This window comes from Perognathus longimembris, chromosome 24 (assembly GCF_023159225.1).
Source record: "Perognathus longimembris pacificus isolate PPM17 chromosome 24, ASM2315922v1, whole genome shotgun sequence".
In the NCBI taxonomy this organism is placed as follows: domain Eukaryota; kingdom Metazoa; phylum Chordata; class Mammalia; order Rodentia; family Heteromyidae; genus Perognathus; species Perognathus longimembris.
In genome coordinates this window covers 15,822,566-15,966,744 of record NC_063184.1, presented here as the reverse complement: position 1 = coordinate 15,966,744, position 144,179 = coordinate 15,822,566, and the positions used below count along the sequence as shown (strand labels likewise).

Sequence of the window (144,179 nt, the reverse complement as noted above, 5' to 3'; positions counted from 1 at the left end):
GAATCAGCATTTTCTGAGTGAAAACAACCCAATCACTGCTCTAGAAGGAAATAGCCTATTCCCAGAATATGTATGGCTGCTTATATGCTCTGGCAGAACTTGGTAGCATATGTGTGGGTGTGGAGTTGGGCAGTTAAGAGTAGGGAGACGGTGTGAAGAGGGGAGAGTTTGTTGATATTGGAGCTCTCTCCCATGACTTAGGACTTAATGTCTTGGCAAGAGTACATGAACCTAGTTCTATTACAGATGTGGGAAGCCTTCATTGAGCTCAGTCACATCGTGGCTTACAGCAAGAAAGGTAGAGATGCCAGAACTTCCTGGGAACTGAAGAGTACTCGAGTAGGATTTGGAAGGCTTGTGGAATTGGGAGAGAAAATTCATCTTAACTGTGTTCTGCAGTAGAGCCCAGAAAGTTCTGTTTTTATTAAAACATAAAGAATAAACATTTACAGAGAGGGTAGTCAAGTTTCAGTAGATCCTCTTCTCTGCAGGCCAGCAGAATGGGAAATGTTACCCAGGAGAAACCCAGAAAATGTTACCGTGGAGAAACTTGCTTCCATCATACCAGTGAGATAAGAGAATTCCAGAAAAATGAAGACCAGCCTGTGATATGCAATAGTCAAGGGGCAAGATGGACATGTTTTCTAGAGAATCAGCAAATCTCAAATAGCAGTCAGGGCACCTTGACTGTGGCATTCGTAGCATAAGACACATTGGCAAAAATCAATGCCTGGTAAATAAAAGGCAGATATTAGCCTCCACAATGAAAAACAAATCACAATTCTTCTACCAGATACTTGCAAGGTCTAATCTAGTTCTGAGAGTTAATTATTGCAGAGGAAAATGACCTCATCTCAAGGAAAGTATATTATACTTTCTGTTGCAGCAAGTATATATAATAAACACCTCCAAAATTCATTACCCAAAAGACCCGTGGCCACTTAACAGAATGAACTGTCTGCTGGGAAGAGGAGAGGACTCTAATCTCTCCTGATCTGCTTCGACACACTCCTACTCTAACACAAATACAAAGAGATATGAAATTCCCTTCAGCCCTACATCCTCATTAAGAGTGGGTCCTCTAAACATCAGATGAATCCTAGCCAAAGAATCCATAGACTTAATCTGTTATTTCCCCTGTGCCTGAGTTGATAATGGGGATAAAATATGCTTAGCAGCTAACAAACTCTCACATGACTCCCTGAACTATACAATAGGAGCCATTATATATGGAAGGCCAAGATAAGGCTCTGCCTACTAAATCAGAAGCACTACCTCACTCTGTGAAAATGCAAGCTCAATCAAGGCAACCATAATAACTATGTTTGAAAAGCAGAAAGATCTCAAATCAATAACCTCCACTTTAACCTTAAAAATTAAAAACTAGATGGTGGTGGCTCACTCCTGTAATCCTAACCACTCAGGAGGCTGAGATCTGAGGATCGCAGTGCAAAGCTAGCCCAGGCAGGAAAGTCCCCATGAGACACTCATCTTTAATAAACTACTCAAAAAAAAAAAAAAAAGCCAGGAGTGGTACTGTGGCGGGAACTAACCTGGACACTGGTTGCTCAAGCCTATAATCCTAGCTACTCAGGAGCCTGGACCTGAGGATCATAGTTCAAAGCTAGCCTAGGCAGGAAAGTCCCCATGAGACTCTTATCTCCCACTAACCACTCAAAAAACAGACATGGAGCTGTGGCTCAAAGTGATAGAGCATTAGCCTCAAACAAAAGAACTCAAGGACAGCTCCTAGGCCCTAACAACCCCATGACTGACCCCCCCCAAAAAAAAACACTAGAAAAAGAAAAACAAACTAAGTCCATGGGAAAAGCCCACCAAGGAAAGAAAAGTTAATGTGAGTGGAAGTTAATAAAACCAAGAATAGGAAAATAATACTTGGAATGATCAATGAAAATGGTAACATGGTTCACTTGTGTGAAATTTGCAGCTCAGGGAACAAAATACTTAAACTGCCTCAACAGCAACAATTGACCTATGTCAAAAAAACAATTCAGACTAATAATTGTAGACTTTCTCATAAAGAAAAGCCCACTTCCACACAGCTTCACTGATAAATTTTACCAAATACATAAAGAAGAACTCATATGAATCTTCCAGAAGAAGAACACGTTTCCAAGAGGTCAGTATTTCCTTGGTAGCAAAACTAGACAAAGATAAAAGAAGAAAATTATTAATATAGACACAATACTCCTAAATTAAATATTAGCAAAGTAAGGCAGAAACACTAAAAACAGATTATTCACTACAAACAAATTAGATTTTTCTCCCAAGGAATACAAGCTTGTTTTGACAACTAAGAAATCAATTATTGTTCAAGATCAATAGGATAAAAACAGAACTACATAATAATTTCAATAAAGGGAGTTAGGGATACATAAAATCTATCAGAAACTTAATATCCTCCTGCCTCAGTTTCCTAACTAGCTGGAATTATAGGTACTAGCCACTGTGATTGGCCCAACTCATTGAACTTTTAAATATTATTTTTCATTAACGGAGGAATACTATAGTGTCCTACATTATTCCTCAACCACTTTATACTGTAATTCTTCCTTCTAGCAGTGTCTGAAACATTTAGGACTTAGATAATTAGCTGAAATTTTATCCCACTGTTAGGTCAACCATAATCAATAACTGCTAATATATCTTATTCTTGGCCCAAACTTTCATTGTCTACTTAGTTATAGACTATATTTAAGTTATTTCTAGTATAATACCTCTCAAAGTATTTTTTGAGGCTAGTGATAAAGAAAGCTTGTATGGTATGCACAAAACCCTAAGTTTGATTCCCAGACCTGAAAAAAATTAATATAATATAAATTATATAATTAGCTACATAAGCATTATTAGCATTCATGAAAATGAAAACTAAAGCAGGAGAGTGTCTGGAGTGAGTTTGAGACTAGCTTGGGCTGCATATCAAGACTTTTTACAAGAGAAACAACAAATCAACAGCCAGGTGCCCCTAGCTTATGCCTATAATCCTGACTACGCTGAAGGCTGATATCTGAGGGACTCAGTTCAAACCCATCTCAGGCAGACATATATAAGATAATCTTATCACCAATAAAAACACGGAAGACGTGGAGGTGTCACTTTAGTGGTCAGACACTAGCCTTGAGAAAAAAAAAATTAAGCAAGCGTATAAGGCCCTGAGTTCAAGTCCCAGTACCAGCACACACACACACACACACACACACACACACACACACACACACACACACACACACACACACGGTTTTCAGCCATGTTCAACCTTTATCTCTTCTTCCTCAGAACTCCATACAATAAAGACAGCATGAAGCTGAGTGGGGACTGATTATTTATTGGTTAGTTCTGCAGATAAGAAGCCCTAGTTCTTTGGAAGTTAATATACTTTTTTTTTTTTTTTTTTTTTGCCAGTCCTGGGGCTTGACTTCAGGGCCTGAGCACTGTCCCAGGCTTCTTTTTGCTCAAGGCTAGCACTCTGCCACTTGAGCCACAGCGCCACTTCTGGCCATTTTCTATATATGTGGTGCTGAGAAATCGAACCCAGGGCTTCATGTATATGAGGCAAGCACTCTTGCCACTAGGCCATATTTCCAGCCCATTAATGTACTTCTTACTACCAGAACCCCAAGAGTTCTCTCCTTGCCGTATGAACAGGAGCTGTTGCATTGTGGTATCTATTGGGTAACAATGAGAGAAAGAAAAATGGGAACCTTCAGGGGCAAACTAAGCTGCTGTGTTTTTTAAATTAAATTTAAAAAACTAATAAGCTAGTTTGAAGAATTTCTTTCCCTAACTGAGGTAGCAGTAATGCCTTGAGTTAACACGAAAAGAGGGGATATTTTGCCAGATATGATTGGTCTCATATCTCTTCGGCAAATATAGAGAATAGATGGATGTGGATAAATCTCTCTCAATGGAAACGTGCAGATAGTTGTGTGTGTGTTAACCATCAAATAATCTTTAGACTTGTCTAACAATCCAAAGGATGAAAACAAGGAGAGAAGTTTATTTCACTGTCAAAAAGGAAGCATGAAGCCAGATGCTAGTGTTTCACACATGTAATTCTAGCTACTCAGGAGGCTGAGATCTGGGGGTTGCAATTCAAAGCCCTCCCAGGCAAGAAAGTCCATGAGACATTTATCTCCAATTAACCACCAGAAAACTGGAGCGATGGCCCAGGCTCCAAGTTCAAGCCCCATGACTAAGGAAAAAGGAGGAAGCATGTTAGGGTGGCATAAAGTTTAAATTTTTATCAACAGTTCTGGTAAGAATGAAAACAAAAGATACATTCAGGTGGTGCTGATGTCAGTAGAAATTAGTATAGCACTTTGGGTCCACAATTGTGCAATACGTTTCATGAGTTACCAAAAAAAATTCTTATCCTTTGTGATCACATCTCAAGTTAATTCTATGGGGGGGGGGGGAGAAAAAGAGAGAAAAAGATAAATTGTATGTAACAAGGTGGACATTTTAGAATAAATGCGGTAGCAGAAAGGAAGAGTGGAAAAAGGAAAAGCTCACGTGTGATGAAATACATACTGTACATAAATCAATATGAGTATATGTATTCATATTGCATCAGTATTATAAGTGACTGTATAAAATGTGAACACGAAGAGGAGGTGATCTCCTGAATTTTGAGCCAAATAGCAGTGGGATTCATTGTCTTAAAGATCCCTTCCAATTGCTGCAAGAATAGATGTTAATTAATTGTCTCTAAGTAGGAGTGCAGTGAAGTCTATGAAGTATGATGTATCTTTTGGAGTGTCACTCTACACCTCTGTTACAAACATCCATATTATACTAAATCAAGATTACTCCTCAGTATATTCTGCTACAGCAACACCTTCTCAAGACAAGAAAATAGTATCTACAAGACCAGAGGAGCAATTTGTGACTGTTTGCTGAAGGTAATTATTTTATGTTAGCACTTTTACAATATTGTTTTGGAAATGGCATCTTTTCTATTCCTTTCTTCCTTCTTTGCTTTTCCTTTCTTCTTTGCTTCCTTCTTTCCTTCCTTCTTTCCTTCTTTCCTTCCTCTCTCTTTTTTCTTTCTTTCTCTCTCTTTTTTCTTTCTATCTTTCCTCCTTCCTTCCTTTTCTTTCTCTTTCGAGTGTGTGTGTGTGTGTGTGTGTGTGTGTGTGTGTGTGTGTGTGCACGCACCAGTACTGGGACCCCCTCACTTAGCTTTTTCCACTTAAATTTGATGTTCTATCACTTGAGCCAAACCTCTACTTCTGGCTTTTTGCTAGTTAATTGGAGATAACAGTCTCAGAGATTTGTCTGCTGGGTCTGGCTTTTAACCTCAATTCTCAGATCAGATCTCAGCCTCCTAAGTAGCAAGGTTACAGGCATGAACCACCAGTGCCTGGCTCCTTTATTTCTATCTGTCCTTTGGGAAAAGCTTAATTTAGAAGGTCACAGTGTTTTAGGAGTCGATCAGTGGCTCTAAAGTTAGGTCAAATTGGGTCTGAATCTCTTCTATGCCTTCTGGTTGAGTGTCCCAAGACAGATTACTTTATATTTTTCTGTATCTTCATCTGCAAAGTGGGACAAAAATTTAATCTACTTTATATGGATATTCTGAAGATTAAATTAATTGATGCATGTAGAATTTGTGTGTGCACACATGCGTGCGTGTACCAGCCCATGTGCATGTGTGCTACTGGGACTTGAAACACGTGTCCCTTAGCTCTCTTACTCAAGGCTGGTGTTCTACCACTTGAGCCACAGATCAACTTCTGTCTTTTTGCTGGTTAATGAGAGATAAGAATCTCACAAACTTTCCTGCCTGGATTGGCTTTGAGTGACAGATCCTCAAATCTCAACCTGCTGAATTATAAGCATGAGCTACTGATACCCCAGCTGGAATTCTTTTTTGCCAGTCCTGGGGCTTGAACTCAGGGCTTGGGCACTGTCCCTGAGTTTCTTTTGCTCAAGGCTAGCATTCTACCACTTGAGCCACAGCACCACTTCTGGCTTTTTCTGCTTGTGTGGTACTGAGGAATCGAACCCAGGGCTTCATGCATGCTAGGCAAGCACTCTACTACTAAGCCACATTCCCAGCCCAGGAATTCTTAATACAGTGCCAAGGTTTCGGTCACATAAAGTGAGCATCAGAAATTATAATTGACTTTCTTTTTTTTGTTTGTTTGTTTGCCAGTCCTGAGGCTTGGACTCAGGGCCTGAGCACTGTCCCTGGCTTCTTTTTGCTCAAGGCTAGCACTCTGCCACTTGAGTCACAGCGCCACTTCTGGCCATTTTCTGTATATGTGGTGCTGGGGAATCGAACCCAGGGCTTCAAGTATAAGAGGCAAGCGCTCTTGCCACTAGGCCATATCCCCAGCCCAATAATTGACTTTCTTTAATCTACACTTACACACACAAAGTCATTGCATCAAATGAAGACATGTCTTTGAATATTATGGGTTCTCTATTTAGATTTTTCCATCCTAGCCAGACTGGTCAGTGGATAATATTTCTAAAAGATATCATCAGTGCCCTAGTTCTATCATCATTTAAAATACTGTATTAAACAATGTAATGGTAGGATTGTGGAAAATTATTTTTTAGGAAAATTATGCAAACTTATGATCAGATATGTTACTTCGAGAGTCCTACAGAATGTATGTTTGTAGGGAAGCAAGAGATTGAACATTGATCCTCCTCAAACAAAAGTATAAGGAATTCACTTCTTTATTCCTCTACCCTATATCCCCATAATTTATGCTTGGATTACTCCTGAAGGCTCTGAAACCTTTCAAGTAATCTACACCACTTTGTTTATATAGAGAAGTCAATCTAACCATGATAATTAACCCAAACCTCTGAGAGGAGTGGGTCCAATTTTCTTATCTGGCCATGATCAGGAAGGTAAGAGTGAACCAAGAAAACGTCTTTAGAATAAGCAGAGATATTACAGTGTGAAGAAAGAAGATCAGGAGACAGATCAAATTCTAGATTTACTCACTGAGCAATCCTGAGCATTTGTAATGAATAAAGCTGTGTTTGGGTACAGTGTAGAAATTGTATTTGCACTCAAGTGATTGATTAAAGTGGAGATAAATAAATCTTAAAGGACTAGAAAATGCATACAAAATAAGGTCCTATTAAGGCATGGTTGTTGACACACTTTAAACTTTATAAGTACTTCATGAAGCAAGACCTGTTCCTTTTTGGTTCTCATTAGTTCTATCAGGAAGGAAGGTCTTGAACTTTCAACACTTCATTAACTGAAAGGAGAAACTGGCAATCGCCATTGCAAACAGTGTCACACTGTATTTCCATTCTTAGAGACACCAACCAATAGCATCCATGCAGCATTTCCTGAGAGCCAATCAGGGCTCATGAAAACTTGCAATCTTGTTGTCAAGAATGCCTTTAGACATTTGATGTAGCCCCTAGGTTAATTACCAAGTGAGTATCTCATCGGATTAATAAATGCTGGGGTTGTTGCCCTTGCATTGAGGGAAGGCAGTACTGAATGACTCAGCCCACGCATGCTGGTTGGCACTTAGTGATGCTACTAGTTATTTGGCAGGTCAGCCTGACCTGGATTATGTCATAAAAGGTCATGGGGGCAGCTGTGAAAGCAAATCTATGATCTTAGCCCAAGGCCCGTGCTAAGAATTCTGCACACGCTTAAGAAATTCCAGTATCATCTGATTGAAGATGGTTTCCCTCTCAATTTAAAAGAAAACATGTTTTTCCACTGGTTTAATTGATGAAATATTTTATTTTACAGTAATATTTTTTTCTGGAAATAAGCTCCAACACTATTTCCAAGTTTCAGGATCTTGAACAATATGATGATACAGTAAAAGATTATTACTAGCTGGGTGCCAGGGGGTTTATACCTCTAATCCTAGCTACACAGAAGCTGAGATACAAGGATCAAGGTTCAAAGCCATCTGAGGCAGGCTTTGAGTCTTAAGAGTCCATGCGACTCTTGTCTCCAAAAACTCAGAGGTGGAGCTGTTGCTCAAATGATAGAGACCCAACCTTGAGTGAAAAAAGCTAAGGGATAGCAATACAAATAAAATTAATCTCAGTAATATATCTAGGATAGTATTTACAGATATTACATATTGATAAATACCTTTTAGCATGTTCAGATTTAATGTGTATTGAATATACTTATGTTTAAAGTACTAGCTTTTCTATTTAATGTAAAATTATTGTTGTGATATTTTACTTCAGTGTGCTTGAATGCATTGTGTGTGCATGTGTGTGCGCTTATGTGTATGTGTGTGTGTGCATGTGCACACTGCTACTAATGTTTAAACTCTGGTGTCTGGGCTCTGTCCATTCGCCTTCTAGCTCAGGACTGGCCTCTATCACTTGAGCACACCTCCACTTCTGGCTTTTTGATAGTTAATTTGAAATCGGATCCTCATGGACTTTCCCCAGCTACTGTCAAGAATATCTAGAAGAATAAGGAGAGCATGTTCAACTCTGTATCGTAAGCAAATTGCTAAACCAGTTGAAAATGGCTCACGTGTGAATGTAAGAGGTGTTTACAAGTCATTTATCTACAAATTGTTTAGACCTACAAATTAACTAAAAATAAGACAAAAGTTTGGCATCTTTTTCCATTCTGTATGTGTATCTGTTCTAAGGCGTTCTCTGTGCTGTCACTTTGCAATCACCTTGGGTTCCTGGAAGACTATCTTCCTAAGGGATACTGAAACTATCCCCTCAGAGCAGAGAAGTCCCTCGGGGCCAGACCACCCACCAGGCTAGGATGACTTGTTTACCCTGACCAATGATGGTAGTGATAATAATTTCTCCAGAACTCTCTCCCCAAACAAAAACTAAATAATAAGCCAGGTGCTGGTGGCTCATACCGTAATCCTAGCTATTCATGGGGAGGCTAAGTTCTGAGGATTTTGGTTCAAAGCCAGCCTGGACAGAAAAACTCCTGAGACTCTTATCTCTAATTAACCACCAGTAAACCGGAAATGGAGCTGTGAGTCAAAGTGGTAGAGCAGTAGCCTTGAGCAGATAAGCTAAAGGACAGCACCCAGGCCCTCAGTTCCAGCCCTACAATGAACAAAAACAAACTAAAACCCTAAAATAACTATGAAGGTCGTGTATTGACCAGGACTCTATGATAATTATGCATATCCTTTTCCTCCTATGCACAGTTCTTTGTCTATCAAACCTATACCTCGTGTCTGTACTCTGGAAGATGGCTGAGGATGTACTGAAGCGCTGTCTTCCTTTGGCTGCTGTGGTATCAATCTCCTTTCTCTGCCCTTCACCATATCTCTTTGTTTGGCATGTAGTGGTGAGAGGCTAGACCTGATGTGTGAAACATCTGGAATGTGGGCCTGGTGTCTAAATGCTGGCTTCTTGCCTGCATAATTCTAACTCTTTATTTTTAAGTTGCATCAATGTGAAGTCCAGCTTCTGTCTTTCAGCTCAGGGCTCCTTGGTCATCTACTTCCGGTCCTGCAATGAGTGCTGTAACCCTGGAGGAAACTTTCCTTTAAGACACGATTTTCTTCTTTTAATCTTTTTCTTGCAGTCAGGAGAAGTAGAAACAAATTCTCAGTGGAAAAAAATAAACTAATTACAAACCAAAACAAAAAAGGAAGTACCCTCTTTCTTCATAAAGACATGTCAGAGGTAAAAAGATAAGGCCCAACAAAAACAAAGAGAAGTTTGTAAACAAGCATATGAGTTGGGTATTCTTTTTTAGGTTTTTTTTTTTTTCACATTGTCTCTTATTTTCCATGCTAGCATGATTAAACCAATTTTTTTTAAGTTAGGGTGTTTTGGTTGGTTTTTGCTTTTTGTTTTTTACATTTAAGGCTTTGGAGCTGGGGATATGGCCTAGTGGCAAGAGTGCTTGCCTCCCATACATGAAGCCCTGGGTTCAATTCCCCAGCACCACATATACAGAAAACAGCCAGAAGTGGTGCTGTGGCTCAAGTGGCAGAGTGCTAGCCTTGAGCAAAAAGAAGCCAGGGGCAGTGCTCAGGCCCTGAGTCCAAGCCTCAGGACTGGCAATAAAAAAAAGGCTTTGGAGTGTGGAAATCATACTTACTTAACATGGTCTTCTCAGGTTGTTGTTTGTTTGTTGTTTTTCTGTTTCCTTATCTCTTGCTCATCTGCCTGATTATGAGATCATTCCAAGGAGTAAATATTAAGCTTCTTATTCTCTTTGAAATTTAGTTTTGCTCGGTTTAAAGCTTAGAATGTTTTTAATGCGGAACAAAATGTTTCAGCAACATCTTTATCACTTGCTCAATGCTTCTTTCATATGTATTTTGGATTCTCATCTATTTCCTATCATCTAATCATTATTTATAATACTGGCTTATTTTAGAGCTTTTTCAGAATGTACAGAATTAAACATTCCAACTTCTATCTAATTCTCAAAACTAAATTCAAACTAACTTTAACATAGTAACTATTGTGAAAAGATCCTTATTTATAAACTGCCTGATCAAATTAAAATTAATTGTCAAAAGTTGTATTTAGAGGGCAGGGAATATGGCTTAGCGGTAGAGTGCTTGCCTTGCATGAGTGCCCTGGGTTCAATTCCTCAGCACCACATAAACAGAAAAGGCCAGAAGTTGTGCTGTGGCTCAAGTGGTAGAGTGCTAGCCTTGAGCACAAAGGAAGCCAGGAACAGTGCTCAGGCCTTGAGTTCAAGCCCCAGGACTGGCAAAAAAATAAAATTGTATTTAGAAACATAGATTGTTATTTGGTTACATACCCATCCCTGTTTTGCATAAAGCACATACTATTAGTCTTTCATGGATAGAGTTTATTTAAAAAATAATAAAACTGGGGGCTGGGGATATGGCCTAGTGGCAAGAGTGCTTGCCTCGTATACATGAGGCCCTGGGTTCGATTCCCCAGCACCACATATACAGAAAATGGCCAGAAGTGGCGCTGTGGCTCAAGTGGTAGAGTGCTAGCCTTGAGCAAAAGGAAGCCAGGGACAGTGCTCAGGCCCTGAGTCCAAGGCCCAGGACTGGCCAAAAAAAATAATAATAATAATAATAAAATAATAATAATAATAATAAAACTGTTAATATATATAGAGAGAGGAGTTTTTTGTTTGTTTGTTTGCCAGTACTGGGGCTTGGCCTCAGGGCCTGAGCACTGTCCCAGCTCTTCTTTTTACTCAAGGCTGGCACTCTACCACTTGAGCCACAGCACCACTTCTGGCCTTTTCTGTATATGTGGTGCTGAGGAATCAAACCCAAGGCTTCATGTATACAAGGCAAGCACTCTTGCCACTGGGCCATATTCCCAGCCCAATAGGAGCTTATTTTTTAAAAAGCAAACTCCTAAGCATTACTCCAACATGTACAGATTTACAGTTGAGAATCTTTGGAGAAAAAAAAATATTCTTTTTAAAAACAACTTCCTAGAAAAAAAAAACAACAAATTTTTGTGCTGGTGTCAGGACTTGAACTCAGGGCCTAGGCATATCCCTTAGCCCTTTCCACTGAAGGCTAGCACTCTACTACTCTATCCACAGCTCCACTTCTGGCACTTTCATAGTTAGAGATAACAGTCTCATGAAATTTCCTTCCTAGGCTTGCTTCAAACCCAATATTCTGATCTCAGCACCTAGAGTAGCTAGAATTAAAAGCAGGAGTCACCAGAGTGCCCAACTAATAAATCATCTTTTCTTCCCTCTAAACTCCCACTTCAATTTGCCCTCTCCCATTTTCATTAAAACAAACTCAAGTCTTTATCTTTAAATCCCTTCTTCTTCCTCCTCTCTTTAGCCTTCTGTAAATCTTATCTCCATTCACCATTTCCACATCTTCAGTTCCTGTTCAGCCATCAGCCTTGGGCAATCTGGCTTCTTTCACCAAAACTCTTAAAGCTCAGTTTTCTATGAGTTTCCTGCTACCAATTTCAGGCTGGTTCCCATTGCTGTGTGTGGTGGTGACAGCTAAGTAGTAAGGACCTCTGCTGACTCTCTTCTATGCTATGCCCCACCACCAAGCTTTTCCTGGACCTGGCTCCCACAATAGTGCTCAGGGCCTACTTCTTCCTTGGAGGGAGGAGAGACTCTTCCTTCCTCCTTAATCTCTGATTCTCTTCTGGAGTTCCATTTTTCCTTCTCACATGGTGTATGAGATCAGGTTATCTTCTTCTTAGCATTTTTCACTTAAGGCTAGTGTTCTACCACTTGAGCTATCAGCTCCACTTCTGGCTTTTTTGTGGGTCAATTGAGGATAGGAGACTCAAGGACTTTTCCTTCCAGGCTGGCTTCAAACTGCGGTCCTCACCTCTCAGCCTCCTGAGTAGGTAGGATTACAATAGTAAGCGATCTGCACCCAACATCACTCCGGGCTCTTTATAGAAAGGCCTTTGGAATTTTGTCTTCAAATATACCCTGCTCTCTTATGCTCCTGTAAGTCATAGTTTTCTCTCCCCATCAAGAGGTTCTAGCCAGGTTCTGGGAGTCACACTACTCAGGAGGCTGAAATCTGAGGATCTCCATTTGAAGCAAAGTCCTTGAGACCCATATCTCCAATTAATTCCCAGAAAATAGGAATTGGCACTGAGTCTTGAAGGGGTAGACAGCTAGCCTTGAGTAGAAAAGCTAGGGAAGGGGCTGGGAATATGGCCTAGTGGCAAGACTGCTTGCCTCATATACATGAAGCCCTGTGTTCGATTCCTCAGCACCACATACATAGAAAAAGCCAGAAATGGTGCTGTGGCTTAAGTGGTAGAGTGCTAGCCTTGAGCAAAAAGAAGCTAGGGACAGTGCTCAGGCCCTGAGTTCAAGCCCCAGGACTGGCAAAAAAACAAAACGAAACAAAAAGGACCAGAAGTGGTGCTGTGGCTCAACTGGCAGAGTGTTAGTCTTGAGCAGGGAGTTTAAGCTCCAGGACTGGCAAAAAAGAAAGAAAGAATGAATGAAAAGCTAGGGAAGCGTGTCTGATGGGTCTGAATCATTGTTATTAGGAAGATCTCTGACTAAGTGGTTCTCTTTTTTTTCCCTGAGGCTTCAAGTGTGAGTTCAACACCTTTCCCCATGGCAAACACTTCTCTTCCCAGCACGTATGTTTTGCAATTACTCATTCACGTGTCCAGTTTTCTCACTTCAACATACAAGCTTTGAGGGGAGAGGGAGCCAGTTTATTCTCCATTATCATCCTGAATGACAGCATACATGAATAAGGGGCATATCGAAGTGAGAATACTTCCATGAGCTATCACCACAGAAATTTAATTTTAAGATAGAATAAGACCAAGAAACAGAGTATGGAAATAACACCACTAACATGAAACAAAAAATGAAGAGCAGCCATGCCGTTCTTGTCCCACCTGCTGAGAGATGGATGTCACATCATGGTATTTCCAGATAATTCTGCACTGTGAGATTTCCTCATGATCAATGACGCATTTTATGATTATGGGCCAGCACTGATGAAACTGCTTCTGGTCAATATGGGAACTGAAACCCATGTGATACATCAGTTTCTCAACACACCACCATAAACCATGAGAAAATAAACATTCAGAACTGAGCCACAAGTCTCCATTGGAAAATGAGACTCACTGTCCTTCATTTCTAATGTGTTTTCTTTAATTTTTCATCAGTGCTCTCATGAGACTAGTTTCCATTTATTTCAAGTCCTTTGTTAAGCCACCTCCTTCTTCCAATTCATAAAATATATAACTTTTTTTAAAAAAGTTTTTATTACTCTTAAATAGTTGTGCAAAAGGGGTTTGCTTCAATATGTTAACTTAGGTGTCCAATGCATTGTGAGTGTGTCATTCCTTCCATCATTCTCCCCTTTCACCATAGTACATATAAAGAAATTCAAACCATCCCCACTAGGCTGAGGGCCAGTAGCTCAGATCTGAAATCCTAGCTACTCAGGGTGTTGCCATTTAATGATCAAAGTCATTCATGAGACTCTTATCCAATGAATGGTCATTCAGCCAGAAGTGGAGCTATAGCTCAAGTGGTAGATCATCAGCCTAGTGCAAAAAAGTTAAGGTAAAGCACCTAGGCCATGAGTTCAAGCTCCAGTGCATGCTCTCGCTCTCTCTCTTTCTCTCTCTCTCTCTCTCTCTCTCTCTCTCTCTCTCTCTCTCACACACACACACACACACACACACACACACACACAAAGGAAAAGGGGGAGAATGAAGGAAGGGGTAACATTGACCAAAGAAGCATTGTACTCATAGTCTGACTGATGGAATTATAATCCCTTTGTACAAATTAATAATAATAATAAATACACTAAGTATACATTTCCTGGCCTCCCACAGTAGTGCAACATTGTAACATTGTCTCCTGGGCTCATAGGCAAAGGGTCACACAATATCAACCTAAGATACAACCTAAGATACAATGTCACAACCAGAGCTTTTTTAGCACACAGAGAAGCTATTAAAGCTGGCTTCTTTGTTTCCATTTGGTTTGTGGAAAGAATACTGAAGAAGACTTGAGTGTGAAGATCTATTATCCACTCTGCAACTCTAAACAATTTTCTTAGTCTCTCTGACATATGCATGTATGTGTTACATGTATGTTCCCTAAGGCTTAAAAGTAAAATTCAGTAAGGTAGGGACCATAACAGTCTTCATTGTTTTAAAGATTACTGTTGGGATGGTGTTGAAGCTCAGGGTGGAGTACTTGACTAGCACATTAAAAAAGAAGAAAAGAGAAAAGAGGTTTCTTATACTAGGCTGAAAATGAACTATACAACTTGTGGGAGAGAATAATGGAGAGAATGAGGGAAGGGGAGCCAGTGTCCAAAAAGAAGTGTACTTTTTATCTGATTTATGTAACTGTAATCCCTCTGTACATCACCTTTATAATAATAATAAAAAATGGTTAAAGAGAGTCTTTTGTTATTAGCAGAGTGGACACTACAGTTCTGTGCAGTGACACTTGCTTATAGCAAGAATCATACTTTCAATAAGTAAAGTCAATATACTTTCATCAGTTTCAGGGGGGTGTTGTTTTGGGGCTTGGGGTTTTTTTTGTGGTTTTTTTTTTTGCCAGTCCTAGGGCTTGGACTCAGGGCCTGGGCACTGTCCCTGGCTTCTTTTTACTCAAGGCTAGCACTCTACTTCTTGAGCCACAATGCCACTTCCAGTTTTTTCCATTTATGTGGTGCTGAGGAATTGAACCCAGGGCTTCAAGCATGCTAGGCAAGCACTCTACCACTAAATGGCATTCCCAGCCCTCTTTCTGAGTTTTTAGTCTGTGGTGCTGAGGATAAAACCCAGGACCTCAGACATGCTAGGCAAGTGCTTTATATCCCTAAATCTTCATGTGTTTATATTTTGGCAGGTTGCTAGAGTTTGAACTCAGAGCCTCACCCTTGCTTATAGTTTGTGGCTTATGCTCTCTCACTTGAGCTACAGTTTCAGCCATGTAACTTACTAGTTCATTGGAAATAGTCTCACTCTCTTTTCTGCCTGGGCTGGCTTTGAACCTCAGTCCTCCAACTCTCAGCCTCCCAAGTAGCTAGAATGACAGGGGTGAGCTATCAGTATCTGGCTCAAAATCATATTTTGTTTTTCCTTTCTCACATTTTTTGTCTGAAGAGACTCTTCTAGTTCTTTATTCTCTAGTAAACAGTGTCTACTGACATTTTAGGATTTAAGGAGCTTCAGGAAAGAATCTTTCCTTAAAATAAGCCATCATAACCCACAGGATCCACCTGAAGCTGGTGACCCCAATCTAAGCTAACCACCCCCATTTCCAACAGTCCTCACTTCTCAACATTTCTCCACCCAGTGTAAGTAAAACTGATGATCTAAGACTTTGGGCAAGTGAATGTTTAGGAACTCTGTGAAATGCTCTGGAGAGAACGAGAGTGGTTTTAATGATTTAATTTATGCATATATATGTCTCTTTTCACCTTCTACCCTAGCAATGTTCTCGGGAATATATGGTTTGTGGCCACTGGTGGACTATAATCTATTCTGTTGGGGATAAAAATCATTGTGAAATGCAAAGCAGTCAGCTGGCCACCAAGTGGTATTCTTAGAGGCAGTCCTAATTACTGATAGATCAAGAGGGGCTTTGAACTGTATGATATAAAATGAGAAAAACAATTAAACAGAGGTTGATCATACACCCCCGGGTAGGGAGCTACTTGGCCACTCATGTGATGTGCTCAGGATTTCTACACATAGCTCTCTAGAAAATGTACAATACACTTTGGAAGATACAAAAGAAACTGGTATCAAACAATGGGTATTATTCTTCTTTTATATATTTTTTTCTATCCCATTCAGCATATCTGGAGAAAAGGGAATAATTTAGCTCATGGGGAAAGATTGACTAAAATTACTTTTGTCTGTATAGCTCTTCTTTCTAGATAAAAAAATCTAAAAAAAAAAAAAAACAAAAAAACCCTTTTGCGGTGCTGGGAAGCCTAGTGGTAGAGTGCTTGCCTTGCATGCATGAAGCCCTGGGTTTGATTCTTCAGTACCATGTACACAGAAAAAGCCAGAACTGGCACTGTGGCTCAAGTGGCAGAGTGCTAGCCTTGAGCAAAAAGAAGCCAGGGACAGTGCTCAGGCCCTGAGTCCAAGCCACAGGACTGATCCAAAAAAAAAAAAAAACCTTTTGCCTAATGCCACATAATACATTCATACACTATTGCCTGACCTTATTTTGGAGAAAGAAATTACATTCAACTTGTCTCACTGCTAGAATTACAGAAATGGTTTTTAAAGTTGAGAAGAAGAAAAAACTCAGTCAAATCCTAATTACTCAGGAGGCTGAGATCTGAACAACATGGTTCTAACTGAGCCCAGGCAGGAAAGACTGTGAGACTCTTATCTCCCATTAACTGACAAAATCCAGAAGAGGAGCTATGACTAACATGGCAGAGTACTAGCTTTGAGCTAAAAAGCTAAGGGACAATACCCAGGCCCTGAGATCAAGCCCCAGCACTGGCACAAACCAAACCAAACATGTCAATCCATTGAATTTTCCCACAAGAATACATGTGCCGCAACATTCCTCATAAACTAAACACAGGAAACTGCCAACATTCTTCATGCTGCGCTGCCTCAGGATATCAGACTTACCACTCACCTTTCCTCTTAACCTTTCCTCTTCATCAAGGTAAGTCATCCTTTACCTGCTAAGTATTCATCTCTTCCTTGAAGATTCTTCTCATGAGCTTGTTTTTTAACCAGTGCACAAGGATTCAAAAGAATTGAATAAAGCTGAACCCCGCCCCCAAAGAGCATCATGTGCATTTTGCTAGATCCTTGCCAGAGATACCAGGGCCCCATCATACTATAGACAGATACACAATCTTGCCTCTTCCCTGGGGATGATCTGTAAATGAAAGCATAGTGTGCCTGTTAGCTATGATGAATAAGTCTGAACCCTAAGCACTTTTATTGCATTTCACACCAATCTATCCCAATGACTCCTATGCACTGAGACATCAGTCCACAAATCTTTCTATCATGGTATTACTCTAGCCCCCTCCCAGACCCAGGAGAATTCTCCACAGGCTGCTGAGGCTAGAGGACAGGAACCCAGTTGTGCAGTTTACCTAGGTGATTCTGCTTTGCCTTCCCAGTTGGAAGGGAGGATCCGTGCCTACACCCTTTGAGTATATACTGTCCCCAAAGACCCATGCCCCTTCAGCAATTTCAGTAGATGGCGCTCTTTCCACCTATCAACTTCCTTGCTCAGTGGAAGGAGCCTCAAGTCATTCATGGAAGTCAGATGCTGTCTTTTTTCCACCCTCAAGGAAGGGACAGTGGCTAAAATTAAATTCACTCCCTTGGTGATTTCAGACCAAAGCCAGGACCATAAAAGGTATTTCAAGGCACCTGGCTACATTCTCAGGAAGATTGTAGGACCTTCCCCACACTCCTCCCCATAATTACTGACACAAGTATATTGTTTAATTTGCTCATCAGAAAGGATAAAGAAAGCATATGCCGTGGTGCATGCCTGTAATCCCAGCACTAGGGAGGCTGAGGCAGGAGGAGCAACAATGAGAAACCAGCCTGGAAGACATGTAAGAACTTGTCCTTAAAACAGATTTTTAGAAAGAGCAAGGCAGGGAATGTGGCCTAGTGGCAAGAGTGCTTGCCTCATATACATGAAGCCCTGGGTTCAATTCCCCAGCACCACATATACAGAAAATGGCCAGAAGTAGCACTATGGCTCAAGTGGCAGAGTGCTAGCCTTGAGCAAAAAGAAGCCAGGGACAGTGCTCAGGCCCTGAGTTTAAGACCCAGGACTGGCAGGAAATTAAAAAAAGCAAGGCAGATAGAAGAAAGAGAAGGAAGGGAGGGAAAGAGGGGAGGAAGAAGGAAAGGAAACAAAGAAAACATGATTAGTAAAACCAGATGTGATTTAGACATACACAGAGAGAGAAGGAAAGAAAGAAAGAAAGAAAGAAAGAAAGAAAGAAAGAAAGAAAGAAAGAAAGAAAGAAAGAGAGAGAGAGAAAGAAAGACTGATGTTATTGCTTAAAGTATACTAATTGACTAGGCACTGGTGGTTCATGCCTATAATACTAATTACTCAGCAGTCTGAGATCGGAGGATCAGGATTCAAAGACAAACAGGCAGGAAAGGTCATGAGACTCTTATCTCCAATAAATCACCTAAAACTAGAAGTGGAGCTGTGACTCAAAGTGGTTGAGTACGAGCATTGAGCAAAAAAGCTCAGGGATCAGTGTCCATGTATATAAACATACATACATACATACATACATACATATATAGATATAGATATATAGCTATATGGCTGTATATAGTGTGGAAAATGAATATTGGTCAAGCATGGATGTCTTTAATCTCAACCATATTGCCAAACCATTAATTCTCAGTAAGATATTACCTACCTTTCTTGATTGTATTAGAAGTATTCATAAAAAATGAATGTAAGTGCTGGGAATGTGGCTTAGCGATAGAGTGCTTGCCTAGCATGCACAAAGCCCTGGATTCAATTCCTCAACACCACATAAACAGAAAAAGCCAGAAGAATGAATGTAAGACAATTCTCGCAGTGCTGGGAATATGGCCTGGTAAAGTGCTCACCTTGTATACATGAAGCCCTGGGTTCAATTCCTCAGCACCAAATATGTAGAAAAAGCTGAACGTGGTGCTGTGGCTCAATTGGTAGAGTGGTAGCCTTGAGCAAAAAGAAGCCAAGGACAGTGGTCAGGCCCTGAGTTCAAGCCCCGGGACTGGCAAAAAAAAAAAACAAAAAAACAGACAATTGTCCCATTGCTTGGTGCATAGCCCATATTTCACAAATAAAAATTGTCTTCAGAATGCTAAGAACAGGTCAATGAAGATACTGAGATTTGGTGTGCATGCGTGTGTGTGTTTGTGTATGTGTGCACATGTGTGTGTGTGTGTTTCTGAGCTTGAACTCAGAGCTGGGCTCTGTTCCTGAGCATTTTTACTCTAGGCTACACTACAACTTTGAGATGACTTTTTAGTGGTTAACTGGGGATAAAAGTCTCACAGACTTTCCTGCCTGTGTTGGTTTGAACTAGGCTTCTCAAAATCTGAGTCTCCTGAGTAGCTAGGATGACAGGTGTAAGCCACCAGTGCCTGGCTTGAGATTTTTTTTTAATGGTTATTATAAAAGTGATATACAAAGGGGGGCTGGGAATATGCTAAAGTGGTAAAGCACTCTACCACTGGAATCACAGTACCACCTGTGGCTTTTTCTGTGTATGTGGTACTGAAGAATCAAACTCAGGGCATCATGCATTCCAGGCAAGCACTGTATCACTAAGCCACATTCCCAGGAAAAGAGAGGATTCTTGTAACATTGAATAGTAATAATAGTGAGAAAATTTGAGATGAACCTGAATGTTGGTGTATAGCTGGCTTTCTACTATTCATTTCCAATTAAAGTTGAAAATTTGGAAATCCAATGGCACAAGCCTGTAATTCTAACTACTCAGAAGGCTGAGATCTGAGGATCAAGGCTTAAAGCCAGCTTGGGAAGACAAATCCACAAAACTCTTATTTCCAGTGAATCAGCAAAAAGCCTAGGTAGAGGTGTGGCTCAAATGGTAAATGGCTAGCCTTGAGCATAAAAGGCAAAGCAAGAGCATAAGGACCTGAGTCCAAGTCACAGTACTCCCCACAAAAAAAAGTTTTTAAAAATTAGCTTCTCAAAATAAAGTGAGATTTTACCTGAGTTACTAAATTTGGACCCAAATGAAAAAAGGAATTAATAGAATCAGAATTTATATGGAGAAAAGATATTCCCCAAATTGTGGGAGGCTGGCATTTGCAACTTATCTTGTGGAAGAATTTCCATAGTGTGTGTCTCAATCAGGGTCCTAATATTCTCTTTATAATGCCAATTTATATATATTTTACATATGGCAATACCATAACAGGGTTAGACTTCTGAGTTACATCTCATACTTCACTTTAAATTAGTATACATTAAGTAGCTCATGATTTCTGTAATTTACTATTATATCTGTTCCTTAAAAATGTCCAAATTAGTGCTGGAGGGGTGGCTCAAGTAGTAAATCATTTGGCAGACAAACACAAAGCCCTGAGCTCAAATACCATATTGCCCTCACCCAATTTTGTTCTCCCCAAATTATATGGATAGTAAAATGAGCTGGATTCATTTTTTTTTATAACAGGCATTCAGCTGTAATCTACACAGGTGACTGAGATCTGAGGATCATGGTTTGAAGCCAGCACAGGCAGGAAAGTCCATGAGATTCTTATCTCCAAAAAACTATTAAAAAAAAAAGTGGAGCTATGACTCAAGTGGTGGAGTGCTAGCACTGAGCAATACAAACAGAGGACAGTGCCCAGGCTCTGAGCTAAAACCCCACAACTAGCACCACAATAAATAAACAACTCTTTCAAATAAGTTTATGAAAAAGTAAATACAAAGCATATTAAGAAAAGAGACTGGGGCTGGGAATATGGCCTTGTGGCAAGAGTGCTTGCCTTGTATACATGAAGCCTTGGGTTTGATTCCTCGGCATCACATATATAGAAAAATGCCCGAAGTGGTGCCATGGCTCAAGTGGTAGAGTGCTAGCTTTGAGCAAAAAGATGCCAGGGACAGTGCTCAGACCCTGAGTTCAAGCTCCAGGACTGGGAAAGAAAGAAAGAAAGAAAGAAAGAAAGAAAGAAAGAAAGAAAGAAAGAAAGAAAGAAAGAAAGAAAGAAAGAAAGAAAGAAAGAAAGAAAGAAAGAAAGAAAGAAAGAAAGAAAGAAAGAAAGAGAGAGAGAGAGAGAGAGAAGAAAGAAAGAAAGAAAGAAAGAAAGAGAGAAAGAAAGAGAGAAAGAAAGAAAGAAAGAAAGAAAGAAAGAAAGAAAGAAAGAAAGAGAAAGAGAGAAAGAAAGAGAGAGAGAGAGAGAGGGAGGGAGGGAGGGAGGGAGGGAGGGAGGAAGGAAGGAAGGAAGGAAGGAAGGAAGGAAGGAAGGAAGGAAGGAAGGAAGGAAGGAAACCAGGCATCCATGGCTCAGGCCTATAATCCTAGCTACTCAGGAAGCTGAAACCTGAGGATAGAGGTTCAAAAGCACCCTGGGCAGGAAAGTTCCTGAGACTCATCTCCAATTAACCACCAGGAAACCGGAAGTTGCTCTGTGGCTCAAAGTGGTAGAGCACTAGCCTTGAGGTGAAAAGCTCAGGGCCAGCCCTCAGGTCCCACCACTGATAAAAGAAAACAGGGAGAGAGAGAGAGAGAGAGAAGAAAAGAAGCTATTAAGGTCCTCATAATAGGATTGCAGGATTGCTGGCTTTAGACAGCAATAGTTATTAACAATAATTCATATCACAATTAATGGATTTTATCTAAGTATTTCATATGTCAAAGATTTCTTTAAATTACCATCTTACCTATGCTAATTTAAATAAGTACTTTCTCCTGGTATGCAGTAATGTCATCAAACAAAAGGAAGAAGACCCTTCCTCCTCCCAATTCGAGCTGTGCTGTTTGAAGGTCAATTGTCTTCTGAGCATGCAGGGAATTTTTATCAAGTTATATTTTAGATATATGTTTTCAGAGATGGAAAACAACAGACCATAATTTAATGCTTTTGTTAAGCCACTGTAATTCTTTTACAGCAGCATGTAACTGTTCTTTCTGTTCAAGAGAAAATCCATTTCTTAAAGAAAATGTCCTATTCTTCAGGTGGGGAGGAAATAGAACATACCTTATTTTTGTTATTGTTTCATGTATATGTATATGTAATTTTTTAAGGCACTGTAGAGCAAACTTCTGTTGGCTACTTAATGGACAGCAGCAGACAGGAGACAGGAAGCTGCTTCCGTCCTAAGAGGCTCAGACACTGGACAACTGAGATAGCCCAGCAGGTGCCCAAGCCAATCAAGTCAATTTTCTTCCATGGCCTAGCATGTCATGGAACTTGTTTTATTAGTCTTTTTCCTCTGATAGGGAAGCAAGGATTTCTTTGTGCAAGCAATGCTCTTTTTTGTCCTTTGATGGTAGGGGGAGTAAGAGATAAGGAATTTGCTAACGATTGACTGTTGTTAAAATGCAAAATAATTTTTAAGACATAGATTATCCTCATCTATAGCAAGAGGAATCTTAAGAATGCATACCATAAACTAAAAGCTGTTTCTGAACTACTCCTGCAAATGTGAAGTCATGTCCAATAAACAACTGATTATGTACACTAGATTCTACTATTTTTCACAGGAATGAATAGATGAATAAGAACAAAGAAATTTTTTAGATTTAAAAAAAAAAAAACAAAAATACCCTGACAAATATTTCACCCACACTTGGAGACCTTTAGACTTTTACTCCACTTTGTTGGTGAGAAGTCACAGTAGCCAACAAGAATAACTTACTTTCTTTTAAATTAACAAATGTCATGGTGGTTAAGGGTAGGGTAGGGTGCAGAGAAAGAACTTGGCACAGAGATGTTCAGAGTCTGTTGCAAAACCAACTGCAAGCCAAGTATGATTCCACATAGACAAGAACCACCTGTTACAACTGAAAGGGGGAGGGAAAAGGGGCAGCAGAGAGAGAGAGAGAGAGAGAGAGAGAGAGAGAGAGAGAGAGAGAGTTTTATGTGTGTAAGTATGTGCTAGTCCTGGGGCTTGTACTCAGGGTCTGGGAATTGTCATTGAGGGTTGTTTTTTGTTTGTTTGCTTGCTTGCTTGCTTGCTTGCTTAAAGCTAGTGTTTTATCACTTGAGTCACATTTCTACTTCCAGCTTTTTGCTGGTTAATTGGAGATAGGAGTCTCGTGGACTTTCCTACCTAGGCTGGCTTTGGACTATGACCTTCAGATCTCAGCCTCCTGAGTTAGCTACTACGATTATGAGCCATTGGCACCTGGCTAAGAGAGAGGTTTTTAAAGATAAACTCAGAAAGTGATTTTATACATAATGTACCCAATTCTAAAATAAATTAACTAAAAGAACATAGTTACTTGCATCAAATATATTTATATTTGATTTATGAAGCATTGAAAGCCACACAATTCCATATATATTCCTGTAGTCGGTCAAGAAAAATGATTAGAAGTAGGTTTACTACTGAGCCTGAGTAATAACTATCTAAAGCCATACCTGGAATCTGAGTCTTGACAAGACCTTTTGTGCCAGGGTCTCTACCAGATAAAGAACTGAGAGAGCCAGAGAGCATGGTAAGGAAGAGATGGGGTCAAGATTCACACAGTCCAGCTCCACAGATGAGCTGTCAATAACTCTGAATGTTGTGATCTTTGGAGAACTCTGTTTCTTAGAACTGGAAAAAAAATCACAAAGAATCTTCAAACAGCGTGTGTCTAAATGTGCCTCAACACAGAAACTTTTTCAAGGGCGGTGAAGTACCACCTTTGAGTGAGAACGCTAAAGGTTAGCACTCAGGCCCTGAGTTTAAGCCCCAGTACTGACACACACACACACACACATACCAAAATAAAAGTTTCTTAATAAAGAGAAAGGGAAGGGGACAAGGCCAGGTGAAGCCCAATTACTGCAAAAAAGAAAGGCTGTATAAACAATTACTAAGACCATAGCACACTGGTAAATATTTGGAAGAGGTGAAAATCTAAATTCAGATAAAATGCTTAGGGACGAACAGTTTGGCTTAGTGAAAAGCTGCCTACCCCAAATCAGACATCTGATTGTTGAATATACAATGTTGCATTACCAATTACTTGACATGTCTTCTTAATAACAATGTAACATACAAAGGGAGTCTTGGCAAAGGATAAGGTTTCAATTTCACCCCTCTGTATCACTTTGACAATAAATAAATAATTATTCAGAAAAAAGTTTTGATTTCATAAAATTAGGAGAAGGCCTCTTTTTCTTTTGTTGATGTGTGTTGTGTATGTTTTTTGTGTACCAGTAATAAGGCTTCCACCCTGGCCAGGGTACTGTTTCTTTTCCACTTAAGGCTGGCATTCTACCTCCTGAGCCACAGATCCATTTTGAGCATTTTGCTGTGTAATTGGAGGAAAGAGTCATAGGACCATTCCTGCCTAGCCTGGCTTCAAACTGTGGTCCTCAGTTTTGGCCTCCCAAGTAGCTAGAATTATAGATATGAGCCACTACTAGTACCTGGCCTTTTTCTTACTTTTATGAGTATATTTTCAGTAAGTAGTTGTACAAAGGTGTTTCATTTCCACAAGTCAGATTATGAGTACAATGTCACCTCTTAAAATGTTTTCCCCCATCTTTCCCCACTTATACCTGTTTTTTTTTTTTTTTTTTTTGGCCAGTCCTGGGCCTTGGACTCAGGGCCTGAGCACTGTCCCTGGCTTCTTCCCGCTCAAGGCTAGCACTCTGCCACTTGAGCCACAGCGCCGCTTCTGGCCGTTTTCTGTATATGTGGTGCTGGGGAATCGAACCTAGGGCCTCGTGTATCCGAGGCAGGCACTCTTGCCACTAGGCTATATCCCCAGCCCTACCTGGTTTTTTTTTTTTGTTTTTGTTTTGTTTTGTTTTGTTTTTAGGGATGAGCTCTTGCTAGGTTACCTCGGCTGCCCCAGAACTTCTGGATTCAAGTGATTCTCCTGTGTGGACCTCTATAGCAGCACAGGAAACAGATGTGCTCCACCTAGAGCTACTCTAGGCCTCATTTCTTATTCTTTCCTTCTCTTCCTTTCTTCTTCCTTTTCTTTTCTTTCTTCATTCCTCTTCTTTTTGTGCCAGTCTTGGAGCTTGAAATGAAGGCCTGAGCACAACCTTTGAGTAGTTTTGCTCAAGGCTAGCTGCTAACACTTGAGCCACAGCTCCTCTCTCCTTAATTTTTTTTTTTTTTGTTGTTTGTTTGCTGGATATAAGATCTCACAGACTTTACTGCTGAGGCTGACTTTGAACTGTGATTTTCAGATCTCAGCCTCCTGAGTAAAATTACAGGCAGGACACACCATCAGGACACAGTAGTGTCCTTTTCAAAGATGGCTATACACGGCCCAATTAGTGTTAGGGTTATTGGGATTTCACCAAAGATATACTCAAGTTATCTATTTAAAAATTCAAATATCCATGTGAGGACTTCTTAAAGGAAGAGGAAGTGTGTGCTAAACACTGCTATCAGCTAAGATTCATAGAAGCTTTGTTCTTGACCTCATCTTCCAAACGAAATGGCAATGATAGGGAAAAGGAGCCTCGGTAACAGAAGCAAAACTACTCTGCCACGGGGGAGAAGGTGGGAACTTCATGAAAGGGCGGACAGAACACACACACACACACACACACACACACACACACACACACAATGTCGGAAAACTGAGGTCAGTCATTCGGATTTCTGCTCCTCACGGAACACCTTCTTCAGTACTTGGAAATGGCTTCGAACTAGAGGAACTTACAGGAGACAATTGGGCCCCTGAAAGTGCAGGTTCCTCTCTCACCAGCGAGAAGTCCAGGGTCAATGGTGAGAAACTGCCCTGGATCTGCCAGCTGCCCTCCCCTTCGCAGCCCACGTGGCCCAAGTAAACACAAGGTGGGCTGGGGCGGTGAGGCATGGGGGTGAGTCCATCTCCTAATTTAATAACCCAGGCCCCTACATCACTACATCACGAAGGGGCAAAGCCCTGGGCGAAAAGGGGGAGCGCGGCTGCTGAGCGAGATGGAAGTGACAGGACGCTGGGGCGTCAGCCAGTGGACCTACGAGGCGACGGGGTGCGGGAGCTCTTGGAGGGAGCGCTTGCAGGATGGGTGCAGGTGGGTGGGGGTGAGGGAGGGCGGGTATCCGGAGGGGGCGTACCGGGGTGCCTGCCTGGGGTGAAGAGAGAGGGTGCTGTAGGAGCAGGAGCGAAGTGGGTTCCTGTATGAATCCCTCTTTAAAAAAAAGGGGGGGGGGGGATGGCGCACGGGACCTAGCAAAAGTTTCCGAGGGAAGTCAGCGCTCTCCACGTCCACGTCCTAGCACCCTGGCCACCTTCCATAGTCCCGGCGCCTGCTCTGCTCTCTGGAGTGCACCTGGCTCAGAGTGGTAGAAGGGAAGAAGGGGTCCCCCAGAGCTAGGATCTCCCCCTTGTCCATCTTCCTGGCTCTGGGTGATCACCACCCTACCACCCCCACCTCGCTCCGTACGCATCCGGGGCACCCCAATTTCCCTCCGCTCCTCCTCTCGATCGCGCGCCCCAGGGCTCAGTCCCCAAACGCACGGGGCCAGAGGCACCGATCCCCCGGAGAGCTGAGGCTGAGCGCCCCGGGGTGGAGCAAGGAGGAGACCCGGGGAGAGGAGGAGATCGGGGCGGGCGGGGAGGAGGAGAGGCGAAGGAGGAGAAGGAGGAGGAGGAAGAGGAGGAGGAGGAGGAGGAGGAGGAGGTGGAGGCCGGGGTGGAGAGGACCAGAGCCCGCAGCCGTGGCAGCCGCGCCAGGCGACAGCTCGGGCGGCCGCCGCCGTGCGCCCAGGCCCGGCTCGCATGCGAGTCACGTCCGCCCCCTCGGCGGCCGCCCCGAGACGCCGGCCCCGCCGAGTGATGAGAACAGACGTCAAACTGCCTTATGAATATTGATGCGGACGCTGGGCTGCTTTCGTAGAGAAGCAGAAGGAAGCAAGATGGCTGCCCTTTAGGATTTGCTAGAAAGGAGACCCGACTGCAAGGACTGGCTTGCTGCGAGGCTGGGGGCCGAGAACGAGGTCAGAGCGCTTCCCTCTCCTTCTCCCTCTCTCCTCCTGGCTAGGAAACCCTCCTTTGCCCTCTCTCTGGCCCTCTCTCCCCCTCTCCCCCTCCCCACCCTCTCCCGCCCCACCTCGCTTTCTCTTGGGCTTCCAGGGATTGGGGAGCAGACCTTGTAATGTCACCCACAAATACCAAGAGGGAAGCTGCACAAATTGCTGGAGCTTCTTCAACATGGCTGACAAATAGAGTTTTCATCTCCACTTCTACCACCACCACCACCAACACCAACCCCTTTAAACCCATACTTCGGGGTTCTCTTCTGTCTCCTGCCAAGGCTCGTCCCCTCTTGGCCCCCCAAAACTTACCTTTCGATCTCCAACGAGCTGCTTTCCTGACCTTTAAAGCTTCAGAAAGTGGTGCTTTTTTCCCCCCTCCCTTTGCATTTCTTGTTAAATTAGTTCGGCCGGGGCGTAGGGGGGGGGGGCATACCACTTTTCCCTTTAAACAACCCTCACCCCATTTCCTTCTGGTAAGTCAAACGGGGCTCTGGTTTCTCCTACACCACTCCAGATCGCACTGAAGGGGTGTCTTTCCCCCCTCTTTTTTTTTTTTTTTTTTTTTGCGGTCGGTTTTGGAGTCAGGGTCTGGGTTTGGCTCTGTCCCTTTCTCCCCCCTCGTCCCCCTCGTGGGTTCCGTCCTGAGCAAATGTCACGGAGAGTGACTGGGAATACGCCAAGTGGAGTTTTGGTGTGTGGGGTGTGTGGGGTTTTTTTTTTCCTCCACCTCCTAAGTCCGCGCTTTTTGTTGGTGGCGCTGAGCGAGAGAGGAAAGCATAGTTTCCCAGGTCCCCCCAACAAGATCGGATCCCACTTCCCCCCCCCCCTCCCCGCCCCACTCAGGTCCATTAGGCAGTGCGTGGGCTGTGTCTTCCAGCCTGGGAAATGAGTGTAAGAGCATTTGTAAGGCAAATCTGTGTCCTGGCTTTGTGCTTCTCCCGAAATCAGCTCCGTTTGGTTCCCTGGTAAGTGACAGGCAGACACAAAGGCAGGCGCAGGCCCGGGAGGGGTGGGCGCGGGGTGGGAGTGGGGGCCGCCCCGGGTTCCGAGACTGGAGGTCGGGGAGCCATTCCTGCAAGGAAGCGGAGAGCAGATTTGAAACCGTCCCGTTCCAAATTTCTCTTGGCCTCTTGCTTTCTCTTTTCTTTGGGCTTTTATCTCTCTCGTTCCGTGTGAGTGTGTGTGTGTGTGTGTGTGTGTGTCTCGTTCCGTGTGTGTGTGTGTGTGTGTGTGTGTGTGTGTGTGTGTCCCTCTCTCCTCACCTCTTGCTCAATCTTTTTACTGGATTGCCTGTCTAGTGTTGTTAAGCTACCAGAGTTTCTATGGAGAGAGTTTTCTACCTAGGAGAATATAAAGTGTGGCCTGAATGAGAAATACGTGTTATTTGCTGGAATCAGCCTCGTGATATGGTTTTCATTAAATCGAATGATTGCTTTTCCTCTTGTCTAATGTTTCAGAGTTGAAACAGGATTATTTTCAGGTGGCTTGCTTAGAGTTTAGTGAGCTATTATTATTTTTTTTAATTTGCCTTTCTGAGTAGAATCCACCCATGGATTTAAAAATCTCAACTCACACACATTATAGTTTTCTCCCATCTCCAGTCAGGGATTATAATGGCAACATTCAAATACAAAAAAGTATTTCTTGGCAAATGATCCAACACAGGAAAAAGAGTGTATGTTAAGGAAGTTGGGGTTTACAGGGAAAAGATATTGGTTGGGTCTGATGTATGGCTGTGGGTATTGTTGCCTGGCTAATGAAATCATTACATTTGCATTTTAATGGAAAGTTGAGATACTGAAGGATTGCTATATTCTTCTGCATGTTTTGCATGTATGTTTCATACTCAGTTGGGAACTGAAATATAAATTTCAATGCCATGAATCTTAATGTGTTCATGAAAAATTAGAGAGCTAAGCTTAAGTAAACATTTATTAGATTAAAAAGGTAGACAGAAAAGCACCAAAATGGACATTGCTACATAAATCAGGTTTCCAAAATGATTTGTCCTCAAGAGTTCAGTTTGTAACTCTATTTTGATTTTTGGCAAAGTGGTTTAAGATTGCTTTAATCACCCTTAGTGGAGGTACTTTCACATGATGTCATTTCAGAAGAATAGGAACAGTTCATTGGTTACTTCTTATTTACCGTAAGTTAAAGAAAGCACGGAGAACTTTAGCTTACAGACTTACTGTTCACTGAGCAAACTCAGAATAGGTATTATTGATCAGGTCAAATAAAAGTCATGCTTTCTCTTAGAGAAATTATTTGAGTAAGTCTAGGATAAAAGTTTACCATAAAAGATGTCACCTCAGTTCTTCATTTACCGTGTCTCATGTGCTACTCGGTAACCATTGAGTACTCCCCAAAATTCCATAAGCCTGCCTTGGTCAATTGACTTCTAGAAGAGATCATTTAAAAAAAAAAAAAAAGTAAGATCCGTGGCATGTTATTTTTAGACTGCAGCAGTGTTTTGATTGTTTTTCTATTGAATTTAATCATTAATGAGGAGTTAACTTGGAAGCAAAGAAGTCACTTGCTTTGTTTAAATGCATTTATCTGCCAAACTCTTTTGAACACTTTCACTTGCTTTGGCTTGTGTCAGGAACTGGAGGTGTAGTTTTGTTTTGTTGTGTTTTTTTTTTTCCCGGTGCAGTGACATGTGATCCTGAGTACTAACAGGTGAGCATTGCTTGCATGCTTCCTAGACAAGTGAAATGCACCTGCTGCTGACTTGGTAGAGATACACTCCCAAAGTCCTTATTGGGCGCTGGCTTTGCATTAGGTAGCAAAGTCTAGAGTTTGTGTTTTGGTTTCACTTGTTGGAGTTAGAAATTCTCTACCAGTTCCTCCAAGACTCCACCCACACAGTGTCGTAAAGTGTCACTATTTCCTTATTTGCCCTCCTTATGATTCAGAGACACACCTAGCAGAGACTCTTTTCCATCATGTCAATTACTAAGTTCTTATGAAATCACCTTGAAATAAAATGTCAAGATGTTGCAGAATGTCAACAGTTTAGAATAACTCTGTGTGTGTGTGTGTGTGTGTGTGTGTGTGTGTGTGTGCTGGTTCTAGGGCTTGAACTTGGTGCCAAGGCACTGTCACTAAGCTTTTTTATTCAAGGCTCCAGTTCTACCTCTTGAGCTACAGCTCCACTTCCAGCTTTCTTGGTTGGTAACTGGAGATAAGAGTCTTATTGAGTCTGGGCTGATTTTGAACCTCATTCCTTAGATCTCAACCTCTTAGAATTACAGGTGAGAACCACTAGTGCCCAGCAAGAATGCCTCATATTTTAGAAAATTTTCTAGATCTGCTTTTTAATGTCATCATTTGTTTTTAATGCAGTTTCCCTGTTGTTGTTTTAATACAATTGCATAATCTTAGGTATCCTTGTCATATTGCTAAGTGGAGTCTTAATTTTGCTATATAAATAACCAAATAAACCATATTGATTGTCATTGTTTTCTAACGTGGAAATTGGCAAAATTTTTAGAACAAGTTCCAGTATTGGTTCATCAAAATAATGTTTTCTCAACAAGATGCTATCTTTGCATAATAGTTCTTAAGGGTAGCAGTGACACCAACACCAACAGCAGGAAAATCTCTCCCAAGTCAACTTCACAGTTGGGGCCTTCACTGTGGGAAAGTCAGGTTGCCAAGTAGAACTGTTGGTTATCTTGGAAACTGTGCTGAAGCACACAACCTCCGGTGATTTTGCCAAACACACAGCACTGACTTGGTCTAGAGCTCCAATTTCAACTCACTGCCAAAACTTAGTGAATAGGGTGACATTATTGAGTGGATTATACATGACATCTGTTGGTGGGTGTACAGTAGGAAAGAAGGCTTCCAGGAGGGGTGAGGGTAAAGTGAGAATGTGTGAATCAGTGACCACAAGCAAAATAATAATAATAATAAAGAAAATGTATTTTTGATCATTTCCAGAATGAGTCTGACCCTAGATTGTTCATGGCAAAAAAGAATTCCTGACTTCAGATAGATTTACAATCTTTACTCAATTAAGATTTTACCACTAAATTAATATTTTTTATTCCATTCCCAAATAGTAAATGCTGTCAATTTTAACTTTTATTTTCCCCACTTGTTATAAAATATAATTAAATGTGCCATGCTTTAAGATGTAGAAACAGCCATGTGCCTGGTGGCTCATACTATAATTCTAACTACCCAGGAGGCTGAGATCTGAGAATTTTGGTTCAAAGCCAGCCTGGGCAGGAAAGACTATGAGACACTTATCTACAATTAACCACTGAAAAATGGGGCATGAGGCTATGGCTCAAAGTAGTAGAGCACTAGCCTTGAGCAAAAGAGCACAGTGACAGAGCCCAGGCCCTGAATTCAAGCCCCATGACTGACCAAAAAAAAAAAAAAAAAAGATACAGAAACAGATAATAGGTAGATTTTTAACTGGGGGCTGGGAATATGGCTTAGAGGTAGAGTGCTCGCCTTGCCTGCATGAAGCCCTGGGTTCGATTCCTCAGCACCACATAAACAGAAAAGGCTGGAAATGGCGCTGTGGCTCAAGTGGTGGAGTGCTAGCCTTGAGCAAAAAAGCCAAGGATACTGCTCAGGCCCTGAGTCCAAGCCCCAGGACTGGGGAAATAAAAACAAAACAATAAATTTTAACCTTTTATGTGGAAAACAAATTTAAGAATAACATCAACCTACCTGCAATTTTAAAGCAATTTTAAGTATTTTTAAATACTTAGCACTCAATATTTCATATTTGCTGAGATTGTTACTCAAAGATTACATTTTAAGCATAGTGTCAGTGGCTCACTCCTGTAATCCCACCTACTCAGGAGGCTGAGATCAGAGGATGGTGGTTCAAAGCCAGCCCCAGCAGCAAAGTCCGTGAGACCCTCTGTTTAACAAGCAAAAAGCTGGAATTGGAGGTATGGCTCAAGTGTTAGAGTGCTAGCCTTGAGCTAAAAAGCTTAGGGACAGCACCCAGGTCTTGAATTCAAGCCCCAGTAGTGACACACACACACACACACACACACACACACACACACACACACACACTATTCTAAATAATATGAGAATTGAAATAAAAGTTGATCAAGTGAGAGAGAGTGAAGTACTTTTGAAGGACAGTTTAGGACATAGAACAAATTAGTTGTTTCACTAAAAATATGTTTTTTATTTCATTGGAAAAGTTACTTATTTCATTGCTTTTGCATTCCCTAATAGAATTTAGTGGTAAACCAAGTCATTTAACTGGAAAATAAATTATCCATTTTCAAAGCCTAAAAATAACAATGGAAGAGGTCTTGGTGCTGATAACGAAGATAGATAGGGTTGGTGCATTTTCTTTAATGGAACTTGTATGGGGAATGGTGGTTGTCCCCATTAAATAATGCTCCCCTTGTAAGACTAGTACTTGGGCTGGGAATATGGCCTAGTGGTAAAGTGCTCGTCTCGTAAGACTAGTACTTAATGATTGTTAGCAAACTTATAGCTGAAATTATACACACACACACACACACAGACACACACACACGTCAGTTGTGGGGTTTGAACACTGGGCCTGGGCGCTGTCCCTGAGCTCTTCAGTTCAAGGCTAGTGCTCTACCACTTGAGCCACAGTGCCACTTCCAGTTTTCTGGTGTTTAATTGGAGATAAGAATCTCATGGACTTTCTACCCTGGGCTGGCTTTGAACCCCAATCCTCAGATCTCGGGCTCCTGAGTAGTTAGGATTACAGGCATGAGCCACCAGCACCCAGCTCAAATTATATATTTTTAATTGAAGTTTGTATTGAAATAATTGTGGATGCATATGTAGGGGAATAAAATAATGTAGTGCGATCCCTTATACACTAGTCCAGTTCCTCCCCCTCCCTTCCCCCACCCTTCTTCTAAACATTCCACAACAGTTTAGTTTAATATTACTACCAGGATACTGACATAGTTACAGTATAACAATCTTTTATTTACTGCTTATTTTTTGCTCTGCTGCTGAGGATGGAATTTGGGGACTCATGCATATTAGGCAAGTGCTCTACCACTGAGCTGCTTCCCACCTCCAGTCTACCAATCGCTTGTTTGTTTGAGATGGGAGTCTCGCTGTGTAGCCAAGGGGGACCTTGAATTCACCATGTTTCCACCTCAGACTACTGATAGCTGGCAGGTACAGTGGGGTACCGCTTCCACTCTACCAGTCCTCCCCAGCTTTGTGTCATGTGCATTCCTCCATCTGTGTACATAGCACTAAACTCTTTACTCACATGGTCATTCATTTATTTATTGCCAGTCCTGGAGCTTGAACTCGGCTCTGTCTCTGAGCCTCTCTGTGCTCAAGGCTAGCAAGCACTCTACCACTTCAGCCACAGAGCCACTTCTGGCTTTTTCTGTTTCTGTGGTAACTGAGGAACCCAGGGCTTCATGCATGCTAGGCATGCATTCTACCACTAAGCCACTTTCCCAGACCTTGATTATTTATTTTTAAGAGCTAATCATCTGATTTTCTTTCCTCAATCATGTGCTATAATGTCTTAACAAAATGTGTGTTAAAATTGTGTGTGTGTGTGTGTGTGTGTGTGTGTGTGTGTGTGTGTGTGTATTGGTCCTGAGGCTTGAACTCGCGGCCTGGGCACTGTCTCTTAGGTTTTCTGCTGTCCCTAGCTCTTTTGCTGTTTAATTGGGTATAAGAGGCTCATGGACTTTCCTGCCTAGGGTGACTTTGATCTTGAATCCTCAAATCTGAGCCTCCTGAGTTGCTAGGATTACAGGCATGAACCATTAGTACTCTGCTAATATGGCTTGTTGTAAATACTTTGAGTTATTCTGATCTTTTGTTTGTTCATTTGTTTGTTTGTTTTGCCAGTCCTGGGGCTTGGACTTAGGGCCTGAGCATTGTCCCTGGCTTGTTTTTGCTGAAGGCTAGCACTCTACCACTTGAGCCACAGTGCCACTTCCAGCTTTATCTATATATGTAGTGCTGAGGAATTGAACCCAGGGCTTCATGCATATGAGGCAAGCACTCTACTACTCGGCTATATTCCCAGCCCTATTCTGATCTTTTGCAACAGTTTAAGTTGACCTCCACTAATTTTCAGCACAACTCTATAGAGAAGTAGTCTAGGGAGACTAAGGATCTGTAAAGACAAGCAACAAAAGAAACTGGCTCAATTCTTACAGCCAGTAAGTGGCTGAGGCAATATCTGCTTGTGGGTGGAACCCACATATGCATCTCTAGAGCCTAGTTTTTTAACCACTATGCTACATGACCTTATTATATAGTATCGTTATCATCTAAACTATGTAGGAAACATCATGGAGACTTAAAATGCATATAAATACCCACATAAAAACTTTAAAAAGGGCTGGGAATATGGCTTAGTGGTAGAATACTTGCCTAGCATGCATGAAACCCTGGGTGCGATACCTCATTATCACATAAACAGAAAAGGCTGGAAGTGGTGCTGTGGCTCAAGTGGTAGAGTCCTAGCATTGAGCAAAAGAAGCTCAGGGACAGTGCCTAAGCCTAAGTTCAAGCCCCAGGACTGGCAAAACAGAAAAAAAAAAAAAAAGAAAGAAAGAAAGAAAAACTTAAAACTCAAATGTCCATAGTAGCTTTATTAAAAAATCTAAATGAACCAGATGTCCATAACTTCATGAATAAACTGACAAATTGTGGTATATTCCATACAATGGAATATTATTAAGCAATAATAATGGATTATTGGCTGGGTGCCAGCGGCTCACACCTGTAATCCTAGCTACTCAGGAACCTGAGATCTGAGGATTGTGGTTCAAAGCCAACCCAGACAAGAAAGTCTGTGAGACACTTATCTCCAATTAACCACCAGAAAACCTGAAGTGGTGCTGTGGCTCAAGTGGTACAGCACGAGCCTTGAGCGGAGGAGCTCAGTGACAGCACCCAGTCCTAGAGTTCAAGCTCCATGACAACAAAAAAAGGAATTACTCGTAAATATTATGATGATTGCAGATAATATTGTATTGAATTTTGAAAGTAGTACCAAAAAGCCACATATGATGGTATTTATATGCAATGTCTAAAGTAGGCAATTCTAAAGAAATAGAGAGTAGATTCGTTATTGTTAGGGTCTAGGAAAAGGGGAAGGAATAGTAACTGCTAATAGATACAGAGTTTCTTTGTAGAGTGATGAAAATATTCTAGAACTAGACACTAATGATTGTAGAACTCTAAGAATATGCTAAAGGAGACTGAAGTGTGGATTTTTTGAAGAGTTTATTGTATGTCAATTGTATCTCTATAAAGCAGTTATAAAAGTATGTATAATTGTCAGTTATCAGTGGCTCATTCATTTAATCCTAGAAACTCAAGAATCTGAGATCTGAGGATCAAGGTTCAAGCTAGCCCAGGCAGACAAATCTAATTCATAATTCCAATTAACTCCCCAGAGTCGAGAAGTGGAGCTGTGGCATAAGTAAATGGTAGGGTGGCAATGTCTAGGCCCTGAGTTCAAACCCAAGTGCTGGCATACACACAAAGTAAATGTGTATGGTTGATATAGTTATTTCAGAAAGTATCCCATTTTTAATACAGTATGTTGAAATCAAGTGGGATGTCTGTCTAGAAATAAGGCCCCGGAGACCATTAGCAGTTAAATGACTCCTTGTCATAAGTGAGGATACTTAATTGTATGGAAGTTCAGTATCACGTTTAATTTCAGAAAAAAGCCTGCAGAAATTAATGTGGGATGATTCAGTAGTCACACATTAGGCAGTGAATGAGGTGACTTGCTAAATATGGCTTTAATATACAATTTAAGAAAATATCTCAAATATCTTCACTTACCTGTTTTCTTCCCAATTAGAGATATAACCCAAATACTCAAAGGGATGTCTGTAAACACCGACATCCTTGTTTAAACTCCTACCAACTGTGAAGTTAAATCTAGATTCACTATGTTATATCTACACAATCTAGAGGAACTCTCTAGGCAGAATATTTCAGTGTTTCAAAAACTACCAAGCAAATCTTGTGTGTTAAGATTTCCTCCATGAAACACAAGGGCACTGGGGGATGAGAAAGAGGACTTCAAAACTTTTATTTTGTTCATTGTTTGTTATCTCCAATTAGTGTCCTGTTTCAGCTTTTAAAGTGAGAGTATATCTCATAGGGTTTTAGCAACTAATTCCATTTCTTTTCTTTTCTTTTTGCTGGTCCTGGGGCTTGAACACTGGGCATGGGTGCTATCCCTGGGCTTCTTTTGCTCACAGCTAGGGCTCTACCATGTGAGCCACAGCTCTACTTTCAGCTTTTTGCAAGTCAACTGGAGATAAGAGTCTCGCAACCTACCATGTGAAGTTAGGCCCATTTTCTTTTGACTTTCTTTCCCATGCTTTTACCCCTGATATCACTGTAACTGATTTTAATACCCTGGATATTGTATATACATGTATTGGAACTAGGGAAGGGAAAGGGAATACTAGAATGGAGAGACAATGGCTAAAGACAAACCAATGCAATAGCAATACTTACACAACTATATGTTGTAAACCAACTGTACAACTCATGAAGCAGGGGGAGAAGGCGGGAGAAAAATGAGGGAGGAGGTAACAAGTTAGATAAGAAATGTACTCACTGCCTTACACATGAAAATGTAACTCCTCTGTACATCACTTTTACAATAAAGAAATGGAAAATTAAGAAAAGAGTATCAGGGGGCTGGGAATATGGCCTAGTGGCAAGAGAGCTCCTGCCTTGTATACATGAAGCCCTGGGTTCGATTCTCCAGCACCACATATATAGAAAACGGCCAGAAGTGGCGCTGTGGCTCAAGTGGCAGAGTGCTAGCCTTGAGCAAAAAAAAAAAAAAAAAAAAAAGGAAGCCAGGGAGAATGCTCAGGCCCTGAGTCCAAGCCCCAGGACTGGCAAAAAAAAAAGAAAAGAAAAGAGTATCATAGACTTTCCTGCCTGGGTTGGCTTCAAACTATAGGACCTGCAGGTCTCAGTGTCCTGAGTTGCTAGTATTACAGGCATGAGCCACTGGCACCAAGTTCATTCTTATTTTTTAACTTGGCTTTTTTTTTATCAATAATTTCTGTGGAAGACACAATTTATTCACATTTATTACCTTTTGTTGATATACTACTACTATATTAGAGTGAATTGACTGTAGTCAGTCAGGCATACACCTATTCATTGAGGTTTTCCATATGTAGGGAAATTTTGAGTTTGAGGATGAGGGTAAACCATGTCTCAAACAAAAAATATATACCACATGTGGTAGAGATGTCTTTTTCTTTTATTACTTTGGCTATTTTGAGATTTGTCACCGTTTGTTCTGTGGATATTCCAAAGTAAAGATGACCTTAATTAGGGCCATCAGCCCGCATTATCTATTGCTGAAAACTGCTTTATCAAATCACCTATTTTCCTGGCAGAGAATTACATTCACTATCTGTGGCCAGACTGTACTCTAATGGAAACAATCATGAAATTTTAAAATGCATTTTTATTGTAGTACTTTCTCCCAATATTAGCATGTTTTTGTCTTAACAAATAAAAACAAAACAATGGTTTCAATAATGATAATGGAACCAGGTGATATGAAATGATTTCTGAGTTATTTTGTTTTTCTTCTCTGTCTTCATTAAAAAAAAACACCTTAATTTTTAGTGATGAGTGGTTCTGATATAAAGCACCTGAGTCTGACAATAATAGAGTAATGGCGCACCTAGATTCCATCTTTAGCATACTGTCTTGTTCCCATTAATTAATTTTTTAATCTGCTTCTTCTTTCAGCACTTTTTGCACTTTTGTTTGAAGTCTCCTCCTTTAAAGTTATAGAATTTTCATATTTGCCATTGGCCATAAAGTTCTCGTAGTTCTTTTATAACCTTTCATGATTTTTGTATTAAAAGGATCACTTTAACCATTCCTTAATTAGAGTGATTAGATGATTCTTAGCTTTTTGTTTGTTTGCCTGCATACATTATAGCTGAAAAAGAAGTCTCTTGCTATAAATAAAATGGCTGATAGTTTGTAAAATAAAGTCAACATCTTAAAAATTAAATTCTGTCATTAAAATATCAATTCAGAGCTATTCCTATTTTGTATATGTAATATAACTGTTCGGGAAAAAACTATAAATAAGTGTTGTTTAGGGCAGAACAGATTCCCCCCATAAAAATATTCACATATGGGGCTGGGAATATGGCCTAGTGGTAGAGTGCATGCCTTGTAAGCATGAAGCCCCGGGTTTGATTCCTCAGCACCACATAAACAGAAAAAGCCAGAAGTGGTGCTGTGGCTCAAGTGGCAGAGTGCTAGCCTTGAGCAAAAAAGAAGCCAGGGACAGTGCTCAGGCCCTGAGTTCAAGCCTCAGGACTGGCAAAAAAAAAAAATCACATAAATTGTTTCAGTGAAAACTGAAGCTGTTATGCCTTAGTAGGAAATAACATAGTATAAAATTAAGTTCATACTTCAGATTTTATCCATCATTACACCAATCCAGCCAAATAAGTGTTTATTTTTGTTCTAAGAAGTTAAATTACCTATAAGTTGACCTTAAAACAGGTTCACATTTAGTTTTTAGAAACTTCTACCACATTAGTTTTTAACAAAAGATGGGAAGAAAAGCAAAAGCATTCTGTTGATGGCTTCTCTTACTGATGGCTGTGATTTAATGATGGGTTACTACTAAAAATCAAAATTGGGATATATGTTTAGCTACTAACTTTGGGAATTAGATTTTCATTCTTTTGAAACAATGTTTGTTTTTTTCTTTGCTAATTCTGGGGCTTGAACTAAGGACCTGGGCACTGTCCTGAGCTTCTTCTTTGGCTCAAGACTAGCACTCTACCACTTGAGCCACAGCACCATTTCTGGCTCTTTCTGTGTGTGTGGTACTGAGGAATCAAAGCCAGGGCTTCATGCATGCTAGGCAAGCACTCTACCACTAAGCCACATTCCCAGTCCCCACAATTTTTATTTTAAATAGGAAACTTTGTAGACATGAAAAAATGTACATGTCATTTAAAAACATTTAGAGTATCTTTCAAGTGTAAAAGACATTGGATATGATGTTTTATTTATTTATTTTTTAAAATTAAGTAGCTCAGCCATTGTTTCACATCTATAATCCTAGGCACTTCCGAGGCTGAGATCTGAGTATTGTGGTTCAAAACCAGGCTGGGCAGGAAAGCCTGTGAGACTCTTATCTCCAATTAACACTACCAAAAGGCCAAAGGTGCAGCTGTCGCTCAAGTGGTAGAGGGCTGACCTTGAGGAAAAGAAGCTCAAGGATAGTGCTCAGACCTTGAGTTCAAGCCTCAGGACCAGGGCACCAACAACAACAAAACTGATCTACACAGTTACAAAGTGTTTTCAATTCAGTACATCATTCTATAAGTACAGTGTGGGTTGATCATGGTTATGCTGATGGAAAACTCTTGCTTAGCTTTTTCTACTTAAGGTTGGTACTCAACCATTTAGGCCACACCTCTACTTCCAACTCTGCTAGTTTGTTGGAGATAACAGTCTCTCAGATATTTCTTCCCAGGCTGGCTTTCAACCAGGACTCTCATATCTCAGCCTTTTGAGTAGCTAGAATTACAGACTGGAGCCTGTAATTACTTACTTAGCCCAGGTTAAGTAAAGATTTTAACAAGACAATGAGTTTAACTTACTACTGATAGATAGAATTGCCTCAACAATTCATTTTGTTATGATTTACCATACTTTAAATCATCCTGAACTTGTGGGAATCTTTCCATATCTTAGCGTTTAAAAACTTACTTGTTGGCATTGTCATTTTTCTCTAATATTTGTAAGAATTCAGCCCTCTTGAGGAATGGAGTTTGCCTGTTTCTTATTCACAAACAAATTGTAAAAGATAAGGGATTGGGAAGGTGGCTTAGTGGTAGCGTGATATATATATATATATATATATAATATATAATATATATATATATATGTAAAATTGAAGGAAAGAAGAAAATCCCCTGGAGAGATATTCCTGGATGTTCATATGCACATTTTTAGGGACCAAGAAGTGGGTTTCTCTTTGGAACTTGCTGCTTTCTTGTCTTCAGATTACAGGCTATCAGGTCAACATTTGACACGTGGGTTGTGTGTGCATGGTCTGGCTATTTACAAACACCGCCCAGGATTCCAGAGACTCTTAGGTAATAGTCAGGGAGGCAGTCAGCTTTGACCAGGGGCGGAGTGTCAGCAGTTTAATTCATGTCTGGGAGTCCTTGTCTGGCCTGGCTGGGTCATGAACGAAAGAGCAAGGTGTCTATAGGTCAGGACCTGCCTCAGATGGCATTTTCCTACCAAACCCCAAAGGCTGTGCCGACATAGAGAATTCACTGCTTTGCCTACTGCAAAAACAAAACCTCTTTGGGGAAGATGATGCCATGGTTCTGATTGTAATTTGTATTACTGTGAAAATAATGTCTAGTATGCCTGTGCCCAACCTTATACATGTCACCCCCCCCAAAAAAAAAAACATATGTATCTTATATCTTGGTATTTGTGTCTTCAGAAGCAAGAGAATTTATTATCCTATTTCATAATGTAGACAACAGTTAATTTTTCCACTGTCTGTTTTGCATCCTTTTCTCCTCCTGCTTCCTTATTGAATCCCCTCTCCTGTATTTGTAATTTATGCAAGCCCTCCTCCTAACCCTCCAATGTAATTCAGCATCTACATGTAGGCTTTAAACACAGAACAAAGCTTGAAGAAGTATCTGTACTTGGGGATTTGAGTTTTCTTTTCCCAGATTGAGTTTTAAACCTTTTCATTTACACTTACCAATTAAAGAAGGTTATGATTTACAAAAAATAAGGCAACAACAAAGTACATTGTATGGAATATCACAAAGTAACTCCTTTATAAGATTAATGTATGCTAATAATAAAAGTGAAAAGAAACCAAGCACTAAGTATGTAAATTTCTAATTTTGTGTATTACATTTATGTCGACTATTGTTATTCCTTAGTTGTAAAAAAAGACTGGTTAGGGCTGGGAATGTGACTTAGTGGTAGAGTGCTAGCCTAGCATGCATGAAGCCCTGGGTTCATTCCTTAGCACCACATAAACAGAAAAAGCTGGAAGTAGCATTGTGGTTCAAGTGGTAGAGTGCTAGCCGTTAGCAAAAAAGAAGCCAGGGACAGTGCTCAGGGCCTGACTTCAAGCCCCAGAACTGGCAAAAAAAAAAAAAAAAAAAAGAAGAAGAAAGAAAGACTGGTTAGAATGTTTAAAATGTAAGTAGATGTTGAGTGGTTTTTGTATTGCATCCAAGAGTCATTATAAGTAGATGCCATCATTGATCATCCAAGATTAGTCCTTTGGCCTAAGAGAGAATTAAAATTAGATCAAAAGATGAACTTGTAGCTAATTGCAAAGTTGGCTTGTTTGAAGTATTATTTTACATTTTCTTTTTTTGGTTTTGTTTTGGGTTGTTGTTGGTGGTGGTGGTGGTTTTTTTTTTGTTTTTGTTTTTTTGGTTTTGGTTTTGCCAATCCTGGAGCTTGAAATCTGGGCCTGGGCACTGTCCCAGGCACTGTCAGGCACTGTCCCTGAGCTTCTTTTGCTGAAGGCAAGCACTCTACCACTTGAGCCACAGCACCACTTCCAGCTTTTTTGAATAGTTTAATGGTGATAAGAGTCTCACAGGGACTTTCATACCCCTGTTGGCTTCAAGCTGTGATACTCAGTTCTCAGCTTCCTGAGTAGTATTACAGGTGTGAGCTACTGGTGTTTTATATAATTTTAAGGTAAATAATGATACTACTAGTTTAAAATAGGGAAAATAATTGGTCTTTGAAATGTAGCACTCTAAAGGAAAGGAATTTTTTTTTTTTTTTTTTTGTGCCAGTCCTGGGCCTTGGACTCAGGGCCTGAGCACTGTCCCTGGCTTCTCTTTGCTCAAGGCTAGCACTCTGCCACATGAGTCACAGCGCCACTTCTGGCCATTTTCTGTATATGTGGTGCTGGGGAATCGAACCCAGGTCTTCATGTATATGAGGCAAGTAAGTGCTCTTGCCACTAGGCTATATCCCCAGTCCCTTTACTTTTTTTTTTTAATTAAATATTATTGACAAGGTGTTGTGCAAAGGGGCTACAGTTGCACAATAAGGTAGTGAATACATTTCTTGTGATATCTTATACCCTCATTTTTCTTTCCCTTCCGTAGATCAGGTAGGAATATATACAATATCCAGTGTACCGAATTAATTTTTTAAACAAAGGATTTCTCCAAGAAATAAACCAACCAACAATTATATTTTGTCTCAGGAAATGTTTGGTATTAGAGAATAGTAGATCTGGAATAATTTGCAGATGATATGCACAGATCCATTACTAACATGAGATTTAAATTGAGTTTGTCCACTTAACAACCAAATCTGTTCTCATTTGGAAGATATTGCCAAGAATGACTCATTTAGCCAACACAATGAAATCTAAGGACAGATTTTTTTTTCATCAATATTGATGAGAAGGGAAAAAAAACCTTTCTGAATTTGAAAGGTAGGCCTTAATATTTGGCACTTATGAGTTAGTATCATTTTTAATTTCATTTCTAATGTATTGAATTAGGATGTGGCTAAACTATTTAAGGTGCTTTACAAAATCCTTTTTTAATTTGCTTTTCATTGTTTTGAGCTAAAGGTGGTATATTTATCTTAACTGCTCTAGACCCAGGTAGTGAAAGCTGTGTAAAATTACCTATAGTATTTTTTACACACAGTGTTATCTGAACACTCCGAGGCTTGCACAAGATTCAAGCTAGCTTATATTAGAACATTCATTTTTCTCCTCAGCCCTTTGTTAAACAGAAAGTCATCCAACTCTATGCTGACAATGCTCAGGAATTGATTAAGGCTGTAAGTTAATGCATTTTCACACACACAGGAAGAGGTGGGGGAGGGCGGATTTAAACCTAACATGTTTAATGATATTTTAGTTTCCTTTGATGGGGCCAGCATGATGCATTAAGCATCAATTTATTTGCTAGAGACTGGCAGTTATCTATATTATAAAATATCAAAATGGTAGGTTGAATACAAAAGATGTGTAACAGGCAAAATGGAAATTTGAGTCTGTTTATCCCTTTTCAGCACACGCGCACGCGTGTGTGTGTATGTGTGTGTGTGTGTGTGTGTTGAACTTTTCAAGTTTTTCAAGGCACAGAATGTGTAGGGTCTTCGTATGAACTATTTTGTATGGTCTGTGTAGAAAACAGTTTGGGGGATCAAATAAAGCCACATACACAGAAGCCAACAGGTGGCTTTGTGAGTTCATGGTGTTAGGATTGGGTCTTCAAGAAAGATCCGAGTTATTCTAAGGCTATCCCATGAGATTTAACACAGTGCTTTAACGTTCATGAGCTCTTCCAGAATTCAGACTCCTAGTATTTTAGCAGTAGAAGGAGAGTTGTGTATCCCCCAAACTTTTTAGACACCCAGTTCTTGGGTTATTGCTACAGAATAAGAAAAAAAAAAAAAAAGACTAGTAAATGTGATGGGAGATGGAAGGGGAAGTAGTAGACCCAGGCATAAGGCAGATTTTCTACCCCCCTTGTTTATTTTAAACTCTTCATTACTGCCTGAAAGGAGGTACTTTGAACTTAAAATAGTAGCATATAAATGGGAGTGTGAGTAAGCAGTTTAGTATTCATGCACTGGAGACTGGCTCCTCTAACCAGTTGACTCAAGTCCTTTTAGATGCTCATCTAGTAACTTAGCCATCTCTAATATTGTTGCTATGTATTTCATAGGAACAGGTAGTTGAAGTTACAACTGCATTTTCTCTTGTTTACAAAATATTCTTACCCATTTTATTTTATTTTATTTGGCCAGTCCTGGGTCTTGAACTTGGCCTGGGCACTGTTCCTGAGCTTCTTTGGCTCTCTTCCACTTGAGCCGCAGTGCCACTTCTGACTTTTTCTGTTTATGTGATGCTGAGGAATTGAACCCAGAGCTTCGTGCATGATAGGCAAGCACTCTATCACTAAGCCACATTCCCAGCCCTCTTATTCATTATTTTTTCTGGGATTTCTCTTTCTTTTTGCGTGGTACTGGGGCTTGGTCCTCATGCTTGCTAAGCAAATGTTCCATGACTGTAGTGCTCCCGCCCCCCGCGGCCCTTTTTGCTTTTAGTGATTTTTCACTCGGGGTCTAGTAATTTTTCCCGGCCCCAGATTCTCCTATCTTTACTGCTCCAGTAACTGGGACTATAATTGTACACCACCACACCTGGTTCTGTTGTATTTTTGGAAAGAAGCCATTTCTATTATATATGGAAATACTTTCTAAAACCACTGCATGTATTTGTTTAGAACTACCTTTACTGATGAATGATATTGTGTTCAAGAGTGTATCTCTAATGTAACTGATTACTGATGAGAAAGAGAAAAGCTGAGAAACAAATTTGGAAACTAATTTAAAAAAGAAAGTAGTGTCCTTGTAGCTCCCATAATGAATTTATTAGCATGCAAGAAAATGGAGAGCAGAATCTCAGTCACCCAACGCTTGTGCCACCTAGCAAAGTCTGAACTGTCATTTCTGGAAATAGGGAACTCAGTAAGAGAGATTTCATGATTGATTTCTATGCCAACTTTTACTGCACACCCAAATAACTCCTTTAAAACAATATAACTACAAGTCTGGCTATTATTTTTCTCACAACAGTACATTTGACTTTTTTTGTTAGTCCTGGTGCATGGACTCGGGCCTGAGCTATGTCCCTAGCTTTGTTTTTTTTTTTTTCTTTTTTGCTCAAGGCTAGCACTCTACTTCTTGAGCTATAGCGCTACTTCCAGCTTTTTTCTATATATGTGGTGCTGAGAAATCGAATCCAGGGCTTCATGTATATGAGGCAAGCACTCTACTACTAGGCCATATTCCCACCCCTATTCTGATCTTTTGCAACAATGAAAGTTGACCTCCCCTAATCTTCTATATATGTGGTGCTGAGGAATCGAACCCAGGGCTTCATATATATGCAGCAAGCACTTTACCACTAGGCTGTATTCCCAGCCCACAGCTTTTTCTATTTATGTCATGCTAAGGAATCAAACCCAGGGCTTCATGCCTGCTTGGCAAGCATTCTACCTCAAAGTCATATTCCCAGCCCATATTTAACTTAAAAAAAAATTAAATAATCTCAGGTTGGACCATCCTCTCTCTCTACCATGTGCAATGTGAAATTTAGAATTCTTCACACTCATTTGCCTTCTCTCTCAGCTTTTGGTAAACTCTGCATTCTGCACTCCTAGTACAGAACATTTACCTCCCAAGAGAAGGAAATGTAGGTCAGTAGAACACTTGCCCAGCAGAAATGATACATGATATTTTCTTTTTATGCCTGTACTGGAGCTTGAACTCAGGGCCTGGGTGCTGTCCCTGGGCTTTTTTTACTCAAGCCCTAGTGTTCTATCACTTGAGCCACAGCTCCACTTTCAGCTTTTTGTTGGTAAATGGAGAGAAGAGTCTCATGGACTTTCCTGCCCAGGCTGTCTTCAAAACCATGATCTTCAGATCTTAACCTCATGGGTAGCTGAAATGACATGTATAAGGGACTGACACCCAGAAAAAAATATACTGATGATTAATAATTACTTAGGAGGCTGAGATCTGAGGATCATGGTTTGAAGCAAGCCTGGGCAGACAAATCTGACTTTTTAACTCCAATTAACTGTGACTCAAGTGATAAAGAGTGCCAGCCTTGGGCACATAATATTTAAGGGACTGTGCTCAGGTACTAAGTTCAAGGCCCAGGACTGTTACAGAGGGAAAATAAAAACATAAAAGGCAAGTAGAGAAAGCGGTAGAAGATTGACAATTGATAGTAGGCTTAATTCAATTGCCCTTCTTCCAGTGATCATAATACTTCAAAGGCTACAAGTCAGATTCCGTACTTTTCCTTATTCAACTTGGAAATATGTTGTCTGGTTTTATTCGGAGTTTCTTCCTTCGCTCTTTATTGGAGAAATGAGAGCTTGTAATCGAAAGTTATGTGTAGCCAGCTGTTAACTTAGATGATTAACGTTTCCTCTGACCTGCTTTCTGATAGTGTATGACTTCATTCATGGCAGAGGAGCAGTCTTGTGTCCCCTGACCTGGCATAAACCTAGAGTGTTGAGTCATTGCCCCGGAAGACAGTCCACAGTGAAATCCTCTACAGCAGTGGAGTCCCCAGCGAGACGTCAGTGTGTCCTTCCATTTAGCTCCCTAATACTGCTCATCACTCCTCAGAGGGGAGTCATTTTTCTGACATGCGCAGTATCTGGCTTTTTAACCTCTGCTGAGTTGCCATCCTAATGGGTGTTCATTGGTTTGCTTCCATTCTCTTCTTTAGATGGTTTGTTCTGGGAGGTTCTAATAGTTCGTGCCTGTCTAGTCTTTACTACAGATCTCTTTTATTTTTACTTATTTATTTATTTATTTATTTATTTTTTGGCCAGTCCTGGGGCTTGGACTCAGGGCCTGAGCACTGTCCCTGGCTTCTTCTTGCTCAAGGCTAGCACTCTGCCACTTGAGCCACAGCGCCCCTTCTGGCCATTTTGTGTATATGTGGTGCTGGGGAATCGAACCCAGGGCCTCATGTATAGGAGGCAAGCACTCTTGCCACTAGGCCATATCCCCAGCCCCTAGAGATCTCTTTTAGAAATGATGCTTTCACTGTCTCCAAGTGAATGATTGGGTGCTATATTTTTCACTCCATTCTTACCCAAAGCTAATGAGAACACTTCTAATATTGAATGTCTGTGTGTGTGTGTGTGTGTGTGTGTGTGTGTGCGCACTCCTTTTGCTGAAAACTGAACTCAGGACTTTGTGCTTGCTAGGCAAGAAGTCTTCCAAATAGCTTAAGCTCCCACCCCATGCTTGTGCTTTTCTGAATTTGAGTCAACTTGAGACTACAATTTTTTCCAGACTAGCATCTGAAGACAGTGGCTTTTCCCCAAACCTCAGTTTGCTCAGGGATGATTTAAAAATAGTGATTGTATTATTTAGTCAAAGAATAATTTCTCTACATTCCAAAATATCAATCCTGTTGCTTTATTTTTGTGTTTATTGTGTGCCTGTACTAGGACTTGTACTCTGAGCCTTGTGCTCTTGCGTGGCTTTTTTTTTTTTTTGCCAGTCCTGGGCCTTGAACTCAGGGCCTGAGCACTGTCCCTGGCTTCTTTTTGCTCAAGGCTAGCACTCTGCCACTTGAGCCACAGCGCCACTTCTGGCCATTTTCTGTATATGTGGTGCTGGGGAATCGAACCCAGGGCCTCATGTATACAAGGCAAGCACTCTTGCCACTAGGCCATATCCCCAGCCCCATTGCGTGGCTTTTTTGTACAAAGTTAGTTCTCTACTTCTTGAACTAACTGGCTTTTTGCTTGTTACTAGAGATGAGAGTCTCACAAGCCATCAGGCTGGCCTCAAAGTGCAATCCTTAAAACTCAGCCTCCTGAGTTGGATGACAGGTATGAGCCACCAGCATGTGGCGTCAGTCATTTTCTTTTTTTTTTGGCAGTCCTGGGGCTTGGACTCAGGGCCTGAGCACTGTCCCTGGCTTCTTTTTGCTCAAGGCTAGCACTCTGCCACTTGAGCCACAGCGCCCCTTCTGGCCATTTTCTGTATATGTGGTGCTGGGGAATGGAACCCAGGGCCTCATGTATAGGAGGCAAGCCCTCTTGCCACTAGGCCATATCCCCAGGCCCTGGCGTCAGTCATTTTTAATACATAGCAAAAATAAAAAATTACAAATGGTAGCATGCCTGTCTTTGTTTTCTGTATTGTACTTTATTTTTTTTAATATTACTACGATATGCACTTGAAGCTTTGAACATCCCACTCACTTGTTTTAACACTTGAACCATGCCTGAAAATCTTTTGATTTTCATTTGCAAATAGTGTGTTTCATATTTATGTCTGTGATGCTTCTATTTATGCTTTCCACTGATGACAGGTGAGTGATAGCACACACCATTAATTGGTAACTTTTTTTTTCTTCTGCCCCTGCTGGCTTCTTCTATCATCCCCAAATCTGCCTTCTAAGTAGCTGGATTGCAAGCCCAAACCACCTCAACTCTTCTCCTCTTTCTCCTCCTCCTCCTCCTCGAACTCAGGGCCTGGGCACTGTCCCTGAGCTTCTTTTGCTCAAGACTAGTAAGCACTCTACCACTTGAGCCACAGCGCCACTTCTGGCTTTTTCTCTTTATGTGGTACTGAGGAATCAAACCCAGGGCTTCATGCGTGCTAGGTAAGCACTCTACCACTAAGCTACATTCCTAGCCCATATATAGTTTCTTTTAAAACTACATTATGTTTACTTGTTTATCTCAGAGCTTCTTTTTCTGTCCTTTAGAATTGCATGACACTTGAACAAATACTAAACTATCAATCTTTTCTACCATTGAAGTTTTGTTTATTTTTGTGCCAGTACTGGGGCTTGAAATCAGGGCCTCTCATTCTAGCTTGGCTTTTTTATTCAAGGTTGGAACTCTATTTCTTGAACCATACTGTTGTGCCAAGTTGCAAGACCACCCCCAAGAAGACCACCGAGATTCAGACACTCCGAAATGCAAAAGCAAGGCAAGGGTTTATTTAACGAGCTGCCAACTCGGGCCTCGTCCTACCCACCGACACAGCGGAGGTTAGGAGGAAGCCCCGAGCTGTGATTACACAGGGCTTATAAAGGCAAAGAACAAGGTTACAACAATCAGCTGTGCAAGCGAGATTAGAACACAGGTACAAATCTGATTGGCTCAGGGTTCGATTCTAAAATGGGGTTCACGTGGTGGGGCCTGACTTCAAAGTCTGGCACCTCATTTCCCCCTTTTTCTTTTTGGTACCTTGGGAGCCAATCATGGCTCCATTCTGTCCATTTCAATGGCTTGCATGTCTAGGGGATGATATAGAGGTAAGGCATGGGCCAGTAGGGCCCAATGTAGTAACCAAAGGGCCTGTCACCATTTCTTACAAGAATAGTCTCTGTACTTCTGTTTTGCATGCCTCTAGTTTATCCTGCCTCATCTTCCCCAAAACAACTCTGGTCCCTTGATTTTAAAGGGGGGCTGATGGGTGAAGATCATCCATCTTCTGTAACTTCTTCAGGCTGACTCAGGGGCGTAGACCTTACCTAGCCAGGAACCTATAACCTTAGTCTCAGTCTTGAGACGAAGGCAAAGCGGCTGAGTTGGGTGCTTGGAGACCTCCCATGTTCCATCACGGTAGTTGTCATCCAGTGCAAAGCGGTCAGCTGGCCTGGCGTGGAAGCAATGAACCCAAGTGGCGATGCCGTCTAGGGTCCCTTCCACCGTGGTTCTTAGGATTTCAGTCCCCTGGTCTGAATAAATGGGGGGTAGGGACAGAAGCAGAATTATATAATGCCTTAAGTTGGGGTCACATTCTTGTACACGAGCTGCAAATAATCGAGTTTACACAAAAATTCAGCATTATCCAAATCAGCAAGCAATTCAGTCTGAAGGCTAGGGATAATGGGTGGGGGGTACCCGTACATTATTTCAAAAGGAGTAAAGCCAAGCTGATAGGGAGAATTTCTTACTCTAAGCAGAGCAAAAGGAAGGAGTGACACCCAGTCTGCGCCAGTCTCTAAGGCCAGTTTAGTTAAGGTCTCTTTTAGAGTCCGATTCATTCTTTACCTGTCCTGAACTCTGGGGTCTATAAGCACAATGCAATTTCCAATCTGTCCCCAGTGCTATCCTCTCATTTGACAAACTTACCCTTACTAACCATTATCACAGATGACTGGCAAATTCCTGCCCAGTAGACAGACATGGGCATTGGAAAGGCATGCTTATGAACTATTCTTCTAGGACTTCCCGGCTTTAACTTTTGAAAGGCCAACAGTAGTGACTCTAGGATCTGACACCATCTCTGCCATCCAAGCAGCGGCTTACTGCCTCTGGATGCTCCATCACTTTTGTCCCAGGAGGAGTGACTTTCGACTTGGACTCAGGGCCTGAGTGCTGTCCCTCAGCTCTCCAGCTCAAGACTAGCACCCTACCACTTTTGAGCTCCACACCACTCCGTTCCCAGCACTCTGCTGGCTGATTAGAGACAAGTCTCTCACAGGGACCTTTCTTTGCCCGGGCTGGCTTCAAACCGCAGATTCAGATCAATGAGTCTTATAAGGGGCCACTTTACTCCAATTATAAGCAACAAGGTGGTCCACACAGAGGTACAAGGTGGTCCACACAGAAGTAGTTTTTAAGCATGCTCTCTTACCTGGAACTTATTAAGGGTCAGTATTAGATCTTGACAAACTTGTAGGAATCACCTGTGCTTCTCTGTGGGCCTGCTGGAAACTGTTACAAAAAACCTACAAAGAAGCTGGAATGGCAATTAAACATTTTGGTAGCCATAATTCTCCTTTTCTCACTTTGCAATAATTATTTAGGACAATTTTACTTCCAAATTTCTTATCTAGAAATGTATTCTTGATTTCCAAAGCCTTTTTAACACTAACACAACACTTTAGCTTTTATCTGCATCGGAAAAACTGAAGCTCACAGGCAATCTGAAACCAGGTGCCGCCCTTTGCTTACGGGCTGCTTGTTTCAAAAGAGCCTTTTTTTTTTCTTCAGTCCCAGTTACTGCATGGCATGAAGACCTTTGAATTTAAACTTAGTTTTGCATCATACTGCAGTCTTGAACATGTTCACACTCACACATGCACACACACATTTTCAAAAGATCTTAAAGCACGCTGAATAAGCATCGGCCGTACATTTTAAGACAAAAACCTTTAACAAATGATTTTAGCATTCTCCAGCCTCATTTTCCAGGGCTTGATAGTTTTAGTAAAACATTTTTAGTCTTAGTAAAACATTTTAGCGCACCAAACAATTTTCTGCTTAAGAAGGCTGGGTGGGGGTCCCCCTAGAGTTCTTTCTGTGGACACTCACACTCTGATTGTGAACCATCGCCTGTACATCTTTCCAATGAGCTATGCAGGTTTGACACAAAAGAGACTGTTAGACTTACAAACAACACAGAGATGACAACGCAGCATGGTGAGGTCACTCCCTGCCACCTGTGGGTGGCTTGGGCTGGCCCTACATCCACCCCGTCGGCGGCTGCGGGTCAGGACTTGGACTTGGGGCTGATGCGTTTGTGTCCTGGGCTGTCGGCAACGGCGAGTTGACTGGGCAGGACCCTCCGGAGCGGAGGGCACAGCTGAAACATTTTCCTCAGAGTCCTCCTCTTGTAGAGTTAACTGGGATGGGGAGTATGGAGCGGGAAACATTTCCTCCTCCATGCTTCCTCCCTATGTCAAAGCTCCCTCAATTTCCTCAAAGGTGGACCATTCTGACTTGCACAGGGTGATCCACTTTTCCTTTTTAAGGGCCACACCTTGGTTTTGAGCTATCTCCTTAACCTCCCTCCAGTGAGCTAGGATCAAGTCTAGGGGGCTAGATGGAGGTCCTCAAGATAGAACGTTATCCATAGCTCTGATCAGAAGTTCAGTCCAAAAGGCTACAAAAAACAAAACAATAAAAAAGGAGGAAAACACACAGGCCTGAGAACAAGAAAAGCTACGAGTTGGAGATCTCCCAAGCTAGCCCACAACCTCCTACAAGGGTGCAGAAGGAATGGACCCGAGTTGGCCCACAACCTCCTGCAAGAAGGAGTGGACCCGAGTTGGCCCACAACCTCCTGCAAGGGTGCAGAAGGAGTGGATCCGAGTTGGCCCACAACCTCCTGCAAGGGTGCAGAAGGAGTGGACCCGAGTTACGAGTTGGAGATCTCCCAAGTTGGCCCACAACCTCCTGCCAGGGTACAGGAGGAGTGGACCCAAGTTGGCCCACAACCTCCTGCCAGATAAGCAGAAGGAGCAGACCCAAGTACAAGGTGGGCGGGTTGAGTCTCGTTTAGGAGGCCCTCCTGGTCATTTCCAGCTAAAAACCAAACTGACTCACGCCCTACAAGTATAAGCAAAAGCAAAACAGACAGACAAAACAAATGAACAGCGCTGTTTTCTTACCTTCGGAGTCTGGGATCTCAGGGTCTCTGGGGCTATCCCGGACGAGCCCCCAAATGTTGTGCCAAGTTGCAAGACCACCCCCAAGAAGACCACCGAGATTCAGACACTCCGAAATGCAAAAGCAAGGCAAGGGTTTATTTAACGAGCTGCCAACTCGGGCCTCGTCCTACCCACCGACACAGCGGAGGTTAGGAGGAAGCCCCGAGCTGTGATTACACAGGGCTTATAAAGGCAAAGAACAAGGTTACAACAATCAGCTGTGCAAGCGAGATTAGAACACAGGTACAAATCTGATTGGCTCAGGGTTCGATTCTAAAATGGGGTTCACGTGGTGGGGCCTGACTTCAAAGTCTGGCACCTCATTACCTCCACTTCTGGCTTTTCCTGCTTTCTTGGAGATGATTCTCGTGGAATTTTCTGCCTGGGCTAGCTTTGAACCTGTATCCTCAAATCCTAGCCTTCAGAGTAGCTAGGATTATGAGGGTGAACCATTGTCATTCAGTTTCTACCACTTACTTCCATTTTTTCGATCTTTACCTACAACCTTCCACATTCCCCTAAATATTGCCCTTTCCATTTTTCTATGTAACTCAGTCTTTCACATTTATTCCTCAATGCTAAAGCTGCTTTCCTTTACCTCTCTAGAAAAGCAAGTTTAAAAATAAGTCCTCTGGTTCAAGAAATCATAATTATACACACATGTCTTTCTCCCTGTTAGATTTTTCAAGGACATAATTGAAAGGATATGTCCCAGCCATCCCAGGGGGCCATGTGGAGATAGTCACGAACAGGAGAAGAAGGTTTATAAGAAGGTTTATTAGTTGGGCCATATGTCCCACAGGAGAAGGAGCAATATGGCGGCTATACCTTATCCAGGTGGCAGCTTCTCTGGGGCTAAAGAGGAAGTAGGTTGGTCTTAATGGTGAGTGGGAGTGGCCCATTATAGTTCTAGGTCAGGGAGTTTAGGTATATGTGGATCTGGGGGCTAGTGGGAGGAGCTGAGCACCTGAGGTGGAGAAAATACTAACAATAATAAGGTTTCTTTTCCCCAGTTCTCCTTTGTAAACTATTACATCAGTCCTCTTTGACCATGTCTTATGATTTTCTCTTTAGTTTGTAAACCACCCTCCCTTTGGTCAAAATTAATGTTCTTAGAGAAGATTTCCACTTCCTCCTGTGAATTGCTTGGTGAATTTTACTTTGCCATGTGGGTCAAAGTACCACAGCCCAAATAGTGACATACTTGTACTGTTCCATCTCATAGGAATTGCTGGGGGACAGCCAGCTCTTATTTTGGTTCCTACAACAGAGATTGCTAGGTAACTTTAATCCTTTTCAACAAAGGATCATCAGCAACAACTAATCCCGGCTTTCTTTAGATTTAGGGTTCCTACTTTGAAGATGTGCCAAATAAAAATGATTGAAAACATTTTTTTAAATGTACAATGTTATAGAGACCCTATCCAACATCCAAACCAGTGTGTTGAATATTTCTAATTTACACTGCCATTTCTTCTTCTTTTTAATTTTTCTTTTCTTTTCTTTTTTTCTTTTTCCTTTTTTTTTTTTTTTTTTTTTTTTTTTTGCCAGTCCTGGGGCTTGAACTCAGGGCCTCAGCACTGTACCTGGCTTCTTTTTGCTCAAGGCTAGCACTCCACTTCTGGCTTTTTCTGTGTATGTGGGGCTGTGGAATCGAACCCAGGGCTTCATGCATGCTAGGCAAGCACTCTACCACTAGGCCACATTCCCAGCCCCCTATTTCCATTTTTCTATGCTAGCACTGGAGTTTGAACTCAGCATCTGGGTGCTGTCCCTTAGATTTTTCTGCTTGAGGCTGGAGCTCTCTGCAACTTGAACCACTCCTCCACATCTGGGTCTTGATAGTTAATCAGAGATGAGAGACCCTTGGACTTTCTTTCCCTGGTAGGAATCAAAGTTCAATCATCAGATCTCAGCCTCCTGAATAGCTACCTTAGTCATACTGCTCTTTTTTTTTTAAGTTCTGGAAAAATGTTTGAGGAAAGAAATACACTATCTATAGATTGAAAGCTAGTCATCTCTAGAGTGGGAACTATTTAGATTTTCTTTTTTACTCCAGCCCAAGTTTTTATAGACTTGTAAATGACTTAGAGTCTTACATTCCCTCCCCAGGGCAAGCCTTTGGGACCTAATCACTGTCCTGGGGCTGCAGAGATTTCTATAATTACATTTGACCTCTAGGATTTAGTTTACTTGTTTAGAGTAGGTGAGTTAAAGATCTATAGTTATTGGTACTGTTTGTTGTTCCACCTTGATCTGGAATGAAGCCTATCTTTAATTCTTTGGTGGGTGGAATATTCCAAAGAAACCCTGGTTGTGACTTTGCCATGACCTTGGTAGGCCCCTTGGCCTATGGGAAAGTTTAATGGTGGTGTTTTCTTTCTGAGACCTGGTCATCTTTTCATTTAGGTTCCTTCTGCATTCTCCATCATTCCTGTCTAACTGCTGCATTTCTTCCCCTCCCTCTGGGGCTCAAGATGCTGAATCTTTCTGGGAATAGTAAAGCAGTTTTTAGTTATTAGCCCTCAGTGAGGAATTTAACCGTGCTTGATCTCTGTCCTTGGGGAGAGCTAGGACTGCTGGGATCCCTGTCTTGTGTGATCCAGGGGCCCTCTTAGAAGGGCTACATCCTGTGGAGATGGTGAACGATGGGACTGTGTGTAAGGAGAAGGAACTATGCTTACGCCACTATTTCTTGATTCATAAAAAGTCAGGCCCAGCATTGGTGGCTTTCTTTCCTTTGCAGGGGCAAACGTATTTTCTTTTCTTTTCTTTTCTTTCTTTCTTTCTTTCTTTCTTTCTTTCTTTCTTTCTTTCTTTCTTTCTTTCTTTCTTTCTTTCTTTCTTTCTTTCTTTCCTTTCTTTCTTTCTCTCTCTCTTTCTCTTTCGTTCTTTCATTCTTTCTTTCTTCTTTTTTTTTGGCCAGTCCTGGGCCTTGGACTCAGGGCCCGAGCACCGTCCCTGGCTTCTTCCTGCTCAAGGCTAGCACTCTGCCACTTGAGCCACAGCGCCGCTTCTGGCCGTTTTCTGTATATGTGGTGCTGGGGAATCGAACCTAGGGCCTCGTGTATCCGAGGCAGGCACTCTTGCCACTAGGCTATATCCCCAGCCCTTCTTTTTTTTTTTTTGGCCAGTCCTGGGGCTTGAACTCAGAACCTAAGCACTGTCCCTGGCTTCTTTTTGCTCAAGGATAGCACTCTACCTCTTGAGCCACAGCGCCACTTCTGGCCATTTTCTATATATATGGTGCTGAGGAATTGAACCCAGGGCTTCATGCATGCAAGGTGAGCACTCTATCGCTAAGCCATATTCCCAGCCCACAAACTTCATTTCAAACCAGCTCTGACATGCTCTCCATTGCCCAATGGCATCTTTCTAGTAACCCCACCCCTGTCTCCTGCCGCACCTTGTCCTCTCTCTACTGCATCTTTCTACTAATGTACAAGCATGTCATTATTTTCCCTGCCGTAAAAGTAATTTCTGGCTTGGTGCTGGTGGCTCATACCTGTAATCTTAGCTATTCCAGAGGCTTTGATCTAAGGATCTCAGTTCCAAGCCAGATGAAGCTGGAAAGTCTGGGATACTCTTTAGTTAACCGAGGGAAAGCCAACAATGGAGGTGTAGCTTAAGTAATAGAGCATTGGCCTTGAGCACATAGCTCTGAGTTCAAGTCCCAGCACAAACAAACAAAAGGAAATCTAATGTGATAATGGTCTTTGTGGGAAAAGTACTCATTGTAATTTGGTTCATAAGTATTAATTTGGATTTTTCATCATTTACATGATGAAACAACTCTAACTATGATTAAATTGATAGTCACACACCCTTTTGAGTTAGGTTCTTACTGTATATCCTAGGCCAACCTTTAATACATGATCCTCCAGCCTCAGCCTTCCCAGTGGTGAGATTCTAGGTAGGAACTACCTTGCCTGGCTGAACTGACAAGCCTTTTATACTTAGTAGAGAAATATATTTAGTATTTTCTTGTCTTAAGGGGAAATGATATTTAAGTTTGATTGTTTGGGCCAAAAATAATCATACTTCCTTTCATTTTGTGCACCTTTAATAATAAATTATTTTGTAGTACTTTCATGTATAATTTTGAAGATTTTTAAAAAAGATTTTTATTAGTACATGTTAGTTGTACAAAGAGGCTTTCAAGGCAATGTTTCTGTATATGTATACAACGTACAAATTAACCTCACCCCCTCTGTCACTGTCCATATTCCTCTTTGTCCTAAAACATTTTAAACTTGTTTTATAATTCTATTTGCATATATACACATAAAATATTCAGCTATATTCACTCTCATTCAGTGTCTATTCTCCCTTCTCCTGTGAATATTCACTCCCAAGAGAATCTGTTTTTCTCTTCTATATTCTTTTTAAGCATATATTAATTGTATCAAAGTGGGGGGGGGTTCTCCATGGTATGTACTTATAAAATATAATGATTGATTGATGATTGATTGGTTGATATTGTAATACTAGAGCTTGAACTCAAGTTCCTGGGCTCTCTCTTGGCTTTTTGGCTCAGGGATAGCACTCAATCACTTGACCCACAGCACCATTTTTAGCTTTTGGAGATAAGAGTCTCAGATTTTTCTACCCCAGGTGATTTTTCTACCCCAGGCTGTCTTCAAACCTGATTCTCACACGTCTCAATCTTCTGAGTAGCTGGGATTACAGTCATGAGCCACCTATACCTCGCCTTATATTTTAATCAGAACCATCACTTCTATGGTATTCTCTTGGCTAGTATTTGAAGGTTTCGTTTCATACTGTCACTTCTTTTTTTGTCGGTCATGGGGCTTAAACTCTGGTCCTGGGCGCTGTCCCTGAGCTCTTCAGCTCAAGGCTAGTTCTCCACCACTTTGAATCACAGCACCACATCTGGTTTTCTGGTTGTAAATTGGCAATGAGAGTCTCACAGATTTTCCTGCCTGGGCTGGCTTTGAACCACGATCCTCAGATCTCAGCCTCCTGAGTAGCTGGGATTATGGCCGTGAGCCACTTGCACCAGGCTCATACTTTCATTTTAGTTTAAGTTCTTTTGCATACTTTTCTTGTGTAACTTTCAAGATTTTTTTAAAAAACGTTTTATCTTCAGACTTTTCCTGCTGCCAGGTGTCTTATGCTTTCCAGCTAAAACCACTGAAGAAGTTCTTTTGTCTTTCTTCCAACATGAGGTAGATTCAAAAGAATGTGTAACAGTTGCTTAAAGGCTCTGTTCACCTCTTCTGTAGGAACCACGCAAAGCACCAGAGCTGATAAGCACCAGGTACATGAGAGTTTGGCAGCGGTGGTCATTGGAGCTGATAATTCTGCTGTCCTAAGCCACAATGGCTGACTTTCCTTCCTGGGACTCCCGGGATCTCTCCCCTCTCCCACACCAAAATAACGCTAGGCCTTTGGGTCACCTCTAGGCCCCTTTCCTTCAGCCGTGTTATCTGTGCTTCACTTTGTTAGATGTTAAGTATTTTGGCTATCTTTGCTGTGTGGAAAAAGGGGGTATCATCTATTTGTTATTGCTTTTTTCTTTTTTTTGCCAGTCCTGGGCCTTGGACTCAGGGCCTGAGCACTGTCCCTGGCTTCTTTTTGCTCAAGGCTAGCACTCTGCCACTTGAGCCACAGCGCCACTTCTGGCCATTTTCTGTATATGTGGTGCTGGGGAATCGAACCCAGGGCCTCATGTATATGAGGCAGGCACTCTTGCCACTAGGCCATATCCCCAGCCCATCATCTATTTGTTATTAACTGAAGTTTTTCTAAAGTGCTTTTCTTTGTGATAGAAGTATTTTAAATTCATGTTCATTTCACTGCCCATTTTCCAAAATGTATAATTCATTTTAAACCAATACAGATAAATATAAGTGCAAAGTTTTTCTATGTATTTTGAAGTGGTTTTTCTTTTTTTTCTTTTTTTGGTAAATTCTTTTTCAGATGTCTTTTTATTGGAAATAAGATTTGATGGAATCATTTCATTTAAATTTTTATAATGAAAGTCACAACAATATGGTTTTGGGAGTGATGCTTTGATGAAAACTTCAATGGGGAATTCTCATATCAGAGAGGAGAGAGGAGCACAAGATCCCTGGTAACAATGGCCCATTTGTCATGGAAGGGTTGGTGGCTTTTTAATCAAAGAAGGGTCCATCTTATAAAAATAATTTGCTTTATACCCCAAACAAAGGTACTTCTACAAAATTGTGTGTGGCCCATATACATGTAACACTACAGGGAGAGTGACAGTGTTTTTTTCTTCATTATCAATTTCATTGGTGTGTGTGTGCACACATGCACTCGCTCATACACATGTGTATGTGTGTGATGGTGCTGGCTTGAATCCAGGGTGTTGCACCTTCTCTTATTGTAGCTAGGTACTGGTGGCTCATGCCTACAATCCTAGCTACTCAGTTTGGATTTTTTTTTGTCAGTCCTGGGGCTTGAACTCAGGGCCTGGGCACTGCCCCTGAACTTCTTTTGCTCAAGGCTAGTACCACTTGAGCCACAGTATCACTTCCAGGTTTTTCTGTTTATGTGGTACTGAGGAATTGCACCTAGGGCTTTATGCATGCTGGCAAGGACTCTACTGCTAAACTACTTTCCCAGCCCTTTCCTAGCTACTCAGGAGGCTGAGATAAGAGGATTGCAGTTCAAATCCAGCCCAGGCAGAAAAGTCTGTGAGACATCTCCAATTAACCAGCAGAAAATTGGAAGTGAAACTGTGGCTCAAAGTGGTAGAGTGCTAACCTTGAGTAAAAGAGCTCAGGAACAGCACTCAGGCCTAGAGTTCATGCCCCATGACTGACAATAGATAGACTGACAGAGTAGAAAGTAGGTATAACTTTTTTTTGTTTTTTGAGATCTTTGATCGGTTGGTTGAGACCGGGTTTTACTATATAGCCCAGGCTAGTTTAGAACTCATGATCCCACTTATTTGATTCTTGAGAACCTTGATTACAGACATGTTCCACCAAGCCTGGGTAGGTACTAGTGTGTGTGTGTGTGTGTGTGTGTGTGTGTGTGTGTGTGTGTGTGTGTGTGTGTGTGTGTGTGCATGTGTGCCAGTCCAAGGGCATGAGCTCAGGGCCTGGGTGCTGTCCCACTTTTTCACTCAAAGCTAGTGTTCTACCACTTGAGCCACAGCTCCACTTTTGGCTTTTTGGTGGTTAATCCTGCTTGGGCTGGCTTTGGTCTGTGTTCTCAGCTCTCAGCCTCCCAAGTAGTGAGTAGGAGTAGCAAGTAGCTAGGATTATAGGTGTGAGCAAGAGTAGCAAGTAGCTAGGATTATTCAGAGGCTAGATGCTATCTCTTAAAAAAGGTGAACAGTTTATGAAGATAAAATCTAAGTCGATTTCACTTGGGAAGGAGAAACATCTTTCTAGGAATTTGTACTATCTTCAGAAAGATTATAGTTTCTTGAGGTTTCATTCTTTCTGTTAAAAATGTTTGTGTGTGTAGTTGTAGGAACATTTAAATTTGCTCACAGATTTCCATTCTCAAAATTCCTCCCACTAATGGCTCTTACCTGTACCTTCCCTGCAGGAGTTATCCTTCATGCTTGTCCTGTGATAGATTTAACTCTCAGTCCATCTAATCAGGGGAAAATGCAGTGAATAAACTGGGTAATAATTGTTTTTTCTTTGAAAATATTCCCAAATGTATGAGTCAATATGAATTTCTTCTTTTTTTTTAATGAACTCAGGGCCAGGTGTTTGGCCCTTAGCCTTTTCTGCTCAAGGCTACAGCTCTACTTCTGGCTTTTTGGTAGTTATTTGGATACCAAAAAAAAGTCTCATGAACTCAGATTAACCACTTTACATATGAACAGTATCAATAAGATTATTTTGTATATGGTTATTTATAGTATCTAAACCTTCAACCATTTCTCACTTACTAAAATGAATCCAGGGCTGGGGATATGGCCTAGTGGCTAGAGTGCCTGCCTCATATTCATGAGGCCCTGGGTTCGATTCCCCAGCACCACATATACAGAAAATGGCCAGAAGTGGCGCTGTGGCTCAAGTGGCAGAGTGCTAGCCTTGAGCAAAAAGAAGCCAGGGACAGTGCTCAGGCCCTGAGTCCAAGCCCCAGGACTGGCCAAAAAAATAATAATAATAATAAAATGAATCCAATTAAAAAAGGTAAAGACAGCAAGTGTGGGTAAGAATGTGGAAAAATTGGAAACCTGATACATGACTGTTGGGAATTGAAAATGTTACAACAAATTTGTATGGGTTAAACGGTTAAAGAAACCAGGTTTTTGTTTGTTTGTTTGTTGTATCAGTCACGGGGCTTGAACTCTGGACCTGGGTGCTGTCCCTGAGCTCTTCAGTGCCAGGTTAGCTCTACCACTTGAGGCACAGTGCCACTTCCAGTTTTCTGGTGATTAATTGAAGATAAGAGTCTGTCTGGACTGACTTTGAACCATGATCCTCAGATCTCAGCCTCTGGAGTAGCTAGAATTACAAGCATGAGCCACTGGCACCTGGCTACATACCAGGGTTTGAACTGACAATTTTCAACCATAGTGTTGCTCACTATAGGATGACCTGGGGAATGAGGTTTCATCTTATCCCAGCAAATCAGAATCTCTAGGTAAAAGGTGTTAGCTTTACATGATGTAATGCTGTGATCCGCTAGGCTGAGAACCAGGGCTTTCCACAGATGAAATAAGACAAGCCAGTGGTTCCCAAGCCTGATTATAAATGTTACAGCGAGAGAAAGAACAGAGATGCTCTGGGCATTGAAAATTGCTTTCCGTGTATTATATATTATTATTGGTGTATATAAGATTGTCATTCCTTTGAGAAAGACCCTTGGACCTTAAATTTTATTTATTTATTTAGTGCTGCTCCTGGGTCTTGAATTCAGGGTCTGGGAACTATCCTTAAGCTTTATTTATTTATTTATTATTGTTATTTAAAGGTGATATATAAAGGGATTACTGTTAGGTAAGTCAGGAAATGAGTACATTTGTTTGGGGACAATGTCACCCCTTCCCTTGCTCTCTATCAGTTTTTCCCTCCCAGACCTACCAGTTGTGTATTTTCCCTGAGATTTCTTTTTCTTTTTACTCAAGTCTAGTGCTCTACCATTTGAGCCAAAGCTCCATTTCCAATTGGTTCTTTTTGTTTTTTGTTTGGGGTAGCTAATTGGAGACAAGAGTCTCAGACTTCCTAGCCTGGGCTGGCTTCAAACTGTGATCCTCTGGTCTCAGCCTCCTGAGTAACTAGGCTTATAGGTGTGAGCCACTGGCACTTGACAACTTTAAAAGTTTGGAGTTTTGTTTTGCCCATCCTGGAGCTTTAACTCTGGGTTTAGGTGCTGTCTCTGAGCCTCTTTGCACTCAAGGCTAGAACTCTACCACTTTATGTCTCAGCCCCACTTCCAGTTTTTGAGTAATTAATTGGAAACAAGAGTCTCTTAGGACTTTTCTGCCCAGTCTGGTTCAAACCAGGATCCTCAGATCTCAGCATCCTGAGTAGCTAGGATTACAGGCATGAGCCTCCAGCTCCTGGCTTTAAATGTTTGTTTTTTAACAGCCAATAGTATAACGGGTACATTCAATTGTAGACATCTGAACTCTTTTGAAGTAAGCCATTATCTTTTGTCACAAACATATAGGATGTGTTGGTCCTTTTTGCAAACTGACACACTCTGTCCTTTCTAGGCTGGCAGACTTTTGGCAGCAAACCTCCCAGGATTATCCATGTGCCCTTGCTCCTGTTGAACCCACACCCTTGGAGGCAGGAGATGGGTCCATTCTCAGCCAACAGGACATGATCCAGGAGGAACGGTGAGGAAGAACAGAGCTGCTGGTAAGGCATTGTTTTGTAATATAAGTCATCTCCCCAGTTTAAAGGTTAATTTCTCTCCTAACCTTCAACTCTCAGTTACTCTTTCTAGTACTATCTAGTATTATCTAAATTTAGGATACAAGGATTTGATTTTAGGATAAATGAATTTTGTTGTTTGTTTGTTGTCTATTGTTTTGTTCTGAGACTGAGACTGTCACTCAGTATCTGATGCTCGCTTTCACTCCTGGGCTGGCACTCTATGATCTGAGCCACGCTTCCAACCCATTGAATTCCCATTGAATTGTTTTGTGTGCTAACCTTAAATGTCTATCTGGATTTTTCTACATGAAAGGAACATTTTCATCACATTCTTAATGCCTATGAACTTTTGTTTTAAGAATAAAAGCATTCAAATATAACTATAGGCATGGAGAAATGTAATCTCTCTAATCATGGTCACAGTATTTCTCTCTACAGTTTATCTTTTGGAAAGGAGTATGGGAGTTCAAATGGGAAACCCGGAGCTCTTGCATATCTGTTCCTGCTCCAGTCTGGTTTTACCACTTCAACTACATTATACCTCCTCTTCCTGCTTTTGTGCATAATTGGTGTTAAGAGTTTCTGTGAGTTGTCTGACCAGCATGGTTTTAAACTGTGGTCCTCGGATCTCAGCCTCCTGAGTAGCTAGCATTACTGACATGAGCCACTGGTACCCAGCTCTCTGTACCATTTTTAACTCACTCCCAGTCATTTTACCTCAGTCTCATTAAGGACCAAATAAGTGGTATTTCCATTTAGTGGCTGGTCTGACAGGAAGCATGTTGCTGAGCCCAAGCATCCAGGTTTCATGATAGTTTGGCATTGAAGTAAGGTGTAGAATGGCAAACTTATATGATTCTTCATACAGCTTTCTTTCTTTCTTTCTTTCTTTCTTTCTTTCTTTCTTTCTTTCTTTCTTTCTTTCTTTCTTTCTTTTTCTTTCTTTCTTTCTTTGCCAGTGCTGGGGCTTGAACTCAGGGCCTGGACACTGTCCCTGAGCTTTTGCTCAAGGCTAGCACTCTTATCACTTGAGCCACAGCGCCACTTCCAGCTTTTTCTGTATATGTGATGCCGAGGAATCAAACCCAGGGCTTCATGTATGCTAGGCAAGCATTCTACCACTACGCCACCTTCCCAGCCCCTTTGCCTGTACTATGAACCAGCTGAAAAGTGATAGGTGCACTGGAGAAAAGAAACTGAGGGTTACGTAGAATACAAATGAATCACTAGGTGGTGGTTGTTTTTTTGTTTTCCTTTTTCTCCTGTCACTCTCGGCAGGTAATTCAGCTTCATTGAATGTTGTTTATACATTTGGCACAACAGATCTAAAACACTGTGTAGCTTGAATCTCTGCCCTCATTCCCGAGGCTTGAGGGTGTAAGTATTCACTCTGCCATTTGATACTTCTTAGAGGCTGACCTAGTGCTGAAAGCCCTTTCCAGTGTGTCCTTACTTCAACTCCCATGATGCTTAGATGAGGCCATGTTCACAGGGTAAGCGCTTCTGCCTAGATTACCTCCACTCTGGGAATTGTAAGTCACGGTGAGGCAAAGAGACCACAGCACAGTAATAACTCACAGAATGAAAATTTTCCCCTTGCATGTTAATATTTTCAGAGTAATCACTGTTACTGAAAATAGACTTCCTCTTTCCCCTCTCATGCTGGAAAGTCTTAGGTAATTATGAATAAAGCATTCTTTGCTTTTCCCCCTGCTCTAATCATGGCTTTCCTTTACAATGTGGGTGAGGACTCTGTTCTTGTTCTTTTCCTTGAGAACTGAGAATAGATTTTTTTTTAAGTGAAATTTTTATCTCCTTAGTGAAATCATAGCATTACTCAGTTTTCTCTTTTTAGAGGTGAATGGTACTTAAGGAAAGGAATCATAACATTACTCAGTTTTCTCTTTTTAGAGGTGAATGGTACTTAAGGAAAGAAATGCAAAAGTTTATGGGGAACATGCAAGATAAATAACTACTAAAGAGGATAAGAGATTAAAATATTCACTACTTTGGGGATCATAAGATTTTTACAAATTTTGAAAAGTTTTTTCCCCCTAAACTCTTCCCACCTCAAATCTTACATTTAGTTTTTACAGTTGGAGTAACTTAGCCTAGGGCTGAATTTCAGTAGTAAATAAACCCAGAGCTTATTTTTAGTACATTTATTAGGGGTGTGTTCTTGGGAAAATTATTTAACTTCTCTAAGCCTTGCTTTATTTGGCAAGAGCAAAGTAAGTAATAATAGATAATAATGATAATAATAGGAACATATAATGGGTAATATGTGTTAAGGCCTGGCATATTATATGTTCTCGATTTTCTACTAGCATTTGTTTTATGATTAATATTTATCACACTACTTAATGTTTATTTCAGTTATTTTATTTTATTTCATTATTTTTTACTTTTTATTGTGCCAAGGATAGAAGCCAAGGCCTTATGCCAAGCTCAGCGAATGCTCTACAACTCAACTACACATCCCAATCCCTGCCTTCTTCCAGAAGAGACAAAACTCACTGTCCTTTTTGAACTTTGAAGTGGAAGATGGACAAAAGAAAATTTAATTTTTTAATATATTTAAGGACTGGGGATATAGTACAAGTAGAATGTTTGCCTAGAGGGGGAAAATAATAAGAAAGAAAGGAAGAAAGGGAGGGAGGGAGGAAGAAAGAGAGGGAGTAGTAAACAGTATACTCAATACCAAGAAGTTCTAAATATAAAAGTATACAGGAAAGCTGAGCCAGCAGCTCATACCAGGAATCCTAGCTACTTAGGAGGCTGAGATCTGAAAATGATAGTTTGACTGCAGCCAGGGCAGGAAGTCCAGGAGATCTTTATCTCCAAGTAGCAAAAATGTCCAGAAGTAGAGCTGTGGTTGAAATGGTAGAGCACTAGCCTTGAGTGAAGAGCTCAAGGAAAAATTAAGGATAGTACTTAGAGCTAAAGTCCCAGTACACACACACACACACACACACACACACGCACGCACACACACACACACAGAGCAATGATAGATTTGGTATAAAGAAAAATCAGGAAGACTTAATTGCTAATTGCATGTAAGAAATGAAAGAAGTATCAAAGATTTCTTTTTAAAGTTTAGAATGACCAATCAAGTTTTGGCATTAGTGAACTGGAACTTTGGGGGCATAAGGAAAGTTTGAATTCAAGGTGAGTGAAGTGACAGTCCAATGTAAACTTCCTTAATGTTACTGAAGATAAAATTTATATAAGCAGGATGACAATGGCTCACAACTCAGGAGGCTGAGATCTTAGGATCAAGGTTAGAAGCCATCTACAATCAAAAAGCTGGAACTAGAAGCATGGCTTAAGTATTAGAGCACCAGATGTGAGCAGAAAAAGCCAAATGATGAGTTCAAGCTCCAGTACTGACACACAAAAATGTTATGAAATATTTGATATGCAAGCTGAATTAAATTTCTAGGAACAACTTTTTACAATGTATTAAAATTCAAAGTTGTGGCTGGGAATGTGGCTTAGTGGTAGAATGCTTGCCTAGCATGCAAGAAGCCAAGGTTCGATTCCTTGGTGCCACATAAACAGAGAAGGCCAGAAGTAGTGCTGTGGCTCAAGTGGTAGAGCACTAGCCTTGAACAAAAGAAGCTCAGGGACAGTGCCCAAGCCCTGAGTTCAAATCCCAGGACTGGTTAAAAAAAATTCAAAGTTATAAGCCAGATACTGCGGCTCTGAGATGAGGGTCATGATCCCAAGCCAGTCCAGGCAGGAGGGGGTTTGAGATTTGTATTTTGCCAAGCTTTGTGGCATGTAGGATTAGAATATTTACTTGTCACTAGTACTATCTTGTAGACATTTTTCTGATTAATATGGAGATATCTCTCTTTCGCTCTCTCTCGCTCTTGCTCTTTCTCTCCCTCCCTTCCTCTCTTTGTAGCCTTCTGGAAATCTTCACTTTACTTGATTTAATTTCATTTTTCCTTCACTTATATTTATTGTTGAAGTTTTAAAATTGTTTCAGGGTTGTGGATTCCCTGTGTCTCCAAGAGTCTACCACTCAGAGACAGTCTCAAGCAAAAAGATGGGTTTATTGGGGAAGTAAAAAGCGAAGTAACCAGCCAGGGACACAGCACAGATTCGGGAGTTGAAACCCAACAGTCTGTGAGCTGGAGTTTATCAAGATAAAAACATAGCACAGGTGTAGGGGGTTGATGCAGGGGGTAGAGCACGAGACAAATAAGTTAAGCAAGCCATTTACTGAAGCAGAATTTTGGGGTCAGGTTAACCTAATAATCAAGGTGGAGTCAGCTCTACTACCCTTAACATTTCCTACCATGTTTCCCTACAACTGTACTCCCAACAACAAAACTAAGTTGCCTTTCTGCCTCTTCAATAGTTTAAGAAGAAATAGTTATTCCTAATGTACTCTTTTTCTGTTTGTCTCTTAAGGGGAAAAAGGTAACTTGGCCTCTAAACTTATTGCACTACAGAACACAGATCAAATTCTGTGTGCCTCTGTCTGATATTCCCTTTTTTTTTTTTTTTTGCCAGTCCTGGGCCTTGGACTCAGGACCTGAGCACTGTCCCTGGCTTCTTTTTGCCCAAGGCTAGCACTCTGCCACTTGAACTACAGCGCCACTTCTGGCCATTTTCTGTATATGTGGTGCTGAGGAATTGAACCCAGGGCTTCATGTATATGAGGCAAGCACTCTTGCCACTAGGCCATATTCCCAGCCCCGCTGTCTGATATTCTTGTTTATTTGTTTTGTTTTTGTTGCCAGTCCTGGGCCTTGCACTCGGCCTGAGCACTGTCCTTGGCTTCTTTTTGCTTAAGGCTAGCACTCTACCTCTTGAGCCACAGCGCCACTTCCAGCTTTTTCTATATATGTGGTGCTGAGGAATCGAACCCAGGGCTTCATGTATACAAGGCTAGCACTTTACCACTAGGCCATATTCCCAGCCCTGTCTGATATTCTTGGCTTACTCCTAATTACTCTTCAATTTTAAATCACAGTCTGTATTCACTAAATGAATACTTCAGGGTTCTTTCCTTAGAAACCATTCTAATGAACTAAAGCTTGTAGTCATTGTTCTAACAAGCTTGACCATAGGACTTTTTTTTTTTTTTTACCCCAAGACCGAGTCTTACTCTTTTTCCCAGATTGACTTTGAACTCAAGCTCAAGAGATCCTCCTAACCTCAAACTCTTAAGTTTGGTAGAATTATAGGATATACTCCAAAATATCCAGATATCTCATATAGACTCTCTGGGTCATCCAATATAGTGCTCCTTAAACTATACTGTTCAAACTATTTTTTTCTGCTATCCTGTTCATGTTTTATTGATTAAAATGCAATTATTTAGCAAGTGAGCAGATGTGTATTTGAGAGATGGTGATTCTTCCTTACTGTCTCCACGACATGTCACAGTATGAGGTTAAGACAAAACGTCAGTCATATAGTACCTTGTATGCATGCTAACAGCCATAGTTGGTTTCCATACTTGGTGAATCTCAAGGGACGGGATTAGAGAAAACCAATGATGTTCTCAACGGAGTCAGCCGAGACCTTTGGCAATCCCTGACTTCACAAATGTCTCTGTAGCTTTTCTGGGTTTTTTGCATAAATAATTATCCATGTATCATGCGTCCTTCTGAGGGTGGGACTAGTCAGCCAAGCTGAAATCAACTGCACCCTTGTGATCGTCATTCTCACCACTCTTGTCTCTCAGTTTCCTCATTTAAGAAATGAGGTATCTTACCTTCTGTTGATGTTAGAGGGTATTCCAGGCAGAAGCAAGACTTGATGAAATCACCAAGAAAAGAAAGTTGCCATGCAAATAAGGTTCCAGAAGTGTTTACTCATCCTTGCCTCTGTTAATCCGACCAGATACTTCTCTCACAATATGAGGCCAGCATTTCTCTTAGCTTTTGTACTATGAAGAAAATTAGGAAGCCGGTCACTTTTGGTTTTGTAAGAAAATCCATGAGCAGATAGTTAATGTGTTTGTTTCTAATCCTTTTGTAATTTCCAACCACAGTCTTTGAATCTTGATGAGCCTCCTGACATTTCTCTAAAAACGTCAGTATTTACTAAAAAAAAAAAAAGTTAAAAAAATTTGCATTGTCCCATATACTGGCACACGGATGTTTATTCATGATTGTCAAAACTTGGTGATAATAATCAACTGGCATACTTATTTAAAAAAAATTTTAATAAAAAAAATCAAAATCCCTGGTGGTGTGAGTGGCAGATCACTGGTGGTGTGAGTGGCAGATCACTGGTGGTGTGAGTGGTAGATCACTGGTGGTGTGAGTGGCAGATCACTGGTGGTGTGAGTTGTAGATCACTGGTGGTGTGAGTTGTAGATCATTGGGTGGTGTGAGTTGTAGATCACTGGTGGTGTGAGTGGCAGATCACTGGTGGTGTGAGTGGCAGATCACTAGTGGTGTGAGTGGCAGATCACTGGTGGTGTGAGTTGTAGATCACTGGTGGTGTGAGTTGTAGATCATTGGGTGGTGTGAGTGGTAGATCACTGGTGGTGTGAGTTGTAGATCACTGGTGGTATGGGTTGTAGATCACTGGTGATGTGAGTGGTAGATCACAGGTGGTGTGAGTGGCAGATCACTGGTGGTGTGAGTTGTAGATCACTGGTGGTGTGAGTGGCAGATCACTGGTGGTGTGAATTGTAGATCATTGGTGGTGTGAATGGTAGATCATTTGCCTAGCATGGCTTTGATCCTCAGCACTATGGAAAAAAATTGCAAACAAGCCAACAAATAAACAGTCCTTGACTATCATCTCAGGATCTTGAATCTCCCTGTGTGTGTGTGTGTGTGTGTGTGTGTGTGTGTGTGCACACATGTGCATGTGTATGCCAGTACTGGAGCTTGAACTCACAGCTTGAGGCTTTTTCTTTCCTTCTTTGCTTAAGGTTAGCCCTCTCTCACTTGAGCCACACCTCTACTTCGGGCTTTTGGTGGTTAATTAGAAATAAGAGTCTCCTAGACTTTTCTGCCTGGCCTGGTTTGGACAGCCATCCTCAGATCTTAGCTTCCTGAGTACCTAGGATTACAGGGGTGAGCTACTGGTACCTGACGGTTCCCTTCTTTCCTTGTCATGCTTGAGTGTGAGCTCATGACAAGCTCACACGTAGCTGTGTTGGTGACAGATTCTTCCTTAGATCCTCTCTGCCAGCTTGCTCCCTACATCACTTAAGAACTTTGGGGGCAAGACCTTCCACCACCAGTGTGTGGTCATCCTACCTTACACCCAACTGTGACTTGACTCTACCTATCCTTCCTACTCTTCAAAACTTCCTCCTCCTGATCTAGATCTCCATTCTTACCTTTGCTTGTGTTCATCTATTTGGTTTTTGTTATGGTTGCTACTTTTTGTTTTGCTAATGATAAGTTTCAGTTGCCCCCGTGTGCTACTTCAGCTTTTCTGATCACGGACAGCCACTAGCTAATCTATAAGGCCATAGAAGCTCCCCGTCACCCCTAAGGAGTTTATCTGGTTGGATGGCACAAAGATGGGCAGGTTGCAAGGGTGCTTACCTTCTTTTCCTAATGTCCTAGAATAGTTCTGTGAAAGATAAAGACCTCCATTTGGAATACCACTGGGAAGAAAAAAAATTGACTCTGAGCTTCCTATTCCTGACCCGGTTCCCATCCAAACTTCTCACCGTCATGTGGTCACTCAGATGCCTGAGGCGCTGCGTGACCTGCAGCGTGACTGACAGCATCTGACACACTGGAGCCTTCGCAGTTGCTGCTGTCCTGCCGCCCTGCCCTTTTTCCTAGTGGCACAGCTGGAGATATCTCCTCTCCTGGCTTGTGCCTGTCTGCAGGACAAACTGAAGTCCCTGGGACACAGGCCCTGTCTTCTTATTCCTAACAGTATCTGGTTGCATGCTAAGCAGCCAGGCAGCTTACCGTGTGACCTTTTTTTAAAAAAAAAAAAAAATTCTCTCCTTTCTCTTTTGTCTCCATTGGCCCCTTAAAATAGACACCACACCTGCCCACTGAAGAAGCAGCCCTGGTGTGTGTTTGGGTGTTTGGGTGGATGGGGGGGGGGGGGCAACAGCCGGGGTATTGGACACTCAGTGTCAAAGCTTGAGAAAGCCCTGTGCTTGAGAAGGTTGTTAGAGCTCAGACCAGAGAGGTGCTTAGGGTTACTAACACTTGTGGAATTTCAAAGTTGTTACAGTTGAGATGTATGTATTGTTGGCTATCAGGAGAGACTTTAGGCATTCATTCAATGTGCTAATTCCAATGGTATTGAGAAATACAAATGTTTCCCTGTAGGAACTTTATGAGTGATCTCTATGTCTTGATTCTTCCTTTCCCATCCCCACCTACCCAGTGCTAGAGGCCTTTACTATCATGCAATGTGTCTAGGTTTTTAAATTTATTGTCCAATTAGTGTCATAAAATTGGTCCATTTTCTGTAGCATTTTACTATTTTAAAAAATATTTTGTGTCAATATAACACCTCTGTCCACATTAGCTTGTGCTAATTTTTAAATTGTTATAGTTTTATTTTTTCTCTTTGCCAGTCCTGGGGCTTGAACTCAGGGCCTGGGCACTGTCCCTGAGCTTTTGCTCAAGGCTAGCACTCTACCACTTGAGCCACAGCTCCACTTTTTCTGTGTATATGGTACTGAAAAATTGAACCCATGGCTTCATGCGTGCTAGGCAAGCACTCTACCACCGAGCCACATTCTTTTTCTATTTACTAGATTCTTTACTGAAGAACCTACTTTTGAATTTTTTTTTTTTTTTGCCAGTCCTGGGGCTTGAACTCAGGGCCTGAGCACTGTCCCTGGCTTCCTTTTGCTCAAGGCTAGCACTCCACCACTTGAGCCACAGTGCCACTTCCGGCTATTTCTTTTTACATGGTACTAAGGAATGGAACCCAGGGCTTCATGCATGCTAGGCAAGCACTCTACTCCTAAGTAAGCCATATTCCCTGCCCCTACTTTTGAAATTTTTTTTTTATCAACCCTACTGCATGCTTTGTTGGTTACTTTTTCTTGCTTGTTTTCCCAAATTATTGAGTTGGAAGATGTTAGGTTTATTAAAGTAGGTAGTTGATAAAGGAGTACACCATGTGGTAATCAGGCAGGAGAGAAAGTTTATTACCAAACTGCTGGCCTGTGGCCGAGATGATGCATGGCCTAAGAGAAGGGGTGACACCCCCTTATCTAGGGTAGGGGTATGGGGGTGTGGCCAGGTGGATTAGGATGTGACCTCAGGGAAGGGGGTGGTAACTGCCTCTTGGTATGCAGGTATGGGTTACCCAGGTAACTGGGTGGAGACTTAACCAGCTGGGGGTATCTGCTTGGAGCCCTCCCAGGACAGACCTTACAGAGGACAATTTATTTTTTGTTCTAGGGTTGTTTTTTTTTGTCAGAAGAATTTAAAGCTCAGTTATAATTTAGTTACAGTAATACAGTAATATGACGATATACTTTACTCATTACTTTTTTTGTCAGTTGTGGGTCTTGAACTCAGGGCCTGGGCACTCTCTCTGAGCTCTTTTGCTCCAGGATAGCACTCTGCCATTTTGAATCACAGTACCACTTCTGGTTTTCTAGTAGTTAATTGGAGATGAGAGTTTCTCAGACTTTTCTGCCTAGCCTGGCTTTGAACTGCAATCCTCAGATCTCAGCCTCCTGAGTAGTTAGGAGTACAGGCATGAGCCACCGGTGTCTGGCTCATTACTATTATTTTCATGTATTTATTTCAAAGTTTTGTTTCCTTTTTTTGAGCAAAGAATTATTTAGAAAAGCACACAAACATCTTTATAGCTTTGTTGACCTAGAATGAATTCACCATAGTCAAAATCAAAGAAGCAAGGAGCCCATGGTCCTTACCTATAATGAATCCTAACTACTCATGAGGTTGAGATGAGATCTAAGGATCATTGTCCAAAGCCATGGCAGAAAAAAACTTCGAGACTTTTATCTCCCAGTTCACCAGCAAAATGCATAAGTGCAGATGTGGCTCTACTAGTAAAACAAGCAAAAAAAAATATGTTTGGGGCTAATTAAGATTGCAATGTGAGCCTGGCACTGGTAGCTCACACCTGTTATCCTAGCTACTCAGGAGGCTGAGATCTGAGGATAGCAATTCAAAGCCTGGGCAGGAAAGTCCATGAGACTTATTTCTAATTAACCACCAGTGGCAATGTGGCTCAAGGGGTAGTGAGCTAGCCTGGAGCTGAAGGGCTCAAGGACAGCACCCAGGCCCACAGTTCAAGCCCCAAGACCAAAAACATCAAATTAAAAAAACAAGATTGCAATTTGAGATTGCACAAATTTGAGCAAGTGGATTGAAAACATGTTCAAGCTTTTACACAATGGCTGCCATATTTGTGGCTTTAAACCTCAAGGCAATTGGTAATTACTTCACTTGGGAGGAATTATGATTGGTGCTGGTAAAAGTTGAAGGTGTAAGTTTGTGTTTGTTTTGGGGCTAGTTGGGCTCAAACTCTCAGTCTTAGACCTTTGTTTAGTTTTTTGCTCAGAGCTGGTACTTTACCATGCCAGCTCTCTGCTGGTTAACTGGAGATGAGAATCTCTTGGATTTACCTGCCTGGGCTGGCTGCAGAATTCAGCTTCCTGAAATTATAGGGATGGGTCTTGGGCATTTGGATTGGTTGAGTTATTCTCTGAAGGGATTGGGAACCCCGGGCTTTATTTTTTATTTTTTATTTTTTTGCCAGTCCTGGGCCTTGGACTCAGGGCCTGAGCACTGTCCCTGGCTTCCTTTTTGCTCAAGGCTAGCACTCTGCCACTTGAGCCACAGCGCCACTTCTGGCCGTTTTCTATATATGTGGTGCTGGGGAATCGAACCCAGGGCTTCATGTATACGAGGCAAGCACTCTTGCCACTAGGCCATATCCCCAGCCCCGAACCCCGGGCTTTATAGGAAGTTCAAAATCCTACAGATCTAGGGGGTGCGCGTGCGCATGCACACGCGCGCACGTGCACGCACACGCATGCATGTTTTATTTGTTTTGTTTTGTTGCCAGTCCTGGGCTTTGGACTCAGGGCCTGAGCACTGTTCCTAGCTTCTTCTCGCTCAAGGCTAGCACTCTACCTCTTGAGCCACAGTGCCACTTCCAGCTTTTTCTATATATGTGGTGCTGAGGAATCGAACCCAGGGCTTCAAGTATGCAAGGCGAACACTTTATCACTAGGCCTTATTCCCAGCCAGCACGTATGCATGTGTGTGCGCATCAGTCCTGGAGCTTGAACTCAGGGCCTGGACACTGTTCCTGAGCTTTTGTGCTCAAAGCTAATACTCTAGGACTTTGAGCCACAGCTCCATTTGCCACCTTTTAAATTGGAAATAAAAGTTTCACTGACCTTCCTGCCTGGGCTGGCTTCACACCGAGATCCTCAGATCTTATCCTTCTAAATAGCTAAGATTATAGGCCTGATTCACCATTCCTGACCCGACCTTAAAGTAACAAAACAAGGTGTGGCAGGGAGTGTGCTGGTCTTTGGAAGTTAAAGTTTTAAATGACTCTGTGGTGGTTGTGACTGTAGTCCAGTTCAAAGATTCAGCCTGTGGACTGTGGATTTGTTGAGATTTTCTTATCATTGGTGTTTAGGATCCATTCTGAGTGCCCCAAAGCAATTCCATTCTGTTTTAATTTATTTTTGACAGTATTCTGTCTTGTTTTGTTTTGCCAATCCTGTCCCCTCCCACCCCAAGGTTAACCCTCTATTTCTTGAGCCACTGCACCACTTCTGGATTTTTCTGTGATTAATTGGAGGAGTACTGCCCGGCAGTTTTCTGGTTTTTGCTTCTTCTAAGATTGCTGACTATTTTGTGGAATTTTTTTTTTTTTTTTTTTTTTTTGCCAGTCCTGGGCCTTGAACTCAGGGACTGAGCACTGTCCCTGGCTTCCTTTTGCTCAAGGCTAGCAATCTGCCACTTGACCCACAAGCACCACTTCTGGCCGTTTTCTATATATGTGGTGCTGAGGAATCGAACCTAGGGCTTCCTGTATACAAGACAAGCACTCTTGCCACTAGGCCATATTCCCAGCCTATTTTGTGAAATTTTGTTAGTAACTTTATATGCCTTAGCTTCCCCCCCTAATTTCAATAAATTTTCTAATTTAATCATTAATCTGTTTCAAAGAAAGTCTTTGACTATCCCCCACCCAATCCGCCCCAAAGACTGGGGATCTAACCCAGGGCTTCTCACATACCAGGCAAGCATTCTACCATTCAGCTACCACACAGCCAAAAACTTTTAACTGGCAGGATGACCCATAAGTCTGTCATTTATTTCTAGCACACTAACAAAATTCTTTGTGAAACATATTCTTTTTTTTGTTTTTTGAGTCATGTTTATTTCTCCCTTTAGCTGAAGTTTTTCTTTTCCTAGGTGTTGTGATTTGACAGGCTCTTCTGGTCTTCCTTTATCACTTTTTCTCCCTAAGGCAAGTCACAATCCATTCTGGGTAGCTCAAGGACACTCTCCTGGCTTGAGGGAAGGAATGTTATGAGAAGAGTTTCCCGAGAAACTAGTAGATAATAGGCTTTCTTAATTTCCGCCACCTAGTTTATTAACATTAGATTAACTTCCGTGGCTCCAGAAAACCTCCTAGAAGCTCTGGCGATCTGAGGATCTGAGTTGGATCTGAGTTCCGCAGCTAAATTCAGATTTTCTCCATTTCAACTCTGGAAAGGTAGGGAACCACCAGTCCCCTTGTTTTATAGCTTCACTTATGCTTTTCTTCATCTATGTCTTTAATAATATTCTTTAGGAGAAACCCATAAAGGTGTTCCTTGGAGTTCTTTGAGCTGTTCTGAGCCCATTTGTTGAACCTAAGGAAGGATGGCAATGTGGCAAGCCTGTGTTCTGTTCAGGCAGAAAACTAAGTAAAATAAGGTTCAAGTGGCATCAATGGGGTGGACATTTGTCACCAGGCTCATCTCTCCTCTTGTAACACTGAGGTGTTAGCAAGTGTAGCTGGGGCGGGGGGGGGGGGGGTGGTGATTGCATTAGGACCCCAGGTTTCTGGCATCTGCTGGCATGCCTGCATCATCAAAGACTTCTGTGTTGGTTATGTTTTGAGAGCAGAGGAAAATTTTGTTTTCTCAACACAGGCTTTATTCTACTATTATTTCCCTAATCCTTGGAGGAAAACTAATATACCCAACAGAAGTCTGTAACAAAGTCTTAGAATGGTCAAAATATTCTCTTCGTGAAGACATGTAGCATATTGTCCCTAACAAAACGTCTCTGTACTATTTCAAAATATTGCTTAAGAGGTCAGTGCCTGCCTCCCTCCTCTGTTCAATCTTCCTTTCTGCCTCTGATTTTACTTATCCTGGTTTTTAGTCCAGTATTATAATATGAGATAGTCTATTTTGTGTGTGTGCCCCAGCCCATTCAGTTGAGGACTTTTCAAGCAGTATTAAAATGGAGCACTAGCCGGGCCCGGTGGCTCACGCCTGTAATCCTAGCTACTTAGGAAGCTGAGATCTGAGGATCATGTTGAGTGTCTTAACTCCAATTAACCAGCCAAAAGGCAGAAGTGGAGATGTGATTCAAGTGGTGTAAAGTGCCAGCCTCAACCTTGAGTGAAAAATCTAAGGGACAGCAGCACTCAGGCCCTGAGTTCAAGCCTCAGTACTGAGACACACACACACACACACACACACACACACACACACACACACACACACACAACACACACACACACACACACACACACACACACACACACACACACACACACACACACACACACACACACACACACACACACACACACACACACACACACACACACACACACACACACACACACACACACACACACACACACACACACACACACACACACACACACACACACACACACACACACACACACACACACACACACACACACACACAACACACACACACACACACACACACACACACACACACACACACACACACACACACACACACACACACACACACACACACACACACACACACACACACACACACACACACACACACACACACACACACACACACACACACACACACACACAACACACACACACACACACACACACACACACACACACACACACACACACACACACACACACACACACACACACCACACACACACACACACACACACACACACACACACACACACACACACACACAACACACACACACACACACACACACACACACACACACACACACACACACACACACACACACACACACACACACACACACACACACACACCACACACACACACACACACACACACACACACACACACACACACACACACACACACACACACACACACACACACACACACACACACACACACACACACACACACACACACACACACACACACACACACACACACACACACACACACACACACACACACACACACACACACACACACACACACACACACACACACACACACACACACACACACACACACACACACACACACACACACACACACACACACACACACACACACACACACACACACACACACACACACACACACACACACACAACACACACACACACACACACACACACACACACACACACACACACACACACACACACACACCACACACACACACTCAGTGAATCCAGATAAAGAAAGTCAGATTAGAAGAGGAAGAAAGAAAAGGGATTAAGAGGAATCTTGCCATCTCCTGGTATCTGGTGTGCTGAGTTGCCAGAATAGCTTCTCTAGGCCAGGGTGAGCATGCCACTAAAGTATTTTACTTTGTGTGATACCCCAGCACCATTCTTTCCAGTGTCCCCTTTCTTCCACTTCCATTGCTTTGTCCATCTCCTGTTGATTCTATCTATCCCAGCCCATGCCCTCTAAATAAGATGTACCAAGGCTTTGATTATTTATTTTTATATGTTCCATAACTGACGGGGGGTGGGGTTGGGGTCTAGAGCTTGAAATCAGCACCTTGCACTCATTCACTGTCTAATGTTCTACCATTTGAGCCACCTCAAGGCTGGTTTTATAAGACAGATTATGACTCAACTATGAGCAATGTAATTTTCTTTTTTTTTGGCCAGTCCTGGGCCTTGGACTCAGGGCCTGAGCACTGTCCCTGGCTTCTTTCCGCTCAAGGCTAGCACTCTGCCACCTGAGCCACAGCGCCCCTTCTGGCCGTTTTCCATATATGTGGTGCTGGGGAATCGAACCGAGAGCTTCCTGTGTAGGAGGCAAGCACTCTTGCCACTAGGCCACATTCCCAGCCCTGAGTAATGTAATTTTCATTGATTGGTTGGCTGGTGTTGGTTAGTAGCAGGAACTGGGGCTTGAATTCAGGGTCTCACATGCACTTAGCTATTTTGCTTAAGGATGGGGCTTTAAGGTTTGACCCACAGCTTTACTTCTGGTTTTTCGGTGGTTAATTGGAAAGAAGAATTTTTCTTGCCAGGACTGGCTTTGAACCATGAGCCTCAGAGCTTAGCCTCCTGAGTAGCTAGGATTACATCCATAAGCTACCAGCAACAGATAGCAATGTACTTTGTGGATTGGGTTGTTTTGCATTTCTAGAAATTCTTAAAACCTGTCTCTCAATTATCTCCTAATTACTTAGTGCTAATACAAAATAGTTCCTGATTTTTTGTTTGGTTTTTCTCTAGTTATTTTAGTCACCTCATGGGAAGAGAAAGATACCTGCTCCAAGACATCTAGTCTACAAAGCTTTTTTTTTTTTTTTTTTAATGGACATTATAGAAGCAACTTCCTTGAATGGCTTTGCCATTGGATACTGCTTTCAAGGAAATTCAGAATAGAAAGCATGCTTTCAAGAAGACAGAATAAATTATCAGCTAGTTTCACACACACACACACACACACACACACACACACACACACAAATACACCACACACCACACAAAAATAAGCCAGATTTTTTTTTTTTTTTGGCCAGTCTTAGGGCTTAAACTGAGGGCCTAGGCACTGTCCCCGAGCTTCTTTTGCTCAAGACTAGTATGCTACCACTTGAGCCACAGCACCACTTCCAGCCTTTTCTGTTTTTGTGTTACCGAAGAATCGAACCCAGAGCTTCATGCATACTAAGCTAAGCTTCAAGCACCACTAAGCTACATTCCCAGTCACCCAGATCTTATTTTTTTTTTTTAAAGATTTTGGAGTAAACTCATTTTAACATTTATTTCAGACTTGGGCTGAATTCTTCAAATGCAACTGCAGAGCTGAAATCTTTGACAAGCATTTCAAGAATTAACATGAGAATTTATAAACATATCAAGAAAATTTACATAGATTTTTCTAGAAAAGGAGACCATTTGCTTTCCTTAGATTCTCATGAGCTCTCAAATCTTATTAGAAATTAATGCTATAAGCATGTGGAATTAAGACCAAATTAAAACCAGTTAAGACCAAAATTCATCTTCTCAGTTTATAGTGGATGATAAATTAATTTTCAGGGAATTGTTTTAGCTAAGAAATAAAAACTCACTTTTGTAATAGAGAAAAGGAGATTCCAGTGAAGAACTAGAAGTGCAGAAAATTGGATTTTCTTTAGTACAATGCACATTTATAGATTTTTCTTTTTTGTGTGTGTGTGTCAGTTGTGGGGCTTGAACTCTGGGCCTGGTCGCTGTCCCTGAGCTCTTCAGCTCAAGGCTAGTGCTCTACCTCTTGAGGAAAAGGACTGCCTTTGGTTCATTTGAGTCACAGCTGCAACTTTGTTTTGTTTTTTGCCAGTTATGTGGCTTGAACTCAGGGCCAGAGCACTGTCCCTGGCTTCTTTTTGCTCAAGGCTAGCACTCTGCCACTTAAGCCACAGCGCCACAGCTACAACTTTGAACTTGAGTAGCTTCAGAAGTAGAAAGTGTGCGACTCCAGTTTCTTTCTTCTTTCATGCATTCAGTTTTTACTATATGAGTCATTATGAGTATCTTAATTATGCAGTTAACTATTAGCAGAAAAATCACAAATTTCTAAAAACAAACAAACATTATTTTTTGTATGTGTGCATGTCCTGGGGCTTAACTCATGGCCTGGGTGCTGTCTGAGCTCTTTTGCTCAAGGCTAGCATTCTACCACTTGAGCCACAGCGCCATTTCTGGTAGTCAGTTGGAGATGAGATTCTCATAATAAGCTTTCCTGCCGGGGCTGGCTTCCAATCATGATCCTCAGACCTCAGGCTCCTAAAAAGCTAAGATAACAGTCGTGAGCCACTGGTGCCTGGCCTGAAAACAAATTTTTATTCTCTCCTCTGACTTAGAAATGCTGCGGTCCCCTTCCCTTCCTTCCTCTAACTGATAGAAAATGTCCATCCAGAACTCCAACATTATTTCCTCTAAACCACAGTTTGAGGTCTGTGAAGAATAAGCTTCCCAAGGGAGGGAAGTCTCCTAGTTGCTTTTTGTTCCTTTGTTTTCATTTTTTATTAATGTACCAGCACTGGTCCTTGAACTCAGGTCCTCAAGTTCTCACTTGGCTTTTTCCTGATTGCCATCCTTGATCAGGAAAAAGCCATCTTCCGCTTGCGCCAGGCCTCTACTTCTGGCTTTTTGCTGGTTAGTTGGAATCTTAATGAATTTCCTGCCCTAACTGGCTTTGAATATTGATCTTCAGATTTCAGCCTTCCAAGTAGCTAATGTAGACATGAGCCACCGGTTACAGGTTCATTATTTTTATCTTTCTGTAGAGTGTCAGGGATACAAAAGGTAGACTGATTCTAATGTGCACTGAACTCAAACACTAATTAATGCAACATTATTTTCACCATTTTAAACAGTATTTCTTGGATCCTTCCTAATGATAGAGACGTTGCTAAGTATGCCTTGCTGACGAGGTTGGCATGAAGAATAAAATAGTGTGTAAAAAGCATTGTAGTAAGTAGGTAGTGTTACCAGTCAATTCCGAAGTTTGGGAATCATTTAGCATGAATTCAGTTTCATTACTTTTCTTTTTTAAAGTGGTGACCTGCTTGCCACAACAAAACAGGAAACAGGATACCAATTAAAACAATCTTCCTCCAAAGAGACAGATTGTCCGAAAGTGTAATCTCAGATCCAAAGTGTGATTTCGTGTCAATCTCAAATTCAGATACTGATAATGTTTCAGCATGACATGGATAAAAGAACAAAACTGTTCAAGTTAATGTCAACTTGCTTTCTGCACAGTGTATGCTAGGTGACGCCGGCTTTCAGTCAAACTGAATGTACGAGCATCAGTGTTCCCGTGAATATATTTCAGCCACTCACTCACCACTGGTAGTGTTTATTCAGCTAGGAGTTCAATTCAACCTCACATTCATTTTGAGTCTTATCAATAGTAGTCAAAATTTGTATTTGTTCTGTGATGAATCGAGAGTCTTAAGCCATATAATTAAGGAAGGAAAGGTGTGTGTGTGTGTGTGTGTGTGTGTGTGTGTGTGTGTGTGTGTTTAATTGAAGAGTATCACAGGGGAGGCTGGGAATGTGGCTTAGTGGTAGAGTGCTTGCCTAGCATGCATGAAGCCCTAGGTTCGATTCCTCAGTACCACATAAACAGAAAAAGCCAGAAGTAGCACTGTGGCTCAAGTGGTAGAGCACTAACTAGCCTTGAACCAAAGAAGCTCAGGGACAGTGCCCAAGCCCTGAGTTCAAGTCCCAGGATGAGCAAAAAAAAAAAAGTGTCACAGATGACTTTTCTGCCTGGCCTTGCTTTGAACCATGGTAGTCAGATCTCAGCCTCCTGAATAGCTAGGATTGTAGGCATGAGCCACTAGCACCCAGCTTGAAATTGACATTTGTGTTCATAGGCTGACTGAGAGAAGGCTGGGCAGAGTCCAGCTTTTGGATCTTTTACACTCAAGAATGAGCTACACTGACATCTAAGGTTAAGAGATCTAAATAGTATATGCCTATTGATTGACTGTGGTCTAGAGCTGATATGAGGTATTTCCAACAACTTCACGTTTACTAGAATAGCCAGTGTGCCAGGTTGTGTAGTCAAAATGTAAAAGAAAGGTATATGACTGCAAATTTGTAGGGAGTGTGTGTGTTTCTCCATCCCCCCCTCCTTCCCTTCCTTCCTCCCTCTCCCTCCCTGTCTTTCCCTCTCTCTTTTGTTGGTCTTGGGGCTTGAACTCAGCAACCTGGGCGTTGTCCCTGAGCTCTTTTGCTCAAGGCCAGTGCTCTACCACTTTGTCATAGTGCCACTTCCAGTTTTCTGGTGGTTAATTAGAAATAAACGTGTCGCTGACTTCCCTGCCCAGGCTAGCTTCGAACCACCATGGTCCTCAGATCTCAGCCTCCTGAGTAGCTAGGATTACAGGAATGAGCCACCAGCACTTGGCCAGAATATGAGTGTTTCTTAATGGATAAAAATAATAATAACTCATGCTAAATTAGTTACTCAGCATTACTCTTAGCATTATACTACAATTTCTCAATCGTCAATTTGTTTCTGTTATTTATACTCACATAGGAAGTTATCCAATAATAATCCACAATAATCTAGAAATGAACAGTCAGATTTTTGGGGTGACCTGTGAGGGTCTAGCAGTAAAAAGGCTGTGTTTAAAAGGTTTAATTAGAAAACTAAATTCTCGGGCTGGGAATGAATATGGCCTAGTGGCAAGAGTGCTTGCCTCCTATACATGAAGCCCTGGGTTCGATTCCCAAGCACCACATATATAGAAAATGGCCAGAAGTGGCGCTGTGGCTCAAGTGGCAGAGTGCTAGCCTTGAGCAAAAAGAAGCCAAGGACAGTGCTCAGGACCTGAGTCCAAGGCCCAGGACTGGCAAAAAACAAAACAAAAACAAAAACAAAAAAACAAAGAAAACTAAATTCTCCTCATTTGTCCTGGAAATTCAAGTATGTATACAACAAAGTATTCTTAAAATTATTGAAAATAATCCGTTACTATTCAACTATAATCTCAAAGTCTACTGTTTTAAACCTCTTAGGCTTAAGATTTTAGCCACTTTGAATCTTTTTACCAGATAGAAGAAATATTGAGTTAGAGGCCAATGGTTTGAATAAGTAGAACAGCAAAATACTTTCATTCTTTTGCTGGTTTAATTTTGAAGTGAAAGCAAGGCGTTCATCTGCACATGTCCATCTAAGTTCACAGCAGCAATAACTTTGGACTCTTCCAATTCACAGCCTCTCAGTACCTCAAGATTGCATTTAATTAAACTGCATTATCATAACATCTGCATAGGTTTCCCCATGAGAAAAGACTTAAATGGTCTGTATTTTTTTACACTAAAAACAGGAAAAGAAATAGCACCTACAAAATCAATAGAGAGAGAGAGAACAAGAGAGAGAATAGAAACCCTTCACAAATTTTGAGCCTTATCTGTATAGTCTGATGTGGTGAGAAGTACAGCCACATTTGAGCGATTCAAAGAGTCAAATGGTGTTGAGCTAAATTACAGCCCTAAATGCATATTGGTGAAATGAGATGCGGGTCCATTTGCACACTAATGTGCTATTTTTAAGTCATGCATCATGGTATCTTCAAAGAGGACTGTCATAATTATGATGGATTAGACTGCAAAGTCAGTCCTAGATGCAGTAATTGTTTCACAGATGCTGCCGATGCGACTTGAATTTATAATAAATTATTGTCAGAGTGGCAGGAAAAGGCACAGAATTAAATATCAAAGGGAAACTGCTATGGCTGAAAACCTGTTTGGGTCTTAGGAAACCAAAATGTTAGCTACCAGCTAAAAGGCCAGTATTCAAAATGGATTTGCTTCTTCAATCTGCACATCAATGATAAAGGTCATACTGAGCATGAACCCCCCCCCTCCCCTCTCCCCCTCCCTCTCTCCCTTTCCATCTCTACATCTCCTTTTCTCTCTTAGAAAATTGTTCTCTGCCATTAGCTGAAATCATGAAATGGCCACAGATAATGATTGTGTGTTCCTATTTATACTAAATTACTTGGATATAGTTTGACCTTTAGATTTTGAAAAAAAAAATCACAGAAAAGAGAAAGTGGGAGAGAGCAAAGGAAAGGGTGATATCACCTTAAAAAAAATGTACTCACTACCTGACTTATGAAATGGTAATCCCCCTGTTTAAAAACCATAGTATTTCTAGAAAATATAACTGTTCTTTTTGGCTCCTTAGTAGGGCAGGAATTATAAGGAATATTAGATTACTGCAGTAAAAGGGTAAACAAAAAATGGCAAGTTGGGTCTAAATGTTTAATTTGTGAACTCATCAAACTTTGTCTTAAATAATTTCTAAGGGGCTGGAGATATGGCCTAGTGGCAAGAGAGCTTGCCTCGTATACATGAGGCCCTGGGTTCGATTCCCCAGCACCACATATACAGAAAATGGCCAGAAGTGGCACTGTGGCTCAAGTGGCAGAGTGCTAGCCTTGAGCAAAAGGAAGCCAGGGACAGTGCTCAGGCCCTGAGTCCAAGGCCCAGTACTGGCCAAAAAAAAAAAAAAATAATAATAATAATAATAATAATAATTTCTAAAACTGCCTGTTTGGTCTCTAAGAAAGTGCCAAAGTGGTGTGGAATGCTTCACAAATATAATCCCAGATTTTCAGGAGGCAGAATTAAAGAGGATCATGGCTCAAAGTTAGCCTAGGCAGAAAGTTAGTGAGACTTAACCTTAACATACAAACCAGGGATGGTGGACCATGCCTGTGATTTCAGTTACTGAAGGAAATGAAGAAAGAAGATTGGGGAAAATTGGGAAATACTATCTGAAAAAGCAGTAACAATCAAAAGGGACTACAGGTATGAGTCAAGAAGTAGAACATTGGCTTAGCAAAACAAAATCAAAACTATTTTTATGATTTGCCCATATTTCATTAATTTTGTGTGTCAGTGTATGCGCTAGTCATGGAGCTTGAACTCAAGTCCTGGACTCTGTCTCTGAGCTTGTGTGCTCAAGGTTGGTGTTCTGCCACTTGAGCCACAGCTCTACTTCTGGCTTTTTTTTTTTTTTTTTTTTTTTTGGTGGTTAATTGGAGATAAGAGTCTCATAGTTTTTTTTTCCTGCCCTGGCTGGCTGTGAACTGTGATCCTTAGATCTCAGCCTTCTGAATAGCTAGGATTTCAGGCATGAGCTGCAAATGCCCAGCTTTATTTTGTTAATTCTGAAAATTTGAGTCACCATATTACTTTTTTGGTAAACCTATGAAGAAGCTTATATCACGTAATCAAAGCCTTACTTGTATAATTGGAATAATGAGCTATTAGCAAATGAACTAGGCTAGGTGTTCAAGAATCAATTTCTATCAGTCATTTATTATTACTAATTTTCCATAAAAATTACACTCCATGGAGTTTATTGTCTGGTCTTTTCTGTCCATAATAATGACTAACTATTGATAAACATTTGTGACTGTGTGTCCACAGGCCAATACTGGGTTTGAACTCAGGTTCTTATTCTCAGTTTTTTCACTCAGTGCTAGCCTGACTCACACTTTTATGTAGGTAACTGTATCTGTCTCAGTAATTTTTAAGACATATTATGGGAAGAGAGTTGCTTTTTGGTAGTAGTACAGAAGTTTGAACTCAGAGTCTTGAGTACTTGCTTAACTTTTGTACTTGAGGCTGCCATTCTACTCTTGAGGTATACCTCCACTTCCATTTTTTTTTGGCTGGGTAATTTGGGACAAGAGTCTCTGCCAGGCACTGGTAGCTCACACCTATACTCCCAGCTACGAAGAAGGAGGCTGAGTTCTGAGGATTGTGGTTCAACAACAGCCAGGGCAGGAAAGTCCATGAGATGCTTATCTCCAGTTAACCACCAGAAAACTGGAAGTAGAGTTTTAGCTCAAAGTGATAGAGTGCTAGCCTTGAGCGAAAAAGCTCAGGGATAGCACCAAAGCTCCACAGCCCCACAATCAACCCCTCCCCCCCCCCAAAAAAAGTCTCTTGGATTTGTCTGCCTGGACTAGAGTAGCTATGATTTCAGGCATGAGCCACTGGCATTTTGCCTCAATGCTTGCTCTATATGAAACCACACACACACAAAAAAATGGACAGTTCATAGTCCAGTGAGAGAAGGCAAAGTACAGTTGTATATAAGTGGTATGTTCAATAGTAGAAAATCTGCAAAATGTTGAAAGAAGCACCATTGAAACAGAAGTGGTCTATTGTAGAGTTCAAAGAAGGAGGCAATACCTGAGATAAGGATCACAAAATAGTATGTTTAAGAAGGCATACTAAGGGCTGGGAAGGTGGCTTAGTGGTAGAGTGCTTGCCTAGCATACATGAAGCCGTACGATCATTCCTCAGCACCACATAAACAGAAAAAGCTGGAAGTGGCGCTGTGGCTCAAGTAGTAGAGTCCTAGCCTTGAGCAAAAGAAACTCAGGGACAATGCCCAGGTCCTGAGTTCAAGCCAGGACAGACATTTAAAAAAAAAAAGGCAGAGATCTGACCATGCCTACTGTAGTTGAGGTTGTTGTTGTTTGGTCAGTCATGGTTTTCTGGTGGTTAATTGGAGATAAGATTCTCACTGACTTCCTGCCCAGGCCGGCTTTGAGCCACAATCCTCAGATCTCAGCCTCCAGAGTAGCTAGGATTACAGGCATGAGCCACTGGCATCTGGTGATGGAGATTTTTTTAAATAAGCTATTCTTGTTGGTGTGAACTCTAAGAGGAAGTACTAGGAAACAAACCTGCATATGGACACTCCCTCCTGATAGAAGGCTGGTAGTCCTTGCAGAAGGAACTAGAATCATCTAGAAAAGCATGATTTTGATGCTGAGCAATGAACAGGGCTTCCCTCAGCATACCATCTAAACCTTGACTATTTTCTTTTTTCTTTTCTTTTTTTTTTTTGGCCAGTCCTGGGGCTTGGACTCAGGGCCTGAGCACTGTCCCTGGCTTCTTCTTGCTCAAGGCTAGCACTCTGCCACTTGAGCCACAGCGCCACTTCTGGCCATTTTCTGTATATGTGGTGCTGGGGAATCGAACCCAGGGCCTCATGTATACAAGGCAAGCACTCTTGCCACTAGGCCATATCCCGAGCCCTTGACTATTTTCTTTATAAATGACATTTTTTATTCCTCCCCATCCCCTAGGACATTTAGTGTTTTAGATATGTTCAGGTTAAAGAATTTGAAAACCACTGCTGCAGGAAAGCCACTGATGCAGACCAAGGGGGAGGACATGGCTGCAGAACTGTGTGTTTTTCTTAATCTGCTAACATAGGTCCTGAGACAAAGTAGAGATGATCCAAGGAATATGGAGGAGTATAAACAAGAGAACTTGGCAAGCAATTGGATAAATGAAGTGCTAGGGGAAAAGAAAGAAAAGGGATTTTTCTTTATAATTCTTAAAACTTTGATCCCAAAGGATTATTTGGAAAAGAAGTTGGTACTAATTACTAATCAACTATAAACTCCCCTTGTCAGCTAATAAATTTCATTAGCCATTGTGCTCCATAGTGATCTGAGAATTGTTGGAAAGATAAAAACGAACACTTCTTGAGTCAGCCATTGGTCTATTGTTACAGAAGGTAAAAACGAGTATCACTTTCTTCCATACCTAGGTATTCCTGTAATACTTCAGTGACAGTTATTGTCTAAGTTGTCTGTTAGTGTTGGATGTGTACAGATGCATCTTCTTTGTTTCCATGTTCTTTAGAGTTCATTCAGAGGGCAGCCTTGTGGATGGCCCCGAAGCAAGCCCGATGGAAGAGGATAGAACCAACCATGTTGAGGGCAACAGACAAAGTCCATTCTTGAGACCGTTACCTTCCCCGATCTGCCAGGCAGAACCTCTGGCTGTCAAACTCCAGAATGGAAGCCCAGTAATTGAGAGACCACATCAAGAAGTAAATGGAGACACCAAGTGGCAGTCTTTTAAGAGCCATTACGGAATACCGCATCTAAAGGACAGCCAGAGTAGTTGTACCAGTCCAGATTTTATCCAAGAAGGCCAAGGGTATTCCAAGCATTTGCCAAATACAGGAATAAAACGCACACTTAGTGAACCGTCTCTCTCTGGGCTCCCAAACAACAAGAAATGGAAACAAGACCAAAAGGCTAATGGAGAAAGCAATCGCTTCGGGGAAAGGCAAGTAAGAAATCCAGGTAAAAGTAGCAGTCAACCAAATGTCTCCGATTTGAGTGATAAGGGAGAATCTGTGAGCTCAGGAGCCCAAGAATATTCAGTGAAAAATTCCACCAGTTTTCCATCACATCACTGTAATGGCTCCGAAAGTCCAGAGCTTCAGATTCTGAAGGAGCAGGAAAGGGAAAATGCCAGCGACCACGACAAGAACGTTGTATTACTTCTTACAAACCAGGCAGTGCTAATGTCTAATGGTGCTACCGATTCTGCCTCTTCCATGGAAAACATGCATGGTGAGCTCCTGGAGAAAACACTGTCTCCCTATTATCCGGGGTGTGTTTCCAATCCAGTGCAGACAACCACATCTCACATCAATGCCATTAACAGTCAGGCTACTCATGAGGTGTCCTGTGAGCTCACTCACCCACTGCATACCTCAGGGCAGAACAATTCCCAGACCTCAATCCCTGAGCTGCCACCAGAGCCAGCGGAGGCCTGTGATGCTGAGAATGCCAACAAACCCATGGCAATGCGGGGGGCCCCTTGTTCCCCTCAAACACCAGACTACCACCAACCACAAAAGTCACTCTTCGAGATTGGCTCAACTACAGCAGAACACAGCAGCCTCCAAGGAAACATGAAACGTGTCTCTGGTGAAGAATTCTGTTCAGGTGCCGGCAGCAAGGTGCAAGCTTCTCGTGGCAACTGTGAACAGTATTTAAAGCAAAACGATATGAATGGTGCTTACTTCAAGGGAAGCTCAGTGTTCACTAAGGATTCCTTTCCTACCCCTCCTACACCACCCCAAATGCTTCTTTCTCCCCCTCCTCCTCTTTCTCCTCTTCCTCGGTTTCCTTCAGAAGGAAACATTACTCTGAATGATGGAGTTTTGGAAGCAAATCACCACCATGTGAACCAAAGCAACGTAACCCTGCTACAGGAAGTGAAAGCTGAACGTCACCCTTTGACAACAGCATCCCAGAGCCCTGATCCCTCGACCAGCCTGCCCAGCCCTGCTCTATTGCTCCCAGAAGGTCCTCAGAATCATTGTGTTAGTAACAATGGCATCCAGACACCAGGGACAGCCACTGTTCCCTCGGCTTCTGAGAAATCAATATCAGAACATCTCAAACATAACCCACCAACACTTGGTAGCCATGGAGATTTAGAGGACCATCACCAGCAGCTGATGAGATGCAAAGAGGAAGCGATGGGGAAGGATGGAGCAAGAGATCATGTGCTCCCAACTCCACATTCACTGAAACCAGGTGGATTGAATTGAAGACTCCTCACTTTCACCAAGCGGAATCTCACCCACCATTCCGTGAGGCCTCCCTACAGTGTCAATCCGATTCTGCTCATCCAATCGCCTCCACACAATACACTGGAAATTCCAACATAAGTGGAGGGCTCTCCAGGCAAGTTTATCCCCAGAAAGTGATGCCTCAGGAGCAGAAGTCACAAATGTACCAAGTAGAGACGCTTCAAGGGCAGTCTCAAGGTGTATTGGACCAACATCTCCAGTTCCAAAAATTCTCACCCCAAGTGCACATTTCTAAGACGGACCCATCACCTGAATCTCACAGGAAGGTACTGTGTGCCTCGAGATTTTATTTTCCACAAAGAGCTGACCCACACACAGAGACGCTCCTGTCCCCATTGTTAAAACGGCACTTGAATCAACAGGTTACTGAGATTGAGCACTTTTCAAGCTCATCACTTAAGCGTCTCAAGAAGGCAGAACAAATCCAACCATCCCAGGATCCACACTTCTCTCAAAACCAGCAGCTGCAGCAGCAGAAATTACAAATGAGGAGTAAAGAACAAACGCCTCAGGCTTTCCCTCATCCCCAAGGTAACAATGGTCAGCAAAGAGAAGGATCACTCATTGGCCAGATTAAAGTCGAAGAATGCTTTCGTGGTGAAACTCAGTATTCAAAATCAAATGAGTTCCAAGCTCATACCACCCAAGAGAAATCAGAGCAAGTACAGAATACTAACAGGAATGTCCCTTATGGTCATACCTTAAAATTAAGGGCAAGCAATCCACACCTAATTCCAGAGAGTAATGAACAAATCACACATTCTGAACTCTTTGCAGGAAACAAGACCTCCAACGTGCACCCAGTGCACTATTATCCAAATCATGTGACTCCAAAGCAAGAAGTTCCTCACAGGTGCTTTCAAGAACAAGAGCAGAAGCCTCCACCAGCTTCTGTTCTACAGGTATATAAAAACAGAAACCAAGAGATGGCAGGACAGCAAGCCGCACAGCTAGCTCAGCAAAGGTACTTGAAGTATCACCCTACAGAGGCACTCCCTGCCTCTGACCAGGGAGGGTGTCGCATTCGTGTTAGCCCTCCCCCAAAGGACAGCCCAAAGCACGCTGCTCTCAGGTGGCACCTCCTCCAAAAGCAAGAGCAGCAGCAAGTGCAGCAAGCCCAAGCCGAGTCCTGCCAGAACCAGATACACAGGCCAGTCAAGTGTGAACCTGGCTCTAAGCCCCAGGCCTGTATGCGCGCATCAACACCTCAAGAGAACAAAACTTGGAAAAAGACACCCAAACAAGAGATGCCACCTCTGAGCTGCGAGAAGAGCCAGCAGAAGAGCATCCTCGAGACCATGGAACTGCAGGTGAAGCAGTTTCAAGTCAAATCACTCTTTGACCATAAAGCACTTAGTCTCAAGTCGCAGAAACACGTGAAAGTAGAAATGTCTGGGCCAGTGACAGTACTAACGACACAAATCAATAGTCACACTTCCGCTTCAGAGCAGCAAGCATCTCCTTTAGAAAAGACACCAAGCAAAAGAACAGCTGGCTCTGTTCTCAATAGTTTTGTAGAGTCACCTTCCCAATTATTTGAGGCGCCTATAAAAAATTTATGGAGTGCACCTGCCAAGACTCAGTATGAATTCCCGTCGTGCAGATGTGTAGGTAAGTGCCAGAGACACTGAAGCACATGGTGTTTATCCAGAATTAGCAAAATTTATCTTCAGATATGAGATGATCTTTCTGTTTTAAAATCTCAAGTCTGGGAGCAATTTATAAAGGTATGAAACCTCCAAAGCTTACTCTTTTTTTTTTCTAAGTTATAGATCCTTGTGCTGAGCAAGAGAAAACTTGATTTGCATGTTCCCCGCCCCAAATTTAAACAGTCTTGCATGTTCATTTCATCCCTCAACTCACACCTTCTAAAATATAAAGGTGTTTGTTTGAAATTTCTTGATTGAATTCTTTGAATATCATTTGGAGAGGCAAACAGGCAGTAAAAACAATAAAGAAGAATGATTAATATAAGAAAACACAGTACCAGCTAATGTAGGAACTGTTCATTTTTCTAGACTTTGGAGCTTATTTGTTTTAGAAAGTTTCTCTATGAGGAAATTATTATCTTCAACTTCCTGAGTTGGAGAAATGACTATGCAAAAAAAAGCTCTGCCAGTACTCACTGTGACCTTTTCTCCATAAATACAGTTAAAAGGCTGATTTCTATTCATTTTTGTTTCATTTTTTTTTCTCTTTAATGTGTCATCTCTTTTCTGTGTTTTTATTTTTTGGTTTTGCCAGTACTGTGGCTTGAACTCAAGGCCTCATGCGTTCACTCACCTATTTCATTCCAGGCTGGTGCTTTACCACTTGAGCCACATCTTCGCTTCCAGCTTTGTGCTGATTAATTGGAGATCAGAGTCTCAGATTTGCCTGCCCAGGCTGCCTTCACAATCCTCAGCTTGCAGCCTCTCGAGTAGCTAGGATTACAGACATGAGCCACCGCTACCCAGCTAATATTTCACCTTTTGATAAAATGGTATTTCTACTTCTTTTTTCTTAACAACAGACACTTTTCAGTTAAAATTTAGATGATGTGACCAGTCTGTAAGAAGGAAACATTTTGGCTGATATCTGCAGATGAAGTGTGGGCAGAGATGACCTTAACCACAGCTAAGAACAGGGGTAGAGTCAAAGATTTTTGAAGAAGGCAAATGTTAAGTTAGCATGAGTAGTATAGTAGCCCAACTACTACTTACTGTTCTTGCTGGGATGTGTCCCCACCCTTGTAGTTTGATGGAAAAGACTCTGTGCTTTCCCTTATTACGTCCCCAAATTAATGTCCCTGGGCTTTAGCACCACACATATCACAACTAATATTAGGTAAGTTGTAACGTTTTCATCCTAATCCTACTTTGTCCCTCTTCCATCTTTGGGGTTAACAATTGCCCCTCACCCAACTCGCAAGGATTTTTTCACATCATCCCACAAATATCAGTCTAGATTGAACATTCTCCTTTTTAAAATAGAGTCATAAAAGGTGGTGGTGAAATATGAGGCAGAGAAATGGACCTGGCTGGGTGTTAGTGGCTCACGACTGTGATCCTAGCTACTTTACTTGGGAGTCTGAGATTAAAGGATCAGTTCAAAGCCAGCCTGGGCAGGAAGATCCACAAGACTCTTATTTCCAGCTAAACACCAGAAGCCAGAAGTGGAGCTGTCACTCAAATGGTAGAGTACCAAACTTGAGCGAAGAAGCCCAGCCTTGAGTTCAATTCACATGCAGTACTGGCACACAGTTTTTAAAAAGAAAAAAAAAATAGACCTTTGACAACAAATGGAGTGATATTCTGGGGGTGGTATTAGAAATTTTTATTTATAATTTTTTAACATTCAAATGGTAGAAAAACTTCTAATTATTAACTAGAGTTATTTTTTTTTTCCAGTTTACAAAGTTGATTTGTACTTGGTATTACATATAATACATTCTAATTCCTTCTTTTTTTTGTTTAGTTTCACTTCTTTGGTTTAAAATTATTTCTTACATGCCATGTCTGAAATGTAATTTGGTGATTTTTTTTCCAGTAGCCATCATGTACATAATACTTAATCATTTGGCACAATAACTCAGTCCATCAATTTACTCATTTTAAAGAAAAAAATTTTAAATAATTTACAGCCCTTCATGTGCAGATGGGGGATACTTTTGTGGATGTAGCCTTTATATTTAGTGTAATTGAGGTCTATAATAATAATCTTCTATTATCTCAACAGAGCAAATTATTGAAAAAGATGAAGGTCCTTTTTATACCCATCTAGGAGCAGGTCCTAATGTGGAAGCTATTAGAGAAATCATGGAAGAAAGGTAATTAACGCAAAGGCACAGGGCAGATTAACGTTTATCCCTTTGTATATGTCAGATTTTCCAGCCTTCACACACAAAGCAGTAAACAATTGTAAATGGAGTAATTATTAGTAGCTTAGCTCTTCCAGGCTTGCCAACACTACACACTGCACTATTCACCAGGGAGTCACAATATTTGACAGGACTAATGGTCTCTGTGCTGGCACAGGCTACCCACTCTGAGATGGATGCTAGAAATAGAAAAACCCAGGCACCAGCAAGAGTCATCCAGCCAGTCTGCCAAGCACAGAGGTGCTGGTACAGGCCACAAAGTTCCCCACTGTGACTTCCCACTTGAGAGTGTCAAAGAGGAAAGAGTGGGAAAGTAGCATAAGATAGCAATCATTGAGTTACATTGTAAATGTGTGAGTTATCTTCTCTTTTGAACAGAGAGCGCAAGGGTGATATGTTAAAAAGAAAAGACATGACTTTTATAGCTGCCTTTGTTTTTAATGATCAGTTGCAGGTATGCTAGTATTTACAGGTATCAATAGTTAATTCCAAATAGAAGACTCTTAGGTGTCTACAGCTTTGAACTTGTAATCTACTAGAGTGCCTTTCCTTAGGAAAGTAGTCCAAATGACCATGGAAATGCACTAAGAAACACTATAGTGGCAGCAAGAACACATTTGGAACCATTCTTGTTGTATTTCCAAATCATAGATTTCTAAATTAATGCACAAAAAAATTCACTAAATAAAATCACCCTAGCAAAGAAAGTGAATCTCTCTAAATGACCCCCTTTATTAGCAAATAAGTTCATACTGTCTATTTCTAACACTATCCTATATTTTTAAATGGCTGGATACTAATTATTTTTCAAGTCCTTTTTAAAAGAACAAGATTTAGTTAAATCTATTATGAATTCCCCAAGCTATGAAAAACAGATTTAGTAAAGGACAAAAATCAAATAGTATATGCTTTAAAAGGCTGAACTGAGCAAACTACTTAAATTTTGCACTTTGTGAAATTATATATTATATTTAAAGAATCCCAGTTTTTCTCTACCCAACATATAAGATATAAAATAGTTCATTACATTTTCCAGTATATTTTGATATTGGAGAAAAGTAAGACATCAAAGTCTATTACCCAGTTGCTTGGCTTAGATCTGTTTTGTTTTGTTTTAAAAAAAAAAAAAACCACATTTATTTCTCAGGATGTGGTCCTAAGATAAAATTGCACTTAAATGTTCAAATATTTTGATTGCTTCTTGAAGTCATTTTTCTAATTGTGTGCGTGTGTGTTTCTGTGGGTTTCTTTAAGGTTTGGAGAGAAGGGTAAAGCTATTAGAATTGAAAGGGCCGTCTATACCGGTAGAGAAGGCAAAAGTTCTCAGGGATGCCCTATTGCTAAATGGGTAAGTGTGACTTGAAAATGCCTTTGCTCTTCAATCTTGAGAATTTTGATTCAATGCAGTCCTGAAAATTGGGTAACCATAAAGGTTGAAAGGCACATTTTGGCTCATTATTTTTCATGTGTGTGGCATCTTTTAAGAAGGTAGATTCCTATTACAATCATAGACACAGTGTACTTAATGGGGCGGAGGCCCACCCTATTGCCTACGTAAAGTATAATTCTTGGGATGGAAAGAAATAGTCCTTAATTATTTGTACATCCTAAATTAATCCTCATGCTAATACTGAATTCTGACCTGCATGTCTTTATTATTTTATTATCTTTAATTGTACCAAAGGAGTTTCAATACAACGTAATAACTTATGAATACAGTGCTTCTTGGTCAATGTCACCCCTTCCATCATTCTCCCAACCCCACCCATCCTTTCAATTCATGCCTGTGTGGAGTTTGCATTAGCATAGCTTTGCTTGCCTTAGCTCTGGCTCTACATGAAGGTGCCATTTAATGAGTTGCTCCCACTGTGGGTCTAGGCTGCTAAACTTGAGAAGTCCTTTTACATTTCTTTCCTGACCCTGGGTAAGCTTCCTTCCCCACCTCCCCCATTCCCCCATAAGCAGGAAAAGATAAGCATGCGGCTGCTGATAATACATCGCCTTAATTTTTTAGCTTTTTGCTCAAGGCTAGCACTCTACCACTTGAGCCACAGGGCCACTTCTGGCTTTTTGTGTACGTGTGGTGCTGAGGAATCGAACCCAGGGCTTCGTGTATGGGAGGCAAGCACTCTAGCACTAGGCCATATTGCCAGCCTCTGTATTGCTGTAATTTGAACTGAGAGCAATTGGTGTTCTTGTCTGCCACAAGTGACCCTTGTTTCCTTTCGGGCGGGGTGGGGGTGTTGGGGGTGCATGGGGATGCACGCAGGTGATACGCAGAGCCAGCCTGGAGGAGAAGCTGCTGTGCTGCGTGCGGGAGCGAGCGGGCCACCGCTGCAAGGCGGCCGTGATCGTGATTCTCATCCTGGTGTGGGAGGGGATCCCCACCCCGCTGGCCGACACCCTCTACTCGGAGCTCACGCAGTCGCTGCGGAAGAACGGCGCCCTCACCAATCGCCGCTGTGCCCTCAATGAAGAGTAAGTGCGGTGGGCGGGGCGCTCCCCTCCAAGGGAGAGAGTGGAGCCTGGAAAAGTGAGAGCACAGGGAGAAGGGAGGGAGACAGACAGACAGACAGACAGATACACAGACACACAGACAGTTTCGGTTTGCTTATACTGGCTCTTGAACCCAGGGCCTCACACTCATCTTTTTTGCGCAAAGCTGGGACTCCTTCACCTCCCTCCCTCTCCTCCTCCTCCTCCTCCTCCTCCTTCTTTTCTCCTGTTGGTTAATTGGAGACAAGCATTTCGTAGGTTTGTCTGCCATGGCTAGCTTTGAACCAGGAGCCTCAGAGCTGTCACCTCAGTAGCTCAGATTACAGGTGTGAGCCACTGGGTCCCAGCTTGGCCTTGCTTTTTACGGTTGCAGAATCACTGAAAAGTAACTATCTCTGTATACTTATTTTCTCAATATAATTTCATTGTTATTATTAGAGTGTTGAACAGAGAGGTTACCATTTGATAAGTCAGGTAATAAGTACATATCTACATTATTTTTTAGGAATGCAAAACTTTGGAACAGGATGGTAACATTGTGCCATTAAATACACGAGTGCATCTGACTTTAAAATGTTTAGCTGGTTGCTGGTTTAACTTTGTCCACTTACCAGGAAGCTCCGTGCCATCACTAGGGAAAAGCTTCCTGCTCTTCTTCCTCAGCCGTGGGATCCTAAAATGCAGGACTCTATCTCACTCAAGATAGTGTTCCACTGAAGGAATCACAGGATTTGGGTCACAGTTTAAAGCTTTTTTTTTTTTTTTGGCCAGTCCTGGGGCTTGGACTCAGGGCCTGAGCACTGTCCCTGGCTGCTTTTTGCTCAAGACTAGCACTCTACCACTTGAGCCTCAGTGCCACTTCTGGCTTTTTCTTTTTATGTGGTGCTGAGGAATCAAACCCTGGGCTTTGTGTATGTGAGGCAAGCACTAGGCCATATTCCCAACCCCAAGTGTACATTTCTTTTGGGTTGCTGTCACCACTTCCCTCCCTCTCTCTCAGTTTTTCCCTCCCATCCCCACCCACAACTTGCATAGTTCATTTTCAACATAGTGTCCTGTGAAGACCACTGCTGCATTTGTTCACCCTTTGTCCCTCCCTTTCTGTGCTCCTTCTTGCCCTCCCAAAGACATATAAATGAACAAACAAGATGAAAAGAAAACTAACAGCAACACCTCGTTTCCATTTCCTGGAGTTCATTTTGATAAATATTCTTTTATATGATCAGAGGCACGTAAGCATTATGCCTTAGTGTTCCTCTCAAGAATGTCTTCCTTTGTTCTCACTGTGTATGAATGACTATATTATAAAAATACCTCATCTGGTCCCAGGGTATTCTAGATCTCACTTCCACATATGAGAGAAAACAGCCGTTTGTCTCACTGAGCTTATTCTAGGTCCATCCATTTTCCTGCAAATGGTGTAATATTCTTTCTAATGGCTGTGTAAAATTCCCTTGTGTATAGATAGGTACCCCATTTTTTTTCGCACCCATCCATCTATTGTAGGGCACCAGGGCTGTTCCCATAGCTTGGTTATTGTGATTAGTGCAGCAATGAACATGGATGTGCACGTGTCTTTACAGTATTCCGACTTGGGATGTCCTGGGTACATGCTCAGCAGTCAAATGCTTATTGATCTATCATACACTTATTTTATTCTTTCCTGGAAAAAAAATGTGTGTAGATAACCTTTAGCCAGAATGAAAATAAAGGTAAAGACACAGGGTATATATTGGCAATAGTATTTGTTAAGAACAGTAACACCACATTGTTTTTTTATGGGGTTGTTTGTGGTAGTAGTGGGGCTTGAACTCTCAGTCTAGGAATTTTCCCATTCATTTTCTCAAGGTTGGCACTGTTCTGCTTGAGCCAAAGCTGATTAATTAGAGTTAAGAGTCTCATAATCTTTTTCTTACCTGGTTAGTCTTCGAACCTGATCCACAGTTCTCAGCCTCTTGAGTGGCTTGGATTACAGGGGAGACCTACTGGAACCTACCTGCATTATTTTTAAACAGAATTCACCTTAGACATGATGGCATGAAATTCTAAGTCCCTGAAGATTATTCATTTCTAGCTAAATTTAAATTTCTTAGAGCTACATGCAAACTTTCCCTTCCTTTCTTCCTTCCTTCCTTCCTTCCTTCCTTCCTTCCTTCCTTCCTTCCTTCCTTTTTACTCTTTTTTCTTTTGTTAGTCACAGGCTCAAATTCAGGGCTTGGACCTTGTCCTTGAGCTCTTGTGCTCAAGGATGGTGATCTATCACTTTAAGCCACAGCTCCATTTCCAGTGTGAGGATGGTTAATTGGAGAAAAAAGTCACAGACATTTTCGGCCCTGCTGGCTTCAAACCTCAATCCTTGGATCTCATCCTCCTCAGTAGCTAGTGTGAGCCACCAGCGACTGGTTAGTCATTGTTTCTTGATGGTATGTCTGGGTACCATTCTCCTAGACTTTGTCTTCATTTCCTACTAATGCTATTATGTAAACTAGAATCTGACCTATACAATGGAATTTTCTTTAGACCATAATAAATTCTGCCATTTTGCATTTAAATTTCAGGAAAAATCTACCAGAATCTCAGAAAACTATAATTTGTTTAATTAGTCTAAACAGTTGGCAAGTACCAAACTGTAAATATTAAGACATTTCAAATACTTCTTTGTATACTTTTGCTATTTCTTTGTCCAGAATTTCAGGGTAAAGATAGGTAATTACTTAATGATGTGTGTAAACTGTGGTCTCTACATACTTAGAGCAATTATCTGCAATTAAATTTTTTTTAAAGAAATGCATTACTAAAACACACTCCTAGTCCAAATGTCAAAAGAAACTTCACCCCAAAATACATTTTGAAGTTTTTCTAATCCATCAACGGATTGTATTTCATGAATGGTAGAGCGAAAATTGGGACTTTTTACCAAGAGCACTATAATTTCACGTTTACACGATGACTCAGTTTCATGTTCAAAGCTGTGTGAACAGCTCCACTGAGCTCTTAGCTTCTTCTGCTCACACACACACCACAACCACCCACCAGGGGTCCAGGGAGGAGCCTCTTGTAGTGGAAAAGTCAAAAAGTGGATTTTATGTTTCCTGTGAGCCACACCAGCTGTTCTTCTTCATAGATGTTCCTTTGAGAGTTTTCTTTTATGACTAAACCTAACCAACATTTTCTTGGCAAGGAAGGGTTGTGGGACTGTATCAGTCATCAGCAGGGAGCCAGAGCCAGAAATGCTCTCTGCCATGGTACATGGCGTCAACTATTCATTAAAAATGACTCACGCCAGGTACTGATGGTTTAAGCCTATAATCCTAGCTACTTAGAAGGCTGAAATCTGAGGATCGGGGTTCAAAGCCAGACCAGGCAGGGAAGTCCATGAGACTCATCTCCAAATAACTACCAAAAGCGCCAGAAGGGAAGCTGTGGCTCAAGTGGTAGAGCACTTGAGCAAAAGCACTCAAAGACAGTGCCTAGGCCCTGAGTTCAAGCATCAGGACCAGCCCCAACCACCCCCCCCCAAAAAAAACAACCCTAACACCAATGAAAAAACAATAAATCTTTGTAGAAAATAGCAAATGAATGCATCATACAGCATCACTATTAGTGTTTTCTCAGTAGTGTTTCATGTATCTGTCTCAAATTTTATGTCCCCTATCTAATGTTTTCAAAGTAAGCCATTTCAAAGTAAATACATATCTTACCTGTAAGGATTGATTATGTATCCCAAACAGTAAGGATTTTCTCCCAAAATAAAAACTTATTATTGATGTCCAACTTGAAATTTTAATTTCAGTATTCAGGCTTACACCTGTTAATTTCCTGGACTGATCTGGTTTCAATGCATAGACAGAGGAAGACAATGGGAAGTGCCTGCTCCTTGCTTTTTTTTTTTTTTTTTTTGGCCAGTCCTGGGCCTTGGACTCGGCCTGAGCACCATCCCTGGCTTCTTCCCGCTCAAGGCTAGCACTCTGCCACCTGAGCCACAGTGCCCCTTCTGGCCATTTTCTGTATATGTGGTGCTGGGGAATCGAACCCAGGGCTTCATGTATAGGAGTCAAGTACTCTTGCCACTAGGCCATATTCCCAGCTACTGCACCTTGAGGTTGTGTCTACTTCTGGGATCTGCTTTTCTTGAAAGTGTCCCAGTTTAGAACACATGACTCAGAAGCTTCTTTTTATGTATAATATTCTCTCTCTCTCTCTCTCTCTCCTCTCTCTCTCTCTCTCTCTCTCTCTCTCTCTCTCTCCACACACACTCCCTTAGAATTGCTTGGGTGAAGCAATAACTTTCTCTTTAAAATTCCTACGTAAATTTGGCTGCTTTCATCTTCATTGCTTTATTTCTTTACCTCCAGTCTCATGTACATGGAAGTTAGATAAACCACACATTACTCTTAGGTATAAACTATATATTTGTACATGGATGTATTCACTAGTAAATGCTTCCATAGGTGATGTGAATATTAGGTGCGATCCTAGTTTTCACATCCAGGAAGAGACTTGGTTTTAATTGTATTGAAATTCACAGCATTCTCTCTGTTCAGGTATTGTCAGCCTGACCCATCAAAATTCCCCATCTAAGTTTGGTGTGATAGCTTGGTATCCAATGATAGTCATGGACTATTTCAGTTATTTAGTTGATTTCTATTTGGATGTTATATGAACAGTAAGTTGAATTACTTTGCTAGTTTTCCTTTCTTCCTGTGTTTTTGCTGGCCAGACATAGAGTTTGAAATCAAGGCCTTAATTTACTAGATGGGAACTCTGACACTTGGAACACGCCTGCAGCCCTTTGTGTGTAGTTAGTCATTTTCCAGATAAAGTCTTTTTGTATTGGAGTGGCTTCAAATCCTGATCCTTCTATCTCTGCCTCCCATATAGCTGGGATTACAATTGTATGCCACTATTTCCAACAGCATTTTGGCACTGCATACATTTTGAGTCACTCATTTAATTTTCACTTTTGAATGAGCCATTTAGAAATCACATAGCAACTAAAAAAAGGTTAAGAATTTGAAAATCTCTTATATTCATGAACATTTTCATACTTGCTAAATCATCACCAAAATATAAGCCAAATTCTGAGTCTTAATACAAAGATTATCTTGTGCTAATCCTAATGATATTAAAATAAAATTGTCTTTTAGTAGCCCCTTCATGTAGGAAGTCAGCTTGAGGATAAAGTTACTCTATCTTGTAATGGAGGGATTTTTGAAAATTGAGTTATATTATGCTAGAATATTTTTTTAATATTTTTATTGTTATTATAAAGGTGGTATACAGAGGGGTTACAGTTACATAAGTCAGGTAAAGAGTACATTTATTTTTGGATAATATCAGCTCTCCCTTCACTCTCTGTCCTGGAATATTTTTGTCACTTTCCAAAGAACCCCCTAGGCATATTAGGTAGTGGCTTCTCTTGCCTCAGCCCTCTAAATGGCAACCACTAATAAACTTTGGTCACTATGGCATGTAGACTAGCAAAGGAAATGTTGCCTATGCTGTACATTTCATCTTAGTCCAATAATAATATTCTCCTTTATGTTTTCAAAATTCATCTATGTTGTTTTGTTTTGTGGGTTTTGTTTGTTTGTTTGGCCAGTCATATTCCCAGCCCTCATCTATATTGTGACAACAGGCTTTTTTAGTTTTCTATTCACTATACCACTGCATGTATATGCATCTTTATCCATTCCCCAGTTAATGGACCTGCGTTATTTCACTCTTGCTGTTGTAAACAATGCCACTATGAACATCCTTGTACACACTTGTTTAGTCAGGTTGTACATTTGCTTGAGTATATATCTAGGAATGTTATTGTGCATACTATAAACTTCTAGAACTACCAGACTTTATTTGAAAGCATCTGTGTTGTTTGGGGTTGTTTTTTGTTTTTGCTTTGTTGTTTTTTTATGTTCTTGCCAACAATATACCCATGTTCTCTTTTTTATTACAACTGTGTTTATTTTGATGGGAAATCATATTTGGACACTAAAATCTGTCTAGACATGCCATTACCTTTAGGCATCTTTGGAGGGCTGACTTGAAAAAAATTTTAACTCCAATCCTGAGTTCATCCAGTTTTAGATAAACTGTAGTTAAGATTATTGGCTAATTATATTGGTTCTACTTTATTTTGCATGGTAATTCATGTAACTAACAGTAACTAACTGTTGGGGTTTTGTTGTTTGCATTGTTGGGACTCAAACTCAGGGATTTCAATAATGCCAGGCAAAGCTTTGCTTACCACATCAGACCACAACCCTTTTTTGTTGGTGGTGGTAGTCCTGAGACTTGAACTCAGGTTTTGAGTGCTGTCCCAGAGCCTCTTTATGCTCAAGGCTAGTGTTCTACCACATAAGCCACTTCTGGGTTTTTCTGAGAAGTATTTGGAAATAAGAGTCTCATAGACTTTCTGCCCAGGCTGGCTTTGAGCAGTAAACGTCATGTCTCAGCCTCCTGAATAGCTGTGATTACATCTGTGCCCCACCCACAACCCATTATTTCTAGCACCATACACATTCAGTGCTTTCAAAATAACCCGAAGACCATTCAAATGTCAGTTTTTCTTTGGTTTCTTTAGCTATTTGTCTGTTGTTACTAGGCTATATCTGGTTAAGGCACTATAGTTGAAATACTATGTTTCAGTCAAAACCTAGGAAGCACTTCAAATAAAATGTTGCAAAAATAAGCCAGACACAATAGGCTTATTAATTTCATCTGCAAGGCAACTAGTCTGCTCTGAGGAAACTACTGTTAGGAGACAGTGCCTGCAGGAAGCAGAGCAATTGAGGGGTGCTAACCTTAATCTCTCTTTGTTTGATGATGTATACCTGAACACATTGCATTTGCCAACATTTGCATTGTCTCCTCTTGTAGCCAGGCTGCCCTGGAATTTGCAAGTTTCTACCTTCTATGTGCTGAGATTACAAGTATGTGTCATCTGGCAATGCATATTTTTCTCTTTGTAATAAACAGCAAAAAAAAAAAAAAAGGTTATTTGTAGCGCTAAGATCATACCCAAGGTCTTGAGTATTTCAGACAAGAGCTTAAATACTCAGCTACAACCTTCATCCTAAAAAGGGGTTGGATATTGTGTTTTAAAGACAGTCGAATTCTATTCTGCATGTGGTTTTGTCTCAGTGTAGGCCAGAGTGAGGTATGACCTTATTCTGAGTTCATTTTATGTAGATGCACCCAGAATGTGTATGCACCCAGTTTTATCTCTGTGTCTCTCTCTACATATATATCCAGTCTATGCTGAGTCTTAAACGTGGTGTTTTGATTTCTCAGGAGAACCTGTGCCTGTCAAGGGCTGGACCCAGAGACCTGTGGTGCCTCCTTTTCTTTTGGTTGTTCATGGAGCATGTACTACAATGGATGTAAGTTTTCCAGAAGCAAGAACCCAAGAAAATTTAAGCTGCTTGGGGATGATCCAAAAGAGGTTGGTTTACTTCCTGCTGTATAATCTATTTTTCATATGACCATGGATGAAGGGAGCAATAGGACCTGTTGTGCTCTTATTTATTAAACAGGATTTCATACAGATGAATCAACAAAATGAGGATAATTTATCAAGTTACCTTAACCATGCCAAAGCAAAAGCTGAGAACTTGAGTGACACAAGTGCTTCCTACATATAACCTTTTATTTTGTTTTTCATGTTAACTGAAGAATTTTAAGGGGTGGTCTCTTCAGTGTTGAACCTCAATTAGGATTGGTGATGAGTATCTTTTTAAAATTGGAATTGTACAAGTCATGTTCACGACCACCACATTCAGAAAAGTCATTTCTAATCAATCCTATTTACATGCCAAAAGATTAGTCACTGTAGGGATTATAGTCTAAAGCCTAACATAAATTTGAACATATAAGGGTTTAATTGAAGTAGGTGAGCATTGATTTCTCATTGAAACCACCTCTAAACTATGTACTTCTTAAAATGTAATTTGTTAATTGACATAAAATTTAATCGCATTTGGACCATGATGTGGTCTAGAGCATGCTCACTGAGCAGAAAACTTTGGTGTACTTGGCATCTGAATGTGCCTTGTAATTATTTCTTGAATTTTAAGTACAATTAAATACAGCGGAAAATTTGCTAAGTTGATATCTGTGTCTATAATAAAAGGAAAACAAAGCTCTTGAAATCATGTTACAGGTTTTTTTTTTTCCCTGAAGGATCTTATTTTCTGTAATATATTGATAGGTATTTACCCCTTAACCAGTTTTCATGAAAAATACAAAAAAAGAGCTGTATCCTTTTCTTTTTGTTTTGAGACCAAGATTTGAACTTCTTACCTGATCCTTTGCTTGTCAGCTGTCACTCTACCAACTAAGCCATGCCTCCAACCCCAAAGAGCTATATCCTTTTTGTTCTCTTAAGCTGAAGGGCTCCACAAAGAAACCTTCTTACCTTCTAAACTTTACATCTCCACTACTACAAATTAAAAAGTTTCTGCACAGCTAAGGACATAGCCACCAAAATAGAAAGACAGCCAACCATATGGGAAAGGATCTTTACCAGCACAGCAACAGACAAAGGCCTAATATCTGTCATCTACAGAGAACTCAAAAAACTAAGCCCCTCCAAGCCCAATAAACCAATTAGGAAATGGGCAAAGGAGCTAAAGAGAGACTTCACAAGAGAAGAGATAAAAATGGCAAAGAAACATATGAGGAAACGTTTAACATCCCTGGCAGTAAAGGAAATGCAAATAAAAACAACCCTGAGATGCCACCTCACCTCAGTTAGAATGGCCTATTCTCTGAACTCAGGCAACAACAAATGCTGGAGGGGGTGCGGGGAAAGAAGAACTCTCCTCCATTGTTAGTGGGAGTACAAATTAGTACAACCACTTTGGAGAACAGTATGGAGGTTTCTCAAAAAGCTCAATATAGACCTACCCTCTGACCCAGCCATACCACTCCTAGGCATCTAGCCTGAACAACAGGTCCCAAGATATCAAAAAGACATCTGCACTTCCATGTTTATCACTGCACAATTCACAATAGCCAAAATATGGAAACAACCCAGATGCCCCTCCATAGATGAATGGATCCAAAAAATATGGTACCTATACACAATGGAATACTACATAGCAATTAGAAATGGTGAAATACTGGCATTCGCAAGGAAATGGTCAGAACTTGAACAAATAATGTTGAGCGAGACAAGCCTAGAACACAGAAAACAAAGGGGCATGATCTACCTGATATATGACTGTTAAGGTGGTGTGTGAGGGAGACAGTAGAGACCAGGTCTGTGAAACCAAAAACTTCTTGTCAAATGGTATTTCCCACAGGTTTGGGTCAGCGACCCTACATTATGTAACTAAAACCAAACAACTACTCAACATTTAAAGGTCAAAAATTGACCTCTCAGTGGATCACAATAGCTCAAAAGCTATGTATGTACGTTCATATAAGACTATTGTCGACATATTGTCTATTGTCGACATTACATTTAAAGCCCTAGGCGAATTTTCTTCGGCGTAGGCCACATGGCTACTGTATATGTTCTTGGTACATTGTATATTGTATATTGTATATTGTGTATATATATATATATATATATATATATATATATATATGTCTACCGACCTAGGGAAGGGAAAGAAAAACAGGGTGTAAGATATCACAAGAAATGTACACACTGCTCTACTATGTAACTGTACCCTTTTTGCACAACACCTTGTCAAAAAAAATTTTAATTAATAAATACATTACAAAATAAATAAATAAATATGAAGAGGCAAAAAAAAAAAAAAACAACTTTACATCTCCAAACCTTTTCTCCTCCTCCTTGTCCTCTTTCTCCTCCCCTCTCCTTCCCCTTCTCCTTTAGCCAGCCCTGGTCCTTGAACTCTGGGCCTAGGCACTGCCACTAGGCTCCTTTTTGCTCAAGGCTAGCACTCTACTATGTGAGCACCACTTCTTGAATACCACTACACAACACCACTTCCATTTTTTGTGTATAATTGGAGATAAGAATCTCAGACTTTTCTGCCTGGGCTGGATTTGAACCATGATCCTCAGTTCTCAGCCTCCTGAGTTGCTAGGATTACAGGTGTGAGACATCAGTGCCCAGCTTTCCAAATCTTCTCTTTTAGAGTGGTAATCTGAAATATGAACATCTCAGTAATGAGCACAATGGCTAAATACCACCATCTACCATTTGAAAAAGCAGTTGATTTGGAAGATCTCTTCTTTGTAGTTTGGGATGATAGGAAGTTAGCTGAGCACTTTGTGTGGCACTTTCCCTCTCGAGTGAACTTGGTAAAGTTTTATAACTAGATCTGGGTGTTCTATTCCCATATGAAATGCTCTTTTGATAAGCACTGTGAAATGTAAATTGACAAGCAATGTGCTTTTTTAAAATTGTTATTATAAAGGTGATGTACAGAGGGGTTGCGGTTACACAAGTCAGGTAAAGAGGACATTGCTTTGGGCAATGTTTAAATAGTTTGTCTTCCTTGACAGGTGATTAGACAGGAATAGTGGAAATTGTGACCTCTTTCAGACCAAGCAGCTTCATTCACTTACCCCTCGCCCCAGCATAGACTTGTATTTATAGAAGGCCAAACCTTTGCATGCTAAGTAGTAATGAGGCTTTCCAAGATATCCTTAATAGCACAAAAAAATTAGGTGGTATTACAATAGTCATATTTTTAAATAATATAATTATTTAATAGGGAAAGGCAGCATACATTGTATTTTGGTCCTGTCTTAGAAAATAACGTCACTGATTTACTCTTGCCTATGTGGAGAAAGGTTTAGAATTTAATTTGTTGAATTGTTCATTTTTGTACAGGAAGAAAAAGTAGAGTCCTATTTCCAAAATCTGTCCACTCTTCTTGCCCCCAAATACAAGATACTTGCACCAGATGCATATGATAATCAGGTAAGCTTCAATGAGTGTGCACACTGATTTTAATTATTTGTTATTCACGATACACCTAAGCCCGATTTTTTTTTACTATTATCGTAAAGGTGATATAGAGAGGGATTATAATTACATAACCAAAAACAGTTTGAGGTAATTCTTGTCTCTGACCTTTATTTTTAAAAACTTAATTGTTAAAAACAATTCACTGTTTTCCTTTGGGTTTATAGAAATCATGCCATGCACAAGAGTTTTATTTTATTGTTTTAATCTATTTAATTTTAAAGATAACTTTTTAAAGTTCTACTGGCCTTATTTGGATAAAGCCACAGTAAAATGACTTTAATAATCACAGTAAAATTATTTGTCCTCAGCTGGAGGTTTCAATGGACTAGGAGTCTATAAACAGTATAAACACTTAAGTGTCCAGAGCTTGCTATATATATATTCCCTTTTGTTTGACCTTAACTCCATGAATCCAGCAAGAACTTCTGTTTGCCTCTTTTCTGTGTATTAGTGTATCTTAAATAGGTAAGTGATTTGGTTAGAACTTACTCCAAAGGGGGAATAAAGAAAGAAAGAAAGAGAGAGAGAGAGGAAGAGAGAAGAGAGAAGAAAGAGAGAAGAGAAAAAACAATAACAACAAAACTTGTGAAGTCTCCACAGCATTAGCTACAACAGCATTAAGTGAAAGCCCATCAGGTGCTATCCTGTGATTATTCACTGGGGACATAAAAGTGATGCAACTCTTATGTCTTAATAGAATGGACCGGTAAATAGCATGTGTTGGTTAACATGACAAAAGCCAGGGTAAGGTAGAGGCATACGCACATGCCATTCCTGGGGCTTGAACTCAAGGCCTGGGCACTGTCCCTGTGCTTCTTTTGTTCAAGGCTAGCACTCTACCACTTGAACCACAAGGCTACTTCCAGCTTTTTCTGTTTATGTGGTACTGAAGAATCAAACTCAGGGCTTCATGCATGCTAGGCAAGCACTCTACCACTGAGCCACATTCCCAGCCCCCTAATCTTTTCTTTTTTGTGTGTGCCAGTTGTGGGGCTTGAACTCAGAGCCTGGGTGCCGTCCTTGAGCTCTTTTGTTCATCTAGCATTCTATCATTGAAGCAATAGCTCCACTTCTGGCTTTTTTGGATAGTTAATTGGAGATAAGAGTTTTATAGACTTTCCTGGCTTCAAACTGAGATCTTCAGATCACAGCTTTCTGAGTAGCTAGGATTACAGGCAAGAGAGCCACCAATGACCAGCTGAAATGAATTTTAGTCTTGGCTTATGTCTGTCTTAAAATAACTAGTGGGTCAGTAATAAGAAGAGCACCTATCTAATATGAGGCCCTGAATTCAAGTGCAGGATCATCAAAGATCCACACTTCAATGAGATTTGAATATTCCACAATAATTGAGAAAAGGGGAAAGAAAAGAATTAAAGAAGCATAAGACTTAAAAAAAAAACCAAACCCAAAACATTTAACCCATTTGGCCTAATGAACATGTGTAAAACACATCCAGCAACAAATATTAGTAATATTCAAGTACACACAGATGGTTTACCAAGGTAGATGTTTACCAAGATATTCTGGTTTATGAAACAATTACCAATAAATTTTTAAATACCAGCATGTTCTATAATTAATATTCATTGCAAGAAGAGTGCCTACAAAGCTCCTTAAGTATCTAGAAACTGAGCAACACACTTATAAATAGGAAGAGCCAAAGAAGAAATCACATGGGAAATCAAAGTATTTCAAACCAAATGACAAGAAATGATATTAAACATGACATTAGAAAATGCAATTTTTCAAGTCAATATTCTACTCATCCACCCAAGAAACTGGATATAGAAAAGCAATTTAATTCCTAAAAGGCAGAATAAAGGGGAAAAAATGAAAATGAACCAACGATATAAAATACAGAGAATAAGAGAACAAATCAGGGAAACCAAAAGACAATATAATAAGGAACAAAATGGATGGAATACAGTATGAATATTGACTGGAGGTGTAGCTCAGTGGTAGAGCACTTGGCCTGCCATGTGCAAGGCCTGGGCTTAACTCTCAGTACTTACAGGAGAAGGGGAGGATAGGAAAAGACAACTCACCCCAAAGGTGTATGGTGGCACAGATATGTCGATCACAATCCCTGTGGAGGTAGATGCAGGAGTATCAAGTGTTTGAAGCCTGTAGGGCAAAGTTAGTGACAGAAAACAAAATACATAAAGACAGGGCCATGGCTCAAGTGGTAAAGTACTTACTTGCCTAGCATCCTCAAGGTCCTGGGTACCACCAATGCCCTGTACTACAACAAATAAATAAGTAAAGGTAAGGAGAGTAGACCACAAAATATCCTTAGATATTAACAGGAAAAATGTTATTAGCCACTTTGCACTTACTCATGAGTCCAGCAAATTAGATGAGATGGAGAGATTCCCTGAACAGGACCTTTAAATGAGATAGATTGCCAGAGCTCACTACAGGAAAACAATGAAGGCCACGTGTAGATCTATGTTCTTGAGGTCTATTTTAGTTTATAGTGAAATGCCTTTCCACCAAGAAAAGTCTTGGCCTAGATGACTTCCTTAGCAAATTTGACCCATCATATACGGAAGAAGTTCTGCCAGTTCTGCTCATAGTTCCAGAATTTAAGTGTAAAATCTTCCCAACTCATTCTGTGAGGCTAACAAAGGCATGAAAACTGTACTCCCATGCTTGTGAATACTTGTGTAAACATTGGTCTCAAGCTTAGCAAATCAGATTTTACAATGACAGTCAGATCTTACAAGGTATACACGTTCTAACAAATCATGTCTAAAAGTAGAGTTTATGTCAGGAATGCTGCGCTCATTTGAGACTCAAAAATTAATTTCTTCTTTTTACAACTACTCAAGGATAATTTGAAAAATTAAAGTCATTCATTCCTCATTAACAGATGCAGCAGGAAATCGATGAATTTTTGTAGAAAAAGCACTTAATAATCAGCATGCATAGAAAGGAAATGTCTGTCTGATTAAGGAGGCACAGGTGGACAATCAGAAGCATTATGTAATACTGAATATTAGATAATACTCAAAGGCTGAATGCTTTCACCCTTAAAATTGGGAAGATGTCAAATACATTTCTTGTCATCATTTCTATTCAATATCCAACTGGAAATTTTAGATACTAAGTGAAAAAAATAGAATGTGTGCCTCACATTGGGAAGAGAATATCCTCAAAGGGACAGGGAATTTTAGAAATGCTGACTATGCACTTTTTAATCTTACTCATGGCAATGGTCACATGGATAAATGCCACCCACAAAAAAAGTCAGATACTATGTAAAAAGTCAAATATTGTATTTTTTTTTTTTTTTGCCAGTCCTAGGGCTTGAATTTGGGGCCTGGACACTGTCCCTGAGCCTCTTTGTATTCAAGGTTACCAGTTGAGCCACAGCTCTACTTCGGACATTTTCTAAGTTGTTTATTGGAGATCAAAGTCTCAGACACTTTCTTGTCTGAGCTGGCTTCAAACCATGATCCCCAGATCTTAGCCTCCTGAGTAGCTAGGATTATAGGCATGAGCCACTGGTGCCTGCTTAAAATAAGCATTTACATAGCCTGCATACCAGGAGTATTTCCTTCATTGACACACAGGCTTTTATTCTTCTCAGATTGAGTATGAAGACAGAGCTCCAGACTGCCGCCTGGGTCTGGCAGAAGGCCGACCGTTCTCGGGGGTGACGGCGTGTTTGGACTTCTGTGCTCACGCCCACAGGGACCTGCACAACATGCAGAATGGCAGCACATTGGTAAGAGGGGCTGGCCCTCCTGGAGGGAAAGGAGATGGGCATCTTGGGCCCTCTGAAGGTGTGACCGGGTACAGGCTTACATATATGAAGTTGGCAAGGAGACCTTCTCTGGCCTAACAATTATTTCTCATGACAGATTGTCCTATCAGTAGAAAACTATTTTGAGAATTTTTTGAATTCCTAGTGCTAATCTAAATCAGTGTCCAGACATGGCCATTTCTAATTGGTTAGCAAGAAAAATCTCTCAACACTCAGGATACCTAGTAGGTAATCACTGTAATTCTAGAGAGAAACACAAAGCCTGCGGTCCACATTTAAAATCCTCACTTGCTGTGCATTCAGCATTGACAATACTAGATTCTGTATACCTCCCATGGATTCTGGGAAATGAATGAAAGAAGTCATCTCTTAGCTAGTGTAGCTTCTAGAGATAGTCCTGTTTCCTTCCAGGACAGTGATAGAAAGTGTGGGGGTTGAGAAGCAAGGGGAACTTGCCCCTGGAGGAAGATAGAAAGAAGCTTAGATAACTAAATAGATGCCAGCAATGGTGGCTCACACCATCATTCTGGCTGGTGGGGATATTGGAGGAAACAGTTCATGAGACTCCACATCTCAACCAAGCAGTGGGCATGATGACACACACCCAGATGTTTTTGGCCAGCCTGGCCAAAAGCAAGATAAAAAATATCTGGAATAAAAAGGGCAAGAGGTATGCCCGAGTTCCCTCCTAGCAAACAGAAAAGCAGCAGATCCTGAGTTCAAATCCAAGCCACCAAGCCCCCCGCCCCCCCCCACCATGAAAAGGAATATTTGCTTGTAAGGAAAAAGATGCCTCAGAAACATGACTTAAGGAAACTCCGGGTAGCAAGTGACAAACTCACGGCATTGTCTCACACTAACAGTCATTTCTGTACAAAGGTGAGACCCGTACCAGTACATTTCTTTCAAAGGTATCTTCCAGTGATTTTATTTATTTATTTATTTATTTATTTATTTATTTATTTATTTATTTATTTATTTATTTTTGGCCAGTCCTGGGGCTTGGACTCAGTGCCTGAGCACTGTCCCTGGCTTCCTTTTGCTCAAGGGTAGCACTCTGCCACTTGAGCCACAGCGCCATTTCTGGCCGTTTTCTGTATATGTGGTGCTGGGGAATTGAACCCAGGGCCTTATGTATACCTTGTCCCTTATTCTCTCCATTTAACAAACAGCAAGTTTTTAAATTTTTTGGTTTATTTTTTGCCAGTCCTGGGGCTTGAACTCAGGCCTGAGCATTGTCCCTGGCTTCTTTTTGCTCAAGGCTAGCACTTTGCCACTTGAGCCACAGTGCCACTTCTGGCTTTTTCTATATATGTGCTGCTGAGGAATTGAACCCAGGGCTTCATGTATATGAGATGAGCACTTGACCACTAGGCCGTATTCCCAGCCCCTCCTGGCTTCTTTTTGCTCTAGGCTAGCACTCTACCACTTGAGCCACAGCACCACTTCTGGCTTTTTCTGTTTATGTGGTGCTGAGGAATCAAACCCAGGGCTTCATGAATGCAAGGTAAGTACTCCACCACTAGGCCATATTCTCAGCCCAAAACCATAAATATTTTTTTCTTTTATTTTTTTATTTTTTTAATTAATTGGACATAAATTTTTTTACAAGGTGTTGTACAAAGAGGGTGCAGTTACATAGTAGGTAAGTGTGTACATTTCTTATGATATCTTACGACCTGTTTTTCTATCCCTTGTCTAGGTCAGGTTGACATATATGCAATATACAATGTATCAAGAACATATACAGTATTCACAGACTTGGTCTCTACTGTCTCTCCGTCTCCCTTTGTTAACAGTCATATATCAGGGAGATCATGCCCCTTTGTTTTCTGTGTTCTAGGCTTGTCTCACTCAACATTATTTGTTCGAGTTCTGACCATTTCCCTGCGAATAACAGTATTTCACCATTCCTAATCGCTATGTAGTATTCCATTGTGTATAAGTACCATATTTTTTGGATCCATTCGTCTGTGGAGGGGCATCTGGGTTGTTTCCATATTTTAGCTATTGTGAATTGTGCCGCGATAAACATGGAAGTACAAATGCCTTTTTGATATCTTGGATTTGGCTGTTTAGGATAGATGCCTAGGAGTGGTATGGCTGGGTCGTAGGGTAGGTCTATATTGAGCTTTTTGAGAAACCTCCATACTGTTCTCCAAAGTGGTTGTACTAATTTGCACTCCCACCAACAATGGAGAAGGGTTCCTCTTTCCCCACAGCCCCTCCAGCATTTGTTGTTTCCTGAGTTCAGAGTATAGGCCATTCTAACTGGGGTGAGGTGGTATCTCAGGGTTGTTTTTATTTGCATTTCCTTTACTAGCAGGATGTTGAGCATTTCCTCATATGTTTCTTTGCCATTTTTATATCTTCTCTTGTGAAGTCTCTCTTTAGCTCTTTTGCCCATTTCCTAATAGGTTTAATGGGCTTGGAGGGGCTTAGTTTTTTGAGTTCTCTGTAGATGACCGATATCAGGCCTTTGTCTGTTGCTGTGCTGGTAAATATCCTTTCCCATATCGTTGGCTGTCTTTCTATTTTGGTGGCTATGTCCTTAGCTGTGCAGAAGCTTTTTAATTTGTAATAGTCCCATTTGTCGAGTCTTTCTCCTATTTGTTGTGCCCCTGGGACTCTATTCAGGAAGTTCCTTCCTGTACCTATAAGTTCTAGTGTCTTTCCTACTCTGTCCTTCAGTAGTTTCAAGGATTCAGGTCTGATGTTGAGGTCCTTGATCCATTTTGAGTTGATCTTGGTGCATGGTGATAGGCTTGGGTCTACTTTGAGTTTTCTGCATATGGCTGCCCAGTTCTCCCAGCACCAGTAGTTGAAGAGGCTATGTTTATTCCATTGTATGTCTTTAGCTCCTTTGTCGAATATCAGTTGGCTGTAAGAGTGCAGTTTTATTTCTGGGTCTTCAGTTCTAATCCATTGGTCTTCCGATCTGTTTTTATACCAATACCATGCTGTTTTTGTTATGATGGCCTTGCAGTAGAGCTTGAAGTCAGGTATTGTGATACCTCCTGCACTGCTTTTTTTGCCTAGAATTGCTTTGGCTATTCTAGGTTTTTTGCTGTTCCATATGAATTTATGGATTGGTTTCTCTATTTCAGTGAAGAATGTGGCTGGGATTTTGATAGGCATTGCATTGAATTTGTATAACACAAAACCATAAATATTTTTAAAAATTGGTATTTTAAAAACCATCTCTTAACAAAACCAATGATGGTAGTTTTGTAGTACCACTATTAAAGTACATACAGTTATCAGCACAGAAGAAGAAATGTCAAATCACCTATCAGCCATATAAACCACATGTTCAGCTTCTGTTTTTCACTTTGGTATCTTGTAGAAGTTTCTTGAATTTCTTGGACACAGTATTAGAAGGCAGGCAGGAGAGGCACGTGAAACTCCTTTGCATTGCAGAATGAGCAGAGAGCAAGGGTAAAGGAGATGTTGACTATCAGCATCAGAAGAAATCAGTGGAAGCAGAGTGCAGGCGTGTGTGTGTCTGTCTGTCTGTCTATCTGTCTGTGTTCTGTGTGTCTCTGTGTGTGTGTGTGTGTGTCCGTCCTGCAGCTCGAACTCAGAGCCTGGGCACTGTCCCTGAGTTTTGCTAATGCTAGTTGAAGGCTTAGCACTCTACCACTTGAGCCACTGCTTACTTAAGCTTTAACTGGAGAGATGATGGACTTTCCTGCCTGGGCTGATTCTCAGGTCTCAGTCTCATGAGTAGCTAGGATCACAGGCATGAACCACCAGCCCCTGACTTTTGGCATCCTTTAAAAGGAGCTTCCCACCTGTCCCATACATAATTCATGTGTGAAAATTGAAGAGGTTTCCACATTTATTTGGGGGTGTGGTTTCTCACTGGAGTCATAGTCACAACCTATAATCATTCCCAGTAGACTCAAGTAGACACAGGTGTACAATAAGTTGCATGTCACCAATCCTCGCCATCCCACGTGGTCCTTTGGGACCTGCCACTGTAGCTGTCCCTCTTCCCTACCAGGTGTGCACCCTCACTAAAGAAGGCAACCGAGAATTTGGAGTGAAACCTGAGGATGAGCAGCTCCACGTACTGCCTCTGTACAAGATCTCTGATGTGGATGAGTTCGGGAGTGTAGAAGGCCAGGAGGAGAAAAAAAGAAGTGGTGCTATTGAGGTTCTCACCCGTTTTCATCACAAAGTCCGCATGCTCGCTGAGCCGGCCAAGAGTTGTCGACAGAGGAAACTTGAAGCCAAGAAAGCTGCCGCTGAGAAGCTTTCCAATTCTCTGGAGAACAACTCAAGCAAGAATGAGAAGGAAAAGTCGGCCTCATCACGGACAAAGCAGATTGAAAATGCGGGCCAGGCCAAACAGCTGGCAGGTAAGCACTGAAATGGGGGGCTGTCTGCCAGATGAGACTTGACACATCATTCAGTCTGAGTGAGGGCAGTCATGTGGGCAGCAAGAGATCAGCCATAGTCCTCGTTCTGTACATTCTAAAGAAGCTTCTAGAAAATAGCAAGGACTGCTTGCTCTATCTACCTCCTCTGGGAGAAGTTTGGATATTCTATGTAAGCAGCAAATTGGTGGTTGTTGCTTTTTTAAAACAGGTAAGTGGTAGGATGGGATTCGGGTCAATAGGGTAGTAGCAAATATAGCTAAACTTAAAAAAGAGCAAATGGAGACCTACCATAAACCAAGAGTAAGACCTCACATTTTGGTAGGGGCAGTGGAAATAGGGCAAAAATATGATCAATGTTTCCAAACAAGAAATAAAATCCAGCGGCTGGGAATGTGGCTTAGTGTAGAGTACTTGCCTAGCCTGCATGAAGCCCTAGGTTCAATTCTTCCGCACCACATAAACAGAAAAGGCCAGAAGTGGCGCTGTGGCTCAAGTGGTAGAGTGCTAGCCTTGAGCAAAAAGAAGCCAGGGACAGTGCTCAGGCCCTGAGTCCAAACCCCAGGACTTGCAAAATAAAATAAAATTCACTGGGGACAAACACTGTAATGAAGAAAATTTAAGGATGTCTCAAGTTTTAAGACAGTAACACTAATACAATTCCATTTGTTAAAGTAAATTTTAAAATATGATTTATTAGCCAGAAGGGGGAGAGTATTTTGTAGGAGTATGTGTGCTAATACTGACCATGGCTTGAGTTCAGAGCCTCAAGATGTGACAAATGGCTGGAGCTCTGCCATTTGAGTCATGCCTCCAGTCCGTTTTTTTATTTCCTTGCTCTTTAAAAAATTTGCAAAATTTATATTTTACAAATTTAGGGTACTAGCTTGCTTAGAACCAATCATCAGTACTTTGGGAAAGCAAATCTCGCTATGGATGAATTTCCAACTTACAGAGACTACTAAATTAATTTAGAACGATATGGTAAAGATAGTTAATAAATACTGGTTAGGTGGCAGCTTCCATGAAATCAGTTGGGTTCACTTCCCACTGTGGCTAAATGGGCTGTGAAGTATAATCACGTGGAACTTTGTCCCTTCTATGTGGTTTCTTCAGACAATATTTATTTACTTACTAGGGATCTTGGGCTTTTTTTTTTTTCTTTTGCCAATCCTGGGGCTTGGATTCAGGGCCTGAATACTGTCCCTGACTTCTTTTTGCTCAAGGCTAGCATTCTACCACTTGAGCCACAATGCCACTTCTGACTTTTTCTATATATGTGGTGCTGAGGAGTTGAACCCACGGCCTCCTGTATACGAGGCAAGCACTGTACCACTAAGCCATATTCCCAGCCCAGATCTCTGGCTTTTGCCTCCCTTTCCCAGGACCTCCTTAGCAAAGACAGAGGAGGTGAGCAAAGGTCTAGAAATAGCCCCTCTCCACAGCACACCCATGCCTGTTGCTCCACACATCTATACTTGCACTGCGTATTTTAAAAAGCCACCTGAAGTGAGCTCACGAAAACCTTTGGGAAGGGAAAACAAAGTCAAGGAAGAGAGATAAGAAGGGTGAAGGAGGGGCTGGGGGTATAGCCTAGTGGCAAGAATGCCTGCCTCGGATACACGAGGCCCTAGGTTCGATTCCCCAGCACCACATATACAGAAAACGGCCAGAAGCGGCGCTGTGGCTCAAGTGGCAGAGTGCTAGCCTTGAGCGAGAAGAAGCCAGAGACAGTGTTCAGGCCCTGAGTCCAAGGCCCAGGACTGGCAAAAAAAAAAAAAGAAGGGTGAAGGAGAAAGAGGAGCCACTAAGTTCTTAGTGGAATGCCTTCAGGCAAATATTATTTTTTTCTTCCCTTACCACAAATTACTACTGAAAGTTCTGCATATTACTTCTCTGTATTTCTAATTGCTATAGACAGTGACAAAAAAAAAAAAAAACTACACCAGACAGGAACGAGAGCCTTTGCTTTCTAGAATTGCATTGGGTATGTGTGTTTGTACACACACATGCACGTGCTGGCCAGTACTGAGGCTTAAGCTAAGGATGTCACTCTTGCTTCGCATATTTTGCTCAAAGAATAGCGCTCTACCACTTGAACCACATCTCCACTTCCAGCTTTTTTGCTGGCTAATTGGAGAAAACAGTCTCTCTGATTTGTAGTCCCCAGAATGGCTTTGAATGGTGCTCCTCAAATCTCAGGCTCCTGATTAGCTAGGGTTACAGGTGTGAGCTACTGGCATCCAGCAAGGTTACATAAATTACATAGAGTAAAAAAATATATTGGCTAGATTTCATAAACTAATAATCCGGTCTGTTTGTTTCTGCTCTATCTTACCATCTCTGCAGAACTTTTTCGACATTCTGGACCAGTCACCCATCAGAGCCAGCAGAGCCAGCAGAGCCAGCAGAGCCAGCGACCCCAGCCGGCCCAGCCAGCCCAGCGACCCCAGCCGCCCCAGCATGCCGTGACTAGCAACCCTCAGTCGGAATCCGGCAGCTCTTCCTCGGGGTCCAGCAATGTGTACATGCGAAGGCCCAATCCCATTAGCCCTTACCGAAGCTCCCCGCACCTGTCAGACATTTATGGAGGCGCCAACCACATGAATCTCTATGGCACCTCACCCCAGGGTGCTAGTTCTTATTTGAGTTCTTCTAATCCCACGAACCCCTATCCCGGACTTGTAAATCAGAATAACCAGTACCCCTCCTACCAGTGCAATGGCAACGTGGCCGTGGACAACTGTTCCTCTTACCTGGCCCCCTATTCTCCCCTGACTCAGCCCGTGGATTTATACAGATACCCGAACCAAGACCACCTCTCCAGGCTGAATCTCCCACCCATCCACACGCTCTATGAGCAGCGGTTTGGCAACAGCCAGAGGCTCACCTCTAAGTACTTAGGCGATGGAAACCAAAATCTGCAGGGCGACACCTCCAGCAGGTGTACCCCGAGACCAAGCGTGTGCCAGGTCGGGCCCTTTCCTCCCCACTCGGCTCACGAGGTGGATGGGCACTGCGTGGGTGCTGCCTCCAGATTACCACCCAGTGCCAGCATTCCAGCCCTCGATGGGAAACACAGTGACCCTCAGCCACCTGTCCCCACGCCCCCCAACTACAGCCCAGCCTCGGGCTCCCTCCCCAGCCTGAACCCCCAACTCAAGAACCACAACGCCCTCGCCCACACCACCAACGGGCTCTGCAAGATGTTTCCAGGGCTGAGCCACGACGGGGCCGCTGCTCCTCTTGGGGTGCTGCCCAGGTTGGGCGATGCAGGGCAGCCTACGCCCGTCATCCAGGCGGCGGCTCCGGGGAAAGAGGACAAGGAAGACGTCTGGTCGGACAGTGAGCCGAGCTTTCTGGACCCTGACATTGGCGGTTTGGCTGTGGCTCCAACTCACGGGTCCATCCTCATTGAGTGTGCAAAGCGTGAGCTCCACGCCACGACCCCTCTCCGCAACCCAGATAGGAATAAACCCACCAGGATCTCGCTGGTCTTTTACCAACACAAGAGTATGAATGAACCGAAACATGGCTTGGCGCACTGGGAAGCCAAGATGGCTGAGAAGGCTCGAGAGAAAGAGGAAGACTGTGAGAAGTATGGACCGGATTATGTGCCTCAGAAAACGCATGGCAAAAAAGTGAAGCGGGAGCCGCAGGAGCCTGCTGAGCCCACCTACCTGCGCTTCCTCAAGTCCCTGGTGGAGAAGACCATGTCGGTGACCACAGATTCCATGGTGACCACGTCTCCATACGCCTTCCCGAGGGTCACCGGGCCCTACAATAGGTACATATGAGGTAGCCATGGCCAGCCACCGCGGGAGGACAGACACAGCCAACCTGGTGCTTTGTGTAACCCTCATGACCTGGGCAAAGTGGGGAGACGGGGCAGGGGTCGCTTCACTTCCGCTCACTCCCAAGTGGTCACTCACAGATGGTGTGGGAGGGGTGCATTCTATGCAAAATTTAAAAAAAAAAAAAAAAGAGGTGGACACACCCTTGAAATAATTTCCATTTTCAAACACTGGTTCTAGGACGGGAGGGGCTGATAGGTAAATGTGATTTCCTTGAACAACTCAGCCTATCTGTGGCCACTTTTAATAATAAGGTTTTGCATAGTCGTGGGACACAAAAACTGTAAAGTACAGTTGCAGGAATCTTCACATAGCATCTGGTGCTGAATATATACAATGTACTGAAATACTGGAATTATGGATTTTTAACATGCAGTTCTTACTGTACCCTTATTATTAACTTATTTATCAAAATAGCTACAGGAAGAAGTGTTGAGTAGCAGCAAAACACTGAATTTGTTTGGATGTGCTACAAAATGGTGCTAAGAAAATGGTGTCTTTACTAGTTGAAAACTAATGCCTTTCTATCATCAAGTTGCTGTCCATGTACCCTCATGGTAATCCCCTTAAAGAATTAGGGGTACCTTTGCATTCAAGTTTTTATCAAAATGACCTGTTCTTACACAAGCTTACTTTTTTTTTTTTTTAAAAAGTGGCCTCTGGAGCTTACTCATCCACTGACGTCCTTATAGGACAATAAATGTACACATGTACATAATACACACGTACATTTGTATACGTGTACATACATGTATATGTCTAACTATTTTAAATGGTGTTTTAGAAGCACTTTGCCTACCTAAGCTTTGGCAACTTGAACAATGCGAAGGTACTGAGACGTTTAAGAAAAAAAAAAGGTTTACTTGTATTTCCAAATGAAAAGATTTTTTTTTTAACATACCCTGAAGCATAGTGGATTCAAAGGAATACATCAGTCCATAAGACATATGTGTTCTGGTGCTCATTTCCCATGCTATTCAGTCCCATACAAAATTGTATGACAAGTTTGTCACTCAAAAATGTACCATTTTCCCCCCAGAGTTTTTCATTAGCTGTGGGTAGAGCTTAGCCAAGCATAGTCACTGAAGCTTGCACGGGTCTTCAGACCTGTGTGCGTGCTCTTCAGAGAACGGAATGGATTCCCGCCTTTGTGCAAAGAATTGTGTTCATCGTTGTGAATGCTTAGGAAGATTGAAGTGGACTGAGTAAACAGGGTTCGTTCCATGTGAATCTTGATGGTTACAAAGAAGGCAAAGAAAAATAAATAAATAAATAAATAATAAATAAATACAGGCAGCTGGTTTGCTGTGGTGATTTAAAAATCATTAATTTGTATAAAGCAGTAAAAAGAGTTGTATAGTAAATTAAATTGTAAACAAAGCTTTTTTAACGCAAGGCTTTAGTATTTTAGTACTGTAAAAAATTAAATATATATTTGTGTATATGTGTGTATATATATACATAGATATATATATATATACACATAGATACATGAGATGAAAGCAGATTTCACATCACAATGGTGCTACTCACCCTGCTACAAATATATCATAATGTGAGTGAAGAATTAAAGGTTTGATTGATGTCCCTGGTTGTCATATACCTCAATACTAGTGTGGCAATAAGATAGGACCTGGGTGGAGACTTAGCATTGTGTACCAACATATTTTTTCCAAGTCTTTTTTTTTTATTGCTTAAAAAAAGCATACTTTTTTTTAATCAATACTTGATTTTTTAGCAAGTATGACTTGAACATCAACCTTTTTGTTCTAAAAAATTCAGGGATATCTCAGCTCATGTTCTCCTATGCCAATGTCGCCTGTGTTTATGTAAAATTGTTTTAGGTTAATAAATGTATTTCTTTTTTTTCAGGGATTTAGCCCTTCTATTTTGAATCCCTCCTATTTTCCTTGTATATGTATTGATGTAAGTAACGAAAACTAATTTTGTAAATCTGTTGGCTGTTCATTGTAAAGAAAAGCATTTTAAAGTACTGGGCCTTTTTCTTTTTTTCCTTTTTTGGGTGTTTCATGACATTATTACATGAAAATAGAATGCACTGAGCTGATAAAGGGAAAATTGTGTGGCAGAAGTTTGGCAAGTGACTGTTGGGCCAGAAGCCTTTTAATCCTGAATAAACGTGGGCTTTTTGTTTTGTTTTTTGTTTTTATCCAACAATCAATACACGTTTATAACTCTAGGAAGACAGCCCAGCATAGAGGTATGGTGTGCAATAGGACTGTATAATTACGTTTCAGTCTAAATATATTTTTGCTTACTAGCTTTTCAAACAATACATTCTTAATCTATTGAGTCCTTTGAGTTTCATTCATCAGATCTGAAGATGAACTTTTTTTTTGTTTTAAAAAAAATCTCAAGTTTTTGGCTATATGTCCAATATAGAAGCTTTTTGTTTTGTGTATCAGTACTGGGGGCCTGAACTCAGGGCCTGGGAGCTGTCTCTTAGATTGCTTTTGCTCAAGGCTAGTGTTCAACGACTTGAGCCACAGCTCCAACTTTGGGTGTTTTTGACAAGACTCTGATGGACTTTCCTGCCCAGGCTGGCTCTGTATCGAGATTTTTCATCTCTCAGACTCCTGAGTGGCTAGCATGCCAGGAGCGAGCCGCCGAGTCCTGCTCTCTAAGCATTTTTTACTGTGTGCTATGCATACAAGCCACGTGTTTTACATACATTATCTAATTCAGAACATCTGCTGACGGAGGGTCAGCCATCCCGCTGGAAGATTTGGTTTCTGTGTCATCTGCTGTCATTTGTCAAACTACTGGCCAGCAGGAGCAGGAAGTGTGGTCCAGAGTGTTGGGAAGAGTGGGGTAGGAAGAGAGGAGGTTGAATGGCATTTTGTAAATATCAGATCTATCATTGTAAATATCAAACCTGCCTCTGTCAGAATGAATGGAAAGCAGAGCTACAGTTTGCTTCTATAGGAATTATCAGGTTGACTCGATAGCCATACTTGAAAATGCTTCTGAGTGGTGTCAACTTTACTTGAATGAATTTTTTCATCTTGATGGATGCACAGTGACAGGTCACCTCGAAAGCTAGTGGTTTAACTCACCTAGGAAACTTTTGCAGTTTGACACTAAGATAATAAACTTGGACATGCATTTTTCTATGCTTTATTTTTTTAATGTAGTTTTCATTTCATTTTCAAGAGATGTTTGGTTTATAAAATCTGAGGGTGGCTATAAATACTGTAAGTATTGTAATGTTATGAATGCAGGTTATTTGAAAAAGCTGTTTATTATATCATTCCTGATAACGCTATGTGAGTGTTTTTAATAAAATTTATATTTATTTAATGCACTCTTAAGTGTTGTGTTGACAACCTTTGTGTTTGCTTCCTGAGTTGCTGCTTTCTTGCTGAGGTGAAGAAGGATTGTGTGGAGCTATAGTTGTGTGGGATTAGGGTGTTGGGGGGAGGGGCAAGCACTACTGGGATTTGAATTCTGAGCTCCATAGGTGTTCCACTACATGAGCCCTATCTCTTAACTTTTCTTTTTCTTCTCCTTTTTTTTTTTTTTTTTGTGCCAGTCCTTGGGCTTGAACTCAAGGCCCGAGTACTATCCCTGGCTTCTTTTTGGTTAAGGCTAACACTCTACCTCTTGAGCCACAGCGCCATGTCTGGCTTTTTCTGTTTATGTGGTGCTGAGGAATCGAACCCAGGGCTTCATGTATGCGAGGCAAGCACTCTACCACTAGGTCATATTCCCAGCCCCTTCTCTGGTTATTACTGAGAATAGGCCTTCCCTTTTCTCACTGGCCTTATTGAACTGTGGGCCTGGGTGTTGTCCCTGATCTTCTTTTGCTCAAGGCTAGCACTCTACCATTTGAGCCACAGCACCACTTCCAGCTTTTTCTGAGGAATCAAACCCAGGGCTTCATGCATGGTAGGCATGCACTCTACCACTAAGCCACATTCCCAGCCCTCCCCCCTCAATTTTTATCCTCATTGTAGAGACCATGTAAACCAGAAAGGAGTAGGAACACCCTGTTGATATGACATTATCTTCCATCCCGCTACTGATGTGAGCTTGTCTCTTCCTTGTGCTGGCTAGGAGCATGCTCCTTGTTAATGGTGTGGGAGCTTTGCATTCTGACATTGCTCAGATCCTGGACTCTCAGCTTCCCATGGACTCTCTTTTTAAGATCTCTTCCATCAGAAAGACAAATGTAAGGCACATGAGATGTATCCAAAAAGTTGGACATATCAACCAACTCTATGTGGTTTAGAAGAGCTTAAAGCACAATAGTTCTCATCTCCACCCTCCCTCTGCCGTGGGGTCCCTGCCCTGAACACTCTGGATAAAATACTTTCTAGAACCACAGATCCTCAGAAGACTCGTAACCATGAGAGTCTTCCAACTGTTTATCCTTTCAGAAATTAACAGGAAATTGTTTATTTTCTTATTTTGTGCCAATACTGGGCTTGGACTCAGAGCCAGAGGGATGGCTGTTAGCTTGCTTTGTTTGTTTGTTTGTTTATGGCTTAAAGCTGGTGCTGAGTCGAAGCTGCACTTTGGCCTATTGGTAGTTAATTGGAGAGTCTCATTGCCTTTCTTGCCCAGGCTGGCTTTGAACTTAAATCCTCAGATCTCAGCAGTACCCAGATAGCTAGGATTATAGGCATGGGACACAGACCTAGAAGTCTTTTTCATCATGCATTTCTTTCTATTCAGCCAGAGCCAAATTTGACTCAAATTAGAGCAACCCAGGAAATGCTTAAAGTGTAGTGAGCTTTGAACTCATTGACTGGACAATTCCTTAAGACTCTGCTCTTAGCCAGGATCTTAGGAAAGACGCAACAACATCACTGTTTAAAAGTACTCAACTAATGATTTTAGCTTCTACTACTGGGCCCCCGTCAATGCCCAGGGCAGGGAAAAGCTCTAAAACTTTCCCATCGCATTCCCTGGCATAGTCTTTGGATGCTATTATGCTACAAAAGAGCTGTGGCTTGAATGGGGGAGACAGCTGGAAAATGACAGATGAGCCAGCCTTCCTAAAGCTTTATTGGTCCCTTGCCTCCCTTAGAAAGGACTGCCAGGAACAAAGCTCCTATAGGCAACCATGCAATACAGTGCCCCTCACATATAGCCCCACCTGGCAGCTTTCCTTAGTCCCTGGTTGGTGTGCTAGTTAAACAAACAACCTTACTTTGGATGGTTGTAGCTAAGATCTGTCTCCTGCCCAATTCAACTGCTCTGCCACTAATCAGCTATTTGAGACCCAGACATTGAGAGAAGACAATTTCAGTAACACAGGGAAGGTTTTTAATCGGTGTTGTTGGTTTAAAAACCATCTGGGGCTGAGACTGTGGCCTAGAGGTAGAGCGCTTGCCTCGCATACATGAAGCCCTGAGTTCGATTCCTCAGCACCACATATATACAAAAAGCCAGATGTGGTGCTGTGGCTTAAGTGGTAGAAGGCTAGCCTTGAGCAAAAAAGCCAGGGACAGTGCTCAGGCCCTGAGTTCATGCACCAGGACTGACATATATCTATATATTCGAAAGGTGAGTATGTAAAAAAGGGGGAGCTGGAGGAACCTCCTTTCCAGAATTTTGTTGAGCCCTGCCCACTACAGGAACTGCTTCCTGTGCTCACTCAGCTGGGCAGCCTGGGGTTGCATCCGGACTTTCTGCCGGTCTCCTACACCTGCTGTCCAATGCCTAAGAAAGTGCAGGAGCCCCCCCCCCCCCAGCAGCCTCTGTGACTAAACAGAAATCCCAGCTTCAAAGTGAAAGGAATTGGGGAAGGAATTAACGGCAATGCACATCATTTCAGGTTTACCAGTGGCTTCGTTTTCAAAGAACAAAGATACTTTCATTCTCATATATTTGAAATGGTTTGTTTCAATCCTTTCCTTCACCAGGTCATTTCTCCCAGGTTCCTTCATTGCTGTTGATGACTTTAACCTTCTCTTTGTACATGCTTCATAAATATGCTTTCTTTGTGGGGTTTCTCATCAAGCTGCTGCCAAGATATTTCATTTATTCAGTTGGACACTAGTCTCATCAATTGCTAGTTGAAACTGAAATAAGATTTCTACTGAAGTGTTAGGCAAAATCTTTGTTACTTAAAGAAACTGCTATTCCTTCCCCAAGGCAAGAATGGATCCAGATCATTTGAATTCACAGAATTAGCGAGGTGCTGTAGCTCAGATCTATAATCCTTACTAGCTTGGACAGCAAAGTCTGTGAGACTCTTGTCTCCAATTAACTAGCAAAAGAGCTGAAGTGGAGCTGTAGCTCAAGTGGTAGAGCACCAACCTGAGCAAAAAGGCTCAGGGACAATGCTCTGAGTTCAAGCCCCAGTATTAAGGGGGGTTTACAGTTTCATAAGTCAGGTAATGAGTATATTTCTTTTAGGATCATGGCACCCCTTCCTTTGCTTTGTCCTAGTTTTTCCCTCCTGCCCCCACCCACTTGTATGGCTCATTTTCCATATAATGTCAAATGAGTATCACTGCTACATTTGTTCATCTTTTGTCCCTCCATTTCTGTGCCTCCTTACCCTCCCAAAGACAGATAAATGAACGAAGTATTCAAAAAACTCCACATATCTATTTCAAAATACAATTTTAAAGTCACAGAATAAAGATTGGGATTGCTGATTCATTCTTTGCATTGTCAAATTCATAGAAATCTGGGTATTCCTGGTTAAAATTTGGACTACCTAAATCCCCTAACCTTTCTCACTTGGGCTTTAGGAATATGATCCGGGGCTGGGAATATGGCCTAGTGGCAAGAGTGCTTGACTCATATACATGAAGCCCTGGGTTCGATTTCTCAGCACCACAAATATAGAAAATGGCCAGAGATGGCACTGTGGCTCAAGTTGGCAGAGTGCTAGCCTTGAGCAAAAAGAAGCCAGGGATAGTGCTCAGGCCCTGAGTTCAAAGCCCAGGACTGGCAAAAACTAAAACAAAACAAAAAGAATATGATCGGCAGGGCACTGATGGTCGTTACTTGGAGATAACAGTTTCACAGACTTTCCTGCCAGGATTGGCTTCAAACTACAGTCTTCGGACCTTAGCCTCCTCAGGAGCTAAGACTACAGGTGTGAGCCACTGGCACCCAAATCATACTTTTTGTTGATGTTCTTGTTTTTAAATTAGAACACATTATGTAATATAGGTATACAGTGTAGTTCACTCCAAGTCATTGTAGAATTGTGTAAGTGTAAGCTTATTCTTACACTTCCAACTCTCTCATTCTCCCTTCCTCTCACACATACACACATCTCTGTTGTAACTGTAAAAAGAATAATAGACATTAGGGGGAAACTATAACAGTAAGTACATTACTAAAGTCCTTTGAAAAATCCGTGTTCACCTGGGAATTATGTATGAACTCAGATAGGTGACTATTTTGAACACTTCTATTATAGTACTCAATTCACCCACTGATTATTATATTTTCAAGTTACCTAACCTGTTTTAAGCCTTTTTTTTTTTTTTTTTTTTGGCCAGTCCTGGGCCTTGGACTCAGGGCCTGAGCACTGTCCCTGGCTTCTTCCCGCTCAAGGCTAGCACTCTGCCACTTGAGCCACAGCGCCGCTTCTGGCCGTTTTCTGTATATGTGGTGCTGGGGAATCGAACCTAGGGCCTCGTGTATCCGAGGCAGGCACTCTTGCCACTAGGCTATATCCCCAGCCCCTGTTTTAAGCCTTTTTTGCCAATCTGAACAATGAGGGATGACACATTCACTTCAAAGGTGTTATGGATAGTCAGTCAAATCATTTCCAGGAAATGGTGCATTGGAGATCCAGGATGGCTGACCTGTAATGACATACCCACCTATCCATAAAGAAACAAAGTAACCAGAGGAAAGCTTAAGTTTCAAGTGAGTGACTTTGGGGAATACTGGAAATCATAGGGAGAAAGTCTAGAACTTACAAGATTCAGAGATCTGCCAGGCATGAGAGGCTCACATCTGTAATCTTAGCTACTCAAGAGGCTGAGATCTGATCACAGTCAAAGCCTGCCAGCCAGGGAAGTCTATGAGACTTGTATCTCCAGTTAACCACCAGAAGATCAAAAATGGTGCTGTGGCTCAAAGTAATAGAGCACTAGCCTTGAACAAAATAAGATAGCACCTAGGTCCTGAGTTCAAGCCCCATAACTGATCCCCCCAAGAAATAAATAAACAAAATAAAAGATTCAGAGACCTGGGAAAAAAGTGTAGTAAGAGAATAAAATGGCCCTCATTTGCACCCAAGCTCCATAACAGGGTGTTAATGGAAGGGTCTCCTTTTTCAGGAGTAAGAGTAAAAGAGGTAATCTGAGGAAAATATCAGTGGAGACACTGACAATGCTAACTGAAGTTTCCCAGTCTGCCCAGCCTTGCAGACAACTTAAGTAGCCTAAACCCTGCATCCTTGCTTTCGAAAAGGACCTCCCAACATTGACCGGCAAACAGGGAGCTATAGCCACAAGCCACCCTGAGAAGTGAGCTGCCCTCAGCATCTGGATTGTTCTAGATGGTCAGAAATCCATCTCTGATATTCCACAAGTGTTCTACCCCACTGGCCTGAGGCAGGGCGCTGCTTTGCAAACCTACCTTGGCCCATGGGACTCTGATAACATAAGCATGCTGAGTCCCTGAACTGCAGAGGATGGGAGCTACCTGCTAGAGCCAGGAGATCCAGCCACTTGCTCTCTAAGACAAAGAAAAGTGGCTAGCTCAGTGCAGACACATGCCTGCGACACCATTGAAGGCATCATGGGGTCGCTGCCATTGCTCCCCAAGCACCATACTCGGGCCTCTGTTGCTAACAGAATACTGTGGTTCTCTCCCAGAACATGCCCAGGGCCTCCTGAGCAGCTCTGTGGCCATCACCCACCACGAGGTGTGCATAACTCGAGGATGCCAAGAGCAGCTTCTCCGGGGTGCACCCACATCTGGCTCCTGCTTAGGGAAGGGAAGAACTTCAGACATTAGTGGCTATGGCCACCTGGTAGATACTGCCAGTCAAAAATGGCAGAGATGGGGCTGGGGATATAGCCTAGTGGCGAGAGAGCTTGCCTCGTATACATGAGGCCCTAGGTTCGATTCCCCAGCACCACATATACAGAAAACGGCCAGAAGTGGCGCTGTGGCTCAAGTGGCACAGTGCTAGCCTTGAGCAAAAAAAAGGAAGCCAGGGATGGTGCTCAGGCCCTGAGTCCAAGGCCCAGGACTGGCCAAAAAAAAAAAAAAAAAATGGCAGAGATGAGTACTCTGGTTTCTTGTTATCACCTCACCTTCAAGATTCCTGCTGCCCTGCCCTGAACATGGATTCTGCTATAGCTGAGTGTGAATGCTACAGGGGGCAGGGAGTACTCCAGCTTCTCTCCTCACCTCTCCCCTGCAGCACCAGGGCGCCCGCCCCCCCCCACCCCCCGGTTGGCGGACAAGGGCTTCGGGCCCTTCACCATGGCTGGATTGTCAGTGCTGGCCATGGGCCTTACTCAGTGTTTGAGGAAATCCTTGTTACCACTCCCATGTAGACAACACTTCACACTCACTGCTGTGTACTCACACCTGCCTGAAGAGAACAGTGCTCAAAGTCACTCATCACAGCCAAAGAAGCTGCAGAGAGATGACAGCCCAGTGCGTAGCAAGAATCAAAATGAGTATTTCATTAACAAGTTGATAGCTTAAAGACATATCTTTGGGACAACAGCAAGAAGAAGGCAATGGATAAAAGGGATAGATATCTGATGCCTGCTAAGTCTCCTTAGGGAGGTTCAGGGGAGCACTATAGAGAACCTAGAAATAAACTCATCCATTGACTGCCAGCCAAGGGGCTCCTCACTGCCTTCAGGTCCAAGTTCAACCTCCTTGTCTGGGCCTGTGGTACACTTTGTGAGGGGCCATGTTTTGGGCTCAGAGCACATATTCTTCTACCCTTCTACTCCCGGAGTCCTATTTGCCACCCTTCACATAGAGGCTTAATTTTTTTTTTTTGGGGGGGGGGTAGTCCTGGGGCTTGAACTCAGGGCCTGAGCACTATCCTTGGCTGCTTTTCGCTCAAGGCTAGCACTCTACCACTTGAGCCTCAGCGCCACTTCTGGCTTTTTCTATGTATGTGGTGCTGGGGAATGGAACCCAGGGCTTCATGTATGCGAGGTGAGCACTTTACCACTAGGTCACATTCCCAGGCCTAGAGGCTCTTTTTTATACCAGTACTAGGGCTTGAACTCAGGGTCTGGGCACTGTCTGTCAGCTTTTTGGCTTAAAACTGGCACTCACCATTGGAACCACAGCTCCATTTCTGGCTTTTCTGGTGGTTAACGGAAGATAAGAGTCTCATGGACTTTCTTGCTAGGGCTGGCTTTGAACTACAGTCCTCAGATCTCAGCCCCCTGAGTAGCTAGGATTAGAAATATTAGACACTTGCACTTGGACAATCTTCTTTTATAAGTAAAAGGGAAAAGAAACATAGAGGCAATGGAGAACAGAGTTAAGTTTTGACTAATTTAAATACATTCTAGCTCAGTCCTCTGGGAAGTTCAATCAATTTTTGGCACAATTTCTTCCTGTCTACTAGATAGGAGGAGCCACTCATCTTTCCCCAGGCTGGATCGCACTGGCTCAGCCAAGCATGGGAATGTGCTCAGCCCAGTGCCTGGGGTGAAAGAAGCCTGGCTTTGCAGATCATCAGAGAGGTTGAATTTGTACTCCCCAACCCCAAATCATTTCCTGAGACAAGAGGAGTCAAACAAAAAAAAAGGAGAGCCAGAGAAAAGAACACTTCTAAAGAGAAAAGGAAACCAGCCATGTTTGGTAAGATAATACAATGAAATTGCAGCCTTCGTTGGCACAGATGGCTGTCTCTATCCTTGCTCACTTATATCTTCCAAAAATGGATGTAAAAATCCGAGTTAATGTGAGTCTGCAGTGTATAAAGCTTACAGAAATAGGAAAGGCTAAATGTTGTTCCAAGGAAAGACTAATAAGGGGGTGGGGGGGGGGACAGAATCTCATCTTTCTAAATGGTGTGTTAAAACAGCTGGGAACCAAACACTGTAAGGCTGGAGCTGTGAGATTTGTCTCTGGAGAAATGTCATGCAGATGTGTCTCCCAGTGACGGAGGAATATTCTTCTTCACTAGGGCCAAACCAGGGTCATCACCTCATAGAAAGAAATGGAGAACATCTGGCAGGAAGCTGACCTCCAGCTGGGCCTGGACCTGAGACTGCCAGGGCCCACAGTAAAACAGAACACAGCCAGAGACAGTTCTTCCTGAGGCCCACATCTGTAATGCAGACGGCTCACCAGGTCTGCTTCTGGGCTCTGGAGCCTCAAATTGGCCTTTGGTAAAGGAACTCAAAGGAGTTACAATGTACACAGTTCACAATGGCACAGAAGCCTTGCAAACCTCTTATCATTGGTACATGCAGTCATTAGACCTCCATCTCTTAGTTAGCACCAGCTTCACTCTTTCACCTATTTAATCTAAATGCCTATTCATTTAAAACATTTTTTTTTTTTTTTTTGGCCAGTCCTGGGGCTTGGACTCAGGGCCTGAGCACTGCCCCTGGCTTCTTTTTGCTCAAGGCTAGCACTCTGCCACTTGAGCCACAGCGCCACTTCTGGCCATTTTCTGTATATGTGGTGCTGGGGAATCGAACCCAGGGCCTCATGTATATGAGGCAGGCACTCTTGCCACTAGGCCATATCCCCAGCCCCATTTAAAACATTTTAAAGGCATCCTTTGAGGAGCTGGGTACCAGTAGCTCGTGACTATCACCCTAGTTATTTAGGAGGCTGATATCTAAGCATCCCCATTTGAAGTCAGCCTTGGCAGATAAATTTTAAAAAAACCTCATCTCCTATCAGGAAAAAGCCAGAACTAAAGTTGTGGCTGAAGTAGCAGAGCACCAATCATGAGTAAAAAAAAAAAAGCCAAGCAAAAGTGCAAGCCCCCTAAGGAGAGGCACAGAAATGGAGGGATAAATGGTGAACAAAGGCAGCAGTAGTACTTACTAGATATTATGTTGAAAATGAACTATACAACCTGGGGGTGGGGGATAGGAGGGAAAAACTGAGCAAGAGAAGAGGGCGTGACAGTGTCCAAAGAAGAAATGTACCCTTTACCTGACTTATGTAACTGTAATCTCTCTGTATATCACCTTTATAATAACAATAAAAATGTTGTTTTCTAAAAAGTACAAGCGCAGGCTGGGATGTAGCTCAGTGGCAAAGTACTTGCCTAGCAAGTGCAACATCCCAGGTTTGATCCCTAGTACCAAAAAAAGAAAAGACAAAAAAAAAATACAGTTTAAAAGTGCAAGCCCCTGGGTTCAAGTTCCAGTATTGTATACACACACACACACACACACACACACACACACACACTCCTATGACTGTGGGTAAGGAAGTATGAGCTTGGTTGTTCAAGGTATCTGGGTATAACTCAGGGCTGGACTAATTCATTCAGCTTGTATACGTCTTTAAAATGATCAATAAGATGGGCATCATGAGAAACATATCCATGTAGGCTAAGCCTACTATCTGTGTATGTTCTCAGTCTGTCACCAAGCTCAACTAATGAGAGTTACTGGAAATTATTTCTCTATAAATGTGGGACTCATTAACTCTGAAACATAATGATTTGTTTTATTTATTTATTTATTTATCCAGTCCTGGGGCTTGAACTCAAGACCTGGGCACTGTCCCTAAGCTTCTTTTGCTCAAGGCTAGCACTCTAACACTTGAGCCACAGCACCACTTCCAGCTTTTTCTGTTTATATGGTGCTGAGGAATCGAACCCAGGGCTTCATGCATGCTAGGCAAGAACTCTACCACTAAGCCACATTCCCAGCCCAGATTATAATGTTTTATTAAAAATAAAGTTTCTTGTCTTCACTCATGGATGAATCTCAAAATAGCACAAAGACAAGTATAGAAGCAGGCTACATGCTGTATTATTTAATCTATAGGAAAACTGAAAACAGGCTAAAGAAGTTCATGGATTTGGGAGGTGAAGTAGTGTGCGGAACTGGCGAGGGCCAGAGGTAGGGAGAAATATGCGACCAAAGAGCTATTGATGCTCTGCTTCTGTGTGAAGAAGCTGACTGCACAGGCCTGCTCCTAAGATGAAAACTCACAGCCCTATGTAATTATGATAGATATCCTGATTCATCATAAAATTCACTCTTGTTTGGGGGGGAAGGGAGCAAGTGCTGGGGTTTAAACTCAAGACCTGGGTATTCTCTGGGGCTGGGGATATAGCCTAGTGGCAAGAGTGCCTGCCTCGGATACACGAGGCCCTAGGTTCGATTCCCCAGCACCACATATACAGAAAACGGCCAGAAGCGGCGCTGTGGCTCAAGTGGCAGAGTGCTAGCCTTGAGCGGGAAGAAGCCAGGGACAGTGCTCAGGCCCTGAGTCCAAGGCCCAGGACTGGCCAAAAAAAAAAAAAAAGAAAAAAGACCTGGGTATTCTCCCTTAGCTTTTCTTGTGCTCAGGGCTGGTGCTCTTCCACTTGAGCCACAGCTCCACTTCCAGCTTTTTGCTGGTTACTTGGAGGTAAGAGTCTCACAGACTTTCTTGCCCAGACTGCTTTCGAACCTTGATCCTCAAATCTCAGCCACCCGAGTAGCTCAGATTGCAGGCAGCTATAAGTTTTTTAGGTGGTGCCTGACTGAAGAAAGCTTTGAAAAGATAGCAAAATCATCATTTTTCCTCTCATATGAGAACAGTCTTTTCCCCTTAAATCACCCTACAAAGATGAATAGATACCTATGATGTGTTATGCATGATTCAAGATTCATGGGTTATGGCCTCAAACAAGTCAGTAATCCTGCCTTCGCTACTAAAGGAATCTTCCATATGGAGAGAGGGCAGCTGAAAGTTCTGTACATTAAGTTTTGATTTTTCTCATGAAATATGGACTTGACAAATGTCCTCCCTTCTTGTCACAGAATATTTATGGTTTCTAAACCCAATTGGGAAAAGAGAAAAATGTATCCCCTAGGATCTCTCTCATAAAAAAAACATACATTGATCTTTTGAGTAATGTCCTCAACAATTTCCTCCTAAGAGACATTACAAAGACTTTTCCCAGTTCCAAATACAGCTCTCTCACTCATCTCCTCTGTTTTCTGGGAGTTCCTCATTGTTTTCAGAGTTTCTAAACTGACAAATCTAGGATGGTATCTAAGCACAATTTCAATAGACAGGGTATTCGAACATCCATTTCCATCCATAACCCCGAAAGTACTTCCCAAGAGTTATAAAATCTAATGTGATGAGAGATGGCAACAAAAGGGCCTACTAGGAAGCTCCAACTCTGTACTTCTGCTGGAACACTGAAAACAAACAAAAACCAACCAGCCAAAGGGAAGAAAAGAGACAGGCCCTTTCAGCCAACTATAGCAGCTCTGGAGAAACAGTGAACGGCTCACAACAACTAAGCAAATGCCCAAAAAAGAAAATTCACATCCAAAATGGAAGTAATTTACATCCAAAGAGGGAGTAGAGCTGTGGCTCAAGTGGTAGAGTGCCAGACCTGAGCAAAAAAAGCTAAGGGATAGTTAGTGCCCAGCCCCGGAGTTCAAACCCCAGTACTGACTGACACAAGAGAGAAAAAAAAGGAAGAAATTCCAAAGTGGTAGGAAATTTTAGGTCATTTAAAATTCATCCTGGTCCTACCACCTTCCTGTTAAGGCTCATAGTTGGTCTGGAAAAGTCTACAGATTCCAGTTCCTTCTTGTGAAAGACAGAAGGCCTAAATAGCAACATTCTAACATATTTTAGGAGAACTGAAACTCTCCACATAGGACATGAAGCTGATTACTGGAGATAAGGGTCTCATGAACTTTTATGCTTGGGGTGGCTTTGAACCATGATCCTCAGAGCTCAGCCTCCTGACTAGCAAGGATTACAAGCATGAGCTGTTAGAACATGGCCAGGTTTCCAGTTTTTAATTGTACTTCGAAGTGCCATGTGTCTATCTAGGCCTAGTAACAGAATCTTGCATCCTTATGTCCCAGCAGCCTTAATGGACTACAAAGATCCACTGGCTACTTTTCTGTTTCCTGGAAATTAGTTAATTCTGGGTTACAAAAGTATAGCTGGAAGGAAAAGACAAAATAATAGCCTTAGTTTCAGACATCTGCTTAGGACAATGAGAACATATCACACACATATTATAACTCCTTCGCCCACCAGATCATCTGCTTATTTGACTCTGAAAACCATTGTGGAAAACATCATTATACCATGATGCTAAGCAATTTCCCGAGATCTTTTGCCATGTGGGTGTAAGTGAGCATGTGTCTCATTCTAAGTAAGCACCAACTGAGCCTCCTTACCGTTACCTCCCTGTGTATTGGAGTGGAGAACTGCTTGCTCTCATAGTACCATTCATAACTAGAACTCCGAAAAGGGGAAACCCCACAACTGTACAGAATGTCACACACAAAAATTGATCGTTGAATCTAACCGTGAGATCTTTCAGAGACAGAGGCTGTCCGCTTTTCTGAGTCACTGCTCATGTGAGCATCTGGAACAAAAGGAAGGCTGCAAGAGACCTGGGCCTGACCTGGAAATGGGGTCTCACAAGAGGCTGGTGAAAACTTCAGTCATGGTAGAAGAAAGAAAGGAAAGTAGGCTCCTCAAAAGTTGACCCCCAGTTCTTCTCAGAAGCATGGTGATGAAAAAGGGACAACTTTCCATTTACCTACGAGTTTCCTGAAGTTGATCCTAGATGTGAAAGAACTTTCTCAAACAATCTCGTGTGAGAGAAACCTAACTGGATTAGGCAGCAATGCCATGTTGGAACCAGACATGATGTACTAGAAGCACAATGCACTGTAACTCTTATTTTGGAAAGTTGTCGCTATTAAACCTTTCCTTGCTGACATTTTACCCCACCAAAAATCAGTGAAAATATTTAGACTCAATACATTCACATTATTGTGTGTTTGTGTAGTTTCAACATTGTGTAGTTTCCATACAAGAAAAAGTAAAAAGACATAAAGGGAAAGAGGGTGAACACAGATGGAACATGGATTCAAGGGCATAGAAAGCCCAGAGCCATTAAACCAAAGCCTGCCTCTACAGTGGTTCTTTGTGGAGCTGGCTTTATGGTTCTACAACCAGTGTAAATCATACCAATGCATGCTCAGAGGACTTAAATGTGGTATTATACTACCCTCTTGAAATGCTGGATGGCTTCACTTTGAACTTGGGGTTTTTTGTTGTTGTTGTTGTTGTTTTTGTTTTGTTTTGTTTTGTTTTTTGTTGTTGTTGCCAGTACTGGGGCTTGAACTCAGGCCTTGAGCACTGTCCCTCGCTTTCTTTTTGCTCAAGGCTAGCACTCTATCTCTTGAACCACAGTGTCACTTCCAGCTTTTTCTGTTTGTGTGGTGCTGAGAAATCAAATCCAGGGCTTAAGCACTCTACCACTGAACCACATTCCCAGCCCTGAACTTGTAATTTCAGAGGGATGTCTGAGAGCACAGTGAGAAATTTCCTGGGACCTTGAATATGCCTCTTACCACTTTGCAGGGATTGGGGTTGGCATTTTGTTTGCTAAATGCTAAAACCCCCAACTGATTTTAAACAAAATGCAATTCAATATTAAAGGACTGTCTTTTTGTAAAAAAATGGCAGGACCACTACAGGGAAGGTAACAATTTAATTATCCAAAGTTCAGTGATTTCTAAAATCCAATTGTTATTACATAGCAAAAGAAAAATAAATGCCATAATAAGTTCCAGGACAAACTAGCTTTATGTATTCAATATTGTCATAAGCATAAACTCTATCATAGTTTGATATACAAAATATATTTTAATATGTATTCTTTTGATTTACAGACTTGTTCTCCATCAAAATCCAGATCTATATTACCACAAAATGATTTATTTTTCAAACTTAATCTTCTTCTTAAATTATGTTTCCAGTACTATCCACAATAATGCCAACCAAATGAACTTCAAAAACAAAGGTTTACTTAGCTTTTATGAGTTAGATTATCTTTACATGACTCTTATTCACATTGACTACTACTTGAAGAATCTGAGAAAACAAATATACATAAGCCCCACTTAACTGGCTGGGGATTTCTCTTCTGCTAATGGAGGCAATGTATTGACTATTCTCAGGTCCATTCTGGTACATACCTAAACAACTTGGAATTGAAGTGATCAAAGTTGTCAGTAAGTATCAGTTGTCTCAATAGTTCAGTACCTGTGCTTTTGATTTTAACTCATGGCTACTGAAATGGTTTATTGTGAATATCAAAGAATAAAACTAAATATATTGCAGACACATACCATGTCATAGATGGCAAAAACTCTAGAGGAAGTGTTAAGTTGTTGTTGTTTGAGCTAGTATTGGGGCTTGAACTCAGGGCTTTGCACGTCCTCATAGCTTTCTTACACATGGCTGATACTCTACCGCTTGAGCCATGCCTCCAATCTGAGATTTTTCTCTTTATACTCTACAGCAAGACCACTCAGGATTTATTTCCTGCCAGGGACCTGTGTCTTACGCCTGTCTGGTTCAAAGCCAGTCTAAGAAAGTTCATGAGACCTATGTCCAATGAATCACCATAAAAGCAAAACGAGAAGCTAGGGAATGCCCTGAAGGACAGGACACACAGGCAGCTGCTGGGCTGTCCTGTCAGGCAGCGGGCTTGCAACGTGCTGTCCTGGGAAGCAAGGGGCTTTGAGAGTCAATCACAGGTCAAGGGAAGACTCTCTACATTGACAAACCCCTCAGATATTACAGAAAGAAGCCTTACAAGAGGCAGTCTTTATTTTAAAAAAAAAAATCAAAGATAGATGCAGAAAAATGGATAGAGTAGTAGTAGTACTAGTAGTTTGGGTTTCCAATTTGTGTTTGCCAATTTGTTAGTTCCCCTGGAAGCCAGAGTGATTTGTTTTGAAATGCTTATCCTTCTCTCCATTAAAATGCTTCAAATGCCTTTTAAACTAACCAATCACCATCAGACATTGGCAGTTCACGCCTGTCATGTTGGCTACCCAAGAGGCTGAGATCTGAGGATCGCAGCTCAAAGCCAGCCCAGGCAGGCTCTGAGGCTCTTATTTCCAATTAACCACCACCAAAAATAAAGAAAATAATTAAAATCCAGAAGTGAAGCTGTGGCTCAAGTGTAGAGCACTAGCCTTGAGCAAAAAAAAAAAAAAAAAAAAAGCTCAAGGACAGCACTCAGGCTGTGAGTTCAATCCCCAGGACCAGCAGGGGGAAAAAATAGATAGAAGCTAGCTTCCTCCCTTAGAAACTCACTGTCAATCAAACGGGAGCTAGTACAGAAATGTAGGCAAACTCCTTTCCCTCCTCCACAGGCCAAACATCACTACTTACAAGTGATTTATTGACTTCATGCAAACCTATCACCAGCCATGTCATTAAATACAGTGCTCTGGTAATGACCGTCCCATCCCAATGCCCGAGTCTCACCTCCACTGACCCAGCTGCCATTCATTTGAATTGAGACATCCATTAACGGAATCTAGGATTGTTCTCTCTCCATTAGCAAGCAATGTCTTCCCTTCTCCTATCTGCTTGGTTGCCCCATATGTCTAGCTTTCCAGACAACACACATGTGTTTATTTTTTCTTTTGAAGGTGACATATAGATGGCTTACCATTACATATGTCAGGTAATGAGTACATTTCTTTTTGAACAGTGTCACCTCTTCCCTCATTTTCTCCCTCTGATAAACCCCCTCCCCACCAAATTTGACAGTTCATTTTCAACACAGTGTCTAGTGATACCACCTCAGGTTCTTGCTTAGCTATTTCACTCAAGGCTGGTGCTCTACCAGTTGAGCCACACCTCCAATTTTGGCTTTTTGCTGGTTTACTGTAGATAAGAATCTCTGGGATTTTTTTTTTACTTTGAACCTCAATCCTCAGATCTCAGTCTCCTGAGTAGCTAGAATTACAGACATGGGCCATTGGTACCTAGCTCAGATATATATTTTTCCTTCAAATATTCTATTTGTGTGTAGTTCAATTCAGGGACATGGAACTCTATGAGAGAAAAAGCTAACTCTTATTAGCTTTCACATACGTACCATCATTTAAACAAGCATAAATTGATGTTATATCTCATTTTGTTACTCTAAATTTAAATACTGCATTAAAACACATTTATGTCTATGTACATACATATTTGCTTTCTTTTCCAATAATCTATGCAGGCTAAGGGGGCAGGGAGTGTAGCTCAGTGGCATTATGCTTACTGGCATGTGTAAGGCTTTGCCTTCCATCCCAACAACAGCAACAATAGTTCCAGGCAAAGAATCACCGTGTGCCCTTTTCCACTTAAGGAATTGCTTACCAAGACATGCTCTTTTGATCCAAACTCAATCTGGCCACACCCTTACCATTTTAAGCTACTTTTCTATTTGTCCAGAAAACTTGATTCATTTTTGCAACATTCTCTATGCCATTCTTCACCTTCAATAATGCTAAGATTTTATTGTGATTTCCTTAAAAATATTTAAAGAGACTTGAAAGCTAGCTGGCATGTTTGCTACTGTACATTTTTAAAGAATCCTTTTGTCTCTCACATTTCATATTTTTGTTATTATCCTACCCATTTCTTATGCATCCTTTTATTTATTTCATGTCGCACTGGGGCTTGAATTCGGGGCCTCAAGCTCTCACTGGGCTTTTCCACTCAGAGCTGTTGCTCTATCACTTGCAGCATGCCTCTTTTCATGAATTTTTCTGTCCATGAGTCTCTAGTCTGGTTAAAAGTCTCATGGACATTTCTGACCAGACTGGTTTCAAACCATGATCTCTCAGGTCTCAGCCATCTGAATAGCTACAATCATAGACATGAGCCACAGGTGTATGGTTAACTTTTTTTTTTTTTTTGCCAGTCTTAGGGTTTGAACTCAGGGCCTAGGCACTGTCCCTGAGTTTCTTTTGCTCAAGGCTAGCGCTCTACCACTTGAGCCACAGCTCCACTGTCAGCCTTTTCTGTTTATGTGGTACTGAGGAATTGAACTCAAGGCTTCATGCATAGTAGGCAAGTACTCTACCACTAAGCCACATTCCCAGCCTAACTTGTATTTTTGATTGCTAGTTTATTATGTTTTCTAGCTAGTTTTAGTTAGTAGAAGCAAAAGGCATTTGGTTATATTTGCATTGTATTGATACAAGTCATTTTCCAGTTAGTTGCAAATAATAGTCATATCTGTTTAGTTTTTCTTTTTTGCTACATTTCAGAGAGCCAGGTAAAATGAAGAATCATTGGTTCAGCTAAACAAATATGTTTTTAGCATGACTATTTTCAAAGCAACATTTCAGACAAACTAAAACTCAGAATATATTCATTGTTTATCTGAAATGCAACTAGATTTCTCATCATTTTTTTTAATAGGAAGCTTAGTTTACTTATTTTGCCAGTCCTGGGCCTTAAACTCAGGGCCTGAGCACTGTCCCTGGCTTCTTTTTGCTCAAGGCTAGCACCATGCCACTTGAGCCACAGCGCCACTTCTGGCCTTTTCTATATATGTGGTGCTGGGGAATCGAACCCAGGGCTTCATGTATACAAGGCAAGCACTCTTACCACTAGTCCATATCCCCAGCCCCTCATCATTTATTCGTCATCAGGTAGAATTCCAACTCTAGGACTGACTCTACATATTATATTGTTAAGTAGATTTAGTGGCTGTTGATTTTAGTTATAAGTTTAATGGCTAGATATCACTCATACATTCGAAAATCCTAGCCCAGTACAAAGCATATGGATGGATGTATTCCATAGATTACAGTCTGACTAAATGACCATTTGGTTAGAAAATCTTAAAAACAAAATTATATTGCTTATATTTTACTATTTTTCAAAACAATGAGGGCTATTTAGGTCAAGAGGCAAAAACAGTGTCAGGCACAGTGGTTTGTCCCTGTGATATCAGCTACTTAGAAGGTGGTGATCAGGGTTTGAGGCTAGTCCAGCCCTCCCCCCCAAATAGAAACAAGCCCCAACAAAAGGAAAAGGCTGGACACCTCTATTATTCCAGCTACATAGGAAATATAAGTAACAGGGCCACCATTCAGGTAGGCCAGGGTAACAATGTGAGACTGTATTTAAAAAATAGCCAAGGGTAGCTGGGCACTGGTGGCTTACTCCTGTCATCCTAGCTACTCAGGAAGTTGAGATCTGAGGATCGGGGTTCAATGCCAGCCCAGCATCAAAGTTTGTGAGACTTATTTCCAATTAACCACACACACACACACACACACACACACACACACACACACACACACACACACACACACCCTACAGAGCCAGAAGTGGAACTGTGGTTCAAGTGGTAGCATGCTAGCTTGAACACAGAACCTCAAGGACAGCACCCAGGCCCCAATTTCAAGCCCTAGGATTGGCAAACACACACACACACACACACACACACACGCACACACACACGTATTTTAAAAGGCTTAAGTGGTAAGAATGCCTGCTTAGCAAGCACAAAATAAAAGTTTTAACCACGTTGGACAAGAATGTGGTTCAAGAGGGTGTTTCTAATGCTAAGACTGCTTGCTTAGTGAGTATGAAACCCTGAGTTCAAACCTCAGCACTGCCAAAAGAAAGAGAAAGGCAAGAAGACAAAGAAAAAATTATTCAACTTTTTCAGAAGTCTGTAAATTGGTACTAGTAGAAAACTTAGAGAAGCTCAGGAGTTAATACCAAAACTTAGGCTGGACTTGGCATGGCTGTGTATCTATTATCCAAGCTTTTAGGGAGGCTGAATCAGGAGGCTTACTTGAGCCTAGAATTTGGAGATCAGCTTGAATAACATATCAAAATGATATCTAAACAAACACCAAGCTTAAGTTCTAGAGCTGTATTCTTTTCTTTTCTTTTCTTTTTCTTTTTCTGCCAGTCATGGGCCTTGGACTCAGGGCCTGAGCACTGTCTCTGGCTTCTTTTTGCTCAAGGCTAGCACTCTGCCACTTGAGCCACAGCGCCACTTCTGGCCATTTTCTGTATATGTGGTGCTGGGGAATCGAACCCAGGGCCTCATGTATACGCCACTAGGCCATATCTCCAGCCCCAAGAGCTGTATTCTTTAGGCTGACGTGTCACCACCATTTTTCCCAACTTCCTATTCTTGACAAGTTTCAATTTGTGAGTCTCAACTTGTGCATGCATAAAATAGAAATGATGGTGTCTACCTCACAGGGATTTGAGGATTCCATGGGAAAGTTCATAGTAAATAATGAGCACCATGCTTGGCAACGAATATTTCGTGAGCCAGGCACAGTGGCTCTCGCCTGTCACCCTTGCTAGGCAGGAGGCAGACAATGAAAGAATCATGGCTTGAAGCCAAGCCAAGAGAAAACAGCCATAAAACTTCCATCTCAGATAATGAGCTGAGCGTGGCGACGCAGACCTTTCACCTGAGCTGTGTGTGTAATATAATAAATGAAGAGAACCATGAGCCAGGCTAGTTCCAGGCCAAAACACAAGATCCATCTGAAAAACACCTAAAGCAAAAAGACCAGAGTGTGGTTCCAATGCTAAGATTGCTTGCTTAGTGAGTATGAAACCCTGAGTTCAAACCCCAGTACCGCCAAAAGAAAGAGAAAGTAATTATTCCATTTTTTCACACGTAAATTGGTACTAGTAGAGAACTTAGAAAAGATAAGCCGAGAGTCTCAATGAGACCAGAGTCACACATCAGTATTATGGGGTATCTTTGCTTTTCAGGCTGTAAGAATGGCTTCCAAATAACACGCACTTACTTTGCGGTTTCTGAAGATCAGAAGTCTGGGCCCAGTGTGGGTCTCTGCTCAGAAAGGTTGGAAGGACACAGCAGTCCCCTAAAGGTGCACTGGAGACTTACAAGTTCCCCCATCTCCTCCAGGTGGGCAGAGTTCAGTCCGCCTGGAGCTATGGGGGGACATTCTCCATGCGGGGAGGCCACATTCCTTGGTCTGCAGCCCTTTTCTCCATGCTCAGAGCCAGCAAGAGCAGCGCAATTGTCATGCACCCAATGGTCCTTGGCCTCACGCCTTCTGCTTTCAGGGCTCTTGCAAGCACAGTGGGCCCACGCAGGCAACCAGGCAAATCATCCTGTCCACTAGTGACAGTAATTCCACCTGCTGCAGCCTGGCACCACCAGAGCCTCTGACAGCATCTGATTGCGGGCTGCAGGTCACACCTGGGCACTTTCAGAAACTCCAATTCTCTGACCCATCCCAGATTTATGAAACTTGGAACTTTGGGGGCAGAACCCTCCAGTGTTGGTTTAACATGTCATTCAGCTGATTCTCATTCATGCAAACTTAAGTCACAACCCCTGGGCTAGACTGAAGGCTTAAAACCTAAGTTTTGAGTTCAGAACTCAAAGCCAAGAAAATGTACTTCTCAATTTTAAAGTAAATTTCTTTAGAAACTCTCTTGAAAAAAAAATATTTGGGAGCCAGGCATTGGTGGTGCATGCCTGCAATCCTCGCTACTTAGGAGGCTGAGACTTGAGGAAGACAGCCTAGGCGGGAAAGTTCGTAAGACTCTATCTCCACTAAAACCATCAAAAAGGCCAGAAGTGAAGTTGTGGCTTAAGTGCTAGTACTAACCTTGAGTAAAGGAAGCTCAGTAGTAGTAGTTGATATAACTAATGTAGTCATATATTGTAATTTATATATGTTGTTTTGTTTTACTCCTGGGGCTTGAACTCAGGGCCTGGGCATTGTCCCTGAGCTTCTTTATTTTGCACAAGGCTAGTGCTCTTGAGCCACGGCGCCACTTCCAGCTTTTTTTTGTTTATGTGGTGCTAAGGAATCAAACCCAGGGTAGCATGATAAGCAAGCACTCTACCACTAAGCCACATTCCCAGCCCTACTATTGATTTTAGTTTTATTTACTGGTGAATCTCATTTGAATTTTTAATTGGCACCAATGAAATTTTTGTTTCCCACCCTCCCCCTTTCCAACTACACCTCAGGACAAAAAAGAGTTTAAGAGAAATTACGGAGGATGGGCTGGGGATATGGCCTAGTGGCAAGAGTGCTTGCTTCAAGAGAAATTACAGAGGAAATTTTGTAATGAACAAATCAAAGAAACCACGTGTTGGTGGGTTGACTCCTGTAATCTCAGCATTTGGAAGGCTGAGACAGGAGGCTCGGGAATCAAAGGCAGCTTTAGTTATATAGTGGGATTTTTGTCTCCAAAGAAAAAAAGCAAGTGAAAACAAGCCAAAAGAACTCATGAGGAAATCTATGTGATTTTTCTCTCCTTGTCTCCTGGGTGGGCTTGAGGAGCAAGCAGGGTCATGTCTAACACATTATCTCCTGTCTGGATTTGCTCTTTTGTTTCTCATTACTTCAGATTTTTCTCAAATAAAATGAGATTGGGGCTGAAGAACAGATGCATGAAAAGCAAAAGAAATCCAGTGTTGGGAGTTGGTTTCTTCCTAAGTAGCCATATTGCACATATGAACAGTTTGTAAGGTGGGCCAAAGAAAATTTATTTCCTGCCTAAACTATTTTTCAACAAATCCTTTTATCCTGCCTAACTGGCATTTAACTGAGTTAATCATAATGCTCTATTTCACGGGGATTTAAAGAAAATTTCTTCAAAGAGTTAGCTAGACAGTACAAAGTATTTACAGACATGACAGGTGTGGGCGCCTCTCAATACATTTACAAAATATCCCTCGCTGTTAAACTTGTCACTTGAGGAGATTGATTGAAAACAGTACAAAGGGCCTTTCTTGTTAACCAGTTCCTATTCCTTGTGTGAATCTTAAGCAGAAGCACTGATTAGGGGGGAGGAGGGAGGAAGGGAGAGACAGAGAGAGGAGAGAGAAGAGAGAGAAGAGAGAGAGGAGAGGAGAGAGAGAGGAGAGAGAGAGGAGAGGAGAGAGAGGAGAGAGAGAGGAGAGGAGAGAGAGAGGAGAGGAGAGAGAGAGGAAAGAGAGAGAGGAGAGAGAAGAGGAGAGATATCCTCAACATGTGATCATTAGACCTGGTTTATCTCACACACACACACACACACACACACATTTACACTAAAGCATGGCGAATGTGACAGTCACCGACAGTGAGTTGAGACTCTCAGAGTTAAGAGTTAATCAAAGTAATTTAGGAGATAGTTAACTTTCTGGAGAATGAGTCCTGAGTCCTTATCAGAAGCCAGTTGCGCATGAGATGGGGGAAAGGGGGGGGGACCATGTTAAACCAGGGTTCTTTGAGGTGAACTCTCCAGGTCTCAGGTGTCGCTTTTAGCTTAGTGCAATGTGGAGGTTCCCCCTCGCCTCACTCCCAAGCCCCGGTTGCTCCAGGCATTGTATGAGCTCATTAAATCTAGGGCTTCTCAGCCTCAGCCACACGTGAGACACATCATACAGGAAGTTTGGTGAAAACTGGGGTGTGGGCCCTGGGCACAGGTCTCCCCTCTTCTTCCAGGCTCTCCCCTTCCCCCAGCCTCTGTGCACCAGCCTCATCCCGGGATTCCATCCAGCACGAGGAACAGCAAGAGCTCCTGCTTCAGGCTTATTCCCGTAGTCAGCAGGTATGTTGTCAGAGCCTGTGACAGCCAGTCTGTCAGAGCACCTGCCTACCACAAGTGACCCACAGAGGCAAAGATGAGGAGAAGGAAGAGACCCGGACTACTATGACTTAAACCCCACAGGAGCTTACAACTGTGCTCTAGAGTCCAGACTCAGCAGTACCTGCAAGGTAGTTGAGGAAACCAGGAAATCTAGGAGAATTCTCTCCTTTTTTTTTCCTTCTTGGTATGTTAATGCTTTTATTGCCATGTATCACAAACTCAGTTATGGATAAATAATAGAAATTTGTTTCCCCTATGTTGGAGACTGGGAAGGCAAAAGTGAAAGGACAGAAACAATCAGAGCAGTTGGACTCTTGTTTCCCACATGGCGCCATCTTTGTGCACCTTCACATGTAATACACAACCACCCCTGAGATTTCACCTGTAAATGCAACATCTTCCCTTTTACTGTTCCGGGCCACTCAGAACTCCAGTCCTGTGCCTGGGACTTCACATGTGGCACAGCATGTTGTGGTGGCCCCAGGTCTCCAGTTGGGAGCAGGAGACATTGGTTCTAGTACCAGAAGTGTTGACTTCATGGGTGGGTCCATTTCCTTGAGGTCAGGAACAGCGGCTGTGTATAGCCCCAATTCAAGGAGTCCCCCAGCTCCTGCACCTCACTTGGCCCCATAGGTTACATGACTTTCAGCTTTTTTTTTTTTTTTGCCAGTCCTGGGGCTTGAACTCAGGGCCTGAGCACTGTCCCTGGCTTCTTTTTGCTCAAGGCTAGCACTCTACCACTTGAGCCACAGTGCCACATCTGGCTTTTTCTATATATGTGGTGCTGAGGAATTGAACCCAGGGCTTCATGTATACGAGATGAGCATTTTACCACTAGGCCATATTCCCAGACCCCTTCAGCTTTCTCTTTCACTGAAACTGTTTTTTGTTTTTTGTTTTTTTTGGTTTTTTTTTAGGGGACAAAGGATTTATTTTGATTTATTACTTCAAAGGAT

General features: G+C 41.7%; 1 protein-coding gene across 1 annotated transcript; it reads left to right on the top strand.

Moving 5' to 3' along the window:
• The first annotated feature begins 26,766 nt into the window (after positions 1–26,766).
• On the top strand, positions 26,767–120,991 carry Tet2 (tet methylcytosine dioxygenase 2). Its single transcript, XM_048333374.1, is given in 12 exon segments — positions 26,767–27,082; positions 61,813–61,960; positions 86,600–88,293; positions 88,296–89,963; positions 92,070–92,160; positions 93,466–93,559; positions 94,481–94,689; positions 102,001–102,151; positions 105,521–105,610; positions 109,254–109,391; positions 113,437–113,794; positions 116,162–120,991. Coding segments are annotated over 10 exon segments (5,895 nt in total). The 5' UTR covers positions 26,767–27,082; positions 61,813–61,960; positions 86,600–86,645; the 3' UTR covers positions 117,610–120,991.
• The last annotated feature ends 23,188 nt before the right edge of the window (positions 120,992–144,179 follow it).